Source organism: Lycorma delicatula, chromosome 12, assembly GCF_047948215.1.
Source record: "Lycorma delicatula isolate Av1 chromosome 12, ASM4794821v1, whole genome shotgun sequence".
In the NCBI taxonomy this organism is placed as follows: domain Eukaryota; kingdom Metazoa; phylum Arthropoda; class Insecta; order Hemiptera; family Fulgoridae; genus Lycorma; species Lycorma delicatula.
The window spans coordinates 26,678,468-26,822,646 of record NC_134466.1 but is presented as its reverse complement, the minus strand read 5'-3'; the positions used below and the strand labels follow the sequence as shown (position 1 = coordinate 26,822,646).

At 32.0% G+C, this 144,179-nt stretch overlaps 2 protein-coding genes across 26 annotated transcripts in view; both read right to left on the bottom strand.

The window, feature by feature from the left end:
• LOC142332969 (uncharacterized) overlaps positions 1–46,177 on the bottom strand; it is an 83,361-nt gene extending 37,184 nt beyond the window's left edge. For 2 of the 23 annotated variants that reach the window (XM_075379692.1, XM_075379694.1), the window contains exons 1-19: positions 45,946–46,175; positions 40,868–40,924; positions 35,532–35,567; positions 28,404–28,451; positions 26,090–26,128; positions 20,512–20,532; positions 16,766–16,864; positions 14,251–14,274; positions 9,108–9,149; positions 5,032–5,067; positions 4,668–4,703; positions 4,243–4,278; positions 3,782–3,817; positions 3,529–3,564; positions 3,091–3,126; positions 2,736–2,771; positions 2,296–2,331; positions 1,850–1,885; positions 1,423–1,458 (exon numbers count right to left, since the gene is read on the bottom strand). In XM_075379692.1, the coding sequence (XP_075235807.1) occupies positions 1,423–1,458; positions 1,850–1,885; positions 2,296–2,331; positions 2,736–2,771; positions 3,091–3,126; positions 3,529–3,564; positions 3,782–3,817; positions 4,243–4,278; positions 4,668–4,703; positions 5,032–5,067; positions 9,108–9,149; positions 14,251–14,274; positions 16,766–16,864; positions 20,512–20,532; positions 26,090–26,128; positions 28,404–28,451; positions 35,532–35,567; positions 40,868–40,924; positions 45,946–46,013 (794 nt within the window). In that variant the 5' untranslated portion in view covers positions 46,014–46,175. Of the gene's footprint in view, positions 1–1,422; positions 1,459–1,849; positions 1,886–2,295; positions 2,332–2,735; positions 2,772–3,090; positions 3,127–3,528; positions 3,565–3,781; positions 3,818–4,242; positions 4,279–4,667; positions 4,704–5,031; positions 5,068–9,107; positions 9,150–14,250; positions 14,275–16,765; positions 16,865–20,511; positions 20,533–26,089; positions 26,129–28,403; positions 28,452–35,531; positions 35,568–40,867; positions 40,925–45,945 lie in introns of all 23 variants that reach the window. The other 21 variants (XM_075379710.1, XM_075379712.1, XM_075379697.1 and 18 more) reach the window with 20 other exon arrangements.
• Positions 46,178–53,686: 7,509 nt separating this feature from the next.
• Positions 53,687–137,112, bottom strand: LOC142333173 (uncharacterized). 3 transcript variants are annotated; one of them, XM_075380117.1, is made up of 20 exons: positions 136,916–137,111; positions 130,145–130,201; positions 126,662–126,697; positions 120,933–120,980; positions 119,085–119,123; positions 114,200–114,220; positions 109,781–109,879; positions 106,137–106,160; positions 95,540–95,581; positions 92,017–92,052; positions 91,585–91,620; positions 91,235–91,270; positions 87,276–87,314; positions 84,410–84,451; positions 82,095–82,130; positions 77,447–77,482; positions 75,652–75,696; positions 66,886–67,045; positions 60,860–61,006; positions 53,687–53,907 (listed from the first exon to the last, which is right to left on the bottom strand). In XM_075380117.1, the coding sequence occupies exons 1-20, from the start codon at positions 136,981–136,983 to the stop codon at positions 53,863–53,865; spliced, it is 1,092 nt and encodes a 363-aa protein (XP_075236232.1). In that variant the 5' UTR covers positions 136,984–137,111; the 3' UTR covers positions 53,687–53,862. The 3 variants fall into 3 exon arrangements, with proteins under 3 accessions (XP_075236232.1, XP_075236234.1, XP_075236235.1); XM_075380119.1 differs by lacking the exon at positions 106,137–106,160 and having other exon boundaries at positions 136,916–137,112; XM_075380120.1 differs by lacking the exons at positions 126,662–126,697; positions 130,145–130,201 and having other exon boundaries at positions 136,916–137,112.
• Positions 137,113–144,179: the final 7,067 nt, after the last annotated feature.

Below are 144,179 nucleotides of genomic sequence, written 5' to 3'. Positions count from 1 at the left end.
TGAACATAGAAAATATAAGAATGACAGTGATGAAGAAAGTAAAAGGAACTATCGGCAATTAAGAAATGCTATAAACAGGAAGTGCAAACTGGTGAAAGAAGAGTGGATTAAAGAAAAGTGTTCAGGAGTGGAAAGAAAAATGAACATTGGTAAAATAGACGGAGCACACAGGAAAGTTAAGGAAATTTTTGGGGTACATAAATTAAAATCTAATAATATGTTAAACAAAGATGGTACACCAATATATAATACGAAAGGTAAAGTCAATAGCTGGGTGGAATATATTGAAGAGTTATACGGAGGAAATGAATTAGAAAATGGTGTTATAGAGGAAGAAGATGAAGTTGAGGAGGATGAAATGGGAGAAACAATACTGAGATCTGAATTTAAGAGATCATTAAAAGATTTAAATGGCAGAAAGGCTCCTGGAATAGACGGAATACGTGTAGAAATACTGCGTAGTGCAGGTGAGGAAGCGATTGATAGATTATACAAACTGGTGTGTAATATTTATGAAAAAGGGTAATTTCCGTCAGACTTCAAAAAAAGTGTCATGATACCAAAGAAAGCAGGGGCAGATTAATGTGAAGAATACAGAAAAATTAGTTTAACTAGTCATGCATCAAAAATCTTAACTAGAATTCTATACAGAAGAATTGAGAGGAGAGTGGAAGAAATGTTAGGATAAGACCAATCTGGTTTCAGGAAAAGTATAGGGACAAGGGAAGCAAGTTTAGGCCTCAGATTAATAGAAGATTAAAGAAAAACAAACCAACATACTTGGCGTTTATAGACTTAGAAAAAGCATTCGATAACGTAGACTGGAATAAAATCTTCAGCATTTAAAAAAAATTAGGGTTAAAATACAGAGATAGAAGAACAATTGCTAACATGTACAGGAACCAAACAGCAACAGTAACAATTGAAGAACATAAGAAAGAAGCCGTAATAAGAAAGGGAGTCCGACAAGGATGTTCCCTATCACCGTTACTTTTTAATATTTACATGGAACTAGCAGTTAATAATGTTAAAGAACAATTTAGATTCCGAGTAACAGTAAAAGGTGAAAAGATAAAGATGCTACGATTTGCTGATGATATAGTAATTCTAGCCGAGAGTAAAAAGGATTTAGAAGAAACAATGAACGGCATAGATGAAGTCCTACTCAAGAACTATCGCATGAAAATAAACAAGAACAAAACAAAAGTAATGAAATGTAGTAGAAATAACAAAGATAGACCACTGAATGTGAAAATAGGAGGAGAAAAGATTATGAAGGTAGAAAAATTTTGTTATTTGGGAAGTAGAATTACTAAAGATGGACGAATAGGAGCAATATAAAACACCAGCACCTGCACATACACACACACACACACTCTTATCCAATATGAGAACACTTCAATAAATTGTAATTGTACTTACGTTGCATCGTTACTATTCGTAGTATCAGTTGAAACTCTGAAATTAGAAAAGTTTTTTACCAGCATTCAATTTATTTTTATAATGCAATAAAATTTTGTGATCAGTTACTAGTAAATATATAAATAATTATTAAAACTAATGCACAAAACAATAATTTTATTATATACATTCAAAACTTTTCTGTACATAGAAAGACCTTTAAATGAAAAGAACTCTTACAATCTGATTAATCATAGCTATGTTTGACTAAAAATGCATTGTAAAATGCTTTAATTTTAGTTTCACCCCACCCACACACACACACACCCACACACACACACACACACACACACACACACACACACACACAACACACACACACACACACACACACACACACACACACACACACACACACACCCTTCAATAAATTACAACTTGTACTTACGTTGCATCATTGCTATTTGTAGTATCATATGTAACTCTGAAATTAGAAAAGTTTTTTACCAGCATCTAATTTATTTTTTTAATGCAATGAAATTTTGTGATCAGTATATTAGTAAATATATAAATAATTATTAAAACTAATGCATAAAATAATAATTCTATATACGTTCAAAACTTTTCTTCTGTACATAAGAAAATCCTTTAAATGAAAACAACTCTTACAATCTGTTTAATCATAGCAATGTTTGACTGAAAATGCAGTGTAAAATGCTTAATTTTAGTTTCTTACACACACACCCACACACACACACCCACACACACACCCACACACACACACACACACACACACACACACACACACACACACACACCAGCACCTGCACTAACACACACACACACACTCTTATCCAATATGAGAACACTTCAATAAATTGTAATTGTACTTACGTTGCATCGTTACTATTCGTAGTATCAGTTGAAACTCTGAAATTAGAAAAGTTTTTTACCAGCATCCAGTTTATTTTTATAATGCAATAAAATTTTGTGATCAGTTACTAGTAAATATATAAATAATTATTAAAACTAATGCACAAAACAATAATTTTATTATATACATTCAAAACTTTTCTGTACATAGAAAGACCTTTAAATGAAATGAACTCTTACAATCTGATTAATAATAGCTATGTTTGACTAAAAATGCAGTGTAAAATATTTTAATTTTAGTTTCCTACACACATACGCACACACATCCTTTCACACACACACACACGCGCGCACGCGCGCGCGCACACACACACACATACATACATACATACATACACACACCCACACACACACACTTATCCAATATGAAAACACTTCAATAAATTAGAAATTGTACTTACTTTGCATCGTTGCTATTCGTAGTATCATTTGAAACTCTGAAATTAGAAAAGTTTTTTACCAGCATCCAATTTATTTTTATAATGCAATGAAATTTTGTGATCAGTTTACTAGTAAATATATAAATATTTATTAAAACTAATGCACAAAACAATAATTTTATTATATACATCAAAATTTTTCTGTTAATAAGATAATCCTTTAAATGAAAACAACTCTTACAATCTGTATAATCATAGCTATATTTGACTAAAATTGCAGTGTAAAATACTTTAATTTTAGTTTCACACACACACACACACACACATACGCTTATCCAATATGAGAACAGTTCAATAAATTAGAAAATGTACTTACGTTGCATCGTTGCTATTCGTAGTATCATTTGAAACTCTGAAATTAGAAAGTTTTTTACCAGTATCCAATTTATTCATTTAATGCAATGAAAATATGTGTTCAGTTTACTAGTAAATATATAAATAATTATTAAACTTAATGCACAAAACAATAATTTTATTATATAAAATCAAAGTTTTTCTGTTAGTAAAAAAATCCTTTTAATTAAAACAACTTTTACAATATGTTTAATCATAGCTAATCCTGACTAAAAATGCAGTGTAAAATACTTCATTTTAGTTTCTTACACACACACCCACACACACACACCACACACACACACACACACACACACACACACACACACACACACACACACACACCAGCACCTGCACTAACACACACACACACACTCTTATCCAATATGAGAACACTTCAATAAATTGTAATTGTACTTACGTTGCATCGTTACTATTCGTAGTATCAGTTGAAACTCTGAAATTAGAAAAGTTTTTTACCAGCATCCAGTTTATTTTTATAATGCAATGAAAATATGTGTTCAGTTTACTAATAAATATATAAATAATTATAGAAACTGATGTGAAAACAATAATTCTATTATATAAAATCAAAATTTTTCTGTTAATAAGATAATCATTTAAATGAAAACAACTCTTACAATATGATTCAATAAATTAGAAATTGTACTTACTTTGCATCGTTGCTATTCGTAGTATAATTTGAAACTCTGAAATTAGAAAAGTTTTTTACCAGCATCCAATTTATTTATTTAATGCAATGAAAATATGTGTTCAGTTTACTAATAAATATATAAATAATTATAGAAACTGATGTGAAAACAATAATTCTATTATATAAAATCAAAATTTTTCTGTTAATAAGATAATCATTTAAATGAAAACAACTCTTACAATATGATTAATCATAGCTATGTTTGACTAAAAATGCAGTGTAAAAAACTTTAATTTTAGTTTCCTACACACATACGCACACATATCCACTCACACACACTCACAGCACAACACACACACACACACAACACAGACATACAACACACAACACTCATACACATACACATACACACACACACACACACCACACACACGCTTATACAACATGAGAACACTTCAATAAATTAGAAACTGTACTTACGTTGCGTCCTTGCTATTTGTAGTATAAGTTGAAATTCTGAAATTAGAAAAGTTTTTTACCACCATCCAATTAATGTATTTAATGCTATGCAATTTTGTGATCAGTTTACTAGTAAATATATAAATAATTATTAAAACTGATGTACAAACAAAAGTTTTATTATGTACATTCAAAATTTTTCTGTTAATAAGAAAATCCTATAAATGAAAACAATTCTTGCAATATGTTTAATCGTAGTTAAGCCTGACTAAAAATGCAGTGTAGAATACTTTAATTTTAGTTTCCTACACACTCACAGGACAACACACACACACACACACAACACAGACACATCACACTCACACACACACACACACACACACACACATACACACACACGCTTATACAATATGTGAACACTTCAATAAATTAGAAATTGTACTTACGTTGCATTGTTGCTATTCGTAGTATCATTTGAAACTCTGAAATTAGAAAAGTTTTTTACCAGCATCCAATTTATTTATTTAATTCAATGAAAATATGTGTTCAGTTTACTAGTAAATATATAAATAATTATTAAAACTAATGCACAAAACAATAATTTTATTATATACATCAAAATTTTTCTGTACATAAGAAAATCCTATAAATGAAAACTACTCTTACAATATGTTTAATCATAGCTAAGCCTGACTAAAAATGCAGTGTAAAATACTTCATTTTAGTTTCATACACAGACACAAACACACACACACACACACACACTTGTCCAATACGAGAACACTTCAATAAATTAGAAATTCTACTTACGTTCCATCGTCGCTATTCGGATCATTAGTTGAAATTCTGAAATTAGAAAATTTTTTACCATCATCCAATTTATTTATTTAATGCAATGAAATTTTGTGATTAGTTTAGTAGTTGATATATAAATAATTATTATAACTGATTTATAATCAATAATTTTATTATATACATATAATATTTATCTGTACATAATAAAATACATTAAATGAAACAACTCTTACAATCTGTTTAATCAAGGTTGGCCTGACTAAAAATGCAGTGTAAAATACTTTAATTTTAGTTTCTCTAAGTAACACACAAATAAATCAGTTTATTAAGCATTGAAGAAATTTGTGAAATAAGTTATTTTAGAAATCATTTTTATTGTTAAAACAAGGAGAAATTATTTTTTTAAATCATCTATCACCATCATATGGCAATTCAACATATAAACTATGAACTTCTGAAGAATTAACCTGAACAGATTTTTGAATTTCCAGTAACTCACTGAACATAGCCACAAGAATGACTGAGAATATTTGGAACTAAATTATAAAAAATATACTGTGGTTTGGTTGGTCGTTTCAAAAGTTGATGTTTTTATATATTCTTCATTGTCAACCCTTATGGACAATAACCTAGTAAATAGTAACTCAGAAATATCGGCAGATTCTAAAGCACGTCTGAAAAATACTAATATATCGACTCTAATGTGCCTTTTTCACATGCAATACAGTAAGCTAGAGCTTTCATATTCACTTCTTTGAAGGGTATTAAAAATCTGACTGATCAGTTACTGTAGTGTATTTTATGTTAATGTTTTCATTGAATGGTTTCAGTTCAATTACTGTCGAGGTTATGGCACTTTTTCGTATTATTTTTTTCTTTAAATATGTATGAAACATCAACAACCTATGATTAGCTATGGTAAAAAAATAAATACGTGTTCAAAATCATAAATGCTTTCTATATTTATTGTTCCGAAGGCAAGATGCAATTCCAGTGAACAGAAAATATATAAAGATTTTACCTGAGCAGACTGCTACTTTAATACCAGCATTCCAGAACACATAACAAATAAGAAAAATCCTTGTCATTGTGATCATTGTTGTTAAAATCCATAATTTTTGTATGTAAAATTCTGTCAAATCTTTCCAGTAATCAATACAGCAAGTATACAAACTAAATCCAACACCAGTAAAGTGCTGAATTAACACCTGAAATGAAAACAGCATCTACCTGATTATAATTTTTAAATTTGTACATCCTCCTAAAGTTTTTCTCACCTACTTCATTAATTTTCCGTTCAAGGGACCAAAGATCACATAACAATTAAATGTAGTGCCTCCATTATGAAAAGTCTTTATTGCTGTGAAAGCATTCCAGATTATTTCTCTCCAATACTTCATTAGGACATTATCTGATGTGTTACAAGGAGATTCCACACATTAAGGTTCTACAGCGGCAATATAGAAAATGTATTAATTACAACCAATATTTAAATACTGTAAGCACATTCAGTACGCCTCCATGGATATTTCTTATAACAAGCTAAATGCCCAATAATATCACTTATTTACGCTCTCCATTCTATTAAATTCAATAACATATCTTTGAAATAATTTCAATGCAAGAAAATGATTGTCGTGAAATCTGAAATGTGAAAAAGTCATCACATATAATCTCTTATTCTGCCATAAATCTGTATAATCTTGTCATTATTTATGTTAAACGAGATAGAATTCAATTGAATCAAAAAAAGAAGTTATAGAGGAATCAAGTTATGGGACAAATTTCTTATCTCTAATCTACTCTGATATGTTAACCAAGTCTAAATATTTTCCATTGCTACGCACGAGAAATAAATCTTCATAAACTGCTTAATTTGACCTCAGGCAAAGAGCACTATCTAGCCACCACAAATTCATAGAAGTGATAAATACTTATACAAAAAAATTTAAGTTGAAATAAATAAAAATAACATTTTTATCTAATTTTAATATAAATCGGATGGTAATTCGGCCAAAATTAAAAAAATTCTGTTATGCTTGATAAGACTCAGGGTTATTTAAATGACTTATTTAATTTTTAAATATTCTTATAAATGTTCAGTTTTTGTTGCTCCTGTTTGAATGTTGGCACTTTAATTTTTATTTATTATAGGATTTTTAATTTTAAAGATCTTCGGCTTCAGTCAGAGTTACTCGGCTCTTTACAATTCACACCACTCCTTCGGATGCACTCGGCTCCTGACGAATCGGAGGCCCCACCAACATTATATAAGCAAGCTCTTCACTGCATTAGTTCAGTCTTGTCACCACCCCGGCGCACGGGCGCTCGAAAACAACCTGCGTTATATATATATCTCTCCTGCCTGCCCTTACGGCGGGCAGACATCTAATCGTTAATAGAGGTATATCGCGCTTAGACTAGTCAATACTAACAACCGCGCCAAAACCGCTGATCCTACCGCCTGAGATAGCTCTGGGGCGCAACGTCCCAAAGCAATCCATCCAAACCCATTTCCTTTAATTCGAAACCAAATTGAATTGAATTGAATTGAATTAAATTAAATGATAAAGCGTAGGCCCAAAAACCGCCTCCGACGTCCTTTCCTTAAGAGAGGACGCCCCCTTAAAAAAAGGATTTTAGCCTACTCTAGGCTGATATGGAGCGTGTCACGGAAGATAAGCTTATTAGCACATCGTTCCGTCGGGCCCCTACCGACAAACCCTCCATTGGATCGGAACGTAATCCAATCTTCACAAAACGAATGAACGTCAGCAACTATTAATAACCGCCAGTCCATTAGAATCACCCAGCAGCAAAGGACGTGAGTCCGTATACTGCGAAAAGTAGGAGGGTATTACACCCTTCGACATCCTTGCGTTTCGTTCCGTTCCATTAGTTCAGTTCTACGCTAGTTATACGCCAGTTCAGTTCCAGTTCTCTCCCAGTCATTTTACTTAAAGAAATATTACAATTACAATGAGACAATTATAATTAATGTTATATTTCAATCATATACAAACAATTAATAATATATATATTTATATACATACAAATAATATTTGAATTACAATAAAATATTTATAACAAGAAATCAAGATATAAATTAGTAAAAGAATCAGTGCCAATTTTTCAACAACGTTAAACGATTTATTTATTTCATATGTAATTGCAAAATCAATGGTACAGTGATGTATTATGAAAATAAATGCTTTGATAAATGTAGGGTGCTGGAGTACCATTTCAGATTTCAAAATATATTTCTAATGATGGTACTGAAAATTTTATGCTTTGTTTAAATAGATTTGAAATGAATAAATTAAAAAGAATTCGTTAAACGATGAATGCCATCCTTATAAATAGTTATTGTTATATGGGAAAATATGTTTCTCAAAACTTCTGTAGTAATACGAAAAGGAAGAGACAAACTCATAGACTCCGTATAAAGCAACTATAATGAAATACCAATGTATTATTTTGCCGCAGTATCAAAACGTGAATATCCAGTGGCAACCTTCGAGCACATCTCAATCACACGAAGCAAAAACCAGATCTTTACGTGGTAAAATAATGCGAATGTACTTTGGGATTATTTTTGGCGAGGGATACTCTACCACATTTTCCTTACAGAACAAAGAACAATCATCACTAAGTATTACGCCATTGTCTTACAAGATGAAGGGAAGCCTGGAAGGTCTTGTTCCAATAGGATAATGTTCATATTACATTTCTACTTTTACTTTGAAACACTGTAAGAACTCAATTAGTATGTGCTACCCACCCAACACTCGGGGTAGAGATAGTTCCATCAATTTATCATCTTTTTGGTCGACTTAAGAAATTGTGAAAAGTGAAGAAACTCGATTCTAATAAGACGCTATCGAAATATATATGGGCAAGTCGAATTTGTCACTTCTGAGAAAAAAAAGAAAGTTTCACTTCCTGAGAATTGGAATGTATGAATCGCAGTAATGGGAGAACGCACATAAATTAGTAAGCAGGTTACTTGACTGAATTCCGTAGATGAAATTGTTCGTATTTCAACCTCTTCGTTCATCATAATGTTAAAAAATATAATAAAACATACTCACATTTCAGTAATATCGATTCCTGATATTATCGAATCTGCCTCACTGAAAGAAAGTGTAAATTTATTTAAATATAATTTCAAAGTCATTTATAAATAATTTTAGACACATAATACAAAAATCGGTAGTTATTTTATGAAATATTAAATTATATTTTCTTTAAATGATGGCGTGATACAAGTTTTGTGTCCGCTACTTTTCTGTACAACATAAAATATTGATTTTAAAATGACGAAAATTGTTATAGTAATTTTTTCTCAGGTTTTACATTCATATTGTTTTGAAGTTTCAGTTTTATGAGCAATTAAAATATGAAAAAATCTTAAATTTCCTTTATTCTTTAACCTTATATTCACAGTCACAAGTATAGCTGCATTTTTCCATTTCAAAATTAATTAATTAATGAAAGTAAAATATCAGAATTTATATATATATATATATATATATATATATATATATATATATAGTACTGTGTACTTATATTTATATGCTTATATATATATATATCGGTACCTGTAAAGCAACTTTTCCTGACAGATCAATCAACGCCAATTAAAAACTACTGAAGAAAAATTGATGAAAATTTATATACATCTTGCTCTTACGGTTTAAGTGCACACTAAATTGGATTTTATTAAATTCCGACTTAAAAAGTTCAAATTGAATAAAAATTAAATTTACTGTTTTTTTTTAATTTTCTTTGTAACAAGTGAAGATATCGACTTTCTAGATTTTTCGAAATTCGACCTTGAAAGCGGTGAGAAAATGTAAAAAATTTGAAAAATCATTGCAAATTTTTTCCATTTCCGATTACGCTAAACGGTTATTAACTACATTAGAGCTCGACTCTTCGAATAAATATCTTCTTTTTTTGCCTTGTTCTGTTTGGTCTCTGGAACCATCGTAAGTTATTACTTCGGAGTTATTACTTCATAATATGCACGAATCTAAATGAAGTGTAGTCTTGTACAGTTTCAGGTCGGCAATTCCTGAGATGTACGGTTAATTGAAACACAACCACCAACGAAAAACAGCGGTATCCACGATCTAGTACCCAAATCTGTATAAAAGTAACTGCCTTTTCAGATAAATATCTAAAAACCATTTTCGGATTTTTTTAATTTAGATTTTTTAAGTGGTGCGACGATGTACGCGCGGAGCATCAACCTAAAAAACAACATAAAAGTAATTAAAAAAAATAGAAAAGAAGTACGGTCACCTCCAAGTAATTTTTGTCTGGTAACGGTAAGACCCGAGAAAAATACACTTTTACACGTACGAATTACGGGTAACTAATTATAACTAATATTTTTTAGATGGAGGCCGAATGTTTTGAAGCACACATTCTTAGATTACTCAATGTTTCGGGTATAGAACGTTTTCTGAAAAATTTACAATACACTGAATTTTTCGATCGAAGCGAGCCATAACCGGCTAAATATCCCCTGACTGCGAGGGGAAGTGCAAGTAAATATACCGCACGGGCGAAGCCGCGATGGATACGCTAGTATATATATATATATAAAGTATAAATGAGAAAGAAGTTAAGGAAATAAAGGCTGAAATCTGAAAATTTAAAGAAAACATTTTTTAAACTTCGAAAAGCTATTGTTTATTTATTATTAAAAAAATCAACGAGTTTTCAATACTTATAGAATCTTACGAAGCTGAAGATAAAATATGTAAGGGGAAAATGAATTATTAGGGACCGCGGTTTACGAAATAGAAAAACGATTAGACGAACTACAGCAGAACAGTAGGACTGAACGATTTGAGAATTTACGAAGAGAAATCAAGACCTCCCCCATCATTGACACTTCCTATTTTGTTCATTATTGATGAAAAATGGTGAAGATATAAAATGGCGCACAGTGAAGATTCAAACAAAAACTTAAAAAAAAAAAAAAAATATTTACGAACTTCGCATATTAAAGAAAATTTACATACGGACCGGTGTACATTAATGCTTTCTGGTCTGGGTCACGTGGCGAAGTATTGCAAGGAGAAGGAGTTGTGCAATTTTTGTGGTGATTGTGGTCAGAAACAGATGGATTACCCGGTTCGGAAGGCGTCTGGCCGTCCGGTGTGTTTGAATTGTAGGCGGTTGAGGAAGCCGGCGGACCATAGCTGTCTCAGCTTGGACTGTCCGGCATACTTACGGGCGAGGGACCTGTTAATAGATCGGACAGACATTGATTAGCCTGGGTACATCCGTTGCGTAGGTAGGTGCAGGCAGCCCGGCTGGTGAGGGTTGCATGGTCCTCGGGTCATGTATCCTGGTGAGCCGGTCGGGACCCTGTGTAGGGTAGGGCGACCCGTGGCTGAAGGTCGTCGGATACTGTTTGTGAATGAAGCATGCGGGCGTTCGTGGTGTTAGGTCTGGGGTCATGTTGTAGAACGCAGGTGGCCACAGAGGATGGCGATATACGTTGAAAGAGTACGACCGGTCCGGCATTTGTGTGCCGGACTGTGGGTTCCCCCGATGAAGCCGGAGATTTCGAGGATGGCTGAGGGGAGGACATCTTTGTCCAGGCGAATGCTTTTGGCATAACAGTTCTGAGGGATTTTTGAGGACTGCAGGGGAAGGTTTTGGCCTAGGAACTGCAGGGGTGGTGGGCTACCGGAATAGTCCAAGGTGGGTACCTCGTTAACAAAAATAAAGATGTACATTAATGAGATCCTTTCGCAATACTATCGAAACTTTCACAACGAAGTCAGACTGTTTATTAAAAGGAACAGTTGTGAAGATTCCAAATTACTCCAGTTATTGGAATGTAGCGAATTAACCATTAAAATAAAATCTGATAATTCTGATTGGTTACAATCGATTGTGATTTACATATCACCTTTCGAAAGTGACGGAAACTCATTTCTCGATGGTTTAGATAATTACATCAGCGACTTAACGAGTTATACAAACTTAATACTGGTTAGCGATACTAACATTCATATTTAGTTAACGACCCTTTAATTTAAGAATATATAAAAGTTATGAGTAAAATTATGCTAAAATCATACATTATGATTATACGAATTTTAATGAAAAATTTTATACTAGTTTATAGAAAAATATTATTAAACATTTAGGAAAATAATTTAATTATGAAATATTTTTAAAACTAATTGATCGCTTTTCCAATCGATTTCCCCATAGGTTATGGCAGCAATCAAAATACACAATATAATGTTAATAACGGTAAAAAAAAAAACATTAATATAAGACTATTACAACAATTTTTGATTCAAGAAAATTGTGATAATTTGCGTAGTCGTAAAGATGAATCGGTGGATGATTTATTGGATATTTTTGTATTCTTATTATGAACTTTGGAGACGGCAGCTTTGGCTATCCCATAAAAATGACCCTTAGAATCCTGAATTGCATAAGGTTTCATTAACTAAAATATTGCCGGGACCAGAATATTTAGTAAACTAAAAAGGGACTTTTCAGTAATATTTAAAAAAAAAATGAATATAAATATTAAAAGAATATTAATTGATAAAAGAAAAGTAATTTTGAAACTAATAAATGTAGTAATAAGGACTTCATTATGCACTACATCATAATAAGAACTGCATCACAGTTGTTGCCACGGTGATCGACGAAGATCTTTACGTGACAGTGACAGAAATCGAAAATGTAACCGGAATGAAAAAAAAACTACAGTATACCGCATTTTAAAGGAACATTTGAAAAAAAGGACGCAGGGCGATGAGCTCCATACCGACTGAAGGAGCATCAAAAAGCGACAAAGTTACTTTCTCTTTATGAAAGAGAAGGCAAGCAATTCTTCAATAGAATAACGACTACTGATGACACATGGAAGTGACTTTGAACTTGAACTGAAAGTCACAACGCATTGTTTGAAAGGGTAAATATTCTTCGAGACTAAAGTCATCGCACGCAGTTAAATTTGAAGCAAATGACGATTTTTTATTACAATAAGCAGGGTATTATTGCTACCGAGAGGGTCAAATGGCATTAATATGACAGCTACTTACTACAGAAACCTTATTCAGAAGATTTTAGTACCGAAAGCTTGAAAACTGCATCCAAAAAATATCGCGTGGTGTGTCACCATTTCGTGACCATGCGTCGCCAGACTTTGCAGATTCTGCCTTTCATATTTTAGTCGATTTCGTTTGGAGAACACATCGCCATTCACCGTAAAGTCCTGATTTGCGCCCTCGAGATTTTGATCTCTTTCCTAAGCTGAAAGAACGATCCTAGATGTACGCTTTAGAGTTTGAAAATTTATCGGCTTCCGCGATCCAGGAAATTCGACAACTCAACGAAGGTTTGTCTCCTGAGAGAAACCCTAAAGATGCTAAACCGTTTACTAGCTAGCATGGATTTACACGTCGGGGGATTATATCGAAGAGCTGAAAATCTGATTTCCATTTACAATGTTCCTCAAAGTGGTCTATGTTAAAGTTGCTTTTACAATATTCTTTTATAGTAGATTTTGTAAATTTTGGAATAATATGTATCAACTTACTCAAAACATAATCTACAACAAACTGTAAAAAAAAATGTTGTTTGAAGAATATATTTTCTCTCAGACAAAAAGATTTGCACTCGTATAAACGGTTTATTTTTTTTTAATATTTACAGATTAAAATGTTTAAAGTCCTTAAAAATAAAAGTTTCTGTAATATATTAGTACAGACATACGTTGTGCTTGTTCTCTATTTATACTAATGAAATGCAGGCCACATTCAAGTAAACAATGAAAAGTAAATAACTGGCAGAGTATTCAATTGTGTTAAAGTCGATCGTATCAGGTTGTACTACAACATTTTATATTCATATAAATTTTGTTAAAATACTTGAATATTTGTAAGTTTACATTGTAAATCAAAATAATCTGATTAAAATATATATATAATATTCATTAGTGTAGTTACGTAAACAAAGGTCATATTGTTATAAAGAATTTCTGAATTTTCAGCTGGATATGTGAATCTAATTCTATTGTACGCTTGTGCTAATTTTAGGGTTAAATACTTGTATATTTGTATAGAACAAGAAAATTATATGAAAATAAGAAATTTTTAGATGAAATTTTTAAAAAAGAAGGCATTTTCCAAAGCATAATTCCCATAAATAGAATTCGTGATTAAATGTAACCTTTTGATTACTTACGTATATATTATTCCTTCTTTGATTCTGAAAAAAAAAATATTAGTTTTAATTTAGTATAGTATTATTGGAAATCTTTTTTTTTATTAATTAATATTTTCTTTCTGTTTTTGTTCAGTACATTTATGACTCGGTATTAAATATAGGTTGGCAAAAATAATACAAATGATTATTTGAAGAGAGGATTATTTCAATAAACCTCTGTCGATGACTATTCTAAGCGAAAAGAGGTTCGTGTCAGTAATGTACAAAAACATCATTGTATTGACTGCGTTATTTATTTTAAAGATTACGGAGGACTTATGATCTTTAATTACTAAATTATGACGAATGAGTTTTTCGATAGCTGCATGCTTATCGATAAAATTACGTAACTTCTTTTCATAGTATTTTTATGAGATTATAACCTGGTGGATCACATCCATATTGCATCCCTTGTATAAATTACGAGGCTCGGCTGATAAATTTTGTACACTAGCGTGCTGCACGGAGACAAAATGTACTATCGAGTAGAGTGTGGCAGCACGTGATAGCTAAAATTCCCTTCTACAAACCTGCGATAATGCGTTGAAATCCGTTTAAATGCAGTTAGAATGTCGTCGAGTACGGCCAATACATCAACACGGTTAAAACAGCGCGCAGTGACAGAATTTTTAACAGCAGAAAATGTGAATCCTACGAATATTTTTCATCGTTTAAAAGCGGTATACGTGAATGTGAAGATGTTAATGCGGCAATTGAGGACGCACCTCGCAGCGGACGACCGGTTTCTATGACTGAACGTCGAAAGGAGCTGGATCATTTGCTTCAAAGTGAGCGGCGAATCACTCAGCGAGCATATCTAAAGAACGAGTAGGCCATATTATTGAACGATTGGATTACCGTAAATTCTGTGCACGACAGGTACCGCGCAAACTCTCTTATGGCTCTCCACAAGCTGAAGTTTGAGTCTATTTCGCATCCGCTGTACTCGCCGGATTTGGCTCCGTGCGAGTTCCACTTCTTCCATCATCTCAATAGAGATTTCAAAGGTAATCATTGCATCACCGACGATGAAGTGAAGGAATCTGTGGCCACTTGGATCCTCGAAAGATCGCCAGAATTTTTCAGTGAAGGAATGCAAAAACTTGTTACGCGTTGCGAAAAGTGTATCATTGTGAACGGGGATTACATTGAAAAGGAAATACTGCATTTTGCAGCTACGGTATTGTACTTTTATTCATTTTTTATTTCATTCCAATATATCTTTTAGTTCCAATGCTAAGCATGCATGTGCAAAATTTATCAGCCGAGCCTAGTATTACTTAATTATTTTTATCAATCGTTACTTTAATATAAAATAATGCGAATTTAGTATTAAAATCTCCCGAACTAAGAATTAAATTTTACAATCTGGGGACGATAACTTCTTATTCTGTCTTCGACCTCTTATTGACTGTATCTGGTATCACAGACGAAAAAAGACAATGATGAGAGCGACATCTCATTTACGTAAAAGTAGACAGGTCTCGACACAGAAATAATGGTCTCAATTCTTTGGTTCGTTAGGTCTCGTAGATTTAAACAGTGTACTGTTTAAATCTACTGCAGTACTGCATTAAATAACATGAACAACGCGTTCATGTTATTTAATGTCTTGCAAATATTCAACCTGCGAAATTGTTAACCACATGATTTCTTCAAATGAAATTGACCGGAACCACCTCAAACAGTCGATTTTATAAAACTGGATAAAACTTTATATTAGAAAATGTATAACTCAACGGTTAAATGTTGCAACGAATTAATGAAAGCAGAATTACAACACAATGATAAAACAATATTATTAATTATCACGGAGTTCGTTAGAAATTCGTCGGTAAGAGGCGACAACGGCAACGAACTACGTTTACAGTTCTAAACATGACCTTACCTAGCAGTGAAACGAAAACGGGGAAAAAATTAGCGGGAAAACATTATATTTCAGTTCAGTTAGATTACTAATAAAAAATACTTTCAAAAAATACCTCGAATTTTGTTAAACAACGGTATTTTTCCATTTGATGAACCGCGGGACTCGAATATGTCATTTTATTCATTTTTTTTAATCTACCTTTACGAATCGCACCGTAGATAGCAGTACTTGATAGTATAAGGAAGCGTACAAAAACTTGGTAATGTACTGGAAATAATAAAATTTAAAAGAAAATATACTACATGTATTTTTTTTTTTTTAATTCTAAATTAATAACAGATATGATAATAAAATGTAGTGTCTTTTTTTATATCAGTATCGTTTTGTTAAAACAGTTTTATTTGTATTACAGAAATTTTTGTTTTTTGAGCGGAAGAAATGATATCTACGGGACTCTTACCGTAAGATTTACAATTTAATTGTATGTTTTTGGATATAAGGTATCGGTATTTGTTTTGTTTAAATATTATATATTCATTTTTTTCTTACTAGTGGTGGGGAGACTAACTTTTAGTCCCCACCCGTATATTTAGGATATTTATTGCAAAAATAATATTTTCTTACATAATTTTATCCGGAATTGCGTCAAGAAGGCGAACAAGAGTAGGTAATAATGTATTTACTTTTTCACCGCTAAACTTCTCATAAACCTTTAATTGAATTCTAAAATAAAAATGAAAACAAAGAAAATTATTAAAAAAAATAATGTTCAATTTGTTTTTCATTAGATAATAAAATTACAAAAAAGTTGTGTTATTAACATTTCTTTCTAATCGATAAAAATAATGCAATAAGCAAATTTGCTGATATTTTATAAAATTCTAGCGATATGTTTTCTTAGATTTCGTATTACAATAAATCAAAATCATAAGAAATATTTTTTTAAAAAATGTTAAGAGAAATTAAATTTTTGATTATGCATTTGTACTCTTATTATTAATAATAATTAAAATTTGATGAAAAGTTTAATTAAAATTGAATGAATAATTTTTAAGTGACGATAGAAATTTTGAGATTTTCCCAAAATTTGTATCATCACTGGTTGCAAATAGATAGTCCAATTGTAGCAGTTTTAAAAACGTTAAGCTTTGTAATACCCTTTCTATTCTAATTTTTAATTTTAAAGCACTTCCTCTTTCATTTTCTCTCCAGCAACCAAGCAGTTCAATTTTCTACTTCCAGAATTTATGGCAAAATAAGAGTTAAATATTTCTTTTAATTTCTATTTTCTATTTTTTATTTTTTTTTTTATAATATTATAAATTTATAACAAGTAATTGTGTAAACTCAAGAGAAATTAAAACGTAATTAATGAACTTATAAAAACAAAAGCAATTAACTCATTTGACTGATAATTAAAAATGAAATCAGGGTGTTCATAAAGTCTTTCCACGATTACAAAAATTTATTACAAAAAAAAACTATTTACAGCTGTGCGGTTTTTCGGAAAAAAAGAAAAAATTATCAAGGTTTTTTTATCATGTCAATAAATAACGTGAATAAATATACGCCTTTTGTCGCTCGTAGAAAGCCCAACTGATAAACAATTTCACGCTATGTCTTGGTCAACAATTCTTCGGTAACTTTAGCAACCTCTTCACTTATCCTTCTCAATGTGTCCAGATCAGGTGTACGTATTGCATAGACTCTGTCCTTCACGTAACCCCAGAGGTTTCATGTGTTGCGGCTATGCAGGAAAATGTTAGTTGTTATTGATTGCTCGATAAAAAGAAGGGACTAGTAATTATGTTTTGCATCAAACCGCACCATACATTCAATGTAAGAGAATCTCTACTTTTTTCCCTGGTATAGTGTGGACTTTCTGGACCCCGTATTCTTACATTATGTCTGCTTACTTTCCCTGAGTTATGGAAAGTAGCCTCGTCTGAAAAACATAACAGATGGCCGCCCTGTTCAAGAAGATCAACTAGACTTCCACTTTCCTTAAACTTTGCATACTACGCAACGATACTCTTACTATCAGGTGCTATTCGCCCCTATTCCCTTCTAAAATTGTGCTGCATAGTTATCGGTGATTTCGACTCGTGAGATACATTACGTTTTCTCCTGGATTGACTCCATCTTATAAAAAATTGATCACAGTACCCTCTACCCTTCCACTATCTGAAACAAACCAATAAAAAAAATAAATCGATAATTTGTGCTTTCTTTTGCCGCAACCCGCACAGCTATAACTGTAACACATTTTTGTAATCATGGAAAAACTTTAAGGACATTATATATATATATATATATATATATACACACATATGGAGTTAGATTATGACATTTACTAGATATAAGCGTTAATAATGGATTGTGTTCCTAGTAATCACCTATTAGTAATCATTTGTTTCTAAGAATTATTATTGTACTAGAACCTTGGTTTTTATGTAATATTTCTAGTTAGTATCTTTGTAGAACTCATCAAGATAACATTTACCTTTATTAAATAAGCAGTAGCAGGTTACGCGCTAAATGTTTTAAATTAAAGGAATATTAAATAGTAATTATTAATAATTATAATTAAAAGCATAATAATATAAAAAAAATAAAATCGTTATTTAAAATCGTAATTCGTTAAGAAAATCATATATATATATATATATATATATATATAAGTAATATATATATAAGCCAATCTTGATATTAGTCGTTATTTTGTACCGATATTATTTTGTTGTCGATATTTGTCGAAATTTTGTTCATGTATTAGGTTTGGCCCAGTGACTGATGGATCTTGGGTCTGTTAAGGAATTTTCCAGTCAAATAAACATATAATCTGGTTTAAACATCTAACACTGCTCTTGGGAGCAGTAATTAAGATGTCAATCTATCACCTATAATTGTGTTAGAATAGTATGATGGTGCGTATTGGTCAAATATTTCATTCGGTCTTACCAGACTATCCACCCTCCAGCATATTTTATATTTTAACATATTAGAGATTTTAGGTTTACCAAAATAAAATTAAAACTAACTAATATTATAATGAGTTAAGTCTCCAGAAACAGAATCCAGGTTGTCATTAGGGACCCAGAGAATATGTAGCGAGGGAAATGCAAGTTAACTGATAATCCATAACGACGGACTCAGGTATCTGAACATCAGTAGACAGTGAGTAGTTTTGGTGAAACTGGAGTTTTTCAGAATAATGAAATGTTAATAGGTGCACTAAATACGTATAAAACTGCTCTATATTTTGATTTGACTTGTCTTCCTTGCACATAATGTTTTGTTGTCCTGTATCACACAATGTGTGATTGATTGGCTTATGCCTGTTTCTGTATAAATTACTGAGTTTAAAGCTTTAAACCTGTTTTATTTCTTTTTTATGAAATCAATGAGATGAGTAAAAAAAAAATCTTTTCGGTACGCCGAAAAGCGGAGGTAGATTTCATCGGCGTTAAGTAAGGAATAAAAAAGATTTCCACCTTAAAGTTAAGAAAAACTTCAAAGTTACTCAATATGACAATGGTTGCATGTGAATAGGTTTCACACGTTTAGCATACGACAAAGCCCCATCTTCTTACAATTCCAGTAATATTTTGGTCATCCCTTGTCGTAAGGGTTGGTCATATCAAAACTTGTTACAGACTAAAATTTTAGGTATTGTTTAGAGGACTAATGTCCACTTTAAACCGATTCCATACTGTACCTATTAAGGGCGGTATAATTTATTTTGTCTTCGAAGCCCCAGTTTTTTTCTACCTCCTGGTCCAATGGTTGGTAATATCAAAAAATTTTACTTATGTAAGTTTTAGGCCTTTATCCAAAAAATAGGAATCCTTTTAGTAGAATAGAATCCTTAAATCCAAAGAATAGAATCCTTATAGTAGGTACTTTAAGCGAATCCATATTTTACTTAATAAGAAAGTTATGGGGATATTTTGTTTTTTTCGAAATAGCTCCCCCATTTCCATGGTCCGATCTTTCCCATTAACGAACTTAATCGAGATTTTGGTCGATATATTTTATGTATCAATTTGAAAGTGACTGGCGCAAAATTACGGCAGTTATCGGGTCCATAAAAAAGTGAAATTTATATATATAAATTTACATATAAACCTTTGAACTGACGTTGGTTTTGGGATCTGGGGGATGTGAATCGCGAAGATAAGTTGATTTTTTGGAAGTCGAATCATGGTACCCATTAAAATAGGTAGCTTTTTTATGAATCTACCTAAATACTAATCTTTTGTAAATTACAAAATAAACGAATTTAATAAATAACAAATGGTATAATATTTGTAAACCTAAGGAGTTCTTAAGGTCTATATATTAGAAAAATAAATGGTATCGGTACTTACACATCATTCTCGTAATATTTACTGCAAAACAAATAAAATATATAAAAACGAATACCTGACAAAAATAAATACATAAAATAATTTGGCACAAGCCTCAATAATAACGAATAACATAAAAAATCTTACAGATCAATAACGATGAGTATGTCTACAATTAATATTTTCTGAAAATCCTCTTGTTTAATAACACTCTTTTTTTTAATAAAAAACTGATGTACTTATGTACACACTAATACGCGAATACAATGTTTTGGAATCTTTTACATCACCACCGTCACAAAGTCATAGGAATCAAAGTGGTATCATGTAGTTATATTCTAAATGGTTCAATTGCTCAAATGAATAACTTACAATAGTCGAATTAAATTATAGAGATTTTTAAAAATATATTCTGAACTTAAAATACTCCTAATGTACAGCAAATATAAAAATATCTTCCCTTAAAGTCATCATATAATGTTCATTTTCAAATTGTTACAAATTCATCTATAAAGTTAAAATAAAATGAAAAAAATAACAAATATGTATAAAGTTGCTAAAATATTACATTAACGCATTTTCATTGGATTTATATCTACAGATGTGATTCGTAAATCTGAATTTTAAGTTACATTACCTTTAATGAATCAAATGTTATCAGTCAACCTAATGATTATTAGTTGAAAATAATTTTTATTTAATTGACTAGAAACTATTTTGTTATATTTTTAATTAAAAAAAAAAAAAAGTGATAGTGATTGATCCATCAGAAATCCAGAAAAATTTACCCTTAAATTAATGGCAGCTATTCATTAAATATTAAGTTACGGAATTTACAAGATGTCGCAAAAGTATGATACTACTCAATCTAAATTTTGTTGAAGGTGTTGAAAACGATAGGCTTCAGATTGAAGATAATTTGTGTACCTTAGAATGTAAACCAAATGCATTAATATATATATTTGTGATAACCTAAACTCAAGTCAAAATACATCTCACACTTTTAGACAATACTGTTCAGTTGCCACCAATCAAATTACCATCATTTGACAGCAATATTCTTTTGTGGTAATATTACTTTACTATGCTTAACGATTTAGTTAATTTTACAAGTGATCTCTTTTATTTTAATAGTTGGATTATTTGTATTCTTCATTAAAGGAAACACCATTTGACACGATAAAATTTTATTCATCACAAATGAGAATTATCTAGTGTCAATTAAAATATTAGAAAGTAGATTTAGTAATAACTTACTTACAGTCATTCATTATATAGAGAAACTCTAAAGATTCATTTCAAAGAGAATCTTTGTCTAGTACTTTTCTGTCTATTAATATGATCAGTTAATCCGTAAATTCACTTAAAGGCATGAATTTTCCAACTGAGGTTGAACTTATCGTAACAGATTCTAACTTCCAAGCTAGACCCTATCATACGTAAGTTGTGGAAGGAAAGATTATTTTGTTCAAAAAATTCAGAAATTAAAAAAAAATAAGACAAATATTGGAAAACGTAACTTTTAAATCGGATTTCAAAACCATGGCTTACACACATCCAGTAATTAACATATTTAACGTTACTATAAAGGATAACTAAGGAAACTTACCACAATATTTTAATAAACTCATACAAACTAGCTACTTGGTTATCATATCAAGTGAATTTTCTGTTATATGTGTAATTCAAATCATTATATTTATAAACGTAAAACAACATTTAGAAATAAATATTGGTGATTACAAGGAAATTTCAGAAAAAACAAATATTTTAATTGTAAACACCCTGACCATTTTATCAAGGAATGTGTCAGTAAACACACGTGTAAAATATTTTTGGAAAGGCATCATTTATTAATTTCATGAAACATTTGTAAAAACCTCTTCTTAGAAATCACATTTAGAAATGAATATGAATGTTTCACTGTAATATTCCGAAGTGAGCTAAAAATGAAACTAGTTGATTCGCTTAACAACGCCAAGCAAAGATTTTTAAGCTTGGAAAAAGCAAGCTTAACCCCAATCTTTCTCTCAATAACAATTATTGTGACTTAATTTGTGAAAAAATTTAGATCAAGTGTCTGAATTCACATGATTAGTTAACTTCAGATTTATACGTCTTTCAGTTACATAACCCCAAATTAAAAGCCAAATTTAACAACTAAACGAATTGTTTTTCATAGTTCAGCTAAATATTAAAGTATTTTATCACTTAAAGACAGATTACTAATTGGTCCTATTCTTCAGCAGTCTTTTCTCAGTAATTCTCAGATTTAAACTACATAATTGTTTTCACTGATGAGCCAATGAAATTGTATAGGTAAGTTTTGGTCACACCTAGACAGCAATCTACTAAGAATTTTATAGGGATGAAACTTTTATACAAACCAAATACACCACACAAAGAACACTATACAAATTACAACATATACCCATACACAGTCACACAACAGCATCCTACACTGTTTCTTCTCACACCTACACTCGGTGGTGTTGCGACACATAACGCAACGCAAACGTGACCCAAGGTGGAAACTATTGTATCGATGGGTGGATGGCTCTACGTACTGAGTTTCAAACGATCTCCTCTGGGCACTAGGTTGAACCAGACGCCCTAGCTCCAGTACGCGTGCACTCTGCAGGAGTAGTCTGTTAAATCATCGATACTTGGGAAACCGTTTGAAAAAACCAACAAAAACAAGGGTTTAAAGAGACTTCGTTGTCAGCCGAAGATTTAAGTAGTGATAAGGAAACTAAAAATGTTAGGAGACTGGTGAATTTTCTTGTATACGGTTTCTTGTTTTGAGATACGAGGAAGGTAAAATCTATTGGAAAAATTTCTTCCTTCATAAAAAATAAGAGCGTCAAACAGTTTGTGGGTCTCCTAAATCTATTAAAAAGCTCAGGAGTGGCATCCTGCTTGTTAAAGTAATTAAGGAAAACAATGCCGAAAACTGCTAATATCCCTTAAGTATACATGGACTGACCGAATAATAGTTTAGGCCCATAATACGCTAAATTTTAACTAAGTGATCTTTTGTCATGACTTCGCTGACTTTGAGTTACCAGTAATTACGAAAGAGTTGTCATAAGCAGTCAGTCACGTCTGTGCACAGAATTATAAGAGGGGAGAATTGTGTTGATGTACCATCATCATTGCTAGTTCTGACTTTTTGCAATCCGGCCGTTCTAGACCGAATAACGGTTCCCTTTCTGTTCGTGTGACACTATATGTATCAAACTCCAACGCTGCTTCCAATGTCAGGGTTTTGGTCTCACCAAAATTGGTTGCAAATTGGATCAGGTCTGTGCACGTTGCAGTTGTACGGGACATGATGATATCACATGCGCTGAAGAAGAAGGATATATAAACTGTAAAGGTCCACACTCAGCAATGTTTCAGGAATGACCCCTTTATAAGGAAAAAAGCTACATTGGGGATCAGTACTCAGCAGAAATTGTCCTTTCCTGTGACACTTCGGGAATAGTGAATCCCTCAGCAAGAGAAATTCCATACTAGTATTAGTTTCGCACAGGCTCTCTCAAACAACGTATAAAAAGAGAAAGAATGCTCATCATATAAAGAAATAACCAAATTAGTAGAAACATTGTTAGACAAGTAAAGTCTCTCACTCACTCACATCTACTATTGCTGTATTGAGTACTGGCAAGAAGGTAGATTCTGCAAGAAAGACTGGTAGGGATTTACGACAAAACAGTTCAGTAGGTGCACCACCATATAAGGTTTCTGCGGCACCGATTACGCAGCAAACTACTAAGATCCCTGTGAAGTGATTTATAAAACCATCATCGCCTTGCACAGCAGTTCTGTCCTCCCGGACTTCCAACCATCCATAGGTCGCTACAAGCATATGGTTTCAGATGAAGTGCCCAAAAAAGCATAGCACTTTCCTAAAGGCTTTAAAATAAAAAAATCCTATTGTATTTGATAAGTAATCTCCAAACAGAAGTTATAACAAGAAAAATTATTTTTTTATGTGTACAAGTATTAACCAACGGATATTTCTGGTCTCCATACTCGGCGTGAGGATATAGAAATTCTTCTAAAGGAAGAACATCCTTTAATTCTGTGTATGCAGCAACTAGTTTCCATCCCCGGGATGAAGTGTCTTTTCGCTGATACGACTTTGAGAAATGTGATCATCCAGATAAAGGTGAGCACGAGGTGTGGCTGTTCATGAAGTAGTATTGGCCACGCGGATTCCGTTGGATACAAAAATCCCTGTAGTTACAGTAAAAATATTGGTGAAATTTAAAATAAATATTTGCAAGTTGTGTCTTCCCCAAATTACGATGTCAGTGAGGATGATCTGACCGATCTGTTTTCACAGATTCATTTGCCTTGCCTAAAAATGGGTGATTTCAACGCCCATCACTATTCTTCCTGAGGCACTATTCTTGATCGACTGAGGTAGAACTTAGATCTCTGCTTATTGAACGGTGGGTCGTACACGTTGTCATCTTCATCAGGTACATTTTCGTTCATCGATCTAGTGTTTAGCATCCCTGCTTTCACGACTTACCTGTCGCGATCACAGACTGATTGATATCTCGGTACGTAATAGTAATTTTCCTCAGTCACCCACGCAGATAGGAGTTTGGACAAGCAGACGGGATCGAGTACAATGATAAGTTTTTAGCCAATACGATAAGAGTGGTAGCGCGATCTATCAACTTACCAAGTTCACACACCTGACACTTGATAGTGCAAGTGAATATATTCACCTAACATCTGGCAAGCTACATGCACATTTCGTTCAAGTCATGTGGTAACTCTACTAGTGAACAACGATTAGCCATATCTTTGGTAAAGATGAAATCAAACGATCTGTTGCTGTTTCCCGCGTTAAAGCACAACCAAATCATATGAATTTTGGCACGGTGTTCTATAACCAACACAATTATGATATCATAATTGATATCACGAATGGCCAATATCTAGTGCCCCGCTAGGCATTAGAGCTAATCGTCTTTTCTTATCTTTAAATCTACAATTACCTCCAAAAACTATCTACAAAAACCTCATCTAAACTATAAATATATGGTTTACTTCATTATTTACCCAACCGGCAACTCTGCACAATTTATTAGGTAAGTCCTTAAAATGCACGGAAATAATTGTAGAAGTACATTCAGTATAATTATAAAATTGCGCTATAAACTTAGCAATATTATGAAGGTATTTTTTCGGTTTTCCCCTTTTTTAACTAATACAACGAAAATAAGTTGCAGTATATAACATAAAAATTCATTTATAAATGAATATATATATATATAAAAATACAACTAAAATACAAAAAAACATAAACGAATAAGCCATAATATTTGATGAAAATTATGTATTGAGTGTTCTTTGGACGTACCTGTATTAAAGTAGGAATTTTTTAAAAGGAAACATAAAAGTAATAACAGATTGAAATGGAACTCAACTGTATTTATGACATGAAAGAGAAGAGGAAGAGGAGAAATGCAAAGAACCAGTTTCCTCCTATTAAAAGATAATTCTGCTAAAGGAGAAATAAGCATCAAATTACAAACTAGCCAATTTTAAATAAAATTGTTTTATAAAGACTACTTACTGTTTTTTTAATTTATCAAGATTAGTTTCTCCAAAAATACTGCAAATTATAAACAAATTGCCATTTTAATAAGTTAATAAAATAAATTAAAAAAATAAATAAAATGCATAAATCTCATTAAAATTAAGTTAATATTTAAGCTCCGAGTTCATTGTTATTATTCTTCTTTTTTCTTCATAATAATAATAATAATTTATAAAAACTATTTTTATGAATTTTCAATTCAACATTCCTCTTTATTTTCTAAACTTTCCATCTTTTTCTGTTATCTGTTCAAGTTATTTTAATTGCATAAAAAATTTATTTTCATTAAAACTAAAATTGATCTTAGAGAACGTTGCAAAAACTATATCCCTGAATATTATAGAAATATTTATGTATCCACTAATTGTTATTTTTTTACCAGAAGACACAAATATGTACCTGCATTTAAAATTTAAGCAGTTTTTTTAATATATTTAAAACGTGTGAATCATGCGATTGCATAATATCAATAGCATTCAAAAGAAAACAAAAAAATATCAGCAATGTGTCATCCAAAAAATTTGATTGTATCTGGTAACAGCACAAAACTCATCTCAGGGCTAACATGCTCATGAGGAAAATATAGTAATTCATATCGACATTAATAATAGGGTGAGATTTGTAATTTAAACGAATAATTACATTTCTACAATTTCAGTAAGATGAGGTGAACTACTATTTTATCAGCGTTTCGTTTCATGTCGAGCCGTCCGGTGCTGCGATTTAGTGGATGCTAGCGCTAGCCGAAAAAGTTAAAGCCGTACTAGCATTCTACGTTCGGGCTCGTCCACATGATAGCGTTTGCTAACGCGCGGTTGGAAACGCGCGTTAGCAAACGCTATCATGTGGACGAGCCCTTAGAATCTCGCGCTGTGCGGTCGCATTTTTCATTTTGTTCGGATTGACAATCAGTTTTACTCATAGTTACTAGTATTCGGCGCTCGAATCAGATCTAAAGCGGTCACGTCATACTCTTAGTCCGGATGAACTCTATTCTTTGTTCGGATGATTATTAGCTTTACTGTTTCATTTAATTTTATATTTTTTATTTTTATATGTGAAGTTATACGTTATGATACAATTCATTTCATTAATTGTCAAGACGACAATTCATTAAACCATTATTCAACATGCAACAAGGCGTTTTCTTCATTCATCACCTATGAAAATCCAGTCCAACCTCGCTCTAAAATCTACCAATCAGTGCCAACTTCTGAGACTGCAATGCACATGATTCAGTACTCAGGAAGCTTATTCCAGAAGTGGAGGCCTGTTTGGTGAATGTTGACTTGCCCTCGCATAGCGTCAATGAGTTGCTTGTTCAACAGTTTAATAATTTGGCCGAAAATTATAATTATGGAATACAGGTATAGCTTCTTGACTTTTTGTACTGTTTTCATATAGTTTCAGTATGTAAAAGTAAATATTTTTGTGACAGGAAGCTAACTGTGAATTGGGAGATTCTGTTCTTGAAACATTTAGTGTATCTTTTAAAATTATGCCATACTATTGGGGAGTGACAGTTTTTAGTTCGAAAGGCAAGGTATCGTATTCATAAATTCAGAATGATTACCAGTATTTTTAAAAATGAAAATGTACCTCATCCACATCTATGATGGATGGATAAAGCTTGAATGTCACTATTGTTTTTCATTGCAAGTTATTATACAAATTTAATGACCTAACTCTGTGCTATACTGCTGCATAAATTATTCTGTTATAGTAAGAACAGTAATAGATCTCTTTTTTTATGTTGAAGCTGCAAAAACCAGAGAACTGATTTCTTTTTCTACTTTCCCATTATTTAAAATTTTCAGAAATTTCTAATAATCATTTGTTGACATTTCTGAAAAAGCTCTTCAACTTCATTCTGTTGTCACTGATGACTTGCATTGTTAATAATACTTTATGGACGGAAATACATGATTGATCATCTTCGATATGATTTTCTAGTCTTGTATAAATATCAAATGGGACTACTTTTATGCAAACTAATATATTATTCCTATTTGTACTGTTGATTCCAGTGATATAGTCATAAAAAATAATACGATAAGACATACGAGTATATATATCTTAAATTTATTTTAGTATCAGAGCATGAAAGTTCTTATTGATATTTGAATCATACTTGTTCAAAAAATGGCTCCCTTGGCCATTTATCATTTTCAGAAAAAACAATTCAATAAAATTCCTAACTAACTATTTTTAAAATTACAATTAAATAATAAAAGATAAACAATAATTACTTTAAAAGAGTGTAAATAGTAGTTTAATTATATATACTCACCTTAATATCCAATGTATATTAAAGTCATGATACAAGCCCTTTATATAACTGTAATTAATTGACAATTATTATTAATAAAATTTTAATCCAATAACGTAATTATCAATAATTTACATTTTATATAGTTTTGAATACACTTTGACATTCATTATGGAACTAATAGATCATGCAGTAGACGTCATTCAAGCATAGAGAGCTTTATTAATGTGCTCACATACCTCGCAGGGCAACTGCTGGGGAAATTTAAATTTATTAAAATATTACGCTCTAAAATTTCAGTGTTGTTAAATTTTAAACAGTAATGAAAATAAAGCCATCAATCATCAATAAAAAATTAGACTAAAGAGGTTTATTTGAAAATAACATTTTGATACCATACAAATAAACTTAAGCTACATAATAGGATTCATAACAAATACGATGCAGGAAAAGAGAGGAAAGCGAGGGTGTAACGGACAGACTCGTCGGGAGTTGCTGTTCACCGGTGCTTGCACGGGTGTGCAGTGGCTACTAGGCACGGGTACTCCAGAGCCCCCGAGCACTAAAAGACCGCAGTCCCGGTGATGACGCCCCCTCATGGGGTGTCACCTATAGAGGCGAGGGCATAAAGACTGAGTCCCGGCTTCTGGATTTAGGGAACATCCCAACCCCATAGAAGAAGACACCCGTCTTATGACGCTTCCGGTCACCCCCCCCCTCAACCGACGTAATATCATACCACCAAATATGTTGTTCGCAACAACGAAATTTATTCCTAGTTCCCTTAGTGAACTCAACTTCAGTTCATTCCCCTTGACTTTATTTCATTATGGACTCTGGTCTGGTCTACCAGGCAGAAGCGGACAGACCTCCTACTCATACTCAGCTCCAGGAGTGGGGGAACATACCAACCCCGTATGGAAAGACACACGCCTTGTGACGCTTCCGGTCACCCCCCCCCCCATCAGGTTTCATATCCTGATGGGTTTTAACTTGTGAAGAGGGGGGGATCAGGGACGATATAGCCGGGCCTAGTAGCTCCGCTTCAGAAGTTAGAGATAGAGCAAAAAAGGCAAAAGACAAGATCCTACCGGCTAGCCAACCTGTCCAGCCGGTAGACAGGGAGGCTCGTTAGAGTATGGGACACTTCCTCGGGTTATGCTATAAACTGTGGATTTGGCCGGGTGGTGATGGGAAATAAGAAAAAAGTAAACTTGCTGATTTAAAATAATTAACAAATATTTTTTTGTTTTTGGCAAGGGAACTTTTTTTCAAGAGGTTACGTCAAACTCTCTAATTTTGTAGTCTAAAAAATTTTGTTTCGTGATCTCCTTAAGAATAAGCAAAAATTTAACATTAAATGATTTGAATCAGCGTGAAATACTTGATCATTAATTCCCAAGGTAGAAAGTAATAAAGTATTTCTTTTTAGGCACCATTAAGCCTCTTGCTTATTCCTGAAAACAACTGTTTCGAAAAATAGCAGTCCTTGAACATTCCAGTATTTAAATATTTAATTTTCCTGAGGGAAATAGAGAGCACGGGGATAAGAACAACTAAAATTATTTAACATTACATTCCTAAATAAAATAAATATTTTATTCTGACAGTTTCATAATATAACGCTATTATGTACACGTATGTAGGTCAGAAACAGATTCATGTGCTACTCAATAAATACAAAAGGAACTGAATCAGCATCTGTCTGGGTCGCTCAAAGGATAACGTGATAAAATCTTGATCAGAACCGCATCATAAAATGCAAATTAATTTCAAAATAAAATTGTATGTACTCACAGTCAACATTCATTCTGTTAAATATAAACTAATGAAATAATGTTAAATTAAATAGGTGGGATACTAAATATATAAAATAATAATAAAATTACAATTAAAATTATTTGAACACATATTTATGTACATGTTATACTGAGATGAGAAAATTTAGGGAGTTTATAAAGCGTTAAATTAATCGTACTGGTTAATTAATCGAAAGAGTAATATTGTTCCTGTAAAAAAAAATCTTTTAATTATGTTTTAAAGAAATCGGTGGGAAGATATTTTAAACGGTTGGGTAATGTTTTTTACAAATTGCAATAGAAGGATTACGAGGCATTTTATCGTAATCTTATATATAGTTTTGAGTTATATGAAAACATGTTTTTTGCCCGGTTTAAAACAGGTAGTTGAATAAACGACTTATTTAAATACATGTGAACATACGAATAAGTTAACACTTTTAATATACTGTAGCTTGTTCGCCGGTGATCAGGATACTGAGAGATTGACAGTTGAAAAATTTATGATGTAATTACAATTTATTGGTTTAAAAACATAAGTAAAACAAGATAAATCAATGATAATAATAATAACAGTAAACAATAATTATAATAAATATCAATAATTAAGAAATTATAATCGTAGTTATCACCACAACAACAATAATAACAATAGTAATATATAACTAATAATAATAATTATTATATTATTATAATAATATTAATAGGCAGTGATTAAAACAGAATTTAAAGTAATCGTCAGAATTTATTTACAGTTACATAAATAATTAAAAGCAGAATTTAGTCCCATTGACAAATTAACATTAGCATGACCGCTAGTCTTAACTTTTTTAACCATAACTTTTGTATTAACAACAATAGAACAATATATAAGCAAGTATAACGTTTTTTCACTACACTAATACACTAATACACTAATACCTTTGCTGCTCATCAATAAAACTACCCTAACAATTTCTGATTGAAATTTAATACATTACCTCTTCCACTTAAAGACTTTCAGTATCTCATCGAACCATCTCTAGTTTTCGTGTACTGGAATTACTTTTGACGTAACTTCAATCGCTTCGAACTCGGATAACTGCTCTATCGTAGCACTCTCTCGCAGACTCTCCTCGCGACTCACATTTCGCTGAACTTCATGTCGCAGACTGACATCGTAGCATCTCGCTTAGACTGACTTTAACGTCTTTCCCGGAGTATTTTATACTCCTACCCTCTTCACCTACCGAACCGGACCCACATCGAAGCGTGAGAATGATCACCAGAGCCCTTTCGTTCCCATGAATTCATAACCTGGGTCCGGTAATTCTTCTAATGGAACAACATCTATTTAGGTGTTTCGATGGGCAGTATTACAAAAGACGGTTTTTAAACGGACTGCTACCTTTAGTTAAAGATTTTCTTTTACTTCTTTTTAGGATTCCTTCCATTATTATATTTTGTAATACTTTCTTCTTAATTGGTAATAATCCGTTGTTAAGTTCCGTTATACCGGTCGTTTTACAATACTAAATATCAGTCTACAACATTCACATTCATGGGCATCAAACAATGCTCTGAGAGCCCTTTCTTATATCTTTTCTTGTAAATGTCTGAAGCAAGCCGCAATGTAGTTTGAATAATAAATTTTCGGTTATTGTCATTTATGATTATCAATTTAAGAAGGGTAACTTTATTAATCTGCTTAATTTCAGTTGCAAGAGAGGCTAACTGTATGACGCTATTAGTTTTTTGACTATCGGCTTTGAAAAATTAGCTGCTATTTCAGCAACAAATCTTTAAAAACTTAATAGTTCATGCTTGTAAAAATATACATAAGAATCAGGAAAAATCATTATTGCATTGCAGTAAGTGAACAAATGTAAATAAAAATCCTAATATTGACATTAGATGACAGTAGGTAAAAGTCGTTAAAAAAAGTTGTATCTTGATTCATTACATTTCTATCCATTATATAAAATTTCGTAGAATGCTTTTATTTTAAATTGCGTTTTACTTATTGATTTAATTTATTTTATTTATTTATTTTAAATTACTTATTAAGATTGTAAATAATTTTTTCTACAAAGACAATGCATTTTAATTATTTTGCTCAATTGTTGTTTCTCATCAGCTCGTCATTCAGCTAGACCGTACATCTGTTGCGCTACATTGTCGGAAGGATTGAATTTTTTAAAGCACTTTCCACGACGTTATTTTAATCGTTTATTTTTTTATTTTTTGTCATTTTGTCATTTGACTAGTTTAATGCAGCTCTGTAAGATTACCTATCTAGTGCTAGTCGTTTCATTTCGGTACACCTCTTACATCCTACATCCCTAACCATTTGTTTTACATATTCAAAATGTTGCCTGCCTGAACAATCTTTTCCTTCTACCTGTCCTTTCAATATTAATTCGACTATTCCAGGATGGCTTAATGTGTGGCTATAAGTCTGTCTCTTTTTTTAGCTATATTTTTCCAAATGCTTCTTTCTTCATCTATTTGCCGCAACCCCTCTTCATTTGTCACTTATCTACCCATTTGATTCTTAAAATTTTCCTATAGCACCGCATTTTAAAAGCTTTTAATCTTTTCTTCTCACGTACTCCGATCATCCGAGTTTCACTTCCATATAAAGCGACACTCCAAACATATAATTTCAAAAATCTTTTCCTCACATTTAAATTAATTTTTCATGTAAATTATATTTCTGCCTGAAGGCTCATTTAGTCTGTGTCATTCGGCATTTTATATCGCTCATGCTTAGTCCATCTTCAGTAATTCTACTTCCCTAATAATAAAATTCTTCTACCTCCATAATCTTTTCTCCTCCTATTTTTACATTCAGTGGTCCATCTTCGTTATTTCTACTACATTTCATTACTTTCGTTTTGTTCACGTTTATTTACATGAGGTAGTTCTTGCGTAGGACTTCATCCATCCCATTCATTGTTTCTTCTAAATCCTTTTTAATCTCAGCTAGAATTACTATATCATCAGCAAATCGAAGCATCATTATCTTTTCACCTTGTACTGTTACTCCGAATCTAAATTGTTCTTTAACATCATTAACTGCTAGTTCTATGAAAATATTAAAAAGTAACGGGGAGAGGGAACATCCTTGTCGGACTCCCTTTCTTATTACGGCTTCTTTCTTATGTTCTTCAATTATTAGTGTTGCTGTTTGGTTCCTCTAAATGTTGGCAATTGTTCTTCTATCTCTGAATTTGAACCCTAATTTTTTTTAAATGCTGAAAATTTATTTCATTCTACGTTATCGAATGCCTTTTCTAGGTCTATAAATGCCAAATATGTCGGTTTGTTTTTGTTTAATCTTCCTTCTACTATTAATCTGAGGCCTAAAATTGCTTCCCTTCTCACTATAATTTTCCTGAAACTAAATTGGTCTTCTGCTAACATTTCTTCCACTCTCCTCTCAATTCTTCTGTACAGATTTCTAGTTAAGATTTTTGATGCATGAGTAGTTAAGCTAATTTTTTTTGTATTCTTCACATTTATCTGCTCCTGCTACCTTTGGTATCATGACTATAACACTCTTTTTGAAATTTGACAGAACTTCCCTTTTTTCGTAAATATTACACACCAGTAATAATCTACCAATCTCTTCCTCACCTGCACTGCGCAGTAATTTTACAGGTATTCTTCTATTCCAGGAGCCTTTCTGCCATTCAAATCTTTTAATGCTCTCTTAAATTCAGATCTCAGTATTCATTTATTTACTAAATAATAAAGTTTTATTTATTTAAATTATTTATGAATAGGTAAAAATAAAAATAATTCTTTTAAATAGTAAATACCGTATAAGAAATTGAATTATTATCAGGTTTTGCCGGGATAAATCAAATAAAAATACTATTTATAACCATTCGTCAAATAGATTACTTATGCCAGACGAGAAGTGTAACAAAACCGGAGTTGCAGGTGAATGTCAGAAGAAATCGAAGATGCAATATCGATAAAAGTGGTTCGTAAGTGAACGAAAGTGCACGTTTCACGTATGAGTGTTAAAAACAACAATTAATTAGCCTCTTTTTTGTATTTAAATTCGCTTTCGATTCGATAGCGCATACAAAATTACAGAAAAAATTATTTAACTTAGGCGTGAGCGTAAAATGACGAACTTTATCGTTAGTTTATATGATCAGGCCAAACTTTTTATAAAAATTGAGGGTAGTGAAACCGAAACAGTAAAAATAATCTGGGGTGATTTCAAACGAGACTGTTTAAAATCATGCTAAACCTTATATATATCAGATGTTGAGATTTTTTGGACCACCATTGATTGCGTGACTTTGAATCAATGATAGCTCAAAAACTAGTGAAAGGTAAAGAATCAACCAACTACATCCACGAGCATGAAGGTTGGTGATACAAGTTTTCTATGGAATCAATAAAAAAAAAAATTATGAAAAAAAATTGAAATAATACGAAATGAATACAAAAAAAAGATTGTTCCATAAGAACCGATCCAAACGTTTAAAAACATTTTATAATAACATGAATATATATATCGTTTTTTGCAAGAATTATCCATATCTGTGTGCACAGTTTAATATGCCAAACCGCATTATTAAAATATGTTTTACTTATAGGTAAAACAAAACCAGCAATCGGTGAAATATTGCGTGTAACGGAAAAAGATTAACGCTACTCTGGGTTTGTAGGAATTGCCTGCTTGGGGCTATTGCCATACCTACTTGTTTCTTGTCATATCTAATTGTTTCTTGTCAGGTATGGATTTTTAATTACGCAGAGCATTGGACCAACTAAAATCGATATTTTTAAACGAGGGTTATTTCTCTAAATCGAGCTATAGGTTGGAGAATCAATCAGAATTCATTAACCTATTCAGCGGTCAAGTAAATCGATTAAAGATCTTTGAGACAGCTAATAACCGTTATTTATACTCACGTTTTAAAATATTTGTCCGAATGATATTAATATTTTAATGAGAAAAATTTTCGAAGGAGAAATTTATTAAATTTACATTAAAATATTATAAATGATGAGGACAAATTTACGGCAGCTTTATCATATTTAAATTGTTTGACAATAAGCAATATTTATTTTTAGTTTGCGGAAAAGTGATGAATAAAGGAATGAGGGTTGGATATTGAAATTTAAGAACAGATGCTTTAAATCGTTCTGTCATTTATGTAATTGATTTTGTGGTGAATGTTAGTCGCGATTAAATATGACATATTTTATACGGAGATGGATTTCATGTTTTAAATGTGTATCTAACCTTTAACATTTTGTTAAGTAAATAAGAGATTTAAAAACTTATTTGTGCGTGTGTCTTTAAAAAATAAATAAAATTAACTGTCTGTGATTGAATACTTACTCTGCATATCCTTTATTCCAATGTACTGCATGACACCTGTGATAGAAAGTGAATATTTAATTAATTAATACTGATCGATAGTAATCTAAAAAAGGTGATCTTAAATATACTATATATATATATATATATATATATATATAAAAAAATATATATATATATATATATCTGTGATTGAATACTTACTCTGCATATCCTTTATTCCAATGTACTGCATATATATTCCAATGTACTTATATATATATATATATATATATATATATATATATATATATATATATATATATATTAAATGATTAATTTCAAAATAAGCACAATAATAAACATATTTTTGCTATTTTTACCCATCCCGCCATCGATTTCAAAAGAAGTTAGAAATTTTATTATTAAAATAAAACCTCCACCATGTTGCTACCACTACATAATAAGTATATGTTATTAGCTTATTCCGTAATATATTGAGATCCTTTGTACTTTAAAATTGAAATCAGATTACTAAAATAAAAAAGTGATAAAAACATAACATCAAATAATGCGCACGCTAATCTAAAATTATATTACCATAAACAAAATTCATACTCTATTCTGCCGAAAGATGCACTTTCAGTGAGCTCGAGGTCAGAGTTTGTTAATCAAGTAGAACATTTGTTTATAACAATTTAACTGAAGAAATTTATAGGTTTCTCTATAAGGGGACCTCAAAAGAGTCAATCATTGGAAAGCATTACAAGTACTACTGGAAATGTACAACTGGCAACACAAATATTTTAACAACACTGTCTGCAATTTGGCTATCTCTAGATCATCCCGGGGCAGAATAATACAATTTGTTTTACATCTATTCCCGCTGAGATCATAGATTTTCTGTCAAAAGGAAATCAAATCTATCTACGCTGTAATGTGGTGTTACTTTTGTGATGTAATACTTGTACACTGATAACAATAAATTCATTGAAATCTGCATTATTTGTAGTTTACAATTTGGTTTTATTTTCTTTATTCAAAAGCTATAGAACTTCTTAATTGCATTACAATAACTTTTTTATCATTATATTATAAGATTTTACTAAATTTTCCTCTATTGTTGAAAATATAATCGGTATTTTCATATTTTCATAATTTTTCAAAATAATATACAGAATGAGCAACTTAAACCGAACCCATCAGAAACCGCTACTCAGCACTATTTATGAAAGACTCTCACACAACTACCGCGGCTAGTGGATGTATATGTTACTACTGATTGTTGCTGCCGTTTGTCAGATCGTTAAGTGTCTGTACAGTATAGGTTTTGTTGCAGTGCGGTATTGTGAGTGCATTTTCTGTTTGTGTCTAAAGTCAGTTATTTTTACACGGATTTGATTACTAGATCGTGGATACCGGTGTTCTTTGATGGTAGGATTTCGATTAACCGCACATCTCAGGAATGGTCGAACTGAGACTGTACAAGACTAAACTTCATTTACATTGAAACATATCACCCTCATTCATCTTCTGAAGTATTATATGATAGGTACTTACCGGAGGCTGAACAGGAAAAAGAAGTACAAGTTGTGTTTCTGTAAAATGTCTTAGTCAATCCAGGAGAGGATAGCTATAGTTGAGGCCAATAATCATTCTGGATCGTTTGAAGAATCACAAGCGCTCGTAGAAAAATTTCCCAATTCCAGCGAAGAGTAACAGACACGATTTAATTAAAAAATGGCGTACAACAGGTTCAGTTTCAAATGAAAAACGAAATAGGCAACCTGCCTTTAGGACTCCACAGGCCATTACCGATGCTGAAAGGAGAATTACTGCCAGTCCAAAAAATCGCTACGCAAGTTATCCCAACAATCTGGTGTTAAATACACATTTTGTCGAAAAATTCTTTACGAATTACAATTGAAACAGTACCGCTTTACAACAGTGCAACAACCGAAGGAGACAGACAAACCGAAAACAGGTTTCTCGAAAACATTGTTGGTGGACAGAGTTCTCTACTTGCGATTTCTTACCTTCGGGCTACTTAAAGGAGAGAGTTTATTCATATAATTCCCACAATATTAATGAAGTGAAGGTGAACATTCAACGAGAAATCAACGCAACTGACAACATTTGCGTCAGACGACTCTCGATATGATCAGTCGAGCACAAAAGTGCATCGATGCCCTGGGTGGTCATTTTGAACATTTTTTGTAACAATAAGGTAAATAAATGGAACATTTAAATTACATTTTTCGTATTTAATTTTTCCGTATCATTCATAAAATTTCATTCCAACATAACCTACCGATTCTGCAGCGGTTACGTTATAGGTTCGGTTTTATGTTGCTCACTCAGTATCTTAATATAATTAAAATGAAATACTTACAAATTTATGATATGATGTGTACACTAATCATAAAACAACACAAACACACTGATACCGGAGGGAATAGGAATCAAAGCTAAATATATTTAGTTCAGTTTGTACACTTGACTGGATCTGTGGAAACTGATAATTTACACAAAGAATATATGTCGTTTAAAAGATTTGTAATTTTTATTTAATAAATGTAAAAACGGATAATCAAATATTATTTGGGAATATAGAAATTCTCACAGATAAAATCGTTAACAGAAATAATTTATAAATGTTTACTAAATTATTACCGAATATATCTTCCGTAAACTGGAAGCAAATCGAATAAAGAGTGAACAAATTTGTTATATAATCTGACAGGTCATATGCATTTATGGATGTTTTATATTTCAGTAGTTTTAATGTTGAAGATAACAATTTTTCATAATTTCCTTAATAACTACAGTTTTATCTGATGTTACCTTGGTTTTAAGGAGCTAGATGAGATGAAAGATTAGAAATGTTTAAATGTAAAGATAGAGAATGTGGGAAATTTATTAATGGGTACTTAAAGAAAACGATTTATATTAACCAGAGCTAGATAAATTGATTAGTGAGGAAACGGTGGCCGGTCAAACCTTGAAGTAACTCTTTTTACCATCATTTTACAATAAGTAAAATATGAAAACTTGTAAGTTACTGACAAACTACTTGACGTTTCAGGTTTCTTTGTAATGGTTTGAAATCAAGTGATACTAAAAGAATTATTTAAAAAAGACAAAGAAAGCTGATAATTAGCTAATCCTGACATTAAATATACATAATTTTTTTTTAATATAATTTATCTATTATTTTTTTAATAATGTTGTAAAAAAATGATATTTTTTTCTTTATTTTCGTCATTTTAATTTTCTACTAATGAAATTTTACATAATAATCATGCACTACCCGAAACATAGTATGATGTACTCTAAGTATACAAGGTTAAGTATGGCTATGCTTATATATATTAGTATGATATAATGATATACAGATATGTAAACTAATAAAGGAAAGCAAAGAAACGCTGTAAAGAGACCTTTATTGCAAAGGTGATCCTGATTCCTTTACCAAGAGCTAATCATCTCTGAATTCAAGAATTTGTTTCAGTTTAATTCTTAAGTTTCCTTAATACCTTAATTTTTCTTGAATTTTCATTTAAAAAAAATGCTGTTTTATGAAGATACGTAATATTTAGTTTTGCTTTTCTTGCAAAAACTTTCTTTCAAACAAGTTTTGCAAGCAACATTTTGAGTCATGAAAGCGTGTTAACTAATGTAATTCCTCAACTTCATTTTTCTGTCAATTATCCACTTTTAAAAAAATTGAAAGTTCTTTAAAACACCAAAACATATATTAAACTTTTACGTACGTATTTTATATTATTGTAATATTTTAATTATACGAGAGGTTATCTCTAACGTAAAGACCGTTTCATTGTAAAAAAAATTATTCTGAAAACTTTATAAATTTTTTATTTATTTTAAACTACATACGTTATACTAATTCTCTATATAATTGTCATATGAATTAAGACATTTATAGTAGCGATACGCTAGTTTCAATATACCCTTGTCGTATTCTTCTGGTGCCAGTCTATTTAGCCACTGATTAACAGGTTCTTAAGTTAATCGTCACCCGCGAATCGCTTAACACTCAAAAATTCTTTCAATTTTCCAAACAAATGGTCAACAGAAGGAGCTAAGTCCGGACCTATATGGTGGGTGATCGTAAATTTCCCATCCAAATATTCTAGATGTGGACATGTGGACGTGCATTATCGTGCAGGAAGATGATGCCGTCGGTCAGCCGCCCACGTCGCCGATTTTGAATGGCGCGCAGTAACTTAGGTAGGGTTTCGAAGTAAGCTTCTGCAATTATAATCGTTCCACGCGGCATGAAATCGATCAGCAGTATGCCAAACCGATCCCAAAAGACTGTGGCAAAGAGTTTGTGTCCAAACGGCTGTAGCTTTACCTTTTTTGGTCTGGTTGGTGATTGAGGATGACGCCATTCACTTGATTGCCGTTTTCTCTCTAGCGTGTAATAAGAAGTCCACATTTTATCGCCGGTAACAATTGAATTATGGAACTCATAACATTTTTCTATATAGCGCATCAAAAATTCCAAAACAGATCCTATTCGGATTTTTTTGTGAAGTTCCGTTAAGACGTGCGGCAACCGACGTGCAAAAATCTTTCTGAAGCCTAAACTATCGTGAACAATGCGACCGGTAACAGCTCTTGAAACATTAGGAAAAAGAAGGGCCAGGTCGGAAATCGTTGAGCGGCGATGTTTTTTCATTTCATCATTGACTAATTTCAAAAGTGCTCTGTGATTATCGAGACCTCTCTCAATTTTCTTCATCGTGCGCATTAATTCTGTTATTTCTAAACCACTTCGGACATTTCTTTCATTCATTACATTATTATCGTACACAGCAATCAACTGCCAATGAATTTCAGCCGGCTTAACCTTTTGTTGGTTTAAAAAACCTATGACCACGTATTTCACAGTCGGCGGCAACATCGATTTTACTATTCATTTTATAACGTAATAACTCGCACGTATTCAAAGATGCTACAACGCGACAACTTAAAACGCAGCGAAACGACAGCAGCCATGAACGATACACGTTCACCAACCTTAAGGAGATAAATTTCCCTGTGGTCTTTACTTTAGAGATATCCCTTGAATAATTCGTTTATACTATGTAATTCAAAATCGAAATTAAATTAAGCAGACTGGAAATAAACACATGTACTAATCCTAAAATTTGTTTAATGTAATACTGTTTTCTGAATATACTGTGAACATTTTTTTACATTTAAATCGCAACGGGCCTACCTTGAAATTAAAAAAGTACTATTCGATTACATGGCCTACTACCGATGTTATAATTTAAACAATAATTTATAAAAATATAGATAACAATGAACAGATGGATTTATATATATTACATATATATTATAAATACCTCGCTTGAAGTTTTGGGTATTTTTCATGATGAACATACGTTTCAGGCGTAAATATCCTGAAATTTAAACAAGTAAATGTATTATTTTTTAAATCTGTATTTACTACATATTATTTATTAACTTAAATTAACGCTGTCAAGATAAACAATATATCGGAAACTATCCCATAACCATGGAAAATATTTTCCATGATTTAATTGTAATTGTTTTCATGTTATGAGATTTACCAGTATTAAGAGAATTGTAGAACTTCTACTTTAGCTTTTGTAACAATATTAATGTTAATTTTTTTTATTTGCATTAAATTTTTTTTCGTTATTGCTGCGTATGTTAAATAATAATAATTAGCTAACAAAGAAAACCAACAAATCTTTCTAAAGCTGTACAAATTTTTATGATATGTTAATGTTTATATTTAAAAAAACGTATAAGATGGAGTTTTTTGATTTTTGTCAATCAACCCATGGAAGTAACTGAACATATGAAAAGAACGAACACTGTCAAAGGATGAAAGAAGTGTGGGAATAACGAAAATTCAAGAAAAGGAAATATAGCCATAGCTGATCTATTTACCCTCTCAAAATTATTCATCGGAGAATAGGGTTAGACATTTAATAGATGTAAGGCCTTCAGAATCAGAGATCTAAAACAAACTCTCCAACATTTTTTGATTTGGTGATAAACAATATTTGTCTAATTACAATAATTAAAATAATACAAAATATGTTATCATTAATACGTGCTTATTATTTACTCATTAATACTTATTCATGCCGCTCCACTGCAAAGTTTCCTTAACAATTAAGCTAATATATCTTTTCTGAGATAAGCAATAGTGAATCGCTATTTAAAATATTAGAAGATGGAATAGGTAGTAAACTACCAAAGATAATTAAGGATACTCTAACAAAAACTGTTCCAAAAGGTAAATATTCGGAGAATTTGTCCCGAGAAATACAGCGAAGAAAGGATTCAAGTACAGTACTTGGGAAAATGTGCCTTGCTAAGTAACAAAACTAAAGGGTCACTGCAGAATAAGAAATAAGGAAGAGGACTGGCATATAACAGAAAACAAAAAATAAATTTTGAACAAGAAAAAAAGTAATTATTGCACAAGAGTGAGACAAGAAGTACTGCGTGCAATTGAATTCCATTCTCTGAACGGTATTGGACATATGAAATGGATTAAGATTGTGGGGAAGAGAATATTGAGACGAGTTCTTGAACCCAAAGTGAAGGAATGTACAAAATGGAAGATGGAATGAGAAAAAATAAGGTAGAACTACTTCTTACACTTATACAGATTGGATGGAGGAAAGCTAACTAAAAGTAGTATATTCAACTACTTCTATATATATATATAAAAAAAAAAACATAAAAATCACTGGATTGAAAAAACGATAAAGAATATTGTAGAGGTGACTATTAAAGAACAAACAATTTTTGGCAGTAGAAATTCAGAGAAAAAGATAAAAGTTTGAAGGTTTTCTGGATCGTAAGAGAAGAGAAGGAGCGGGCCACTTAGAGAAAAGCAGCGATAGTTTTAATGAAGTATTACGGAGAATCTAAGACTGTGAAGAAGAATGAGAACAGTAAAACCTATAAAAGGATTGTTATATGTAATTCGTAGATGGCCAGACAGAAATAAGGATAATTTTTGTTTATTTTATTATTAATTAAATAAATTGTAAACAAAAAAGAGTGTAATTAAAACATTTTTTAAAAGTTAAATCTTTAAAAAAAAATTGTTTTCCTTTCACGTTTACAATGTTCGATAACGTAATTTTGTAACTACATTATATATTGTACAAAAATTGTAATATTTTCCCCCGAAAAATACCGGCTGAATAGTCGATATACCTGTTAGCATCTTGGCTTCAGAATATATTAACTGGTTAATATTTTAAAAATTAATTAAGGTAGAGGAATTCCAAAGTGTGCTTGTAAGGTGCAAACGAGGTAAGGCCCTACATACAAAACAAATATCCTGTGAAATTTATAATATTATGCCGGTAAATTGGGAACAATATTTCCTAAATTTGTTTAATACTGTAATCGGCTGCGTGTTTTTACTTCCTTGAGCGAAGTAAAGGTAGTATTTTGATCACGAAAAATTTCGGTTTTCAGATTTCAACGGAAATTTCCATTTTGACCATTCCGGAATCGATTTTGACTAGTTTCGGCGTGACGCAGGAATAAAGGGACTTTTACTCTATTCCAATATTTCATAATAATAATATATTGTGAACATAATAATTATATACTGAATATCAGTTTTATATATTGGAATATCTTTTCAATTCTTTTGTTGCGAGACCTTGTATCGTAAACATCAAATAAATTTTTTTGTTATGTTAAGATAAGTAATGAAAATCCGTTCATTATTTAAATATGAAGCATTAATTAATAGTAGGAAGCAGAGATTTTACAATAATTCGGAAGTACATCAGGAGAGATAGTACGAGTAGGTCCGTGGAATTCCGTAGAACAGGTTTTTTTTACATTATTCCATGGTGATTCAGAACCCAGTACAGGGGAGTCAAAAGATAAACTTAAAAGTTAACGTCAGAACCTAAACCTAACGTTTACCTGAGCTTATGATCGGAGAGTGGAAATAATTATTCAACGCAGTAAATTTTTTTAGTTTAAACTGCTCCAATCTTTTTAAAAAAAATGTTTCATCTTGTACGGATTTATCCGTGAAATTTGGCTCTACAGAAGATGGCTTACATACAAAAAATGTTGTTATAAAAATTAACATAATAAAAATGTTGTCTGTACGACAGAAATTCTCGTTTAAATTTCATTTTCTGTTTCCCTGTAACCGAACATATATTTTTGTTCAAAAATATATATTTTAACATGTAATACTTAAACTGAATACTGATTCATCATATATAAATCGTGAATGAACGATTTTTTTTTTGAAAGATTGTCAACAAATTTTACAATTCCTTATACTGAACATATATCCAACGACTATTTTTTCTATCCTAATAATGCTTTCTAAAATTTTTAATGTAAATAAATAACCTTCAAATTGAAAAATCCCATAAATTATCAAACTTCGGGTATTTGAATTGGAAAAATTTGATTAAAGAAAAGATCAAAATGTATTTTTTTTATTTTTTGTCTTTATTCATTTGACTGGATTAATGCATCTGTCCAAGGTTCCCTATCTACAACCAGTCGTTTTATTTCGGTATTCTCCCTACATCCTACATCCCTACTAATCTGTCTTACATATTCCAAACGTTGCCTGCCTGCACAATTTTTCCCTTCTACTTGTCCTGCAATATCATAGCGACTATTCCAGGATGCGTTAATAAGTAGCCTACAAGTCTGTCTCTTCTTTTAACTATAATTTTTCAAATGCTTATTTTTTTATCAATTCATCGCAACACCTCTTCATTTTTCATTTTATTCACCTGTTTATAATTTAAAAATGCAGGTGAAATAAGATTCACTCGTTTAAGTATACACTAATGTTTTAATAGAACGTTTACAGAAATATGTTTTAGATTAATATAGTACACAGTACTAACATACAAATTAGGTTAGTTTATACGTTTACAGTCCACGACAGCCAGTCCGCTACTGGCTCACTCGCCCTTAGTCCCCACCACACTACCACTACTCCAACACCACCCATCTGGTTTTTAACAATCTTTCTATAGCAATCAAAATGGTGGTACACATCTATATGTTACAACAATCCTAAAATCCAAAATGTCAACATCCTACTGCTAATCGTCTTCGAGTTATGCAAGATATATACATACGTACAGACGTCACGCTGAAACTAGTCAAAATGGATATTTCCGTTGAAATCTGAAAACGGAAATTAATCGCGATCACAATACTTCTTTTACTTCGTACAAGGAAGCAAAAATCAAAGTTTATTAAAGATAATTAAAAGAAGAATTTAATTGATAAAATGGAATAAGGAAGGTTATAAAATTTTGTAAACTGCAATTTTACGAGTAATTTTCAACCCTTTTACAAGGTTTGAAAATTCATTGTACACCGAGAACCCTCACCCAAGTAAAAGAGAAGAAATGTTAACAAAAACCTTATTTTTTAAGGAAAAATAATGGTTTATATGGAACAATTCAGAATTCATAAAACAAATTCAGTTGTTTTATTTTCTATCTGCATTTCCGACGACATTTTTTTTTATTCGTCTAAAAAAAATCTGAAATAAAATCCAGCTGAAGCAAGGCATTTTTCCCACGCCGATTTAAATTCTCTTAATACAGCATCATAGTTACAGATTATGATAATATAATTATCGTACGTTAAACTGTACATGAAACATTAATTGAAATAGCGCCAACCCACAAATATAAATGCTCATAAATTTTTGTAACCATCATTCCAAAAATTTTGAATTCGCATAGAAGTAAAAAAAGAAGCGAATAGTAAAAAAAAATTAATTTTAAACAAAAAATTATTTTCCCTCTGTTATTCACAACAGCCGGAAATGTAAAAATGATTTCTTATCAGATTCATGCGAAGGACTTTTATTAAAATTTTACAGACCTACTCGAATTTTAAGTAAAAAGTAAGTTAAATATGTAACTAGAATAAGATCTTTAAATTAAATTAGACAGGTTTCAAATAAGTAATTATTAAAAGAAGTATTTTTTTGCAAATGTCTTTTTTTATTAAAAATACTTTTTTAATTCTTCTTTAAATTTTGTTTTTTGTTTTTTTTTTTCTTTAAAGAGTACGCTGAATAAATAACAACTACCAAAAAATTAATTATTGGTGAAAACTTAAATAATAGTCAAAATTTAAAATAGAATTGAAAAAGTATTTTTTTTTTTTTTTTTTTTTTTTAAGTTAACTACATTCAGACCAAAATAATCTTTTGATAAATCTTGAGTATTCTGTTTTCCCTTTCTGATTAACCAAAATACACAGGCCAGGAATTTAGAATTAAATTTTTTTAAGGTAATTTTTAAATACTAAGAAGTATTTAAATATATAAGAATATTTAAGTATATAAGAATATTATAAGAATATTTTCAGTTCAATAATTCTAAACGCACACACAAATCTTTAAAGTACTTACTCTTTTTCATCATTAGCTTCCTCCGCACTGATGATAAAAAAGCTCATAACGTAGATTATGATTCGCATGTTCAAAACTCTTAACTTTTTCGTAGAATATGAATAATTGTATAAATTTGATAACCTTATTTAGAATATGAGATAGATCGATACTGCTAACTCCAATACTCAATATATACGCTGTTAATGCTCTTATAAATATATATATATATATTCTTATACTTTGACGTCATTCGATTGAATATGAAGCTTACGAATAGAAGAGATACACTTGGCACAGCATACCCCCACCCTACTTCATGCAACGTATATTAATTTTATTTTTCAATACGTGTTTTAAATAAATTAAAAATTAAAAAAAATGTAAGGTGGAGGCAAATATATTCTTTACTCTCCAATTTTTCTATCTGCTTCGTCCCCGATCTTTAAATTAAAAAAATAAATAAACATTTTTCAAAACTAGATAGGTTTCTACAAATCCACCGGGTTGGTCTAGTGGTGAAGGCGTCTTCGCAAATCAGTTGATTTCGAAGTCGAGAGTTCTAACGTTCAAATCCTATTAAAGGCAGTTATTTTTATACGGATTTGAATACTAGATCGTAAATACCGGTGTTCTTTAGTGGTCGGGTTTCAATTAACTACACATTTCCGAAATGGTCAACCTGAGACCGTACAAGACTACACTTTATTTACACTCATACATATCATCCTCATTCAACTTCTGAAGTAATACCTGACCGTGATTCTCGAAGTGTAAACAGAAAGACAAAAAAAAGAGACAGGCTTCTACAAAAAAAACGCATTTAAATAAATTTAAAGAAATCACAAAAAAATAAATAAAACATTTGTTTAAGAATAATATAAATTAGAATATGTAAATAAGAATAAATACATGTTTTTTTTTCTTTATTTGAAATATTTTATAAATGTTTTTATTTCTTCTTAAAAGGGTTTTTTTATTTTTATGAATAGAGCTAAATTTACGCGGAAAAACTAATAACATCAAAGTAAATACGATACATTTGTATCTCGATGTACATAAGAAAACGAACATAGAAAAATAGTTTGAGTAAAGATTCTTTGAAATATTCATAATATTTTACCTTAAGTTTACTTCAAATTTCTTTAGTTTTCGAAAATACTATTCAAATACCCAAACGAGAACAAGGTATATATTATAACATTACACTATACTGACAAGTACTTCAGATTACAGTCGTCGACGGTGACGAAAATTGAAAAGAAAATTTCATATTGTCGTGAAACACAATTTTTAAAAAAAATTAATCGCATAACGGGACCACCAGAAAAACTAATCCTATATAAAAATAGAAAATATTATCTTATATTTACAAATTTATAAGCAAATTTTCTTTTTCAATTTTTTAGTTGTAATTATAAAATCTAATATACAATTAGAAATATTGATATATTATAAATATATATAGATTTTTTTTTTTCAGATAAGCTTAATATAATCTTTATTTATGCTGAGTTTCATGGCCTTCAAATAGCTATTCCAACCGTTGTAGTTATTAAATAGAAGCAAGACAAGTTATAACAAATTTTTTAAGTGTCAAAATTCTCAAAACGTTTAAACAAGTTCTCTATTTAAAAAGTAAAGTTATAACTCAACAGAAAAAATACCACGAATTTAAAAAAAATTATTTCGTTTTATAAAAGCATTACTACGGAATATATATAAATTCACAGAAATTATCTCATAAATATGAAATAAAAATTTATATTGGTAATTCTTTTTCTGAGGGAGGTGGTGTTTTATGAACATGGATTTTTATCTTATTTTTACATATGATTTATTTATTAAATTATAACTAAAAGCGCCCTTAATGGTTTTGTAAACTCTCTAACTCTAAAAAGATATGTAATAATTTATTGCGTAAATCCGAACAATTTTTTTTTGCTGGATTATCAACAATTATTTTTAGAAAGGCTTAACAAATCGGTTTAGTAATCGATAACCGAATAATTGAAATTTCTCCCCGCCTACCACCCTCCGTGTCACTTTACAGCTCTAACCCGGAGTCTGTTAGGAACTCTTACAAAATGAAAATTAATTATTTCTTATTTAATTTAAATTTAACTGAGATTAGAAAATAAAATAAGTTTAAAAGACTGTATATGTAAAAGACTGTATACTGTAATGTATAAGACTGTATATATCTTTCTCAATTCTAATCTAGAGTGCATCCCCTGCACTCATTCTTACATCAACTAATAAATTAAGCGTATAGTAACAAAAGTAAAAAGTTATAAAATTAAAATTGTACGAGAACGAACGCCCTTCGTTAGATGGCTCGGTCGATCTGCAATTACCGATCCATCTTTCAAATGCACGAACGTTTACAGAATTAATACCGTTAGAAGTAATTTGAATAAAAAATTTACTAACGGATCTGCAAGAGCCGACCTTTTTTCAACATTATTATATTTGAACAAGGCGACTTCATCGAGGAATTTCTATATCGACCACCGAAACGGCTCTAGCCGCCAAGCTTTGCAGGCAGAAAGGCCAGTGATCCCACCGGTCGTGAACTCCCAGGATGAGTTTCCACAAAGGATATTTAAATTGATAACATAATCGTTAAACTTTAACAGAGTACAGGCTTCTTAAAAATTTTATATCAGCTCTTTCAATGCCTAGGAAAAATTACTTGGCTTCAATAAACCAGAAAATAATTAGCGTATATCAGAATAAATTATCTGTTCTTACAGAGATTTTGATATAATATATCCTCTTAGAAATTCATTTCCAGTGATCTCGTTGAGTTTTCACTCAGAATTCTGAGTATTGCAAATATTTAATTTTATATATTAAAATTTAATGTTATAGATTTAAAATTTCTCATTTCTTTCTGGTAATAGAAGAATTACGTTTTAGGGCTTGTAATTTACGCTGTAAATTTAATTGCCGAAAACTGCATTACGGAAAGAAAAGCGTTGAAAAATTTTGGTCACTATAGATAACAAAATATTATATTTAATATCACATAGTAAAAGAAGAATTCAGAATAAATATTCAACTAATTTACAAAAAAAAAGAAAAGAAAACAGTAATGAACAAGTAATATTAATAATGAAGAGATTTAAATTCTATGCGAGTAACATTATTATATCCCATGCAGCATCTTATTTATCACGAACAGCACGAAAGTAAATTACCAATTTCTGTATCTTTCGAAACATGTTTTAGAATAAAAACCGCAGATTTTAATTAATTATGAAATCTTTTAAAGACAACATATGCTGAATATTTTTAAATATAATAAAATACTTTACGAAATTGACAAAGACATTTGATTAATCTAATCTGCCAATTTATATAACTTTTAACTAGATTCTGAACAATTTGAGGATGTAACACATAAAAAAATTTCATCGATCGGAACTCCAAAAATGATTCGTTCTTCATTATATATAGAGAAATTACGTCTTCTCTCTACTTAGACCGTAGTAATTGAATCTCCTGTATTTTGAACCGACGTGCAAAACAAGTTAGATACCTGACATCAAATAAAAATCATTTCTAAAAACGTCCTATGAAAAGTGACAAGAAAAAAGGTTTTCCCGTCGTCTTCATCATTCAGCCAAACTTAATGCTGTCCTTCGGTGTGCCATGCTTAGCCTACCAAAATGCAGAAAATATGCAGTTTTATAATCGTCAACTGCATTCTTTTCTCCAAAGAGGCTGGCTGCGTGTGAACATCAGTATTCTTAAATGAATAACTCTACTGCTGTTTCTAAGAACTCAGACAGTTTACATGGGTCATAACAATAAGAAAGACTGCGATCGTAGTGAAAAACAGCAAATAAACGAACTCCTACCAAGATATAGTGTATTTTATACTTTGCGTCTACTCGGTAAAGAAAACAGCAAAAAAAAAAAATGTCTACAGAGTGTTTCTAAAAGGGTGGGCTGACTATACTTTTCGGATTGTACTTGTAAAACTAAACAAAAAACATCCTTACGTAAAATGACAATTTCTCCTTCGTTCTCCCACTGTCCGCCATTTTGTTATTTTTGTATAAAAATTTATATTTGTAGTTCGGATGAACGAATCACATTAGTATTTGGTAAGCGTGTTGGTAATAAAGTTTTAAAATTAGCAAAAAATCAAGACATAAATACCTTCGAAAATTACAAAATGGCGGCCATTTTTAATTTTCAATCCATTATATCTCCATAAATATTAGTTTTATCAAAATGTATATTATTACTAAAACATAAAGCCTTTTATTTTTTAAAAACGGTTAATAAATAGCCGAGTTGTAATTGTTTCAAAGGTTTGAATACATGTGTGGTTTCATGAATCAACACGTGTGCCGAGCCATTTTCTTTACCGATTCCGACTAGGGTGAACTGAAATGCAGTTTATGATTTTTTATTTTACTATATTGTTTTCTTATTCAGTCTTCACTTACAATCCGGGCAATCTGTTAAAAAACAAATTGTGAATTTTAATCTAATTCAGCTGCTGGCGGGCCATGGAGGATTAAGTCCGTATCTCTATAGGTTTGGGTTGGACAACTCAAATAGCTGTCCTTCTTGGGAGGTTGAAGAGACGACTTTTCATGTATTTTTTCGATCATCTAGATTTGTGGTAGAGTGTGAGGAGATCGTAGCTGCTATTGGCAGAGTGGAAATGTTTGAACCTTAGGACCTTCAAGAAATTATACTGAAAGACTGATGAATGGGTGGGCGCCTGTTCATGTCATATACTAAGAAATAAGACTTCTATGAAACATTTTTGTTAATGTGTATATGGTTTAAATGGTATGCAAGTGGCAGCTCCATCTTGTTGCAATCATAGTCCATGACTTTCGCAAAACAAAATTTAATCATGAAACTGGTTCAATAAAATTATACAGTAGCATTCAAAGGTATAGGTACACATTCGTCTGTTTAAAAAAGAAAGGTCCCATAATCCAATACATAGACACAGCTGCCACTGTTGCTGTATAGGGGCTTTTGGTGTAACTCCAGAGGGGATTTTTCTGCACGATAGCGGCAGTTCGGCTGTTTTCAAACTGTTCAAATGAAAATGAGCTTCATCAGACATTATAATGAAATTAAGCATGTTGGGATATTTATTCATTTATTCCAAAATTTCTTCGTAATATATAACTTTTTTTTTATCTCTCTACCTATCTTAATCCATGAACAACCTGAATTTTATATGAATGAAAATTTAACTTAACTTGCAGAATATGCAAAACCATTGAAAAGGTGATGCTAAGGCATTGAAATTTTATTCTAAGTTTATTTAGTCAAGAAATTAAATATAAAATATTCGCTAATTTTTAATTAATTAACTATGCTGTTACAAAGTGAAAATAATTTTTGATACAAATGAACAATCCAAACAGAGGATGCATTCTCATTCTCCCAGTAAACCAAAGAAGTTCAAGCGAACCTTCTCCAATAGAAAGTGTAAGGTTACTGTGTTCTGGGACCGGAATGGAGTTCTCTTGGTGGAATTCATGGAACGTGGCACGACCATCACTGCAGCCTCATACTGTATCACTCATCAACGTCTACGAATGGCAATTTAAAATAAGCGGAGAGGAATGTTGTCATCAGGCATTGTCATTCTCCATGATACGGTGAAACTTCAATGAGTGACAGCAAAGTGCGACGATGGTGCAGGAACTTTAAAGCAGGACGTGCTGATGTTCATGATGCAGGCGGTCAGGGAAGGAAGCGAGTGTCAACCGATGATCTCGTTGAGCGAATGGATGAGGAAATTCGAGAAAATCGTAGGATCACAATTTCTGTATTGAGTGATTCGTTTCCTGAAATTTCAAGGTCATCTCTCTACACCATTGTGAGTAAGGACTTCAGTACCTCAAACTGTGTGCGAGATGGGTTCCCAAGATGCTGTCCAACCATCACAAAACAATGAGAATGGACACCTCCCTAATGTTTCTCCAGCGCTACCACAATAAAGGAGAAGATTTTTTGAACAAAATTGTCACAGAGGACGAGACAGTGGTCCATTTCGAAACTGAAGAAACAAAAGAATAATTCAAACAGTGGATGCATTCTCATTTTCCCAGAAAATCAAAGAAGTTCAAGCGCACCTTCTCCAACAGAAAGTGTATGGCTACTGTGTTTGGGACCGGAATGGAGTTCTCTTGGTGGAATTCATGGAACGTGGCACGACCGTGATGGTCGTGCAGCCTCATACTGCGTGACTCTTCAACGTCTACAAAAGGCAATTCAGAATAAGCGGAGAGGAATGTTGTCATCAGACATTGTCTTTCTCCATGACAATGCTCGGCCGCACACTGCAGCTGAACAAAGAAGCTCCTGCAGCGTTTTCGTTCGGAAATGTTTGATCACCCACCATACTGCCCGTACTTGGCTCCATCCGATTTTCACCTCTTTGCTCACATGAAACGCTGGCTAGGAGAACAACATTTTGGCACAGACATCGAGCTGCCGACCAGCGTAGAAACATGGCTGAAAACACAGGCGGCTCCATTCTATGATGAGGGTATTGGAAACTTGGTACCACGCTACGTCAAATGTCTAAATCGGAGTGGCAACTATGTAGAGAAATAGCGTAACTAAAGTACTTGTTACAAATAAAAAATTTTTTATTTTCACTGTGGTTTTAATTTGGTGACCGATCGGACCTTGAGAAAAAACCCTTGTATGAAATGAAAATTTGCGATTGTGTACGAATCTTTTGAACCATTACTCCACAGATCATTCATATTATTTCAAAAAGTGTGGAAATGCATACTTATTTGCGTTCAGCAAGATGGTGTACACACTAATCCAATGGATAAATAATTCTTACGTAGAAATGTATAAAATTATTTCATCGTACGTCCTCAATGTATATTTGTTCAGGGATATGGGGGCCTTCCTGACAAAAAAAAGTAGATCAAAAGATTTTTAATGAGTGAAATTAGATTTGATGAAGAAAGTGAGAGCCAACTTAATCAGCATGATGAAATGTGATTAAACTAAAAAAAAGTATTATTCTCTGATGATCGAGCTGCATTATATCTTTGTAAAGCTAAGTTACAGCATTATTTTTTATCAACACATGTAAATGAAAAAAAAAAAAACATTGGGCTGAACGCTAGACAAATTTATTATGTACAGATAGGAATAAAAGATCTAATTTCTCTACCCTTTGCATAGTTTCCTTCTGTTGATAATCTTTTATTTGTGGTTGCTGAGCGCAGGATTAGTTTAATTAAAATTTTAGTAGGAGTAGAATGGTGCAAATATAATAAGATTTTGTGTATAAATTAAGTAATGTTGTCTGTATTTATAACTAAAAGCTTCCAGGGAAGAGGATGCATAAGAAAATGATTCCTTTCAGAGACATTTTGTGTATGAATGTTTGCATCACACAGAATGAATTGAATTGTAGAGGACTATGCTTGTAATATCTCTCTTGACACTTTGCTTTTGAGTATGAACTATACATGCATCATTAAGTAATCAAAGTTCAAGGAATTCATTGTGATGGTAATATGTTTTATTTATATATATATATTTTTTATAAACTATCCTCAGCTCGTAAAGTTATGTTTACACTATTTTGGGATTGCTGCTAGCCAATCAGCAGAAGTATGTTGATGCTGTGAATGCACTACATTGTAAAATTCTCTAGATGCTTTGCTGTTTTGCTTCAGAATTAAAATAAAACGAAAAAAAAAAGAAAGAAATAGTTAAAGGATACTTAATAAAGCACTCTCTGTTACTTTTTTTAATTTATTGTAACAATAAAATTTTTATTTGCTAAATAATTACATTTTTGATTAATTTTTTAAAAAATTTTTTATAGGATGCTGGATTTAATTTTATAACAGCTTCTACTAATAAACAGAATTAATCATCAACAGTGTTTTCAATGCTTCCCTTTGTAAGTAATTTCTATAATTTTAAGTTGTAAAAAAAGTCATCTTCTAAATCATAATCCTAAAACACATTTAAAAGGAAATAATGTACAATTTGATGTATTATATTGTTCATAATTAAGAGACATATTTCTGGGAGGTTTTTATGGAAAAATAGGCAATAATCAGTCATTTGTGAAGGAATAATTCAGTACATTAACCTCTTTGATACTGATAGAACCAATACTTATAAGAAATTTAAGTGATAGAAGCATCAAATACAAGTGGCAGATAATTGAGTATTTTGCAAATTTTTCATAATTGATAATGGTGAGGTAAGAATTAGTGCACCTTCTTATGTGAAGTAGGATCATTTATAAGCTATTTGCATTGCCTTTAATGTTATAGGTTTTTAAGAATTTTCAACGGGGTAGGTTTTTTTCTGATTGCTTGGAGTTGGAAGTTTCCTTGCAGAATATTTATTTCTGTTTAGCCTCTGAAACCACGATAAAGTATTATTTCAGAGAATGGATGAGGATGATATGAGTGAATGTAAATGAAGTGTAATCTTGTATAGTCTCAGGTCGACCAGTAATAATGGAATAATAATAATAATGTAATTAATAATGCTTTGCACTTTTAAACTGATCACTCCTTGAGGAGTTAAATGTAATCACATGCAATTTTTGATTATTGCTGCCACTGTATCCAAATATACGCATTCCTTTTACATTGCTCCAATATGTCTACGCTACTACCTTGCATATCTTTGTACTAATTTCTTTATTCCAGATGTCCAATACCTCTTGAATTTCCTCTTGATTTTCACAGTGACTATATTATGATCCAATAGCAAGTAATGTTCATGGTATTTCTTCCTTATCGTTTTGCTACAATCTTTTTATTATATCATCCACAGCTGTTAAAATAGAAACAAAGTTTACTATTTATAAGCAGTGGAATATTACTCTCCTGGACTAAAATTTGTTAAATTCAAAATTATTCAGTTTGAAATAAATATTTTTCTGTCTTTATTTTTATATACATATAATTATAATTTTTTTCCTAATTTTCGTTTTTTGTCTTTTAAGAATAACATTTACTTGGGCTACAAGTATAAACAGTCCCATCAAAAAAGTTAAATTATATTTTACAAAAAACTACAGTTGAAATAAAAATATTTAAATGTCGTAAATTTTGAAAATTTCATCATTTAAATTATTGCAAATTTTGTCTGATATAACTTATTAGAAGTCGGAAATTTAAATCTGGTAAGTACAATGACAGTATACAAAATGAAGGAGGTTAGCTAAAGCACTGTTACACAGGTGTTAGTTACTTAAAGGGGCTACTACAGGACAAATTCCTTGCCCAAAGTGGATGTTATAGGAACTTATTTACTTTCATTCACTTTAATTTAGCATTTTAAAACCGTTATTGTAATATATCTAAAGATACTTTGTGCGAATAAAAGCATTAAATTCTTTGTCTGTTGTTACAACTGCTGCTTAATCTAAAAGTGCCCAATTGTTTGCTTTTTAATAAATTCTGTTAGAAATACAATTTATTTGTACTGATTCATCTTTGTAAACACAACTGTTATATTTACATTTGTATGCATAGATGTACACAGTGTATTTGATAATTGTTGCATTGGCACTATTTCTTTTTCAGCTTTTCAAATGAAAGGAACATTACAACGTAGAAGAGCAACATACAACATATACAACTTATAGCGTTCATGGTTCTTTATACTATTGCTGAATGATTATATGTAAAGTTATATTATAATAATAAAAGACATATATTATTTTCTTTTATTTTAATAAATTCAATGAATCAATGAAGAAAGTATTGTAATGTCCGTTAGACAGTGTCAGATGTACATGTGAGTTAATATGATGAAGAGTAGTTAATTAAATGTAGCCCACCGGGCTGGTCTAGTGGTTAACTTGTCGCAAATCAGCTGATTTCAAAGTTGAGAGTTCTAATATTTAAATCCTAGTAAACCCAGTTACTTTTATATGAATTTGAATACTAGATCATGGATACCAGGTGTTCTTTGGTGGTTGGGTTTTAATTAACCAAATCTCAGGAATGGTCAACCTGAGACTGTGCAAACTACACTTCATTTACATTCTCATCCTCTGAAGTAATACCTTACAGTGGTTCCAGAGGCTAAATAGAAGAAGAGAAAGAGAGAGTTAATTGAATCCGTGATATAAGTTGAAATCATCTACCTGTAAGGTATGAATCTAGTATGAAAAAATCAAACGATTCTTTGATTTGAAAAATGACTTGAACTTTTCACCAAGTTAAATAATTATGTCAAGGACGTTGGAAGTTTGTCAAATATCAGAAATAAACAAAATATAGCAGAATAAAGGGAATTCTTAAAAATAAAAGGGATTAAATTAATGGTTGTTTTAACCTGTCCTTCAACAGGATACTAAGTTTGAAAGTTAAACAGATGTATTATTTTTCATTAGGCTTGTTTTCACAACTCATCATCATTTTCATACCTGTCTGATATACGGCCTTTACACCATGTATGATTTATTGCTTTAAATTTTCAACTAAAAATTTTAGTCTTTGTAGATCCAATCTCTTTTAATTTTTATCATTTTTGATCTTCTAGGCTTCTCTTCTTTGCACCTTCTGCTGATCCTTCTAGCACTGTTTTAGTCAATTTTTCTCCTCATGATATCTTTTGGCCGATTAGCTTTCCTATTCTGAATTAAGCTTGTCTATGTTCTAATTAAGATTCTAAATTTGTTCGCTCTCCTCATGATTTTTTCATTTTCTGATTACTTCATTCTGTTATATTTGTACTTGATCTTTTTCAGGCAAATTATGTGGTTTTCTATTAGATCAGTACACTTCTACTGTATATTTCTTTCACCTTTTAAGTATATCTGTTTTACTTTTTCCTTTTTTTTTACACATAGTTCATATTATCCATTTCTTTCTAAATGTTCTGTATGTGATAATTCATCTGCAAGACATTCTCATTTGCTTTTTGAATCTTATTGATTCATTATTCAACTTCCTGTAGAGCATCTCAACTTCTTCAACCTTCCTGTTTTTTTGTTTTTTTTTTATAATTGCCTGTTTTCTTCCATTTTTTCAATCATCTATCTGGTAACCCATGGCTACCTTATTCTGCTTCCCTTAATAAAGTTAATTGTTTTATTCCATTGCTATATTTATGGCATCTTTAATATTCAGAAAAAATTCATTTGAGCAATTGTATTCTGCATTTCTTCTTTCTAATTCTTATAATAATTTCTCTCTTATCCAAACCATATTAATTTGAACTAATATCTATTTTGGTCAGCCTGGCAGCTGATGAGCTGTTCGTCTGCGGGGAAGTTCAATTAAAACATTACCTGATGTTTGGCTGCCCTACTCTTGGGGAGGCCAGAGACTGGGCCGCCCTAGAACTTAGAGGTCAAGGGGAAAATTGGATACTCACTAGCAGCGAGTCAATGTGGCAATAGATGCATTGTCGGACCGTGTGGAAGTTCCTTAATGCAGTTGCTTTGTTCATCCAACATCAGTAGTTTACTTAAGGGAAAGACTCCTACTGCACTGTTGTGGGAAGCTAACCTAGAGATATATGGCTAACCACCAGCCAATTAAGGCTTCAAGAAATTTAATATGGTTGACAGTACTTGCTGGCATTCAGCGACCTAGGTGTGGGCAGTGAATTGCTGTCTAGACAAAGTAAATTTTAATTTATGAATACCAGATACATTTTTAGTAGTTGACGGGTTGTGCCTACCCATTTTAGTAAATATATGACAAGTGAGCGGTTGGGACACATAAGCTGGTGGTGTATGGCACCGCACTTAGTCCGCTCACACAGTTAGGTAAGCTCTAGAAGTTAGTTAGGACATTGGTTGCTAAACTGTTTTGAGGCTCAATGGCCATTTGTGGCACAGACTTTCAGTCTTAAGCTTTAGGGTGACCGAAGGGGGTAGTGGCAGGAGAAATGCCAATCAAGCCAAATTCTATCTTATCCAATTGATGCAATTTATTCCACCCTCCATTTAGTTAATTTCTCAGCTCTTTTAACTCCCTTCAATATTACTTTTACTTCTACTACCAGAAGTACAGTGCATTTTGAAAGTTGCTGTGCTCTGGAATTATGGGATTGTAATGACAAAACTTTCTTAATTATTACTTTGCATTTTTATTTCACTATTTTATAGAAATGGATATTACAATAACTGGAATAGTTTATAAAAAGTGTTGAAAATTATCTCTTCAAACATCAATACAACATTGCATATATTTCAGTTTGTTTTCATACACTTTAATAACTGATGTACTGGAATGTCTTGTATGAATGCCGTTATTGCTGTTTTTCGTTGGTCAGTTGTGTGTGGTCTGTTGCGATACACTGCTCTTTTTGCTCCTCCCATGGAAAGTAATATGGGGGAGTCAGACTGGGCAATTGTGCAGGCCAAAAACCTCTCAAAATGATTTGTTTACCAAAGATATTTTATAAAAAATCATTGACCTGATAGCTGTGGCACCAACTTGTTGGGATATAACCGTGATTAATTTTCACCTCGTTTAACTAAGTAATGAGGGTTGTTAAAACAGAACAATAATAATAACTATCAACTGTATTTTCAAAAACGACTGGACTCACAATGCGCATTCTGTTCAAATCACACCAATCTTCAATTTTCGCATCATGTAAAGATTGTTCATGCAGTTAATAAGAGGTCAACCACAGTCAATAGTCAACCACAGTTGTTTATTTTGTAATTTAATATATCCTCCCATTTGAAATCACTCTTTCTGTAAAAACGTAACCTTCAGTATATCTATGCAACTTCGGTCAATAAAACGTTAAACCATTTAAAATAATTTAGTTTTTTTGGCATGATCTGTTGGTTTCAGTTCTTGAACACATTACTATGTTGGAGAAGAGATTCAGTTCTTTTCTTACACCTTTATGTGTGGTAGCAAGTCTAATATATTGCTGCTGTGCAAACTTACGCATTAGCTTTGATGAACTTTCAGCCATAGCATCTGAAATATCTATTTGTTAAATTTAGGTTGTCTTCCACTTTGATCAGCGTCTTCAACAGAGCCTGCTGCCTGAAATTTTTCGATAAGAGTTTGAAATGCATTGCAGTGAGGACTTTTCACCTCTATCAAAAGAATCATTACTTTTCTCACAACTATTGATTGTAGTAAACGAAACAACACAAAATGAAAAAAAGAATGTTCAATAAGTTAACATCTAATGTCTTGGTTTATCACTGAGCAATACCCAGTGAACCATGGGTAACCAACCTAATTCGAAAAAACCAGAATGCACCACATGATTCCAAAGTATGATGTATAGTGACTTTCTGAATGAAAAAAGTACTTGGCAATCTACATATATTGTTCATTGTATTTCTCAATTTCTCTTCTGCAAATATATAGTCAGTTTTTTATGTTTTCATCTCCTGATAATTTTCAAAACCTCCTGAAGGAGTTGGAGTTGGACATTTCAAAATCTCCAGCCTTCTTTTGTAGTTTTTTTTTACTATCCTATATTATTAGCATTATGTTAGTATTTTTTGTAGTATTTATTATCCTTCTTTCATTTCGTGTTCTAACTCGTTTCCTTTCACTTGTTCATCCCTCTATTGTATATTTATAGTTATTAAATTCAATTCATTAAAATTCGCTATCGCGTTCAAGAGTAAGACCAAAAAAAAAAATCAGGAAAAACATATACCTATTCAAAATTTGTTACAAGTTCCTCTTTGCGCGCTATTGTACATGTGGTTTCTAATTTGCCGGCTCTCACAAAGTTTATATTCTTGAAAACACTGCATAAACCACTCTACATTATTCTGTTCCATATGTATCAGTGAGTATAAAATCTTCAACAATTTAAAAACTGAGTATAATCTTTACATTTCAGGCAAGTAATACAAAGAGTACAATGTAATATTAAATCCTAACATTGAATATTTATACTTCCTTCATCTTCTTCCACCAATTGACCTTCATTAAATAGTTAATTTCTTTTTCCACCACCACTTTCAATTCTCTTCAGTATCCTCTTTAAAACCTCCCTTACATTATACCTAGCATTCGTTATGATTTTTCAGCACCGTCCTAGGCAGTTAACTGCAGTTTTAATTTACTGATCGCGCAGTCACTGTTCTATTCACTGCTAAACGATCACTGACAAAAATATACTAAACGATTCGTTATCAATACTTTCTTTTAGAGTTATAATTTGGTAATCTCTTCCTGCATGCTTAACAAGAAAGACATGCTTGCCATGTATCTGGATAAAAGTCATTATGGGTTACTTAATTATTATTTGAATAATTCAAATCATCGTCTGAATTGCGTATGTGAGGTATACTAAGTTTGTTACTTTTGCAGCTCCTATACCATGCACATGATTATCAAGAGCCTCTTAAAATTTTTGACAGGAATTGTGCACAATAGATGCACGTGAATGTATCCTGTCCCAGCATGTTGACTAATACAACTGGTTTTGTTATTTTTTGTTTCCCATAACAGTTTTGAAGAACTGTTGTCTCTTTTCCTAGCATTTATTAATAATTCATACTGCATAGATAAATTGGTACCAATATTGTGAGCAAATTGCATACATTTTATTACAATACTGAATAATCACAAATAAATTAATAATTTTAATGTAATACCACATAAATGGAGGAATGAAAAAGTACTAAACTGTACCAACCTGAATTCTAATGAATATGCTACTAAATCTTCATCAATGTCTATTGCGCGACAATGGATAAAAGAAAATTTGAAAATGTATTGATTGGTTTTTTAAAAGAATAGGACACTGTTATTCTTTAACAGCAGTGACCATTTTCATATATAGTTCGTTCTATCTAAATACAATAGTTTACTAAATGGGAAGTATTTTTAAATTTTTTTTACACAAAATATACAATATAACTCATTACAGGTAAAAATTTTGTTATGATGCTATTAACCATGAAGAGAAGGCTAATTAGATATTCAAAACTTACATAATTGTCAATATTTTGATGTTGCAAACAGTATGTAAGACCAAAAAATTCAGATTTTGAAACTTTGTTTTTTTTAAAATGATAGCCACTGACTGTGAAGTTTAATATTTTGTATTGTAAAATATTGTCGTCTGAAAAGACCTGCAACTGAATAGTTTTATATATTAGAAATAAATAATGAAAGGATATTTACATAAATGAAAATTAAGGATATTTACATAAATTATTAAATAAGGCACCTAAAAAAAAATGTATGGTCATGGGAATTAATAAAATAAATAAATACATTCTTTAAACAATAGCTGCATTTGATGTAATAATTTATGACTGCATATAACAAAGTTGTGTTTATAAAATACACACAATGTAATGTGTGTTTAAGTATGGAACCTACAGTCCTAGTTTGAGATAGTACAGCAACAACGTATGCATCTGGCTGCACACTGCATTGAGAAATGATCACAGATAAGGTTACAGTGGGTAGTAGATAAGGCACTGAATCCTCATGTTGAACACAAAACAAGTTCATCCAAAGATCTTCATGCAGTATCTATCTATTTAATCAATAATTTCTTCAGGAAATTGAGGTATGTTTATCAGGATAGAAACAGCCCATTAGCGATAAATGTTTTTGTATTTATTAAATTAATTATGCATTATTTATTTAAAGTTTTGAACACCTCAAATACATGCTTTTCTTCTAAATATTAAGGAATCAGCTGAGGACTGGTTTGGGCTTCATGAAGAATTTTAGAAAATTCACATGAATTTAAAAATATTTAGAACTACATAAACTGAATATAAACTTTTTAGCCAAACCGTTAAAGTAGCAGTATGTTTATTACATACAATTACGAGATAAAGTTATCAAAGAAAATACATAGAGAAGATATAATCAAACCTGAATTAGTACTATTAAAGAGTAGTCAGTACTTTGATATTTGAGAGGTTAAAAGAGAATAAATTTTTTCTCAATAAATAAGGGTTTATAATTTTACTATAACACTACCATGAAATTAGATTTATGTAGTTACTTGTTAAATTGCTATCTATCTCATTTAATACACGAATCTTTTCAAGGCATCCTCATTCTTAATTATTTATATGTAAAATGCACAAAAATGTTCATTACTGTTTTCAAAACATGTAATATTATTACTTTATTTATAAAAAAATAAACCTCTGGGAACAAGATGGCAAATGCAGTTGCATAATAACATAGGCAGTAGCCGGGATTTTCTACAGGGGGGAAAATATGATAATTTTTTTTGTAAAATATTGGTTTTATTTGAACATTTAAAAATGCCAAAAGTAATAATTGCAATGCTAGTCGAATCTATCAACATAATAATTCAGCACTAGCCTATGAGATTTCTGTATTAATCCTGACAAAATTTCTTTCTTACATTTATTTAGCTTCCAGAACCCTCTTTTTATGGACACTCTTCATGCAAAGACTGAAAGCCGATTTTCTGTCATTGTTGACTGTAACCAAGTTCCTGTCCTGCACAAGGTGCTGAAGGATCTTTCGATAGTAAATGTTGGTTGTGCAAGTGAGATAAGTAGCATCCATTTTATGGATAGGTAGAACAATAAGGTTTCTTTAATTACTGCTGCTAGTACTACATCATTCAGTTTGGCATTTGGCACATTTTTTCCTTTCCATTGGTTGTACTACAGCTTCACCAAGGAAATCATTAAAATTGTAGTAACTAAAAAACTTGTAGCTTTTTAACAAATACTTATATGTCATATCAAACATTACGTGAGAGTGTACTGTAAGCAATGAGAATGCGGGCAAGTTCTCCTTAGAAAAACGCTCTTCCAGAGACATTATTAATGAATCAATGTATGGAATAATTAGTGATATTCTCCAAAACCTGCCAGGAGTCTATGCAGGTGGATTTGAACGATGTTTCTGCTGATTTATAACTCGTGGCATATTGGAATCTGTTGCAAGATGCTCAACGATTGTTTCTGCCCCTGCTATCACACTTTCACTTTCAACAACCGCATTTCCGCGATGATGTCAGTGATTTTTTTTTGTTGTGATTTCCACACTAAAGTAACTCCATACTTCACTGAAGAGCATCTACCACCGGTTGCAGTAATTCCGAATATTTTGCTATGAGACAAACACTAACAATGAATTTCTGATTTTGTAGCAGCATAATGCATTTGAAAACCACTTTTTTCGTTGCATTGTTAACATCTGCTGACAGTTTTTCAAGCGCCATAACAATTTGCACATAATGTTTCTTGAATGTGGCGGATTTCACAGAGCATTGGTATAGTTGGTAGGCATTTTCAATGAAGGGCTGATTCTACACTGAATCTTATTATTTCTTTTAATGTGGAGGCTGTTGTATTACTTTTATTTCATTTGAGCTGTTTACAACTAAGTTCAGTTTGTGACTAGCACAGAAATGTATAATGCTCTCGTATTCTTTTCTTGAATAATTTTCTGGCGGACACCACCATCCTTCCCTGCCATACTGGAACACCCATCGTATCCTTGTCCAATGCACTTTTCTGGATCAAGGCCTACCCTTTCTACAAAGATGTTAATTGCAGATAATACAGATTTTGCATCGTGTCAGTCAACTCTACAAAAACTAGATATTCCTCACGAATCATCATTTAATTGTCAAAAATCTAACCTCAATGGAATGTTGCTCAGGTGCTCTGAGTCCTAATACGCCATTGCTCTTGTCTGCCAGGATACTGTAACCACATGCTTTATTTATGTCAGTAGTGATGTCATCTCCAATGACATCGCCACATAAGCTGATTATTTCACTTTGAATCCATCGTGGCAAGTGGGAATTTTTGTGCTCTTTTAAAATGTGGTTGCCAGCGTCAAGTTTGAGTTTCATCAAGTCTTCAATAACACTTTAAAAAACACCAAAATTAGGTCATATGCACCACCAAACGTTTTTATTTTTTTTTTTTAAGATAAACCACGCTTTATAACTGCTCTCAAAGTTGTTTTTGTAAACTAATCAACAATGTATCAGCAACCAATACATTGTTACACCTTTTTATTGTTATTCATAATTTCTTGATTCTCAGTGAGTATATTTTGTGTAATTTTTTCTACTAAAAGGCACAATAACAACAAGAGAAATATACAATTCACTGATATTATATACTTTTCTTGCTTATATCCTCTTTTATCACTAATTAACATCTTATGTTTAACTAGAACATGGGGGTTACATTTAATAGAACATTGGGGTTCTATTAAAGTCAATTTTCTGATATTATTAATAAGTTATATTTATTATGCACATCATGATACTATACACTATAACTCCACTATGGACTAAAATAAAGATATACATATTGTTTGAATCATGGAACGTACATGTAGTTTTCCACAACTGTTAATGTCTTACTGCTCTCTCTCTCTCTTTTTCCTGTTTAGCCTCCGGTAACTACCGTTTTTGATAATTCTTCAGAGGATGAATGAGGATGATATGTATGAGTGTAAATGAAGTGTAGTCTCGTATATTCTCAGTTTGACCATTCCTGAGATGTGTGGTTAATTGAAACCCAACCACCAAAGAACACCGGTATCTACGATCTAGTATTCAGATCCGTGTAAAAATAACTGGCTTTACTAGGACTTGAACGCTGTAACTCTCGACTTCCAAATCAGCTGATTTGGGAAGACCCGTTAACCACTAGACCAACCCGATGGGTTAATGTCTTACTGCTAGTTTTGGAAATGTCCACCAGTTTCCTGAAGGCCGGTCCAAACCCTTCCCACCATATGTTTTGACATCAGGAATAATGGAATTTATCTCAAAAACTGTTGTGTGAAGGGTTTCCCTTCAAGAAAAATGTGGATATTTCCAACACTTGCTGTAACACATTACTAGTTGTGCATAACTACCATGACTCAAATGAAATGTGAGTGTCTCTGTATTATAGTAAAACGTGGAGTTATAGTGTGTAGTATCATGATGTACACGATAAAATGATCTCACTCTATTAAAGAAATCTGTTCATTAACTACATCTAAAACTTAAACTTGGTTTCTGTTTACAGAAATGACAGAAATTAATCTCTTGAGTTCAGACTGAAAACAATTTTGTTCTGTTGAGAAAAGAATTATAAAATTTTACTGGAATCAGTTTATTGTTGTTATATTTATAAACAAATGTAATATAACACACGTACTTACTCCCTTGTGACGATTTCTATCGCCACACCACCTCCTCAATTATTAGTGGCCTTTACCAAAGTTCGTCTTATTGATCCTCTGACTGATATTACAATTATCAGTTTGACATACGTCAGGATGCCACCGAAGCAAATGCCTCGGTAGACATTTCCGTCACCGTTTTAACTCAATTAAAGGTACCACGTAGTCGCATATATTTTATAAAGTAATTAATCGAACAGTGAAATATTTATTTTAAAAGTAATTCATCAAAGCAAATCACTGCAACGAATCGAGTACAAAAGATATTTTGTATTTACTGATTTATATAAAACAAAAGAATTCTATCGTTGACAAAATTTGATTTCATAATAATATTTTTACGATATAGTACCGGACAATACTACATTCTACACCGTATTATTGAAATAAGATAAAGTATTAAACCATAGTACAAACTTTACTAAAACCCGGCTTTTATCAACAGTCTAATATAAAATCGGTGGATATAGTCGAGGCACAGGTTGCACTGATACTAATCTATGTTTACAAAATAACATTTATATAATTTTGATTTAACTTAAGAAACGTATTGTTTGTAGTTTTTTTCACAGTAAATATACTTCGAGTTTTTGCTTTAAAATTATTTACGTAGTTTAGTCTAACAAAATAAGATTGATCAGAATACTGACATTTCCGTGTCAAGTCAAGTAAATTAACGAATTTCATTCCAAAACTCTCTTCCTTACTAAACAACCTATCATAGTTTAAAAAATATATTTCATATGTTATTCTAGAGTGAACCACTCTCATAATAAAATCATGGTAAACCAATTGAGTAATCACCGAGCATTACTGATACATTCAGCAAATTGTTATTTTCTATTCAAACAGTAATTTAACTAACATCACATTAATATAGTTATATAAAATGCTTCATTATACTGAAATGGTGTGGAGTTTGTTTTTAATAAAATGATATCACTGTCAGAAACGGTTTTAACCGGTTTGATTTCTGAAATAGCGATATATCGATGATAACAATTATTAAAATGATGGAGTATTCTACTCGCCCCAGTTAAGTGCAGGCTTGACTTTGACGGATAGTATATCTACTTTTTTTAATATTTTTCATTTCCTGGCTGTATGCTTGAACTGTTTAGCTATAATAGCATACGAATCATAACATTAATATAACAGCATTTGGTGTTACATTATACTATGCAAGTGAACGTTTGATTATCGGGTTAAATGTTTCACCTTGGAGTTTTGGCAGATCATGACATTTCAAAAACAAAAAAAGTATCTATAATTTTAGTATTAAAAATTCTCAGAATGATTTACGTACACATGTATATATGTATTTTTATTAACTTTTTTTTTACTTTTGTTTTTATTGATATCTTTAAACCGGAGGGAAATATTTGAATGAAATTTGTGAAAATGGTTTTTGAATATGGAGCATTGATGCCAATTCATTTTGGCACAGTACCTTATCGTGGCGAGACACGATCACCTTAAGTTCCGTTTCTATAAATTTTACTCAAAGAGTAGAATAATTTTTATATATAAATCTTCTTTACGTGCATCCTCACATATTTCAATATTTTACTTCATTTTCCTCCTACGTAGCAGTTTGTCGAGGGCCAAGATCTCGGTAGTCACAAAGTTATGTAACTTTTTCCCGTCTAATGTATCTATATATATATATTTATATTTATATACATATTCGTGTGTGCGAGTGCGCGATTGAAACAAATAGTTCATATTTTATATTATTATTTTCCTTAATACTTGAATTTATAGCTTTTTCGTTTTTAATTGCTACATATGTACATTTGAATAACTGTATACTTACAGGGCTAACAAATTTACATATATATGAAAATTGTAATTCAAACTGTACATAGGTATCTGAACCGTATTTTAACAAATTTTCTTCATTTATATTTAAAACTGGAGTTAGTTGTTCAAAAAAATTGTTCGTTATACTTCTGGTATTTAAACGTAAAGTACATCTGAAAACAAACGTGAGAATAAACAAAACTTAGGATGTTATGCAATTTTTATTTACTATTAAAACACAAGTTTAGGCTCATGATGTATTATGCACAAAAATGATAATTATATTTTTGTATGTTTTCTAAATTATTAAAAAAGTGAAAATCCACCTTACCAGCAAATTAAATGTGTCTCTCTAGATCTTTCAGTACTTAGAGCATCGTCAGAACAATAAAATAAAGTCAAAAAATTTAAATGATTAAGCAGTCATGAGTGTTTGCTAATATAGTAGTTGAACTAGCAAACGGTCATGACTGCTTAATCATTTAAAATTTTTTTACTTTATTTTATTCTCCTGACGATGGTCTATGGACTGGAAAATCTACAGACACATATTTAATTTGTTGGTAAGTTGGATTTTTACTTTTTTAATAACTTATTAATTATATCAACGGTAACCATGTTTGAGAAATTGTGTTTTTTTTTAAATATTTAACGTTCTAAGAATTTTATTCAAGCAAAAATGTAAATAACATATACAGTTAAATTAAATGACTAAAATTAAAAAAAAAATAAATTAAAAGAGTACCCAGGAAAAGTAATATATTGTTACTTTCAATTAAGAAAAGGATGCTGAGTCCAAAATAGCTAAAAACTTGTAATTAATGGTATAATTAGTAGTAATAATATGTTCAGGTTCAATCTTCATGTTGATCTTTGACCCCCTTGAGTTCAAGTTGAGGCAGAACCTCAACGTATTTTTTCCAAGGTTATCCCCTGTTTGCAGTTAAATTTACACGCTGAAAGAGTGGATTTACTGCAAAATATATAGCAAAACACGGGTTTGAGATGTGTCCAAAATTACAACAAAGAACCAAATATGAAATTGCGCGGGCCCAGGAGGTGCCTTTAGGGTGCAGGGGTCTAGATTCCCCGTGCTTCATCACCGTCGCCCATCCGCAAAAGTGCAGGCGCACCGGGGCCGTCGTGCGTGTATAGAAACCTACCTCACCCAGTCCTCTCTGCACCCATACATCTATTCTCGGAATTAATTAACGCGTCCATACACCAGTAGGTGAGGTGTTCCAGGCCTCCTACCACTCGGCCAGAACTAAGTCCTTAGCCTCGGTCTTAGTCATACCAAGATAAACCCGCCGGAGCATCAATGCACGCAGCCGTACCGGGGGAATTCTGAAGATGACCTCAATAGCGTTTCGCGAAACCGTGCGGTATGCGGCCGCAATGTTCAACGCAGCATGTCTTTGAAGTGTCGATATTTTATATACATTCCTTTTCTTTTCAAGGGCCTCTACCTACGCAGCGACGGCAAACAATTTGATAGAAGAAGCCACCGTCAGTATTATACGTCGTATAGATGCACGAGGACCTCTGTGGTTACGCATAAGCTTACTGAAATTGTCAACAACTGTCTCAGCACGTGCCAAGGTCTGCTGAAGGTGGACGTTGTAGTTTAGGCTCCTTCCCAACCACACGCCGAGGTACTTAACGCACCCCGACGTGGGAATACTGGTCCCAGCAACATTAATCTACATTTCTCGCAATCTTCTTCTCCCGACGCTACTACGGAGGTTTTATTAGGTGCTAACTGTAATCCTCTCACCTCAAGCCAGCAACTTATTCGCCGGCGGATTGCATTATTGGCTACCTCCTCTACTTCTGCTTCAGTGTGTCCGGCCACGAGGAGGACCAAATCATCTGCATATGCAACAAGTTCAACGTCCCCTTCAAACTCAACTGTCAAAAGCCCATCAAAAGCGAGGTCCCAAAGGAGTGGGCCGAGAACCGACCCCTGCGGAACCCAAACTTGTTCATGACAGTTTTATACGCACCCCCCCCCACACAGATTAACGTCCAGATCTGCTACCAGCTCCGCCCAGGCTTTCGCCTTGGCCTCCTTAATGGCCGCAAAAGGGATTTTCTTGCTTGTCGGTATGCAACAGGTAACTCGTCTACATCATTAGAAGTTCTCCTCGTTGTTCTCTGAAGTTTCCTTCTAGCAGCAATCGTAGCTGCTCTCCTGGTAGCAATCTCATCAGTCCACCAGTAGAATCTTCTCTTTGCCGGCCCCTCAGGTCGTCCACCTCGACTGTACTCATCACATAGTACCTCCATAAGCCCTTCAGGTGTGATCGTCCGAGCAGGATCCAACTGGTCAGCCACCCTGTCCACAATACGTTTGGCCTGAAGTTCTGAGGGCCACCACCTTTGACTACGGCAGGGGTTTCCGACCGTCCATATGCAGTCGGATATGGATCACGTAGATCCAAGGGGAATTTGGGATTGGAGGTACGGACATGGAGTTATAAGGAAGAGAAGTTCCCTGGCCAAATCAGTAACGCTGTGGGACTTAGAAAAAATTCTGTACTCACCAGCTCAGGAAAATTTCAAAGTTCTTATTTACCATAAAGATGATGACTTATTCTTTCTGCAGCGACTTGTCGATCGACTTGGAATAGTATTCACCAAGTAATAGGTTATGTAGAACCAACTTCAATGTATTTCTTATGGCAAATACAAACCCGAAGAAAAAATCAAAAGCGGTATTAATTTATATCCAAAATTCACGAAAATTCACAGGCACGTTCACAATTCACTAACCAACAATGTAAAACCAACAAACTAAACAAAAAACACCAAAAACAGAACTAAATAGCAAATATCGCAGAGCGGAAAAACAATAGTTCTACACCCTATGAGTACTCCAACTCGACTTGAAAGATTATGTTGAGAAAACCTTTCATGCGTGGGGTATTACTAAATAAAAAGTTTAAAAGCTATTAAAAAGAAAAGAAGAAATATTAAATGTTAAATATTAAATTTACTCGATTGAACAATGTAAAAAAGCTCTCTCTCCATACAATGATAAAAGATTCATATTATAAAACGTTATAAATACACTTCCATACGTTCATAAAGATATCGATGAATACATGGTGAAAAGAAAAGAAAAATTAGTCTACATCTATTCTATTAGCTTAGTTTAGTTTGACGGTGAAAATAAGCAATCAAAAGAGTTAATTGAATTTTATAAAAAAAGCCAATGCCGGAATCCGGACTGCGGCTTTTGACTGGAAGAAAGCCAATACAGACTGTGGAAACATTCGGCAGTCGGAATTTCGACCACCAAAACATTTTATACAAACTAGATTCAAATGGTGCAAACCCCAAACACTACAATTAGATCGTTTTTTTTTTTTCAACTACGACACAATTACGCGATGTCGTAAAAATCTACATTTATTTTAAAATGACAAATACATTACATATCTGAAATTGTATACGACTTAATTTGTAACATCAATACCGCGTTTAAACTCTAATCATGATAATTATGTCCATAAGACATTTTTTCAAACACTTATTAATTATATGTAGATCTGTTGATTGATTGATTTCATTCAAATCTGATTCAGTAAAATCATTAAATCTTTGCGGTAAAAATATTTTTCCGAAACTTTCAATTGATGCAATAATTGAATCACCATTTTTTTTGTCTTTGTAAAATCCACTTTTTAATTCTATATCGCCTGTTGTAGACCATTTCACTAATATTATTTGTATAATTTACACTAATCAATTTATGGATGATATTAGACATTTTTATGATTCTATATATAAAAGTACCAATATTTAAAATCAACATTTTATTTTTAATAAAATAACATAAAACATTCGAATGGATAAAACATTTTATTTTATTGTTTTATTATAGACTTATAAATGAGTTTAATAAATGTGTGTTATGAACAGATTTAACTATTCGTACGGTATCTTTGCTGATTTTAAATTATAATTGATAGAGATACGGGTTTTTTCAATGCAACAAAATTATGTCATGATGGTGAGAAACAATTTAAACATTGTAATGAAACAATCTAAACTGTTATTACAATATATCTCATCGGCCGGAATTCCGGCCGATGAGATAATGTCGTAAGTTACGGGTGGTAATTGCCAAATTATAACAGGAACGTATGTTTGTGACGATTCAATACTAGCAATAGCATCTTGGATATCCCTAAGTTTTTATGTTCGATGTAATGAAATTATAAAAGATTTTTACATCAAAGATTTTAAGTCGTGTCAAAACGATAATATTCAGCTGTATTCGAAGTTGCGTTATATAGAAAATAAGCAAGAAGAATTGCTAATCGAAATAACAGAATTGTAGATGAACATTTAAAGCGTAAGTTGCAAATTAAAGAAATAAATGGTAATGTAAAAATAATTAAAACCATGGCCACACCATAGTTATCCACACTTTATCCACTCGATGAAAGTGATAACTGCGTTAAAATTTGGAATAAAATTAAAAATAATGAAGAGTATAAATATTATGCTATTCGCGTTCAATATACAACATTTAATGATGCATTGAGTAAACTAAAAAAAATATGTCCCAATTTTATAATTGTTTATAAAAAAATAAGGAATTTTATAATCCACAAGTAAAAGGTCTATTGAAACAATTCAACATAAATCATTACTCCATATATTCAGATAAAGAAGCTGTCACAACTGAACGCTTCAATAGAACCCTAAAAACGAAAATGTGAACTAAATTTACAGAACAGGGAAGCTACAAGTGGACTGATATGCTCCAAGCCCTACTTGAGTATAACAATACTGTGCATTCATCTACAAAATTTAAAACAAAAGATGTAAATAAGACGAACGAATCGCAAGTGCTTGCAAATCTAAACAAAAAATACGATAGAAAAAAGAGTGTTTAAAAATTAAATTTAATGGTGGCTATGGCGTTCGCATAAGCAAACATAAAAACGTATTCGAAAAAGTTTATTTACCGAATTGGACGAATGTAATATTTAAAATGCGTACGGTGCAAGCTGAATCTCGACCGGTTACATATGAATTAATTGATAGTAGAAATGAACTCATAAAAGGACTTTTTATCAACACGAATTACAAAACACTAAACACAAAGATGTATATAAAAATTTAGAAAATACTCTAACGAAAAGGCAACAAGGCGTATGTAAAATGGCTAGGATTCAATAAAAGTTGCAATTCATGGATAGATTTGAGTGATGTTATTTAACACCAATTTTTTATTGCTAAAATCATCGTGAAAATAAATTAAAACAAATACATTATTGATAATACATCTTTTCTGTATATCTAGATGATAATAATATGGCGATTTTTGATAGCAGTATAGAATCTGAATTTAAGCCTCAAAAAATATGAATATTAAATACTCATTTTACTCATCTAACAAACCAATAAAAAAACGGGAAATTAAATATTGTTTTGATAACTTTGCGAATTATATTGAAAAATATTTTCTCTGGGATACATTGCATTTTAAAATAATTATTCATGGTGATGATTTTTGCCAGTTTGTTATAATAGATGAATTTTTTATTGAACGTAATAAGCTTTATGCTGATTTTCCAAAACATCCTTATCATTTACTTCCAATTATAAAGCTGATGTAATCATATCAACGTCGGGAATAGGTCAGTAGTTTACTGATTTACATTTTTAATCATTTATAAAATTGATAACAATATGTCCACAAGCACTCATAAATTTTATATTACTTATTCGTTTAATGTAAGGAATAAACGTATAAAAATCTCAAATTATTCAATTTATTGATGATTTTAATGAGGTTTATGCTCATTATTGATGCGATGAATTACGCAAAAAAATAACTCTTAATAGTGATAGTACTTTTCATTGCACAGCATTAGATGAATATTATGATAATAAAAATGATTTTGAAGAGGAATTTGAAAATGATTTGGCAAAATTTCCTTATTATTTACTTTCAATTAGTTCAATTACAATAAACATATTTACAACATTAGATTAATAGTTTATTGATAATATCTTTATTTATTTCTATATAGATTCACAAGTAATATTTCAGTTGATTGTTTTATTTTATTGATTGCTGGCGACAAAATGAATCCGTAAAGATGGGTGTAATTGATTTAAAAATTACAGTTGAAACGGAAGAGAATTTTAAGCCTAATGCAGTCGCGTATTGTTTATTAATTTGCGAAAATATAATTACATATTCTCTATTGACAGACACTATGATAAAGCAACAGTAATAGGTTAAAAGTTGCAGATTATTTAATCTAATAACACTAAATATTAATTTTTTTGTTTTTTAATTTTTAATGATACAAACCTAATGATTGACATTAAATGGAGATCAAATATCAATGCCGTTTTAATATCTATCTAAACCAATATATAAAAAATAATTATTATTTCATTTAAAGAATGATTGACAGCTGATATCATGTTATAAGAGTCGGGTTTCCCCAGGGATTCCCCATGCGTCAGCAGCAGTCTATAATAAATGTTCATGAAATAACAAACTAAAACGAATAAGGTAGGACCTCTTGGTGTGTCACAAGCATATGTTTTACTATGAATTTTTCACTAAATCAACTGTTTCAACATAGAAATTTAACGTGAATACACATTCATCATTGAAAACAGCCGTTCTTTCATGTATTCGAATAAACCCGTGAAAAAAGACGTCCAGGTTCAATCGTCAATTTCTTAGATGGTTCTTTGTGGTTAGACGCATCTCAAACCCGTGTTTTGCTATATATTTTGCAGTAAATCCACTCTCTCAGCGTGTAAATTTAACTAAAAACAGGAGATAATCTTGTAAAACATACGTTGAGGTTCTACCTCAACTTGTACTCCAGGGGTCAAAGGTCAGCATGACGATTGAACTTGGACATATTATACTACTATAATTCTATTACATAATAAGCTACTGTTAAGAGATATTTTTACCTTTCTTATATTAACTCGCTCTTGGACTATGTATGTGAGATTCATGGTACGGAACCATTCAGTCGAATTTTGGAGCACTTCCGCTTATCCATTCGCTCTGAAATTTTGCAAACAGGTTTGCTCCTGATGACAACACATTTTACCAATATTTTCAAGAAGCTGCTAAGATGCTTCTAAATTGCTAAGCGAAAAAATTCTTCTTGAACTTATAACCTCGTTTATATGCATATTTTCAAAGTGAATGTATTATACATGTTTGTGATAAATTTTGCGTTGCATTTCGGAAACGGTTTGACCAGTGCCGAATCTGTTTGGTATTCTCCGTTTTGGGCCCCTTCCAACCTGGACCCAATCGCAAACCCCTCCTCCTAAAATCCAACCTCCAATATTTTGCAATTTTTCTAAAAATTTAAGTTTTGACTCTCATCTGACCCACTCCAAAAAAAACATCCTACAGCTCCCAAACCCAGTTTTTTTGTTTTTAATCGAAAAATAAATTTCGACCCCCACTCTTCCAAATTCGACCCCTACACCGTTTTTCGAGTGAAGGCTCAAAGAAGCGTTTTTTGACATAGAAGACACTGCTGACGCCCTTTTATTATGTAGGAAAAGAGAGACCCGACATTAGCGAGAAAGCAGGTTGAGTCTACTGAGGGAGAGAAACACATGGAACGTCAGTTCCCTCAAGCTACGTTAAGGCCGTAGACAAACCTCAGAGAAGATGGAGTGAGTGCAACTGACAGAACAACCTGTGGAGGTGCAGGGGTCTAGCCTCAAGAATTATCGAAGTTTGTGATACTGTCGTTTCAATTGATTAAATTGAACGAAAGTATTTTATTCTACGGCTGAGGCAAAAATTCAAATTTCATATAACAGTTACATTCAATATTTATATTTGATGATTCATCTAACATAGCCCGTGTACGAGCAGGATGTGCTGTATCCAAAAACAAATTACTGCGTACACATCTATATTATGGCAAGAATCAAATGCAAATAACACCAATTCATCTTGCTCCAGTCAAGTGTATATGAGATTATTCAGTAATATTTTAAGATATAAAAACTTTTAAAGCTGTCTGTGGTATTGGAAACTGGAGGTATTAAAACTTCGAAAGATTGCTCAAACCTGAACGCTAGCAAAGCTGTAAAGTGTAATCTTATGAAGACTAAAAAGTAGAAAATAAAAAATATTAAAACAATTTTTTATAACACTACTCTTAAACTAAAAATTGGCAAAAACAAGACATTTTTAATTTGAAGCTATGACTTTCACGTAGTTTTACATACCATCAAAGCTTGTTGTCAAATCCATACTCTGATACGGTCCTAAAATTATTTTTTAGTTTTTAGTGTTTAATTTAGTAGTGGTGTTTTAAAAACGTTTTTAAATATTTTTTATTTTCTACTTTTTAGTTCATTTAGTACAAGAGTGTTTTTTAAAATTTTTTTTACATAATTTTTATTGTCACATATACTCAAAGTGATGGGTACCGATCGATGGGAAATATTGAATCGTAAAATATTCAATTTCGGCGCATGATACCATCAAAATTCTATGACCACCGTTTTCGAAATTATTCTTTAAATTATTCCTATATTAGTTTTAGTATAGTGTTCGTTATACCATCACAAGACTGTAACTTCTCTTATCAAAGCAGTAGAAAAAAACCGCTACCTACGTTGTTTAATCAAATTAGAAATAAACTTTATTTTACGTTGAACTTAAATAATGAAAGTAATATGTGACAGTATATACAACTTCACAGAAATTTCTATTTTTATACTATTTTACTGAAAAAAAAAAAACACTTACGGGATTTCAATTTTCTTATATATTTCTTTTTCTGTTTCTGAATTTCTGAAACATAAATAAAAATTAATGAGTTAGAATTCTGAACAATACAATGAACTATTATCGGTGCTCTAGTCGCACTACAACTTTGCTGATGAGTTTGAAGCTTAATGACTTGCTTCATACGTACATTTAAAAACTTTTATTTATGATACTCCTATTATATTTGTTGTAATCTGGCCAACTAGTGAACAATAAGCGGTGGGATATAGTAAGTAATCTGGGGGATTCAAATTGGGCGAACGTGCAGGTCACAAATCCATCGAAATTATTCGTTACAATAAAAAAGTCATTTAAATATAAGCTGTACGCATTTGGTGCCGTCTTGTCGGAAATAACCGTGATTGATTTCCACTTCTGATAACTGAATAATGGAGTTAAAACAGCACAATAATGGTCACACTATTAATTGCATTTTCAAAAAAGACTGGACCCACAATGCACATTCCATTCACACCGACCAGACTCCAATTTTCCATTCGGGTTAAGATTGTTCACGTAATTTATGGGGGTTAGTTTTCGATCACAGTCCTGCTTTTTGTAAATTGATATAGCCTCCCTTATGAAACCATTCTTCATCTGTTAAAAACGTAACGTCGAAGACACCTACGGAGTTTTGGTCAATAAATCGTTTAAACCATTGAAAATAATTAGTCTTTGGCATGATCTGTAGTTTTCAGTTATACACATTATTTTGTTGGGGAAATGTTTTAGTTGTTTTCTTACTGCTTTATGGTAGCCAATCTGATATGTCGCTGCTGTGATAACTTGTCGCATTGGCTTTCAAGGACTTTTAGTGATATCATCCGAAATATCAAGCAGCTTCTGTTCGTTTAGTTTAAGTGGTCTTCCAATTCGATCAGCTTCTTCAACAGAGACTATTCCCGGAATTTTTTCGAGAAGATTGGAAACCAGATTGGAAACTTTTTTGAAAACTTTTCTAAATCAGTATCTGGAAACCAGATACTGTTAGATCAGTTTTGATAATACTGAAATATAGTCTAATCTTTTACAGGTGATAAAATAAACTTTGTGTAATTCAGGTTCTCGAGGTGCTGCCACAAAAAGAATCAATCCTTTAACCACTTTTAAATTATTTTATACACCTAAGTGTAACCCCTTTTTTCCGACGCAGTATGGTCCTTAATTTTTATCGATAAAAGGCGTTCCACAATATTTTATTTCTGCAGTCGTTAGTAATAAGATAAAACTTTACAATTTGACGTTAAATTTGACTGAATAATTTAAAAAAAGGGAGGTCTACAGTGCCATTTCTCAATTATCACTTAACAGATTTATTTTTTAATGGGCCATTTGACTGTTTGGAAATGGATGCATCAACTGACAGTCACGGTTACATGTATTTATTTTTTTAAATTATTTATTATATTTATTTCTTATTATCATCGAGATAAATTTACAAAAAAAAAAGAAAAACAGCAATAATTAATATCGTGGAATATGTTTTAATCGCTATTATTTAATTTTTTGCTTTTATTAATAAAGTTTGTATTCAACAGATCGTAAATGGGTTTTTACTATTATTTACAGTCAATGAAAAGAATTGTTCAATATTAATTGCAATGCAACTGTGGGATCACTTTTTTAAATTTGTTCAGTCAAATTAAATTTACCAGCGTCATACGTTGATTAATTATTAATGTTCCCAGAATATGCATTTTCCAAAAATACATTTTTTATAATATAGAAAAGAAATATTATTATGCACTTATCATTTTGTTAAAATAATGCTTACCTTAACTTATCTTTCTTATCCTGCAGCGAAGATTTACTGAAAAATTATAAAATGGTAACCGGTTATGGAGCCGAAATACTTATTGCATCACTAACATATGACTTACTTACTAATTAAAAATAAATGTCTTTGCTCTAATTAATAGAATGTGGTTCAAACTTAAAAAAAAATGATGTGGACACCGCATGGCTTCGTTGTACACCTATTACATTACATATACACATTTTTTTTATAATGAAAAGTACATAAAATTTTATTTCATTAATAACTTCTGATATTTTTTCATATTTTTTTTATTGTCATTATTGAATAAGTATTTATTGTAATTTTTTTTATAATCACCGGTTAATAATTAAATTAAGTTAATTATAAGTTAATAAACTTATATATTTAAATTAAAAAAAAAAAAATTAAAAAACGAAGTGAAGTAGAATTCAAACCGATGAACCTTCCCCTTGTAAGATCATAATATTTCATTAGTTAAAATTTTATTTGGCTATAACTCTGGAGCCAACAAATATATCGTTTAAAACCTCTCAATGAAGGCGCTTATTACTTGCAGTTCAGGAAAAGTCTAAAATCCAACTTTTTTTTGGATTTGGTCTTTTTTGGACACTTTTAGTTCAGTTGTTTGCAATCAAAAGGGGAGGTGCACAACTGCATGTTACAACAATTCTAAATCCAAAATTTCAACATCCTAAGGTTATTCTTTTTTGAGTTATGCGAGATATATACGCACATACATACGTACATGTGTACTTACAGACGTCATGCTGAAACTAGTCAAAATGGAATCAGCGATGGTCAAAATGGATATTTCCGTAGAAATCTGAATACCGAAATTTTTAGCGATTACAATACTTCCTTCACTTCGTAAGAGGAGGTAAAACAATATCACTAATTCTTATGGATAGTCATAAAAAATTTTACATTAAATTAAATTTGGTTTTTTTTTCATAATAAGTACGTTGCAATCTGTTCAACAAGTGAAGTGGAAGGAAACGTTCGCCCAATGACTGCCCAAACGGTATGAGGATATTGCATATAAATTGGGTGTAGTCTTCTACAGAGTCAGACAGACCGCCTGAGACCTCTGGTTAATTAATCCCTATTGCCAAAGAAACCGGTATTCACTTTCTAGTATTCATATCCGTATAAAAGTAATTAAAGTTTACTAGGATTTGAACCTCAGATCTTGACTTTGAAAATTGGCTATAAAAGAACTGATTTGCGACGAAAAGTTAACCAACAAAAATGTTCTTTTTTAAATTTATCGTCTTCAACTCATTATAAACTTAATTTTTTTTTCATATATATATATATATATATATATATATACTTTTTTGTTTCAATTGTACCTAATTTATGCTAATAAAATCTTTATAAAAATGTCATAAGAAAGGCTTGCATCGTTGGTTTATTAATATAATACTTTGGAAGGAGACATAAAGGTAGACCAAAATTATGATGGCTGTCAGAGCAGGAATATTGATAATACTAAAATATAAACTAATATTTTACAGATGATAAAATAAACTTTGTTTAATTCAGTTTCACGAGTTGCTGACACAAATTAAAAGAATCAATTCTTTAAATTATTTTATACACTTAATTAAGTGAAAACTCTTTTACCCGATGCAGTATGGTCCTTAAGCTTCATCTTTAAAAGGCGTTCCACAATATTTTACATCTGTGGTCGATTCTGTTAATCAAGAGCAGGCAAAAGAAAATATTAATCTAACGACGATTTTATTTAAGCGCATTACACAAGCCACCCGTCTTTTTTATTTCATTGTTATGTTGTGTTATCAATTCCGTAGGTTATAAATAAATTAAATTTACTTATTTCCGGTCGATTTACGGCAAACAAAAATGTTGTCAATATCATGAGAGGCTTCGTAGTATTTTAAAGAGTTATCCATGATATGATTCTGCCATTGGAACTCACTAAATTATGAAAAATATAAATCCAGACAATAATTTCCACATGTTTCTTTGGTCGTTTCATTACCTATGACTTTCGTTTTTTATTTGTATGACTCCTGTTTGTAAGATAATACGAACGGAACAGTTAACTTTGAATTGTTGGAAACCCACCCGTTTCGGATGTGGTAATATAGTTCACTAATCATAAACAGGAACGTATGTTTTTTTTTCTATTATGAACTAAAAGAACAATTCTGCCACTCTAAGGACAGTAAATCCAAAATCATTAAATAAAACATCACATGAAAATACCCAGTAGGCCCGATTAAACCCCCGTAAGAGTTATCATATTACCGACTGCGTTGAATCGATTGTAAGAAATCCCTAAATTAAAAGTCCTCTTAATTAGTTTATAGTAACAATAAATAACCATTAAAACTTAAGATGATGCACAGTTTTACTACATTACAATATCTGTCCTTCTAATTCACCAGTTAGCAAATGCATTAAGTCAATACGGAGCATGTGTTGATAACGTATTACATAATCATAAAGCTCGGCAGACAAGGAATTTGGGAGCAGATGTAGAGGGTGGTGAGACTAAAATTTGTAAGATAACTGTGAACCAATCTGTAAACAGTACCGAAAGTACTTATTTTTACAATATTAACTATGCTTTATGTAAAACAAATAGGCGAGTGGATTATCGCTTACTTGCATACAAATCACTTTAAGTTAGTCTGTTTAAGTTTGTCTGAATCCTATTTTTTATTATTTTACGAGATCATTCTCGTGTTTAATTAAATAAAATGTTAAGGCAGAATTTAGGCATATGTTAACTGAGATGGCAATAAAAACAATTAAGACAGATTTAAACTTAAAAAAATTATCCCTTTCGGCACGTCGGAAGGCGGAGATAGATTTCACCGGTGCTAAGTAACGGATAAAAAATATTTCCACCTTAAAGTTAAAAAAAACTTCAAATTTACTCAATACGACAATGATCGCATGTGAAAAAAGTTTCACGTGTTTAGCATTCGACAAGCCCCATCTTACAATTCCAGCAAAATTTTGGTCATCCCTTGCCGTAAGGGTTGGTCATATCAAAAATTGTTTCAGACGAAAGTTTTAGGTAATGTTTAGTGGTGAACGCGTCTTTCTCAAATCAGCTGATTTGGAAGTCGAGAGTTCCAGCGTTCAAGTCCTAGTAAAGCCAGCTATTTTTACACGGATTTGAATACTAGATTGTGGATACCGGTGTTCTTTGGTGGTTGGGTTTCAATTAACCACATACCTGAGGAATGGTCGAACTGAGACTCTACAAGACTACACTTCATTTACACTCATATATATCATCCTCATTCATCCTTTGAAGTATTATCTAAACGGTAGTTACCGGAGGCTAAACACGAAAAAGACAGGTAATGTTTAGTGGATTAACGACCACTTTAAACCGACTCGTTACTGTGCGTATTAAGGGAGGTTTTGTCTTCAAACCCCCATTTTTTCCATCGCGTGGGCTAATGGTTGGTGATATCAAAAAACTTTACTTAAATAAGTTTTAGGCTCTTATCCAAAAAATTTTTAACGAATTCGATATCTTACTTAATGAGAAAGTTATAGCGATATTTTTATTTTCAAAAAACCCCCCAATTTCCACCCCCATTGTCCGATTTTGCCCATTAACGAACTTGACCGTCATTTTGGGCGTTATATTTTATGTATCAATTTCAAAGTGATTGGCTCAAAATTACGGCAATTATTTATCTTGTCCACAAGAAAGTGATATACGAGTATGTATATATAAACTTTTGAATTGACGGTGATTCTGGTGTTTGGTGGATGCGAAACGCGAAGATATGTCGAAATTTTCCGGAAGTCGAATCATCCTACTTATTACTATAAGTAGCCTTCTTATTAAATCTACCTAATATCAAGAAAAACATAATAAGTTTATGAAATATGAATAACAAATTTCAGTTCCCAGACTTTTATTATGTCTAAGTGACATGATGAAATAATTATTCAATAATACATTTTTTTTATTATCTGGAAAGTTACTCATGACTCATTAAAGTATTTTAATGAACAAAATATTATGTCAGTTTTAAAATTTTTCAACGATACTCTACGTGATTTTACAGTAAAGTTGGATCGAGTAAAGAATCATTATTTACTGGATTAATATTACTGGGCCTAAAGAGGTACTAAAAAACAATTGTAGAGACACAAAAGAATTACACTGAAATAGATTAAAATCACATATTATTTATTAAATTATTTCATAGCTGTTGTCATTTTAATCGGAAGATGAAGTTTTGATGATATGTAATATATCATTACAATATATCATTACCGGAAGTCATGCCGGTTCATAAACTAACATTTGCGCATTATTGGCGATAAAAAAACATACCCACTGGCTATTTATTTTACATAATAATTTCATTCTTTATGAGTAGTATTTTGTTTCAATTTGTTCTGTTCATGATTAACTATGTATTACGACCATAAAAAGTGTAAAATTATTTTTTACAATATTTATTTTATTTTTTTTTATAACTGACGTTCAAGTGCGGATGGGAATGTTAAATTTTACTAATAGGATTTGCCTAATTCTTTGACAAAAGACAATTGATAATAATGTTGTCATAAAATATCACTTTTTTCAGAAAATTTATTGTATTTCATTACGATAAAATAAGCTTATTTATCAACTTACCAATTAATATATGCATAAATATTCATACGGTCCATTCTGGAACAAAGAATAATTAAATATTATATAATTTCATTTATATTATATCTTGTTAATTTATTGGAGAAATTTAATATTAGAGAAAGGAAAAAAAACACGTCTGTCAAATCACATAATGAAACTGCTTAAGTAATATTTCGCCTTACAAACAAACAGATTATTGTACTTCTATTGTTATTTAACAAAAACTTATCAACCCGTACTAAATTTCTTTTGACTAATTTATTAACAAAAAAGAACTCTACTAATTAATTATACTAAAAAAAAAAATCCTGTTACACTGACAATATTACTTTGATATGTATTTAGATAACAAACGTTAAAAACCATATAAATTTTCTGCAACGTTGTTTAATAGTTACGTATAATATTAAAAGAAAAATAAACTTTAATTTACTTTCCAAATTAATATTTTGTGCAATGATTTTATTTATTTATTAACTTCACAAGTTACTTCGTTTATTTGTTATTTCTGTTAGTCTTCTTCTTTATCATCACCGCTCCTCGGATCCAAATCCGCAACTAAGCATAAACTTAGATCCTAGGGGTGCCAGCGCCTCAAACCACCTCGGAAGGGCACAAGATCCCGCCTACGTAACCCGGTCTTTTCTTGCTTGACATACCTCTAATGGGTAGCTCCCAAAATGTATTCTAAGCTCCTAAAATGATGTACGATGTTCCTGCTTACAATCTTTACGTGTATGGCCGGCCTTATCATATGTGAAACAATGGGCACTCCTATCGGTACCATTACACAACTGCGACCTATGGCCTGTACTCAACACCTAAAGCAGAGGTCGTCGGAATACGCCGCATAATCCGAAAGGCCACCCACCCGATGTGAACACGCCCATCAGATAGCACTTTTTCCGCAAGGATGGGCGGAAATGTTAATGTAACTATCTGCGTTGAGCGATAAGCCGGCCACATTGATAAAACATTTATAGTGACCGACTTACCCGTTATTTTGCGAAGTTCCCCAAAAAACTCATTCTGCGTGGTAAGAGAATCCACGTCCTTAACTAAGACGTGGACCCTTCTTCCACCCCTTCCAGTCAAGTCCATGGTAACACCCTCCACTTTGCCGGCGATGTCTCTGGTCGTCTGTTCGGTCTCACCACTATCGGCCCGCACCCGGAGGTATACGTCCTCTCCCTGTCCCTTCCGTTGGGAGAGACCTCCTCCGTCGAGTACAAGTATCTCCAACCAGCTTTGTGCTTCTTCGTCCCCTCAGAGGCTGGAGGAGAATCACCTAGCCGATGTTTCCCGGAATGTTTAGTCGCATTCTGCCCATCGCACTGTTCGTCTGCTAACTCGACCGGGAAAGATGGAAAATCATCGCCTTAATTAATCCTTACTAGATTGACCAAACGAATCAACAACCCTCCGCTGCCGTCGAACCGAAGTTTTCCCCTTTGTCTTCTTTTACTCTTGGAAATCAGGCGATCAGCGCGCTGAATTTCCTCTATGATCATTTCTTCAATGCTGTCGCCACTGCTGCTATCAGACATGACTTCTTGCACCGTGACACTTGACTCTCCTCTTCTGCTGGATCTCCGACCCGCAACCGGAGAGAATCCCTCTTCATCACTAGGGACCTTGCCCTCAGGTCGACCTGGGTCAACCATATATTATCCCCAAAATTATAAAAGTACAACAAAAACAAAAATTAGCGTATAGTATAACAAAAACAAAAAAAATCTATAAATAGGTAATTAATCGCAAAATAGAATCAATTAATACTGCTCTCGAAAAATCCACAGACGAAAATTTCTCTGTCTAGTTGTAAACAAACAAGCCTAAGGAAGGGTAAATTTTCTTAAAAATTTCCATACTCTAAACAGTTGTTATAAATACAATTTTAAATTAAATTATTTTTATAAAAAAGAAATCGACTTACTAAATCGACTCTGAAAATCGATTGAGATAATAAAATAACAACAGCTGTTCTATTCTAAAGCTATTCCATTCTCTATCTCTTAACTAAGGTAAATAAGTCCTAGTAACCGCAGGCTAGTCTATTTTAACAGTTTTTTGAACATTGAAATGTTATAAAATAACACAACAAAAACTTTTAGGAAAACAACCAGTAAGAAATCAAAAAAGATCTCAGAATTAGAGATATTCTTAAAAATAAATTTGTGGATTGTAGTAAAACACGAATATCGGGTAAAAATGAAAACAAGAAAAGAAGTTTTTGAAATGTCATGTTAAATGAAAATGATGACAATTAGGATACGTATTTGATGATAACATGGTTATAGAATATAAATACTTACATTACGTATTCAAGAGAACCATATTTACTTGTCTTTGGAGACCTAAAACAGAAATATTCCAAGATAAATATGATAATAATATTCATTTGTATCTCTTTATTTCCTGATGGTTCCGCAGCACCTGAAATATCTTCTTGAATCTTTGAAAATAAGGCTATAAAATAAAGTGAATAAATAATAGCAATCAACACGAACAATACAATTAACTTTCACAATTGATGCTGTCTTCTGTTTAAAAAAAAAAACCAACAATGAATTGCATAAATTTCTCGGCTAAGCTGGTCAAGTTACTCAATTCATTTCTGAATTATAGCAGTTGTAAAGCGATAACCAAAATTTTTAATATTAGTATATTAGCATCAAAATTTTAAAAAATGATTCTGACCTTTTAAAATTTGAGGCTCATGCATAAGGAGGCCTTTTTGATTAAAATTTTCCCTAAAACTGATTTAAAATAAATTATTAAAAATTAGGGAGTTCCCCATCAGAGGATAGGCATTGTGACTATTATTTAACAAAATACGTTTTGAGCATTAAAAATTTTACATTATGTAATAATGTTTTTTGTATTTCGGGGATTCCCATTCTCAAGGTTAAGTGTTCGGATAAAATGAATTTTTAAGAAAATAATTCGTAAGTGGTGATAATAAAGCGGGGAAAAAATTAATTGTTTAAAAAGTACAAAGATACTGCCATAATTCTGAATAAACAAAGTTTTAATTTTCTAGAAAGAGGGTTAAAATTTTGACTGAACTTTTGTTTTTTTTTTTTAAGAAAAACTAGAGTAAGGTGTATAACAAAATTAAGATTTTTACACTTTAAATGCAATGGGTAACTTCCGAGATGGATTTTAGTTTAAAATAAATTTAAAAATGTTATATTTCATTAAAAACACGATCTCCAATCCCGAGAGTGCAACGAAATTACAAAAAATATTTACAATAAAAAATACCTTTCCTTCAATAAAAAAATTTAAATATCAGGCACTGCAATATTTTTATAAATCTATCATGTCTTTATGCCTACGAATGCTTAAATTTAAATTTAAAAATGGAAGACTTAAAAATTCGAAAGAAGAATAATTCAGAAAATTCTAGACCCGGTTTATGAAAACGGAAATTATAGACTGAGACGTAACTAAGAAATTTACAGAAAATTTAATAACAATGAAAAAACAAAGTTTATTTTTCTTTGCAGATTTTTTTAGAAAGACCTACAGTCGTCTTACAAACAAATATTTAATTATTTTTATAAAAGAAAAACCGAAATTATTTGGGTGAAACCGCCTAAAATCGATATAAAAAAACCAAAACATCTCAGAAAATTAAATATCAGACAGAAAAGTTTATAGAGAGAAAATTTAATCAATACTGGGCTTTCATGAAAAAAAGTAAAAAAATAACGATGCTCAAGAAAGTGCGAAAAAAGAAGAGAACGGCAGGAACGAAAGAAATATTGCGTAAAGAGAAAACTGCGAAGAAGGTGAAGAAAAGAATGTTATCTTTCGAAGGCCAAATTCGAAAAGAAAAACAATTTCTCATCAGTACATAAATAAAAAAAAACAATTTTTTCGATTTTTTTTTTTTTTTTTTTTTTTTTTGTAACTGATCTATATACTTTCATCTATATACAGTAGAAGCTGCTATATAGCAGCGTTCATCGCTCTAGATGAGAAAGTAAAAGATATTGAAACACAATATTTTGGTGAATTACTCAACAGCAACATAGAAGAAACAAAACACTTCACACTGAAGCACGCTTAAAAAACCACAATCAAACTCAAATTAACACAAATAACAAATTTTAAATACAAAAACTGGTCATATACTAACAATTTAAATATCAAATTCAATAGGAAATATTTTTGTGAACACATAAGATTAACATCATATAACCAAAACCATGAATTGGGAAGCGGTATTAAATATACAGAGTTAATGATTGACTGCAATGTTTGGATAAAGCTGATTGCAATATTTAAATACTGAAATATGCAGTATAAAAATTAACTAAAATTGACTGAATGAACTGAGATCATTTTTTATCATGACTTTTTGAGTTTGTGATGAAGCTACAGCCAAACGGATTTTTCAATTTTAATAAAATTTTTCAATAAGCCTGTGCTATTAGGTGAAAGATGTTCGTTATAACTTTTCACAGAATTTTCTATTTCAAAATGGTAACTGGGGGTTTTCTCAGATAGCGTGTGATGTAGTGATTTAATCGAGATGAAATATTTTTCACCAAAAGAAAATGGAAAATATTAGTCGAGTTGCAGCCATAAGTTTATATATATCTATAAAATAAATATTTTTATGCTAATCATAAAACTAATCATAATTTTAGGGTCATGTTGAAAAAATAATTCAAATATGTAATATTTCTAATTTGATCGAGAAGGCTTGGGAGCTAGACGCCCTTCAACTGAAAGAGAGCTTGAAACTCCCAGATAATAATTTTACATTTCTTTTGTGGTAGATTGTAATTTGAGAAAGATCAATATTCCATATTTTTGTAATTGGTGGGACAGCCAGTAAAAGAGGCCTTTAGAGATTAAAAAAAAAACTAAAACCTTTGTTCACCATCTTGTTTTTTAATTCTTTTGAAGTTGAGTACACTCTAAAGTAGAATAATCCAAGAATCAGCATTCCGTACACTATAGTTATAATTTTCCCCATCTGCTAAAATATTCAGCAGATAGTTTTAGAAATTAAATTGAATAATATTTCTATTGATTATTGTTAAGTCAAGCAGTTTTTACAGAAAAGTAAACTTAATTTATAAAAATTAACACCATAGGGATTGGAAATAAAGATTACTTAAAACTACTAATTATTAAAGCTATTATTAACTTAAGGTAGGTTACCTGACATTATACAGTACTCTAGAAGAAATATCTACAGAGCTGAAAAATAAGAAAAATAAATATTAAAATGAATCATAATAAATAAAATGTGATTTTTTTTTTAAATTTTTTATTGACAAAATTAATTTATAACTGTATAAGAATTTGAAGTTGGAGAATGTGAAGCACAATGTAGTTGTGAAAGAAATATATTGATAATCAACAATCCAGTCACTTAACTGTGACCGTAATGAAAAAATATTTGAAGTGCTTAAATAAAGTAATTATGCAAATTATTTATTTATTTTCTGTTCACTGGGACTACAAGATGCAATCCCAGGAACAATAACATATTCTGCTAGAAATTGAATTTGACAGTTATTGAACATCAATCTGCAATAACTTTTTTCGTCTTTTATGACCGCATGCCATCACTTTAGTCAATCCATTATCCAAGTTTCTTTGAAGGACTGTTCAGGCCTTCGGTCCTCCCAGATCCTTTTCTGTGAATATCTTTCTTGAGAGTGTGATGCGATTGTTTTTGGGCTTGATTTTTTTGTTTAATGTTTTCTTGTCTATGGTGTCTTCTGGTGTAAGGTTAATTTCCCTTAGATCCTCTCTTATTTGTCTGATCCATCTGCATCCTGTCTTAGTGTTTTTCGAATCGAGATTTTTTTTTTGGCTATTTTTATTTTTAGAGAGCATTTTTTGAGCCAGTGTCTCATTAAAATTTCCAGAGTGCAGTTAATTAGTAGCGGTGAGAGTCCGTTCCTTGGCACCGGCACATATTGGTCTCAAATGGTTCCGAGAGTTCGCCTTTGAATTTCAGTTTTGACTTGGGGTTTGTGTGGGTGGGTTTTATCATGTTTATTAATTTGAGATGTAGTTCGAGATCAATACTGAGATCTGAATTTAAGAGAGCATTAAAAGATTTAAATGGCAGAAAGGCTCCTCGAATAGACGGAATACCTGTAGAATTACTGCGCAGTGCAGGTGAGGAAGCGATTGATAGATTATACAAACTGGTGTGTAATATTTATGATAATGGGGAATTTCCATCATACTTCAAAAAAAGTGTTATAGTTATGATACCAAAGAAAGCAGGGGCAGATAAATGTGAAGAATACAGAAAAATTAGTTTAACTAGTCATGCATCAAAAATCTTAACTAGAATTTTATACAGAAGAATTGAGAGGAGAGTGGAAGAAGTGTTAGGAGAAGACCAATTTGGTTTCAGGAAAAGTATAGGGACAAGAGAAGCAATTTTAGGCCTCAGATTAATAGTAGAAGGAAGATTAAACAAAAACAAACCGACATATTTGGCATTTATAGACCTAGAAAAGGCATTCGATAACGTAGAATGAAATAAATTTTCAGCATTTAAAAAAAATTAGGGTTCAAATTCAGAGATAGAAGTACAATTGCTAACATGTACAGGAACCAAACAGCAACAATAACAATTGAAGAACATAAGAAAGAAGCCCTAATAAGAAAGGGAGTCCGACAAGGATGTTCCCTATCTCCGTTACTTTTTAATCTTTACATGGAACTAGCAGTTAATGATGTTAAAGAACAATTTAGATTCGGAGTAACAGTACAAGGTGAAAAGATAAAGATGGTACGATTTGCTGATGATATAGTAATTCTAGCCGAGAGTAAAAAGGATTTAGAAGAAACAATGAACGGCATAGATGAAGTCCTACGCAAGAACTATCGCGTGAAAATAAACAAGAACAAAACAAAAGTAATGAAATTTAGTAGAAATAACAAAGATGGACCGCTGAATGTGAAAATAGGAGGAGAAAAGATTATGGAGGTAGAAGAATTTTGTTATTTGGGAAGTAAAATTACTAAAGATGGACGAAGCAGGAGCGATATAAAATGCCGAATGGCACAAGCTAAACGAGCCTTCAGTATGAAATATAATTTGTTTACATCAAAAATTAATTTAAATGTCAGGAAAAGATTTTTGAAAGTGTATGTTTGGAGTGTCGCTTTATATGGAAGTGAAACTTGGACGATCGGAGTATATGAGAAGAAAAGATTAGTAGCTTTTGAAATGCGGTGCTATAGGAGAATGTTAAAAATCAGATGGGTGGATAAAGTGACAAATGAGGAGGTATTGCGGCAAATAGATGAAGAAAGAAGCATTTGGAAAAATATAGTTAAAAGAAGAGGCAGACTTATAGGCCACATACTAAGGTATCCTGGAATAGTCGCTTTAATATTGGAAGGACAGGTAGAAGGGAAAAATTGTGTAGGCAGGCCACGTTTGGAGTATGTAAAACAAATTGTTGGGGATGTAGGATGTAGAAGGTATACTGAAATGAAACGACTATCACTAGATAGGGAATCTTGGAGAGCTGCATCAAACGAGTCAAATGACTGAAGACAAAAAAAAAAGAAAAAAAAGTAGTTCGAGATATCTCACAATTTTTAATGCGGATTCTATGAGACTTTCTTGAAGTCGATAATTGTCTTCACCATGTCTCTACTTCTTTTACTGTTGTAATCTATTATTAACTTGATAGTCATGATCTGGTCTGGGTAGCTCCTCGCAGGTCTGAAACCTCTCAGGTATTCTCCTGGTTCTTTCTGGAGTTGTAAACCGATCCTATTAAGGATGATTCTTGAAAGAATTTTGTGTGTTGTGTCTAGGAGTGAAATTCACCTGTAGTTGTTACGGTGTGTTTTGGCCATTTTTTTTTTTTTGTTTAGCGGTTGGAAGAGGGCTGTCATCCACTGTTCTTTTAATTGTTTTTTGATCCAGATATTGACAAGCTGTTGATGAAGGGCGATTTTTTCTTTTCTTCCTGCATGTCTCAAGATCTTTACAAGGGTCTGATCTTCTCCCGCCTCTTTGTCTTCATCTTACATCGTGCTTGGTAGACTTCTTTTATTGCGTGAGGGTTATTTTTTAGTGGTAGTGTTGTTATTGGGGGGCTGGCTTTTCTTATTGAGCGGTCAGTTCTTCACAATTTAGGAGTTTGTTGAAATATTTTGCTAGGATTTCCGCGTTGTTTTTATTGTTACGGGACAGATTATGGTATTCATTCTTCATTAGAAGGGTTGGGGGTTCGTATTTTTAGAGTTTTTTTTGAAGATGTTGTGGTAGTCCCTTGACTGCGTTTTGCCGAATTTTTCTTTCACTGATTTAAGTATGCCTTTATGGTGTTGTCTTCTTATTCTCCTTAGGGTTGGTGTGGTTACTGTTCTTTGTTTGCTAGGTTTTGGAAAGATGTTTCTATTGTTGGGATTGATATAACAGTCTTGCATGATATCTCTTTTCCACTGTTTCGTAGCATTCGCTGTTCAACCACTGATACTTTTTATGGGTTTTTAATAGGGCCCATTCTTTTGCGATTTGTTTAAATTTGTTACCTTCTTAATATTTAAAATTAAATACTTTAAATTCCTCTGTCAGTAAACTTTTAAGTAACGGTTTAAAAATTAAAAACGCCTGCATTTGATGCATCTTTGTTTACCTTGTAAAAATAATATGTTTTCGAATTATTTTCATAAATCTGTTCCATAAAGTTTATTTTTTATTTAGAAGGTTCACATATTTAATTTACAGTTTATTATTTCTAAGTACTCATATGTACTTTAATGAACAACACTAATCTTTTTTTTTGTGACGTCATAAAAAATACATATCAATATAGTAGAGTCACTTACTACTGATTTATAAAAGTATTCAACTTACAGTCTACTATGTATGAATCTGGATTACATCGAACATTACATCGAACATATCATAGATCTATAGAAGTGTGCGCGTGTGTGCTGATGATAAACACACACACTCAGACATATATAATGTAGTTGTTCAGTATGAATTTCATCATTATTGTTGTTATACTATTATCCTACTTAATAGGATTATATGTACATAGCATAAATACACGTACACGCACACACACACGAGCGCGCGCTTGTCCAATATGAGAACACTTCAATAAATTAGAAATTGTACTTACGTTTTCTTGTTCCTATTCTTAGCATCAGTTGAAATTCTGAAATTAGAAAAGGTTTTTATCAGCATCCAATTGATTTATTTAATACAATGAACTTTTGTGATCAGTTTATTAGAAAATATATAAATAATTATTGAAACTGTGGTGTAAACAATAATTTTATTATATAAAATCAAAATTTATCTGTACATAAAATAATCCTTTAAATGAAAACATCTCTTACAATCTAACCTGACTAAAAATGCAGTGTAAAATACTTTAATTGTAGTTTCACACACACACACACACACACACACACACACACACGCTTATGCAATATGAGAACAGTTTAATAAATTAGAAATTGTACTTACGTTTTCTTGTTGCTATTCTTAGCATCAGTTGGAATTCTGAAATTAGAAAAGGTTTTTATCAGCATCCAATTGATTTATTTAATACAATGAATTTTGTAATCAGTTTATTAGTAAATATTAAAATAATTATTAAAACTGTGGTGTAAATAATAATTTTATTATATAAAATCAAAATTTATCTGTACATAAAATAATCCTTTAAATGCAAACAACTCTTACAATCTAACCTGACTAAAAATGCAGTGTAAAATACTTTAATTTTAGTTTCACACACACACACCACACACACACACACACACACACACACACACACACACACACACACACACACACACACACACACACACAGACACACACACACACACACACACACAGAGAGACACACGCTTATGCAACATGAGAACACTTCAATAAATAAGTAATTGCACTTACATTTCTTGGTTGCTATTCGTAGCATCAGTTGAAATTCTGAAATTAGAAAAGGTTTTTATCAGCATCAAATTGATTTATTTAATATAATGAAAATTTGTGAACAGTTTAATAGTAAATATATAAATAATTATTAAAACTGATGTATAAAGAATAATTTTATTACATACATTCAAAATTTATCTGTACATAAGAAAATCCATTAAATGAAACAACTCTTACAATCTGTTTAATCATAGTTAGGCCTGTCTAAAAATGCTGTATAAATTATTTTTATTTTAATTTCCTTATGTAATACAGAAGCCAATCGGTTTATTCATTGGAGAAATTAGTGAAATAGGATAAACAAGAAATCATTTTTATTTTTAAAAAAAAGGATAAATTTTTTTTTAAATGCGTAATGATTATCATTATAAGAAATCGATTATCATATATCATCATCATATGGCAATTCAACACTTAAACTATGAACTACTAAAGCATTAACCAGAACCTATTTTTGCATTTCCAGTAACTCAGTGAACATAGCCACAAGGATGACAGAATATTTGGAAAAAAATTATAAAAAATTATTCTGGATCGGTTTATCATTTCAAAAGTTTATGTTTTTAAATAATCTTCATTGTCAACCCTTATGGACAATATCATAGTAAATAGTAACACAGATATATCTGCAGATTAAAAAGCACGTCTGAAAATATCGATTTTAATATGCCTTTTTCACATGCAATACTGTAAACTAGAGCTCCAATATTCACTTTTTTGAAGGATATTAAAAATCTGACTGATCAGTTACTGTAGTGTATTTTATGTTAACGTTTACAGTGAATGGTCTCAGTGCAATTACTGGCGAGGTTATGGCACATTTTCGTGTTATATTTTTCTTTAAATATATATGAAACATCAACAACCTATGATTAGCTATGATAATAAAATAATTACGTGTTCAAAATCATAAATGCTTTCTATATTTATTGTTTAGAAGGCAAGATGTAATCCCAGTGAACAGAAAATGTATAAGAATTTTACCTGTCCAGACTGCTATTTAATACCAACATTCCAGAAGAAATAACAAATAAATCAAATCGTGATCATCGTTATCATTGTTAAAATTCCATCATTTTTGTATGTAAAATCCTGTCAAATGTCTTCCAGTAATCAATAGAGCAAGTATACAAACCAAATCCAACACCAGTAAAGTGCTGAATTAACACCTGAATGAAAACAGCATCTACCTCATTATAATTTTTAAATTTGTCCATCCTCCTCCTTTTTCTTACCTACTTCTTTAGTTTTCCATTCAAGAGACCAAAGAACACATAACAATTAAATGTAGTGCCTCCATTATGAAAAGTCTTTATTTCTGAGAAAGCATTCCAGAATATTTCTCTCCAGGACTTCATCAGGACATTATCTGATGTGTTACAAGGAGATTCCAGGCATTAAGCATTTACGGCGACAATATAGAAAATGTATTAATTACAACCAATAATACAGTAAGCTCATTCAGTACGCCTCCATGCATATTTCTTATACCGAGCTCAATGCCCAATAATATCACCACATTTACCCCCTCCATTCTATTAAATTAACCTATATATCCTTCAAATAATCTCAGTGCAAGAAAATGATTGTCGTAAAATCTGTCCAATAAGTCATCACATATAATCTCATATTCTGTCATTAATCTGTATACTGTTGTCATTATTTATGTTAAACGAAATGGAATTCAATTGAATCAAAAAAAAAAAAAAAATGATGCAATGAGGAATCAAGTTATGGGACAAATTTCTTATCTCAAAGCTACTCTGATATGTTAGCCAAATCTAAATATTTACTATTGATACGCATGAGAAATATATCTTCCTAAACTACTTGGTTTGACCTCAGGCAGAGAGCACTATCTAGCCACCACAAATTCATAGAAGCAATAAATATTTATTCAAAAAAATTTAAGTTTAAATAAATAAAAATAACATTTTTATCTAATTTTAATATAAAAAGGATAGTAATTCGGCCAAAATTAAAAAAAATTCTATTACGTTTGTTAAGACTCAGGGTTATTTAAATGACTTATTTAATTTTTAAATATTCTTATAAATGTTCACTTTTTGTTGCTCTTGTTTAAATGTTGGAACTTTAATTTTTATTTATTATAGGACTTTTAAATTTAAAGATCTTAGGATTCAGTCGGATTTACTTCGCTCTTTACGCTTCACACGACTCCTTCGCATGCACTTGGCTCCTGACGAATCAGCGGCCCCTTCAACATTATACTTGCAGTTTAAGCAAGTTCTTCACTGCATTAGTTCAGTCTTACGCTTGTTATACGCCAGTTCAGTTCCAGTTCTCTTCCACTCCTTTTAATTGCAGAAATATTACAATTACAATGAAACAATTGGAATTAAGGTTATATTTCAATCACATACAAACAATTAATAATAATAATATATATATATATATATATATATATATATATATATATATGTACATACAAACAATATTTCAATCACAATAAAATATTTATAATAACAAGAAATCATGATTTAAATTATTAAAAGAATCAGCGCCAATTTTTCAACAACGTTAAATGATTTGTTTATTTCACGTTTAATTTTGCAAAAAAATGGTACAGTGATGTATTATGAAAATAAATGCATTGATAAATGTAAGGTCCTAGAGTACCATTTCAGATTTCAAACGATATTTCTAATGATGGAATTGAAAATTTTATGCTTTGTTTAAATAAATCTCAAATGAATAAATTAAATAGAATTCGTTAAATGATGAAAGCCATTTTTATAAATATTTTTATTTTTATATGGGAAAATATGTTTCTCACAACTTCTGTAGTAACATGAAAATACCAAATTCATAGACTCATAGACAAATTGATTCATAGACAAATTTTGCCGCAGTATCAAAACATGATTATCCAGTGGCAACCTCCAAGCACATCTCAATCACACGAAGCAAAAACCAGATCTTTACCTGGTAAAATAATGTGAATGTACTTTGGGATTATTTTTGGCGAGGGATACTCTACCACATTTTCCTTACAGAACAAACAAGAATCATCACTAAGTATTACGCTATTGACTTACAAGATGAACGGAAGCCTGGAAGGTCTTGTTCCAAGAGGATAATGTTAATATTACAGCTCAGCTTTAACTTGGAAGTTCTGTAAGAGGTCAATTAGTATGTGCTACCCACCCAACACTCGGGGTAGAGATAGTTCCATCAATTTATCATCTTTTTGGACGACTTAAGAAATTGTGAAAAGTGAAGAAACTCGATTCTAATAAGACGCTATCGAAATATATATGGGCAATTCGAATTTGTCACTTCTGAGAAAATAAAGAAAGTTTCACTTCCTTAGAATTGGAATGTATGAATCGCAGTAGTGGGAGATCGCACAGAAATTAGTAAGCAAATTACTTAAGTGAATTCCATAAATGAAATTCTTGTTCATATTTCAACCTCTGCGTTCATCATGATGTTAAAAAATATAATAAAATTTACTCACGTTTCAGTAATATCGATTCCTGATACAATCGAATCTTTTTTACTGAAAAAAAGTGTAAATTTATTACATATAATTTCAAAGTCATTTATAAATAATTTTAAATACATAATACAAAAATCGGTAGTTATTTTATGAAATATTAAATTATATTTTCTTTAAATGATGGCGTGATACAAGTTTTGTATCCGCTGCTTTTCTGTACAACGTAAAATATAGATTTTAAAATAGAGAAAATTGTTATAGTAATTTTTTCTCATGTTTTACATTCATATTTTTTTGAAGTTTCAGTTTTATAAGCAACTAAAATATGAAAAATTCTTACATTTCGTTTATTTTTTAACCTTATATTCACAGTAACAAGTATAGGTGCATTTTTTCCATTTCAAAATTAATTAATCAATGAAAGTAAAATATCAAAAAGGAAAACCATTTGGTATTGTCAATATATATATATATATATATGTACCTGTAAAGCAACTTGTCCTGACTGACTGATCCATCAACGCCAACCAAAAACTACTGAAGATAAATTGATGAAATTTTGCGTGCATCTTCCTGTTACGGTGTAAGTGCACACTAAAAGGGATTTTATGAAATTCCGAGTTAAAGGGTTAAAATGGAATAAAAATTAAATTTACTGTTTTTTTTTTTTGTTTTTTTTATAATTTTTTGGTTACAAGTGAGGATATCAACTTAGTTTCCAGTGTGTGTAATTTTCTTGTAAATAACTAAAAACTAATTTCTAGGTTTTTCGAAATTCGACTATGCAAGCGGTGACAAAATGTAAAAAAATTTGAACAATCATTTCAAATATTGTCTATTTTGGATTACGATATACGGATATTAACTACATTGGGGCTGGAATCTACGAATAAATATCTCCTGTTTAAGAAAAAAAGAAAATATCTTTTCTGTTTAGCCTCTGGCATTACCTTTAGGTATTACTTTAGAAGATGATATGTATGAATGTAAATGAAGTGTAGGATTATACAGTTTCAGGTCGACAGTTCCGGAAATGTATGGTTAATTGAAACCCAACCACCAACGAAAAACACCGGTATCCACGATCTTGTACTCAAATCTGTATAAAAGTAACTGCCTTTTCAGATAAATATATAAAAACCATTTTCGGTTGTTTTTGAATATCGATTTTTAAAGTGGTGCGACGATATACGCGCAGGGTCTCAAGATTACTGTATGTGTGACGCGACTGGCTACACCTGCATCCTGTTACTTGACTAAAAACAAAATTAAAGTAATTAAAAAAAAGAGAAACGAAGTACGGTCACCTCCAAGTAGTTTTTGTTTGGTAACGTTAAGACCCGAGAAAAATACACTTTTACACGTACGAACTACGGGTAACTAATTATAACTAATATTTTTTAGATGGAGGCCGAATGTTTTGAAGCACACATTCTTAAGATTACTCAATGTTTCGGGTATAGAACATTTGCTGAAAAATTTACAATATACTGAAATTTTTCGAGCGAAGCGAACCATAACCGGCAAAATATCCCCTGACTGCGAGGGGAAGTGCAAATAAATATACCGCACGGGCGAAGCTGCGATGGAAACGCTAGTATATATATATATCATTCATATATATATATATATATATATATATATATATATATATATATATATATATATATATATAAGTATAAATGAGAAAGAAGTTAAGCAAATTTAAAGAAAACATTTTTTAAACTTCTAAAAGCTATTGTTTATATATTAGAAAAAAAATTAAAGAGTTTTCAATACTTATAGAATCTTACGAAGCTGAAGATAAAATATTTAAGCGGAAAGTTAATTATTAGGGACCGACGTTTACGAAGTAGAAAAACGATTAATCGAACTACAGCAGAACAGTAGGACTGAACGATTTGAGAATTTACGAAGAGAAATCAAGACCTCCCCCATCATTGACACTTCCTATTTTGTTCATTATTGATGAAAAATGGTGAAGATATAAAATAGCGGATAGTGAAGATTCAGACAAAAACTTAAAAAAAAAAAAATATTTACGAACTTCGCATATTAAACGAAATTTACCTGACGGACCGGTGTACATTAATGCAATCCTCTCGCAGTACTTCCGAAACTTTCTCAACGAAGTCAGACTGTTTGTTAAAAGGAACAGTTGTGAAAATTCCAAATTGGAAAAAGTTTTCAATAGGAAGGAGAACGGTCCATGAAGTTGGTGGATATCAAAGTAAGGGATTTGGAATCACTCGGAAATGTACCGACAAATCTGGCTACAAGATGTTTGTCTGCTGTCAGTTAATGTGATTTTGAACTTTAATGATGTTTAGTGTGTTATTCTATAAAATTTTATGATGTCTGGATTTAATTATCTGGGTAATACAGTGGATGATTACGTTCGCATAACAGACAGTTATTTTGATTAATAGTTGATAATTTACACATAAATATTCTTACCAATAATAAGAACTTAAATAAATTTATTTAACAATTATATAATTATAAACATATTTTAAAAATATATTTTTAACAGTAACTAACGTAACTCTTGATATGCATTTTTATTTTAGTTTAGACGGCTTACAAAGTCATAAACAAATACTACAAAATTAATAAATATATAGGGTAGTGTATCTTTGTCAAAAATAATCTAAATTTTATATCGTTTCATGTGAATTGTTATTGGAATGTAACGAATTAAGCATAATAATAAAATCTGATAATTGTGATTGGTTACAACCGATTATGAATTACATATCACCTTTCGAAAGTGACGGAAACTCATTTCTCAATGGTTTAAATAATTACATCAGCGACTTAACGAGTTATACGAGCTTAATACTGGTTGGCGATATTAAGTCATTAAGTTAATGACCCTTTAATTTATGAATATATAAAAGTTATTAGCAAAATTGTGCAATCATACATTAGAATTATACGAATCTTAATGAAAAATGTTATACTAGTTTATAGAAAAATATTAGTAAACATTTAGGAAAATAATTTAATTCGAAAATTTTTAAAACTGCTATAACCGATCGCTTTTCTAATCAATTTCCCCATGGTTTATGGCAGCAGTCAAAATACAGAATATAATGTTAAAAGACTTAACGGTAAAAAAAAAATAAATAATAATATAAGACTATTACAACAATTTTTGATTCAAGAAAATTGTGAAAATTTGCGTAGTCGTAAAGATGAATCGGTGGATGATTTATTGGATATTTTTGTATTCTTATTATCAAATTACATTCAACTTTGGAGACGGCCGTTTAGGCTATCCAACAAAAACGACTGTTAGAATCTTGAATTACATAAGGTTTCATAAACTAAAATATGGTCAGGAACAGAATATTTAGTAAAATAAAAAGGGACATTTCAGTAATATTTTTAAAAACGAATATAAACATTAAAAGAATATTAATCTATAAAAGAAAAGGAAATTTGAAACTAATAAATGTGGTAATAAGGACTTCACTACGTACTACATCATAACATAAACTTTTTTTTTTTTTTTTCTCTCAGCTCCCCTGGGCCGGACCGACTTGTTGGTATTACGCCGCCCAGGGGAGTGTCTTTAAACTCAAATAGGCCTCCCCACCTACCGGCTATATACCGGCATGGCAGGTCGGCCTACCGATTAGCTCTTTTTGAGAGTTCTTTATTAATATTGCCCTTTTGGACACCACGCCAGACCCAGTTCGCCGCGACGTGGCGCCGGGTCCCTTCAGTATTCAGTGTGCTGTTGCGTGACTGTTACCCGTGGAGTCCTTGGTGGCTCATCTGTGCCAACACACCGCAGCATGCTGAACCTCACCAGCAAGGCTGCCCACCCAGTCCTATTCTAGCCAACACCTTGTCTTCTCTCATCGGAGTATTTCTGTAGAACAACTTGTCTAACAAAACTAGCAAAATTATTCCAGTTTGACTCGCTTCTTAGCATGTAGTCTATTGTTGTCTCTGGAGTTATACCTGTGAGTGCTTTACTATGTCTAAGTGTGTCCCACCTATTGCACTCAAAAAAGGTGTGCTCAGCATCATCTATCTCGTTGCAGTAGTTGCAAATTGGCTCTTCTCTCTCGCCTATTTTGTGCAGGTAGTTATTGAAGGAACCATGTCCTGTAAAAAACTGCGATAGGTGATGATCAACCTCACCAAATCTTCTCGACAACCATGGCTTGATGTTGGGGATGAGGGTTCTCGTCCATCGACCCACAGCTTCCTGCGACCATCTTTCTTGCCAGATATTATAAACGGCATCCCTGACCTCTTGTTCTGGCTTGCCTTGTGCCCTCTCCACCCTCTTTTTTGCGATTAAGTCAATAGGAGGTGTACCCGATAACACGCACAGGGCGGCATAGGACACTGTCCTGTATGCGGACACAACACCTAGGAGCACACACCTGTGCGTCCTCGCCAGTCTCTCTTTGTTGCGCCTGATGGCGATAGAGCGCCACCAGGCCGGAACGGCATACATAAGCGAAGACACGACGGTGGTCGCCAGTAAACGGCGCTTTGAGGCCCGAGGGGCATTCTGCGATGACATAATGATGTTTAGATCCTTTCTGCCTTGTTGCATACATTGACTATGTGCTCGGTGTATCTACCGTTTTTCTGGAGGATAACTCCTAAGTACTTGATGTTATTCGCTTCTTCTATAGCATGACCGTTGATGGAAATATTGAACGGTTCTAGCACTCTTCTACCCGTAAAGGCAATACACCGGTATTTTTCCGTAGACAGTTGCAGACCCCTGGACCTCAACCACTCCTGTATTGTATCGATGGCCACATACACCCTCTCAAGCACCTCCAAGACCGTCCTTCCCTCTTCGAGGACTGCAAGGTCATCTGCATAAGCCAGGACCTGGACGCCGACAGGAAACTCCTTCTGAAGGAGTTCATCTATAATCACCAGCCACAACAACGGCCCCAGAACAGAGCCCTGCGGAACTCCACCGTGCATTTGAAAATGTACTATTTCTTCCTGTGCTTCTACCAGACATCCTCTGTTGGACAAGTAACATTCAATTTGCCTACGCAGGTACGGGCTGAGGCCCCTAGCCGCAATTGCGTCATTAATGTGACCCAACCAATAGCCCCGAACGCGTTTTTTATGTCTAGTGACAGCATCAGTGGAATTCTCCTGGTTCGCTAAGTGCCTCTCTTCACCTCGTCGGCCCATCCCGAAATTCGGCAGATAGCCTGCACGGTGGATCGCCCCCGCATAAACCCGTACTGGTTAGGACTGATTCCGGCTCCCTCTTCTAGTTCTTTGATGATGCGGCAAGCCAGCATCTTTTCTACTAGCTTCCCCATCATGTTAAGGAGGCTCAGGGGTCTATAGGTTATATCTTCCTCCGAAGAGGTGCCTTTAGGTAGGAATACCACTCTGGCCTCTTTCCAGCAGTCGGGGAAGTCTCCGTTCTCCATGCCGTGGCTGGCAATCTCGAGCATCTCCCAGGGAGCCTTCTGAACCATCCCTTTGATCACTGCCGCGGGAATCTTGTCCGGGCCAGGGCTCTTTTTAGTTGCCAAACTCCTCGCCGCAAGTTGTAGCTCTTCCATGGTGAATCTTCTATTGTCGCAAGGTGTGGATCTCACGATATCAGGCACTGTATGCGGGAACAACCTGGCTACCTCCCTTGCAACACTGGTCTTATTGAGGATAGGCATACGTCTCCCGAACTTTTTGGTCACAAAACGATATGCCTGGCTCCAGGGATTGCTGTCAAGCTCTTCGCAGAGCCTGATCCAGCAATCCTTTTTACGTCTCTTAATAGCCTTATTGAGCGTTCTTCTTGCCTCGAGGTGTGTATTGGCTATTTCCTGGTACCCTTCTCTGTTATTTCTAAGAATACGTTGTTTCCTTCTCCTAAGGGACTGGAGCTCTTGTCTCATTGCTTCAATTTCAGCAGTCCACCAATATACGGAGCGCCTCCTTGTATTGTTAGCTGCCATTCTGTCCATTTCCTGCTTTATTATATTAGATAAAGCCTCAGGTGATTGTTGATGTCTATCAGACGGTCTACTTGCAGTCCTGTTGACGACTTGCTCTATTTGTACTGATGAGAATCTCGGTGGGGGGAAGTGCACATCACGCCTGAAATCTACGTCTTTCAGATCCAAGATAGAGGCGCGGTGATCGCTCGCTATATCTTCTGAGAGAACCATCCACTGGTACTAATTCCTCCTCCACCTACAGTCCAGGATGGTGAGGTCAAGCATCGACCGATGACCTCTCGCTACGTACGTGGGCGTATCGTCATTAATGCAGATGCAGGCGGCAGTTTCCAGGAGATCAGCAAGGATCTGTCCCCTCCTGTTGGTGTGTCGACTGCCAGCCGCTACCATTATGCTGTTAAAATCACCCAACATTACGATCCTCTTGGTTGAATTGGTAATCACACCTTGTAAAGTGTCGATGATGTTAGTAAAGTCCGCGATCGCAATGTTGGGCGAAATGTACACACCCACGAATAGAGTTGTTTCGGTCTCAACAGACACCATGTCACTACCTCTAAACTTGAAATTCCATTGTATACTATGACTTACGTCCATAATGGCAACATCTCCCGACATATCAACAGTCCATCCAAGTTTGGCAGCTTCATATTTATTGGGTTCGGTGACCACAAGGAGGTCTACGTTCTTGTCTGCAACAACACGACTAATTAAGTCGTGAGCGAGAATACTCCTATTGGCATTCGCTAACATAGTCCTAATCATGCATTTTTTTCTTACATTGCCATGCTCCAGTCCTGTGTTCACCGCTCTTACAATCGAGGCATTGCTTAGGTTCAAGACAATCCGCTATCTTGTGACCTCTGCTACCGCAGTTGAAGCACAAATCGAGCCTATCTGGGCCCTTACATTCGTGCCTTCTATGGCCCGTGCCCCAACAACGGTAGCACCTGTCTTCATCTTCCCGGATGTACGCCCGGCAACTAATCCATCCGATTCTTATTCTTTCCTCGACCAGTTTGCATGCCGCTCTGTAAGAGGTCATGACCGTAATATTTTGTGTCTCGCCAAAACCTTTCCTCATGGATGTTATCTTGACTTCCTCGCTAGAACCCACGCGATTTATAATGGCGGCCATAACCTCTTGCTCTGTTGTGTCATGCTCGACATCTCGGATGTGCACAACAGTTCTCCTTCCAGCTCTGCTTTTTATATCAACGTGAAGGTGGCAGCCTTGTCCCTCAGGATAAATGTAAATTGTTCCGCTTTCTCTGCACCCTGTATCCTAACGTGGAGCTCCTCGTTACGGCCCTTTCGCAATGAGATGACGTTATTTGCCTCCTCGCTGGTGACAGCATCCTTCATGGACCGGAGGAGCTCCGCGTACGTTTTTCCTTCTGCCTTAACAATCACTGTTCGGCTTTGCTCCGCCGGTGAAGTAGCCTTCTTTATCGGGATTTGATTATTACCGATGTGCCTGGTCCCACCATCCCCTTGGAGAGTTAACACATATACAGGTGTTTCCCTTGCTCTGAAGATATAGGATACGATCTTCTTGGCAAAATTTCCCATACTGCCCGAAGGCAGTATGTACGCTGAATTTGGTGACTGTATAGCTATCTTTTTGAACGCCTTCAATAAACAAGAAAGGGTTTCCTTTACCGGGGCTCCCGAGTCGTAATGTATCTTAAATTTCTTCTTCTTTTCTTCAACGGTTTGGTCTCCTATTAGAGTTATTTCGTCTTTTATGATGTCACCAGCTGCGAGTTTGTTACCCATATCCTGCTCACCTACTCTCCTTAAATCTCTAAGAGTACAGTGTCTTTGACTTCAGGTGGAAGGTCAGTAACCAACTTTAACTTGCCCCTAAGTGAGTTAGGCCACCTTTTAGGGAGGAGCTCAATGAGTTCTTCATCACTCAAATCGCCGGTCAAAATATACTCCATGTAATCGTCACCCGCAATAGGGTCCGTTTGGGTAGCTTGGGAAGTTTTTGTGTCTGGGGAGGACAGCTCGGAAAGCGCATTCAGTCCCTCGTATACTCGCCTTAGATCCTGTTCATGGGTCGCAATGTACTTATTCAAACCTGGGCCTAAATGCTGTTTCAACGATATCAGTATCAGACCCAATTGGTATGCTAGACTGCTCACTGTATCGGGTGCCTCTTCTTCCTCCTCGGAAGATCCTTGACGGAGCCTCTTCTTCCCTTTTAGATCGGTTTTCTTGACCGTCGCCGATTTTGTCATGCTGCTGCTACTTTGGGCAGATGTCCCATCCATAGGTAGTGCCACGTCTTCGCATGATATAGTACTGTACTCAGGGGGCTGTCCCAAGTTCTACGAATACCCACTCGGGGGAGGGGCCCCAAAAAAAAATTGTGGGTGTTTGGGGGGGTTGAGGGGGTAAGAAAAATGTATGTGACCGAAAACGGGGTCAAAAAATTTGGGGTGAGGTCGTGGGGGTAGGGGGTTAGGGAAGGTTTTGGGACGAATTTATGTCCAGGTAGGAAGGAAATCGAGTGGGTAGTTCTCGAGATATTAGTAGAAATGTAATTCCCTATTAAAACAGCTCTGAGGACTTAGAAAAAATCTCTACTAGTACGACGGTAATACGAGAGAATAAATACAAGTCCTTGTTTACTACAATAAACACGCCTGTATGAGCCTGTGTATTAACTTAGAAAAATTTCGCTAAGAAATATTATAATATTATACTATTATAACCACAATAGTATATAATGAAACACTCTAAAAAAGTATCTTCTACTCACTCTTCTGAATTGTATGTAAACTCAGTTTATACTTCTTCACTATTGATAACTTAAATCACTTCAACACCTTATAAAAAGTAAATTATAGCTATTTTAATTCACTAAAAATTCACTGAATAGTTTGAAAACTAAAAAACACTAATAAAAAAGTAATTCCGTGTCCAAAACTCTTGAAATTTTCAGATCTAGTCCATTAACCATAACACTTTAACATCCAATTAATAAATCAATGAAAATACCGAAAAAACCTATCAAAAAAGCGACAAAAAGCGGAGCAATAATAAGACGTCCTCACAGTATGAGTATCCAAACTCGACTCATCATAACATAAACTGCATCAAGTTATTGCCACGGTGATCGACGAGATCGATTCGTGACAGTGAGAGAAATCGAAAATGTAACCGGAATGAAAAAATAAACTACATTTAACATCATTTTAAAGGAACATTTGAAAAAAAGGACGCAGGGCAATGAGTTCCATACCAACTGAAGAAGCATCAAAAAGCGACGAAATTATTTTCTCTTTATGAAAGAGAAGACGAGCAATTTTTGAATCGAATAACGACTACTGAAGAAACATGGAAGTGATTTTGAACTTGAACTGAAGTCACAAAGCAGTGTTTGTAAGAGTCAATATTCTTCGAAACTAAAGCCATCGCATCCAGTCAAATTTGAAGCAAATGACGATTTTTTTCTTACAATAAGCAGGGTATTATTGGAACAGAGAGAGTCAAATGGTATTAATATGACAGCTACTTACTACAGAAACCTTATTCAGAAGATTTTACTACCGAAAGTTTGAAAACTACGTTCAAAATATATCGAGTGGTGTGTCACCATTGCATGAACATGCGTTGCCACACATGGCGGGTTATGTCGTTCATATTTTCGTTGACTTGGTTTGAGAACCCTTCGCCATTCACCATAAAGTAATTATTTACGCCCTCCGGATTTCGATCTCTTTCGTAAGGTGAAAGAACGCTCCTGGGGAACGTTTTAGAGTTTGAAAAGTTATCGGCTTCCGCGATCCAGGAAATTCGACACTTCAACTAACCTCAGCTCCTGAGAGAAACACAAATGATGTTAAACCGTTGGCTAGCATGCATTTACACCTGAAAGGATTATATCGAAGAGCTGAAAATTTGATTTTCATTTAAAATGCTCCTAAGGTCTATGTTAGGTTGTTTTTACAATCTTCTTTTATACTCAAATATTTTGTAAAGTTTGGAGTAATATATATCAACTTGCTCAAAAAATAATCTACAACAAACTATAAGAAAACAAATGTTGTTTGAAGAATATATTTTCTCTCAGACAAAATGATTTGAACTCGTATAAACCGTTTAAATTTTACGGATTAAAATTTGTAAAGTCCTTAACAAATATCTGTTTCTGTAATATATTAGTACAGAAATACGTAGTACTTTTTCTCTATTTACTCTACTGAAATGCAGGACACATTCAAGTAAACAATGAGAAGTAAATAAATGGCAGAATATTCAATTGTATTAAATTCGATCGTATCAGATTGTACTACAACATTTTATATTCAAAATAAATTTAGTTAAAATACTTGAATATTTGTAAGTTTTTATTCTAAACCAAAATTTTCTGATTAAAATGTAAATATAATATTCATCAGAGTTATTACGTTAAACAAAGGCCCTATTTTGATAAAGACTTTCTGAAGTGGCAGCTGGAGATGTGAACATAAGTCTATTGTACGCTTGTGCTAATTTTAGGGTTAAGTACTCGAATAAAAAGAAAAAATATATGAAAATAAAGAAATTTTTAGATGAACTATGTAGATAAAAATACATTTTGCAATCCATAATTCCAGTAAATAGAATCTATTATTAAATGGTACTTTTTGATTACTTACGTATATATTATTCCTTTTTTGATTCTGAAAAAATATATTAGCTTTAATGTAGTATATTATTATTGGAATTCACAATCTTATTTTTTTATTAACTAATATTTTCTTTCTGTTTTTGTTCGGTACACTGATGACTCGGTATTAAATATAGGTTGGAAAAAATAACACAAATGATTATTTTAAGAGAGGTATAAGAATCCTCTGTCGGTGACTATTCTAAGCGAAAAGAGGTTCGTGTCAGTAATGTGACAAAAACATTATTTTATTGATTGCCTTATTTATTTTAAAGATTACGAAGGACTTATGAGTTTTAATTACTAAATTATGACGAATGAGTTTTTTGATAGCTGCATGCGTATCTATAAAATTACGTAACTTGTGTTTTCGTATTTTTATGATATTATAACCTGGTGGATCACGTAGGTGTTGCAACATTTATATAAATTATGAGGCTCGGCTAAAAGATTTTCCACACTAGTTAGTGTGCAAAGTTGATAGCTAAAATCCTCCTATTCAAACCTGCGATAATGCGTTGAAATCCGTTTTACCAGTTTGCTTTCAGTAGCAGTTAAATTGGAGTCGAGTGCGGCCAATTACTCAACACGGTTAAAACAGCGCGCAGTGATCGAATTTTTAACAGCAGAAAATGTGATTCCTACGAATATTCTACATCGTTTAAAAACGGTTTACGGTAGTAAAACTGTTGTCTGGAGTAATGTTCATAGGTGGGCGTTGACATTTAGTGTATATGAAATTGGTAAAGTGACAATTGAGGACGCACCACGCAGCGGACGACCGGTTTCTACGACTGACGAGAAACATCGAAGGGAGGACGACGATTTGCTTCAAGATGACCGGCGAATCTTCCATTAAACATATCTAAAGAACGAGTAGGCCATATTATTGAACAATTGGTTTACCGTAAAATCTGTGCACCATGGGTACCCCAGACTCTCTGATGGCTCTCCACATGGTGAAGTTCGTATCCGCTATACTCGCGGGATTTGGCTCCGTGCGACTTCCACCTCTTCCATCATCTAAAGAGGGATCTGAAAGGTAATCATTACTCACCGACGATGAGGTAAAGGAAGCTGTGGCCACTTGGATCCTAGAAAGGCCGCCAGAATTTTTCAGTGAAGGAATGGATAAACTTGTCACGCGTTGGGAGAAGTGTATCATTGTAAACGGGGATTACATTGAAAAATAAATACAGCATTTTCTAACTACGGTATCGTAATTTTATTCATTTTTTATTTCATTCCATGCTACGCTTGTGTGCAAAATTTATCAGCCGAGCCTCGTATTATGTAATTATTTTTATCATTTGTTAATTTAATACAAAATAATGTGAATTTAGTATTGAATTTCCAAGTACTAAGACTAACATTTTACAATCTTCTTATTCTGTCTTCGACCTCTTATTTACTATATGAGGTATCACAGACAAAAAAAAGACAATTATGAGTGGGACGCTGTCTTAATTCTGTGGTTCGTTATGTCTCGTAGATTTAAATAGTGTACTTTATACAATTGAATGAAACATCCATATAGTATGCCAAAGACAAGATACGGGCGTTAAGAAACACTTTGTCATGTTATTTAATGCCTTGCAAATATTCAACCTGCGAAATTGTTAACCACATGGTTTCTTCAAATGAAATTGTCCGGAACCACCTCTAATAGTCGATTTTAGAAAACTGGACAACACTCTTTATTAGAAAATTTACAAACTCGGCGGTTAAATTTTGCCACGAATTAATAAAAGCAGAATTACAACACAATGAATAAAACAATAATATTAATCATCACAGAGTTCGTAAGAACTTCGTCGGTAAGAGGCAACGAAGTCAAAGAACTACGTTTAGAGTTCTAAACATGTCATAACCTAACAATAAAATGAAAATTGGAAAAAAATAAACATGAAAACATTATATTTCAGTTCAATTAGATTAGAAACAAAGAATAATTTCAAAACATACCTCGAATTTTGTTAGACAACGTTTTTTTTCCATTTGATGACTGCGGGACTTGAATATGTCATTTTATTAACTTTTTTAATCTACCTTTACGAATCGCACCGTATATAGCAGTACTTGATAGTACAAGGAAGGATAAAAAAACTTGATAATTTACTGGAAATAATCAAATTTAAAAGAAAATATACTACAGTTTGATTTAATAGTAAATGTTGTTATGTAAAAGATAGTACTGAACATGAAACAATTATTTTAATTCTTACAACTTCTTTAAAAAAAAAAATAAAAGTATTAGTTTACTAGAGATTATGCTAATTTTATTAAAAAAAGGAATAAATAAAACAGAAATAAATTCGACTGGTAAAATCGAATTTAATGATAAAAATCGACGGTACACTTACAACGTAATAAGTGTAATCTTACATTACGGATTTTCGATTCGTAAGGGTCATTCATTATAGTATTTTTATTAAAAAAGAAATAATGTGGTACGAAGTGAATGGTATGGCTATCAACAAAAAAAATTGGCCGTGAAATTCAATTTGTTTGCTGTTAGGCAATAAATTTTAATAATAAATCCATAAGATAACAATCAGTAATTCATAAAAAAATAAAAGAATAATCTAACAAAAAGCAGTGATATAAAAAAATACAAATAATGAAATTGTAAAACGTACGGTTAAAGTCTCGGAGCTATCATTTCTTCCGCTCAAAAAACAAAAATTTCTGTATTATAAATAAAACTTACTAACAAAACGATACTGGTATCAGAAAATGTAAGATACTAAATTTTATTATCTGTTATTAACTAAGACTTTAAAAAAAACATGTTAAATATATGTAATATATAATAATAGATAATAAACAATGTTTAAGCGTTCCACATAATAAGCAAAGAAAATAAAAATTTGTTACCAAACTCTTACCGGCCCGATTTCATTTATTAAACAATGAATAATCATAAGAATTGTATTATTTTTGTAAACGTGATATGTATTACATGTAAATGAAGCCTTTACCTGAGTGAGCTTCTTTAGAATATACAAATTAATTTTCATCTCGGCTGCATATTTAAGAACATAAATCCAAATTATACCAGCGGAAGCTAGAATATTCTTGAAGTGATTAAACTTTGTGTATTATTTAAACAAAAAATTATTGTTTATTGGTCCGATTTCATTTATTAAACAACGAATAACATAAGAATTGTATTATTTCTGTAAATGTGATATGTATTAGATGTAAATTAAATCGGGCCGGTAAGAGTTTTGTAACAAATTTTTATTTTTTTTACTTATTATGTGGAACGCTTAAACATTGTTTATTATCTATTATTATATATTACATATATTTAACATATATTTTTTTTTAAAGTCTAAATTAATAACAGATAATAAAATGTAGTGTTACATTTTCTGATACCAGTATCGTTTTGTTAGAAAGTTTTATTTATAATACAGAAATTTTTGTTTTTTGAGCGGAAGAAATGATATCTGCGGGACTCTTACCGTAAGGTTTACAATTTCATTGTAATTTTTTTGCATATAAGGTATCGGTATTTGCTTTGTTTAAATTTTATATATTAATTTTTTTCTTTCTAGTGATGGGGAGACTCACTTTTAGCCCACCCGTATATTTATGATATTTATTGAAAAAATAGTATTTTCTTACATAATTGTATCCGGGATTACGTTAAGAAGTTTAAGAAGAGTCGGTAATAATTTTACTTCGTTTTCACCGAGATGCTTCTCAAAAATCGTTAATTTAATTCTAAAATAAAAATGAACACAAAGGAAATTATTAAAAACAAATTATTATGTTCAATTTGTTTCATTAGATAGTAAAATTATAAAAAAAGTTGTGTTATTAACATTTCTTTCTAATCGATAAAAATAATGCAATAAGCAAATTTGCTGATATTTTATAAAATTTTAGCGATATGTTTTCTTAGATTTCGTAATATAATAAATCAAAATCATAAGAAATATTTTTTTAAAAAATGTTATTAAGACAAATTAAATTTTTGATTATGCATTTGTACTCTTATTATTATTAATAATAATTAAAATTTGATGAAAAGTTTAATTAAAATTGAAAGAATGATTTTTAACTGAAGATAGAAATTTTGAGATTAATCCCAAAATTTGTGCCATCACTGGTTGCAAATAGATCGTCCAATTGTAGCAGTTTTAGGAAAGTTAAGTTTTATAATATTCTTTCTATTCTATATTTTAATTTAATATGCACTTCCTCTTTAATTTTCTTCCCAGCAACCAAGCAGTTTAATTCTCTACTTCGAGAATTTAAGGCAAAATAAGAGTTAAATATTTTTTTTTTAATTTCTGTTTTCTGTTATTTTTTTTAATATTATAAATTTAAAACAAGTAATTGTGTAAACTCAATGGAAATTTAAATGTAATTAATAGAATTATAAAAAAAAACAATAAACTAATTTGACTGATTATTAAAAATTAAAGCCGGGTGTTCATAAAGTCTTTCCATGATAACAATAATTACAAAAAAAAACAAAAAACTAATAGAGTTACAGCTGTGTGGTTTGCGGAAAAAAGAAAAAAATTTCAAGGTTTTTTACAATGTCAATAAAATACATATGCGCCTTTTGTCGCTCGTAGAATGCCCAACCGATAATCAATTTCACGTGTGTACGGTGAAACTTCAATGAGTGACAGCAAAGTGCGACGATGGTGCAGGAACTTTAAAGCAGGACGTGCTGATGTTCATGATGCAGGCGGTCAGGGAAGGAAGCGAGTGTCAACCGATGATCTCGTTGAGCGAATGGATGAGGAAATTCGAGAAAATCGTAGGATCACAATTTCTGTATTGAGTGATTCGTTTCCTGAAATTTCAAGGTCATCTCTACACCATTGTGAGTAAGGACTTCAGTACCGCAAACTGTGTGCGAGATGGGTTCCCAAGATGCTGTCCAACCATCACAAAACAATGAGAATGGACACCTCCCTGATCTTTCTCCAGCGCTACCACAATGAAGGAGAAGATTTTTTGAACAAAATTGTCACAGGGGACGAGACAGTGGTCCATTTCGAAACTGAAGAAACAAAAGAATAATTCAAACAGTGGATGCATTCTCATTTTCCCAGTAAATCAAAGAAGTTCAAGCGCACCTTCTCCAACAGAAAGTGTATGGCTACTGTTGCCATACACCGGAATGGAGTGCTCTGGGACCGGAATGGAGTTCTCTTTTTGGAATTCATGGAACGTGGCACGACCATCACTGCAGCCTCATACTGCGTGACTCTTCAACGTCTACGAAGGGCAATTCAGAATAAGCGGAGAGGAATGTTGTCATTAGACATTGTCTTTCTCCATGACAATGCTCGGCCGCACACTGCAGCTGTAACAAAGAAGCTCCTGCATCGTTATCGATGGGAAGTGTTTGATCACCCACCATACAACCCGGACTTGGCTCCATTCGATTTTCACCTCTTTGCTCACATGAAACGCTGGCTAGGAGGACATTTTGGCACAAACATCAAGCTGCAGACCAGCGTAGAAACATGACTGAAAACACAGGCGGCTTCTTTTTATGACGAGGGTATTGGAAAGTTGGTACCACGCTACGACAAATGTCTAAATCGGAGTGGCGACTATGTAGAGAAATAACTATTTAAGTACTTGCTACATATAAAAAAAATTTATTTTCAGGGTGGTTTTAATTTCGTGACCGATGGGACCTTGAAAAAAATAACCCTCGTATAAAAAAAAATCTATAATTTTTTATTTCTTTTGCCACAATCCGCACAGCTATAACTAACACATTTTTGTAATATGGAAAGACTTTAAGGACATTATATATATATACATACATACATATATATAAATTAACGAGTATGATATTTACTAGATATAAGCGTTAATAATAGAATGTGTTCCTAGTAATCACTAATTAGTAATCGTTTGTTTCTAAGAATTATTATTGTATTCTTTGTAGAACTCACCAAGATAACATTTACGTTTATTAAATAAGAAGTAGCAGGTTACGCTAAATGTTTTAAACTAAAGGAATATTACATAGTAATAATTAATAATTATAATTATATAAATATAAAACTGTAAATAAATTAAAATCGTTTTTAAAAACGAAGTTCGTTAAGAAAGAAACTTGTCTATAACTAATTTTTTTTTTAATAGTTTCACCTTCATGTTAGAAGGGCTTTTTACATCAAATTTTGTGTTTTACTGTCTTATTGAGCTTGTTTTTAGCTGTACTTTTAAAGGGGTAACAAGTCCTAACCACCAGATAATTTTTTATGGAGATATAAATCAGGATATGCCCATTCTTAAATTATGCATGTTGTTTTATTTTTGTGAAAAAATAGGCCAATCTTTTTTACAAAGCTGTACAATAGGCTGTTATTTTGTACAATAATAACTTTTTGAAAAAGAAGACATTTCAGAGATAGGCCGTTATAAACATCTTTTTAAAGACCAAATTGTAGTTTAATCTTAGATATTAAATTTTATTCCTTATATATTTAATTTGTAAAAGGATAACACGCTTTAGTATGAGAATTTTTGTGAATTATTTCACACGTCTGGGAAGGATTGTATGAAACAAGTCTATACAACAGTACGATCAAACGTGTAAATTTTGCTCATTTATTAGTTTTGGCCCAGCGACTGAAGGATCTTGGGCCTGTCAAGAAATTTTCCAGCCAAATATATAACTAATGTAACTGCACTGATCTTTGGAGCAGTAATTATGATGTCAATCTTAATTACTGCTCTAATGAACCTATAATTGTAGATGTTACAAAAGCATGATGGTGCGTATTGGTCAAATATTTCATGCGGTCTTACCAGAGTATCCACACTCCACCATAATTTATATTTTAACATAGCAAAGATATTAAGCTTGCCAAAATAAAATAATCACTAACTAATATTATAATGAGTTAAGTCCGCAGAAACAGAATCCAGGTTGTCATTAGGGACCCAGAGAATATGTAGCGAGAGAAATGCAAGTTAATTGATAATCCATAACCACGGGCTCAGCTATCTAAACTTCAGTGGACAGTAAGTAGTTTTGGTGAAACTGGAGTAAAATGAGAACTTTAGTCTCATTACATAATACCGACAGCTTTTCAGAACAATGAAATGTTAATGTGAGCTGTTCCACATGCTCATCCATATACACTAAAAATGTATAAAATTGCTCTATATTTTGATGTGACTTGTATTCCTTGGACATAATGTGTTTTTTTTCCTGCAGCACACAATGTCTGATTGACTTATGCCTGTTTCCGTATAAATTACTGAGTTTACTTACAACTTTAAACCTGTTTTTTTTTTCTTTTTTATGAAATCAAAGAGATGAGTAAAAAAAAATCTCATTCGGCACACCGGAAGACGGAGGTATATTTCACCGGCGCTAAGTAAGTGATAAAAAATATTTCCACTTTAAAGTTAAGAAAAACTTAAAATTTACTCAAGACGATAATGATTGCAAGTGAAAAAGTTTCATATGTTTAGAATACAAGCCCCGTCTTCTTATGAATCTTTTTTGTCTTCGAAACCCCATTCTTTCTACCTCCTGGTCCAATGGTTGGTGATATCAAAAAATTACATAAGTTTTAGGCCATTATACAAAGAATAGAATCCTTATAGTAGGTACTTTAAACGAATCCATATTTTACTTAATAAGTAAGTTATAGCGATATTTTGTTTTTTTCGAAAAAGCTCCCCCATTTCCATGGTCCGATCTTGCCCATTAACGAACTTGATAGAGATTTTGGTCATTATATTTTATGTATCAATTTGAAAGTGATTGGCGCAAATTTATGGCAGTTGTCGTGGCCATATATATATTTTTGAACTGGCGGTGGTTTTGAGTCTGGGGGATGTGAATCGGGAGATAAGTTGAAAATTTTTTGGAAGTCGAATCATGGTACCCATTATAATAGGTAGCTTTTTTATGAATCTACCTAAATACTAATCTTTTGTAAATTACAAAATGGACAAATTTAATAAATAACAAATGGTATAATATTTGTAAACCTAAGGAGTTCTTAAGGTCTATATATTAGAAAAATAAATGGTATCGGTACTTACACATCATGGTCGTAATATTTACTGCAAAACAAGTAAAATATATAAAAACGAATACCTGACAAAAATAAATACATAAAATAATTTGATCTAAGCCGCAATAATAATGAATAACATAAAAAAATCTTACAGATCAATAACTATGAGTATGTCTACAATCAATATTTTCTGAAAATCCTCTTGTTTAATTCCACTCTTTTTTTTAATAAAAAACTGTTCAAGTCAAGAGTCATGAAAGTGGTATCATGTAGTTGTAATCTACATACTTAATTGCTCATACTTACAATAATTGTATTAAATTATGGAGATTTAAAAAAAATATATTCTGAACTTAAAATACTCCTAATGTATAGCAAATATAAAAATAGCTTCCCTTAAATTCATCATATAATAATACGTTTACAAAAAAATTTTCAACAAATTCATCTCTAAAGTTAAAATAATGAAAAAAATTAACAATTTTATATAAAGTTGCTAAAATATTACGTTAACGCATTTTCATTGGATTTATATCAACAGATGCGATTCACAAATCAGAATTTTAAGTTAAATTATATTTATGAATCAAATGTTATCAAACAAACTAATGAGTGTTAGTTGAAAATAATTTTAATTTAATTGACTAGAAACTATTTTGTTATGTTTTTAAATAAAAAAACATACATCTGATTGTGATTGATCCATTATCAATCCAGAACAATTTACTCTTAAATTAATGGCAGCTACTCATTAAATATTAAGTTACGGAATTTACAGGATGTCGCAAAAGTATGATACTACTCAATTTAAATTGAAGAACTAAATTTTGTTGAAGGTGTTGAAAACGATAGGCTTCAGATTGAAGATGATTTGTCCCTTAGAATGTAAACTGAATGCATTAATAAATTGTTATATTTGCGATAACTTAAACTCAAGTCAAAATACACCTCACACTTTTAGCCAATACTATTCAGTTGCCACCAATCAAATTACTATCATTTGACAGTAATATTCTTTTGTGATAATATTACTTTGCTATGCTTAACGACTTAGTTCATTCTATAAGTGATCTCTCTCATTTTAATAGTTACATTATCTTTATTCTTCATTAAAGGATACAGCATTTGACACGATAAAATTTTATTCAACACAAATGAGAATCATATAGTGACAATTAAAATATTAGAAAGTAGATTTAGTAATAACTTACAGTCATTCATTATGTAGAGATACTCTAGAGATTCATTTTAAAGTGAGTCTTTGTGTAGTATTTTTGTGTTTACTAATATGATCAGTTAATCCGTAAATTCAATTAAAGCCATGAATTTTCCAACTGATGTTGAACTTATCCTAACAGATTCTAACTTTCAAGCTAGACCCTATCATAGGTAAGTTGTGGAAGGAAAGATTAGTTTCTTCAAAAAATTCAGAAATTAAAAAAAATAGGACAAGGATTGGAAAACTTAACTTTTAAATCGGATTTCAAAACCATGCCTACCTCACATCCAGTAGTTAACATATTTAACGTTACTATAAAGGATAAGCAAGAACTTACCACAATATTCTAATGAACTCAGAAAAACTGGCTACTTAGTTATTTATCATAACAAGTCAATTTTCTGTCATATGTGTAATTCAAATCATTATATTTATAAACGTAAAACAACATTTAGGAATAAATATTGATGATTGCAAGGAAATTTCAGAAAAACCAAATATTTTACTTGTTAATACCCTGACCATTTTAACAAGGAATGTGGCAGTAAACATACGTGCAAAATGTTTTTGGAAAGACATCATTTATTAATTCATGAAACATTTGCAAACCCCTTCTCAGAAATCGCATTTAGAAATGAGTATGGATGTTTCACTGTAATATTCCGAAGTAAGCTAAAAATGAAACTAGTTGATTCGCTTAACAACACCAAGCAAAGATTTTTAAGCTTGGGAAAAGCAAGCTTAACGCAATCTTTCTCTCAATAACAATTATTGTGACCTAATTTGTGAAAAAATTTAGATTAAGTGTCTGAATTCACATGATTAGTTAACTTCAGATTTATACGTCTTTCACTTGCATCATTCCATACTAAAAGCCAAATTTAACAACTAAACGAATTGTTTTTCATGGTTCAGTTAAATATTAAAGTATTTTATCACTTAAAGACAGATTACTAATTGGTCCTATTGTTCAGCAGTCTTTTCTATTTTGATGATGTGAAATCAAGTATAATCAAAAGATTATAAAATCAGTATTTTATATTTTGATTATTTAGATTAATTCATATTTGTGTACGATTATCGCAGTTAAAATATTATACTTCAGAATTCAATGACATTCAATGTGGAGACAGATTTCAAAACAAAGTAGATTATTCTCTTTCGATCCATTCGTAGTTTTATCAGGCACGCTTCGTGTAGGGGGTCACCTTCAAAATTCAAGCGATCTTCAAATAATGAACATAAATTTATCTTGCATCCTAATGCACGCTTAACAAAATTTGCTGTCCAATGTGGATATTTTTAATTTTTTCATTCCGACATTCAATTACTACAAAATTCTTAAGGTTAAAAATTCTGAATTGTCAATGGTAAGATCGTTATACGACCTATTATTCAAAAATGTATAAAATGCTTTTGCTGCATTGCTAAAAGATTAGATCAGCAACTTGATCAATTACCTAATTACTCCATCTAAACCGTTCTCTTTTTGCGCTGTCGATTATAGGGGTGAATCAATGATTCGGTGGACAGTGATCAAAAGCCATACCAAAAACTTATTCATGGCTGTTCATATGTCTTTCAACTAAGGCTGTACATTTATAATTAAAATCAAATTAAATATCGGAAGCATTCATTGCCGAATTAAAGCGCTTTATTTCTCGTAGAGTATACCAAATCAAATATTTTCCGATAACGAACAAACTTTCAAGGCGGCAAACAATATTTTCCATGGATATTATTTACAATATTTAAATGAAAAGACTTCCAATCAAACCAGTACAATATTCATTCCTTTCCCTTATCACAAGGTATAAATTGAGCGTTCATCCCTTCTTCATCTCCGCATTTTTATGTGTATGAGAATGCGGCATAAAACGGTTTAACTTTCAATTAACACTCACATTGTCATAGACATCCTATTATTAATTTTCAAAAGTTATACACCGTAATTTACCAAATTTAAAATTATTTAAATTCACCCCCGTTATATGCCGTATCCTCAGATTTGAGTAATCCACAACCATTACTACTTGGACACGTTCTTACTGAATCACCTCTCACCTTGATTCCTATCCCCGATTTCATTGAGATTTCTTTTTTGTTTAGACCGTTGGCAAGCAAAAATTTACGCAGTCCATTGGGAATTAATGGTCGAAAGATTATTTAAATCAATTGCAACAACGTAAGAAATTGAAAACTCCTAAGAAGAACATCTGTAATGGAGACTTAGTATTAATATCAAATGAAAATACTTCTCTTTACAGTGGAAACATGGCTTAATAGCAGAAATATTTACAGGATCAGACAATTTAGTACGTGTTCCGATCGTCATAAATTCTTTTGGAATACATCGTAGACCAATACACAAACTATATTTGTTACCAGTCTTAAAGAATTGAACAAGTGCTTATATCCAAGGTGTATTTTCAAACACAGAAATTATTTATTTAATCACTTATTCGATGAATCTACTGGTTCAAGTGATTTTCATCTTCAAGGTATTAGCTTATTCTACGCACTTAATTAATTCAAATTTATTTATTCAAAGAACTTACTCAACACAAGTTTCTATTTGTTTAATAATTTAGGTGTTTAAAGTGCTTATTATATTCAAGATTATCTATATGAGAGTTATTATTTCTTATTTCATTATACAAGTACCGATGAACATTCATAAAAATAGTCCGATTTTTAGGCGGGCACTACTTTCAGATATGAAGTCAAGTAATGATTTCTTTTTTATCTTGTAAAGCGTCCTGTGTTCATATAATTTCTTATTATTCTTTATCGTGTTGTTCTTTGTTTCTTCAGTCTAGAACGGTTTATCAAACGAGTCACATGTGTCGTCTTTTTAGGATTTTTAAAAAGTTAACCTATCAAATATTTACTAGTATGAATTTATATGGTGCACAGACTCTAAAATATTAAAATTTTAAAAAATTATAAAACATTAGGAACTAATTTAAATAAATTAGTCTAAACTATAAATATTTTGTTCACTACATTATTTACCCAACCGGCAAATCTGCACGATTCATTGACTAAGCACTTTAAAATATACGGCAATAATTGTACAAGTACATTCAGTTGACTTATCTCTTCTCTTATAATATAATATTATGGAGGTATTTTTTTCGGTATTCCTATTTTTTAACTAATACAACGAAAATAAGTAGCAGTATATATCATAAAAAATCATTTATAAATGAATATATATAAAAATCCACTAAAATACAAAAAACATAAACGAATAATCCACAAAACTTTTAACAAACCTTCCCAGAAAAGAAAAGAATGTAAAACGAGACAAGTTGTTTAAATTAGGTAACAAAGAATTAAGGTGGGAATAGGAAAGTGTTAAAATATACTATGATAAGTCTTGGAAGAAAAGGAAAGGAAATCTTTGTTTAATAATACAATTACAACATGAAAATTATGTATTGAGTGTTTTTTGGATGTATCTGTATTCAAGTAGGAATTTTTAAAAGAAAAATATAAAAGGAAACAGAAAGGTAATAACAGATTGAAATGGAACTCAACTGTATTTATGAGATGAAAGAGAAGGGGAGAGGAGAAATGCAAAGAACCAGTTTCTTCCTATTAAAATATAATTCTGCTAAAAGAGAAATAAGCATCATATTATAAACTAGCCAATTTTAAATAAAATTATTTTATAAAAACTACTTACTGTTTCTTCAGTGATTCAAGGTTAATTCTTTTACATAATCTGTAGATTAGAAAGAAGTGGCTATTTTAATAAGTTAATAAAAGAAATTTAAAAATAAAAACAACAATAAAATGCAGAAATTTCATTAAAATTAAATTAATATTTAGGCTCTGTGTTCATTGTTATTATTCTTTTTCTTTTCTCATAACAATAATTTATAAAAATTAGTTTTAAGAATTTTTAATTCAATGTTCCTTATTTATTTTTTAAAGTTTCCATGATTTTTCCTGTTACCTGTTAAAATTACTTTATCTATTTAAAAAATTTTAACCGTTTTCATTAAAACTAAGATTGATTTTAGAGAACGTTGTAAAAACTATATCCCTGAATACTATAAAAATATTTTTGTATCCTCTCACTTACCAGAAGATAAAATGAACATGCATTTAAACTTTAAGCGGTTTTGTTTAATATATTTAAGCCGTGTAAGTCATGCGATTGTATAATAATGATAGCATTCATAGTATAAAATTGTAAGCAGTATGTCACCCAAAAACCATTATTGTATCTGGTAGCAGTACAAAACCTGACTCAGGACTGACATGGTTATGATGAAAATATAGTAGTTCATATCGACATTAATAATAGGGTGAGATTTGTAATTTAAACGTGGAATTACATGGCTGCAGTTTGAGTAAAATGAACTCCTAAGTCTGTCATGCACTTGATTCAGTACTTAGGAAGCTTATTGATTCCAGAAGAGGAGATCTTTCTGGTGAATGTTGACTTGCCCTCACATAGCATCAATGAGTTGCTTGTTCAACAATTTCTTAATTTGGCCAAAGAGATTATAATTATATGGTATAAATCTGGATAATATGAAGTAGAGGTAGCATACCTTCTCGAGCTTTTGTAGTGTTTTTATATAGTTTCAGCACGTAAATGCAAATATTGTCGTGAAAGGAACCAAACTATGAATGGGGTGAATCTGTTCTTGAAAACATTTAGTGTATCTTTTAAAATCATGGCATACTAATGAGGAGTAACAGTTTTTAGTTCAAAAGGCAAAGTATCATATTCTCCATACATTCCAAATGATTACAATTATTTTTTAGAATTAAAATGTGATTCATCCACATCTATGATGGATGGAAATGTCACTATTATTTTTCAATGCAAGTTATCGTACAAGTATCAATGAACATGTCAATAGAGGTCATCCATAGATGACCTCTATGCTTTTCTGCTGCAGAAATTATTCTGTTATAGTAAGAACAGTAATAGATATTTTTTTTTTATGTTGAGCCTGCAAAAGCCAGTGAACTTATTTATTTTTTCTACTCTCCCATTACTTAATAGTATTCAGAAATTTCTATAATAAAAGATTTGTTGATATTTCTGAATAAGCACTTCAACTTCATTCTGTTGTCATTGAATGACTTGCATTATTAATAATGTCTTATGGACGGAAAGACATGATTGATCATCTTCGATTTGATTTTCTAGTCTTGTACAAATATCAAATGGTACTACTTTTATGCAACTAATATATTATTCCTATTTGTACTGTTGATGGAAGTGATTTAGTCATATATATTAATATTATAAGAAATATGTATGTTAATATATACATATATATATAAAATAACTTTAAGATATTTAAGTTATTTTAGTATCAGAGCATGAAAGTTTTTATTGATATTTGAATCTTACTTATCAAAAAATGACCTTGGCCATTTAACATTTTAAGAAAAGACAAACCAATCAAATTCCTATTTAACTATTTTTTAGAGTAACAATTAAATATTAAAAGATAAACAATAATTACTTTAAAACACTGTAAATAATAGTTTATGTATATATACTCACTTTGTTATAAAACATATGTGAATTTCTTTATACATCCCCTTTATGTAACTGTAATTAATTGATAATCATTATTAATACAATTTTAATCCAATAACCTAATTATCAATAATTTACATTTCATATAGTTTTAAGTGCACTTTGACGTTCACTAAGAAAGTAATAGAGCATGAAGTAGACATCATTCAAGGATAAGGAGCTTAATTAATGTGCTCGCATACCTTGCAGGGCAACTGCTGAGTTGATTCAAATTTATTAAAATATTACGCTCTAAAACTTAAATTGAGATAAATTTTAAACAGTAATGAAAATAAAGCCATCAATCACCAATAAAAAATTAGACTAAAAAGGTTTATTTGAAAACAACATTTTGATATCATATAAATAAACTTAAGCTACACAACAGGTTCATAACAAATATGATAAGTAAAAACAAGAAGAAAGCGAGGGGGGACGGAGAGTCTTCTGTGGGGCTGCAGTTCGTCGGTGGGCGTAGCTATAGGCGCGGGTACTCCAGAGCCCCCGAGCACTAAAAGACCGCAGTCCCGGTGGAGACGCCCCCTCCTGGGGTGTCTCTCCTTTAGAGGCGAAGGCATAAAGACTGAGTCTCGGCTTCTGGAGCGGAGGGAACATCCCAACGCTATAGGGGAAGACACCCGCCTTGTGACGCTTCCGTCGCCACACCTCCCTCGATAATTCTCTTGATGGGCTTTAACGGGAGTCGTCTTTTGCCCTCTAACCTTTTACACCTCATAGTAATAAGCCAGGCCTTATTGGGATGCCACCGATTTAAATGCCTCGGTAAAACTTTACATCAGCGTTTTATAAACTCCGGTTTTTAGCGTTCGCTGCAGGCCTCATCCAGACATCTTGATTGTCCTACATCGTTGCCCTCTGAACTAGCTGAGTTGGCGGAAGCACGAACCTTGCGCCTAGTTCTACATTTTATAGAGCCAATTTGTGAGTAAAAGTCTCATAAATTTCGAGGAAAATGAATAATAACATACCACCAAAAATGTTGTTACCAACAACAATATTTATTCCTAGTTCCCTTTGTGAACTCAACTTCAGTTCATACCCCTTGACTTTGTTTCTGTATGGACTCTGGTCTGGTCTACCAGGGAGGCAGACAGACCTCGTACTCACAGTCTGCTCTGTGAGTGAGGGAACAGGGACGACATAGTCGGGCCTGGTAACTCCGATCCAGAAGTTAGAGGTAGAGCAAAAAAGAAAAATACAAGATCCTACCGGCGTGCCGACCTGTCCAGCCGGACGTAAAGTCAGTAAACGAGAAGGCTCGTTAGACTTTTGGACACTTCCCCGGGATGTTTTATACTTAACTGTGGATCCAGCCTGGGGCTGAAAGGAAATTAAAAAAAAGTAAACTTGCTGATTAAAATAATCAACAAATGTCTTTTGCTTTCGGCAAAGGAATTTTTTTTCAAGAGGTTACGTCAAGCTCTCTAATTTTGTAACCTAATAAATTTTGTTTCGTGATCTCCTTAGTAATTAGCAAAAATTACACATTAAATGATTTAAATCTGTATGAAACACTTAATCATCAATCTCCAAGGTAGAAAGTAATGAAGTATTACTTTTTAGGCACCTTTAAGTTTTTTGCTTACGCCTGAAAACAGCTGTGCTTCTACAAATAACAATCTTTGAACATTCCAGTATTTAAATATTTAATTTTTTGAGGGAAATAGAGAGTACGGGTATAAGAAGAACTAAAATTATATAACATTACATTCCTAAATAAAATAATTAAATCTTTTATTCTGACAGTTCCATAATACAAGAGGTTTCATGTGTTATTCCATAAATACAAAAGGAACTGAATCAGCATCTGTCTGGGTCGCTCAATGAAAAACGTGATAAAATCATGATCAGAACCGAGTCATAAAATGCAAATTAATTTCAAAATAAAAATATATGTACTTACAGTCAACATTAAGTCTGTTAAATATAAACTAATGAAATAATGTTAAATTAAATAGGTGGGATACTAAATATATTAAATAATAATAAAATTACAATTAAAATTATTTGAACACATATATATGAACATGTACTGAGATGAGAAAATTGACGGTCTTTTTAAAAAAGTTTAATTAACCGTACTTAGAAATTAATCGAGAGAGTAATACTGTTCCTGTAAAAGAAAATCTTTTAATTATGTTTTAAATAAATCGGTGGGAAGATGTTTTAAATGGTTAGGTCAATTTTTTTTACACATTGCAATAGAAGGATAACAAAGCATTTTATCGTAATCTTATACATATAGTGTTGAGTTATATGAAAACATGTTTGTTTCCCGGTTTAACAGAGGTGGCTAAATAAAAGACTTATAAATGTATATGTAAACACATGAATAAATAAGTTAACACTTTTAATATACTCTTGCATATTCGCGGCTCGATCAGGATACTGAGAGATTGACAACTGAAAATGTTTATATAATTACAATTTACTGGTTTCAAAACATAAGTAAAACAAGACAAATCGGTAATAATAATAATAATAATAATAATGACAATAGTAGTAATAAGTGACAATAATAAACAACACACAATAATAATAATAATAATAACAATAATAAACAAATGATAATCGTAGTAATATCACAACCACAACAACAATAACAATAGTAATAATAATAAGCAGTGATTACATACAAAACAGAATTTAAAGTAACAGTCAGGATTTATTTACAAGTACATAAATAATGAAAAGCAGAATTCAGTGCCATTAACAAAAGACACTAGCATGACCGCTAGTCTTAACACTTTTACCCATTAGTGTTGTATTAACAACAATAAAACAATAGATAAGACAAGTATAAAGTTTTTTTTACTGCAAATACCTTTGCTGCTCACCAATAAAATTTCTGAATGAAATTTAATATCTTACCTCTTTCACTTATAGTCTTACAGTATCTCATCCAACCATTTGTAGCTTTCGTGTACTGGAATTACTTGTGACGTCACCTTAATCGCGTTGAACCCAGATAATAACTCCTCTATCGTAGCACTCTTTCGCAGATTCTCCTCGCAGAACTCACATCCCGCAGACTGACATAATAACCTCTCGCTTAGACTGATTTCGTAGAAATTTTTCTTGCAGACCCACATCGTAACATCTCGCTTGGACCGACTTCAACTGATCATCCCCAAAGTCCTATTCTATTCCTATCCTCTTTACCTGCTGGATCGGACCCACCTCGAAGCGTGAGAATGATCGCCCGAGCCCTTCCGTTCCCATGCATTCCTAACCTGGGTGCAGTAACGCTTCACTCGGAACAACATCTGTTTCGGTGTATTGATGGGCAGTATTACAAAAGACGACTGTTAAACGTACTTGTTACTTTAGGTAACAGGTCCGTAAATGGGTTTCTTTTATTTCCTTTCAGGATTCCTCCCATAATTATATTTTCTACTACTTCTTAATTGGTAGGAATCCATTGTTCAGGTCCGTTATACCGGTCTTGTTACAATACTAAATATCAGTCTACAACATTCACATTCATGGGCACCAAACAATGCTCTGAGAGCCTTGGAAATGTCTGAAGGAAGCCGCGATGTATTTTGAAAAATATATTTTCGGATATTGTAATTTATGATTAACAATTTAAGAAGGGTAACTTTATTAATCTGCTTAATTTCAGGTGCAAGAGAAGCTAACTGTGTGACACTATTAGTTTTTAACTATCGGCTTTGAAAAATAGCAGCTATTTCAGTAAAATCATTAAAAACTTAGTAGTGTATGCTTGTAAAAATATATATAACAATCAGGAAAAATCATTATTACATTGCAGTAAGGGAACAAATGTAAATAAAAATCCTAATATTGAGATATAGATGGCAGTTTGTAAAAGTTGTAATGCTTTTTATAGCGTGACTCATTACATTTCTATATTTTATATAAAGTTTCGTAAGAATGCTCTTACTTTAAATTAAGTTTTACTTAATAAGATATTAATAATTTTTTTTTATAAAGAAAACGCAGTTTAATTATTTTGCCAATTGTGGTTTCTCATCAGCTCGTCATTCAGATAGAACGTACATCTGTTGTGCTACATTGTCGGAAGAATTGAATTTTTTAAGGCACTTTTCACGACGTTATTTTATTCATTTATTTACTAAATAATTTTTTTTAATGAAAAATACCTATTAATGGGTAAAAATAAAAATTATTCTTTTAAATAATAAATACCGTAAAATAAATCTGAATAATTGTCAGGTTTGTCTTCGATAAATGATATAAAAAAAAATTTACAACTATTTGTCTAATAAACAATTAATGCCAGACGTGCAATGTAACATAATACCGAAGTTGCAGGCGGATTTCAGAAGAAATCGAAGATGCAATGCCGATAGAAGTGTGCGTATGAAAGGATTAAGAAAACAATTATTGGCCTCTTTGTTGTTTTTAAACTCGCTTTGGATTCGTTAGCGCATAAAAAATTACAGGTGTAATTATTCAACTTAGGCGTAGCGTAAAATGACAAACTTCATCGCTAGTTTATACGATCAGGCCAAACTTTTCATAAAAATTGAGGGTAGTGAATCCAAAACAGTAAAAATAATCTGGGGTGATTTCCAACGAGACTGTTTAAAATCATGCTAAAACTTATATATATATATATTTATATATATATATATATATATATATATATATATATATATATATACACAAGTCAATAAAAAAGCTTAAATCAATGATAGCTCAAAATCTAGTGAAAGGAAACAATCAAACAACTACATCCACGAGCATAAAGGTTGGTGATAAAGTTTTCTGTGGAATCAATAAAAAAAAAAATTATGAAAAAATACGAAATGAATATTAAAAAAGATTGTTCAATAAGAACTGCTCTAAACGTTTAAAAAAATTTTATAACAACATAAAAAGATTGTTTTTGCAAGAATTATCCATATCTGCGAGTACAGTTTAATATGCCAACCCGCTTTAGTAAAATATGTTTTATTTATCAGTAAAACAAAACCAGTAATCTGTGAAATATTAAGTGGAATGGGATAAGGTTTACTCTAATCTGGGTTTGTAAAATCGCCTGCTTGAGGCTACTGTCATACCTACTATAATTTATTCTTGTCAGATATGGATTTTTAATTACGCAGAGCACTGGACCAATTCAAATCAATATTTTTAAACGAGGGGTATATCTCTAAATCGAGCTATATGTTGCAGAATCACTCAGAATATATTAACCTGTTCAGCGGTAAGGTAAATCGATTAAAGATCCTTGAAACAGCTAATAACTACCATCTATATTCACGTTATCAAATTTTAGTTCAGAATAGATTAATATTTTAATGAGAAAAATTTTCGAAGGAGAAATTTATTAGATTTACTTGAAAACATTAAAAATGATGATCACTAATTTATGGCAGCTTTATCATATTTAAATAGTTTGAAAATAAACAATTTTTATTTTTAATTTGGAGAAAATTGATGAATAAATAATAGAGAGTTGGTGATTGAGATTAAGGAACAGGTGCTGTACATCATTTTCTCATTTATGTAATTGATTTTGAGCTGAATGTTAGTCGCGATAAAATATGACATCACCATTTCTATACAGCGATGAATTTCATGTTTTAAATCTATACGGTTAAAATATTGTTAAGTAAATAATAGATTTAAAAAAAAACTTATTTGTGCATAGGTGTTTAAAAAATAAATAAAATGAACTAACTCTCTGAGTGAATACTTACTCTACAAATCCATCTTTGTTTTGCATTGATATACAGCTGTGATAGAAAATTAATATTTAATTAATTAATACTGATCGACATTAATGTAACAAAGAGTGATCTAAAATATATAAATTGTAAATTAAATGATTATTACAAAATAATCACTAAATTAAACATATTTGTGGTATTTTTACCCTTGAAAATGAATTTTATTTCATGTAATTGTACAAATGTTGCCATTTTAGGATACATACATTTTAGTTTATTTTTTAAAGATGACATCTTCCAGGTGACCTCCTCTTCTACGTAAACACTCACGAAGTCTCTTCGTTAAATTGTTCACGGTTTGACGTAACATCTCGACTGGAATTTCCGCAATTGCTTCTCGGATTTTTGCCTTCAGTTCTTCCGTTGTAGCAGGTCTACTGTGGAACACTTTGCTTTTAAGGTGACCCCACAAAAAGTAATCGCAAGCTGAGAGATCAGGCGATCTGGGAGGCCATATAATGTCACCATTTCGTGAAATGACACGTTGTCCAAACAATCGGCGTACAGCTGCCATCGATATTCGTGCAGTATGTGACGTTGCTCCGTTTGTTGAAACCAGGCTGTGTTAAGAATCTGTGGAAATCTCTTTTGTTGTTCCACAACAAAGGTTTCAAGCACGGCTACGCAACGAGCCGACATCGCTGTAATCGCAAGACCGTTGTCATCCTCAAAAAAAATAAGGGCCTATAACACCGTAAGATGTCATAGCACACCACACGGTCACTTTCTGGCTGTGCAACGGACGCTGGTGTAGCTGCGTAGGATTTTCTTGTGTCCAGTATCTGTTTTGCTTGTTAACAAATCCACTGAGGTAGAAATGCGCTTCGTCTGACATCCACAGTTCGTGAACCAATTCTTCGTTATCATTTATCTTCTGAAACATTACATTACAGAATTGTGCTCGCACAACTGCATCGTTCGGTTTCAGTTCCTGGACGATCTGCAACTTGTATGGATGGAATTGCAAGTCCTTCACTAACATTCTTCGAACACTTGAACTATGCGATTGTAAAGATGCTGAGAGACGACGGATTGACCCATGTGGACTTCGTGTGACAGCATCTTGTAAAGCTTGAACATTCTGTGGTGTACGGACGGTTCGCTCACGGCCTGGAGGTTTCTTTTTCATTGCCGAACAGGTTTCCTCAAAATTAGATATCCATGTTTTAATTGCATGTGCTGATGGAACACAGTCGTGCCGTCCCAGATTAAAATGACGGCGAAATTCTCTACGCGCTCCCTCCAAACTGTCATTGTTTTTGTAAAACGCTTTGATAATAAATGCACGTTGCGCACCACTCCAAGGATCCATGACAACTAAATGGCAGGTTGGGTTAGAAAGGCTGGCGCCACTTATCAAGTGGTACCAATCGCCCAAGGCTACTAACACAACTTTCAAATTTCCCGTTTCTTTGAATCACTCTGTATATTAGTATGATATAATGATATACAGATATTATAAAAATTTGTTTAATGAAAATTCAAGAAAAATAGTAATTAAGAAAACTTTAGAATTAAACTGAAACAAATTCTTGAATTCAGAGATGATTAGCTCTTGGTAAAGGTATCAAGATCACCTGTGCAGTAAAGATCTCTTTACAGCGTTTATTTGGTTTTGTTTATTATTTTAATGAAGATACGTAATTTTCACTTTTGCTTTTCTTGCAAAAACTTTCTTTCATACAAGTTTTGCAAGCAACATTTTGGATAATGAAGGCTTAACTAATTTAATACCTCAACTTAATTTTTCTGTCAATTATGCGTTTTTAAAAAATTGAAAGTTCTTTAAAACAGAAAAACTTACATTAAAAATTTTATGTACGTATTTTATATTATTGTAATATTTTAATTATACGAGAGGTTATCTCTAAAGTAAAGACCGTTTCATTGTAAAAAAAATTATTCTGAAAACTTTATAAATTTTTTTATTTATTTTAAACTACATACCTTATACTAATTCTCTATATAATCGTCACATTAATTAAGACATTCATCGTAGCGGTAAACCAGCTTCAATATACCCGCATCGTATTCTTCTGGTGCCAGTCTATTTAGCCACTGATTAACAGGTTCTTAAGTTAATCGTCAACCGCGAATCGCTTAACACTCAAAAATTCTTTCAATTTTCCAAACAAATGGTAATCAAAAGGAGCTAAGTCCAGACCTATATGGTGGGCAATCGGAAATTTCCCATCCAAATATTCTGAATGTGGACATGTGCAACAAGTGGACGTGCATTATCGTGTAGCAGGATGACACCGTCGATCAGCCGTCCACGTTGCCGATTTTGAATGGCGCGCAGTAACTTACGTAGAGTTTCGCAGTAGGATTCTGCGTTCATAGTCGTTCCACGCGGCACGAAATCGATCAGAAGTACGCCAAACCGATCCCAAAAGACTGTGGCCATCAGTTTGCGTCCAAACGGCTCTGGCTTTACCTTTGTCGGTCTGGTTGGTGATTGAGCATGCCGCCATTCACTTGGTTGCCGTTTTCTCTCTAGCGTGTAATACGAAATCCACGTTTCATCGCCGGTAACGATGGAATTATGGAACTCATCACCTTTTTCTATATAGCGCATCAAAAATTCCTAAGCAGATCCCATTCGGATTTTTTTTGTGACGTTCGGTTAAGACGTGCGGCACCCGACTTGCACAAATATTTCTGAAGCCTAAACTATCGTGAACAGTGCAATCGGTAATAGCTCTTGAAACATTAGGAAAAAGAAGGGCCAGGTCGGATATCGTTGAGCGACGATGTTTTGTAATTTTGTCATCGACCCATTTCAAAAATCCTTGGTGATTATCGGGGACCTCCCTGAATGTTCTTCATCGTGAACATAATTCTGTCATTTCTAAACTATCTTTGGACATTTCTTTCATTCATTACATTATCAACGTACACAGCAACTAACTGCCTATGAATTTCAACCGGCATAACGTTTTTATGGTTTAAAATACGTATGACCACGTATTTCACAGTCAGCGGCAACATGGATTTTCCTATTCATTTTATAACGTAATTAATCACACGTAATCAAAGATACTACAACGCGACAACTTGCAAATAACAATGCAGTGTGCACATTATTAGCGTAGCTATGAACGACACACGTTCACCAACCTTAAGGAGATAAATTTCCCTGCGATCTTTACTTTAGAGATATCCCTCGTATAATTCATTTGTACTATGTAATTCAAAATCGTAATTAAAATAAGCAGACTGGAAGTAAACACACGTACTAATCCTAAAATCTGTTTAATGTAAAGCTGTTTTATAAACACACTGTGAACATTTTTTTACATTTGAATCGCAGCGGGCATACCTTGAAATTAAAAAAGTACTATTCGATTACAAGGTCTAATGCCGATGCCATAATTTAAACAATAATTTATTAAAAAAAAAGATATCAATGAACAGATGGATTTATATATATCACATATATATTATAAATACCTGTTTTGAAGATTTGGATATTTTTCATGTTGATTAAATTTAGTAGATATAAATGGCCTGAAATTTAAATAATATATTTTTTTAAATCGATATTTACTACATATTATTTATTAACTTAAATTAACGCTGTCGAGATAAACAATATATCAGAAACTATCCTATGATCGTGAGAAATATTTTCCACGGTTTAATTGTAACTTTTTTCATGTTATGAGATTTATCAGTATTATTAAGTCGTAGAAATTCTACTTTTGTAGCAATATTAATGTTACTAATTTTTTTATTTGCATTAACAATTTTTTCCTTTATTTGCCCCGTATATTAAATAATAATAAATAGCTAACAAAAATAAAATAAAAACCGAATAAATTTTTATAAAGCTGTACAAATTTTTATTATATTTTAACTTATACTAATGTTATTTTAAATTTAAAAAAGGTATAATGATGAAGTTTTTTGATTTTTGTAAGTCAACCAATGGAAGTAAATGGACATATTAAGAGAAGGAACAACACTCTCAAAGGATGAAAAAGTATGGGAATAACGAAAATTGAAGAAATGGAAATAATAGCCAAAACTGATCTATCTTACCCTCTGAAAGGGGTTATTTGAAAAAAAGGGAGTTCGGAAGAAAATCCTTTTATTGGACCGAATAAAAATTTGATAGAATAGTAGGATAAATTATCTTTGATTTCATTTAAATATTTTTAATCGAACTGTTAGTTTAATTATCAAAAATACTACAACTTGTAATTATTGTTATATATTAAAAAAACGAAAGTAAAAAGTTGCAGAATTATATTTTTTTACGTAAATATACAATAAATATGGTTTCGTTTCTTTCATGACTGAAATAGAAAGTAACTATGGTTTTATGTCATCCATCGTAGAATAGGTTTAAACATTTAATCGATGTAAGGCCTTCAGAATCAGAGCGCTAAAACAAATTCTCCAAAAGTTTTTGATTTGGTGATAAACAATGTTTGTATAAATTACAATAATTAAAATAAACGTGTTATCATAAATACGTACTTATTATTTACTCATTAATACTTATTCACGCCGCTCCACTACAAAGTTTCCTTACCAATTAAGCCAATAAATTTATTCTGAGATAAGCAATCGTGAATCGCTATTTAAAATATTAGAAGTTGGAATAGATAGTAAATCACTAAAGATAATTAAGGATACTCTAACAAAAATTGTTCCAAAAGTTAAATTTTCGTGAAATTGTCCCCGAGAAATACAGCGAAGAAAAGATTCAAGTATTTGGGAAAACGCGACTTGCTACGTAACTAAAATAAAGAGTCACTGCAGAATAAGAAATAAGGAAGTGGACTAGCATATAATTATAACTATAAGTAGCATATAACAGACGACAAAAAATCAATTTCGAATAAGAAAAAAATAAGTAATTATTGCGCAGGAATGAGACCAGAAATACTGCGTGCAATTGAATTTCATTCTCTCAACGGTATTGGACATATGAAATGGATTAAGAAAGTGGGGAAGAGAATATTGAGAAGAGTTCTTTGACCCAACTGAAGGAATGTACAAAATGAAAGATGGAATGAGAAAAAGAAGGCACAACTACTTCTTACGCTTATACAAAATGGATGGAGGAAATCTAAGACGACCGACTATTATGAACGTTACAATTTTAATTTAAATACAATTATACACTTGAATTTGAATTAACATCTTTTGGGAAATCCCTGATGATGGAGTAACGGCTCCACAGTACTCTGATGTATACTTTTAAAATTGTTGGTAAGTGGAACTATAAGTTATACAATTATAGGTTATGTTTACAGCTAAATCACAATCCTGGTTAAAGAAAGATACGATTTTTAATTCGATGATAGAGTCAGTTTTTTATACGCATCCGAAATCAGCGCACAATTATGTTTCGAATAATTATATAAAGCAAAAAAAAAAAACAGATTTTTGAACGCTCTATTTCAGTGGGAGAAATCTACCCTTAACCGTTATATTGGAACGGAATTGGAAGTACAGCATTTAAGAAATGCCAAATGCAAAAGATTGTTATCACGGTTAATTAAAATATCAATTGGTATACTGTCTATGTTGCGGCAGATGATACAAGAAAATCGGCGTGACAGTGTCCTCCGTTACAATGAACTCAGAAAATATTAAATGCAAGCAGATTGGAACGGAGAACAAATATTTTTTTTGCTTTACGTCGGAAGTCGAAAAGCTTGCCTCAACCCAACGCCCACTAGCCCGGACATACTGGGTGTGTGGGGTTCACGGCTGCTGCATTGGTAACCAATAAGAATCACTCCCTCACGCAACGTGATGCTGGAATTGCCGCCGATGGCACAACCTCAGCAGCACGCGCGTCACGAACACACCTCACATTCATACAAATATTTACACCTCTCATTCACACTCTATTTACAAATATATATATATATATACATAACACATTCAGATCCCATTTACAATCAATATTGTATACAGCTTAGAATATATACACCACAGCTATTCCAGCCTCAGACAACAGGAACGCGTCCCGCGGGAACCGTTGTTGACGACAATGCCGAGGCACCCCCGCCACCGCCCATGAAACCTGGCGCCCATCGCTGCCCTCAATCGACATCTCCGTTGTTCGCCTCGCGGTCCTCCTCTATCAATTTCTGTTGTATCACCCTTTTAAACCACCGGGCACACGCAGTCCATCCCTAACCGGAAGACGCATCAACCGCATGACTTCCCCCGGCGAGTTCAAATCGTCACGTGGTATCTCCTGTCTCCATCTGGGGCACACAAAGAAGGTATGCTCCACCGTATCCACTTCATTACAATACTGGCACAATTCTGTGCGCCTCTTTCCAATCCTGCAGAGGTAGACCCCGAACGACCAATGACCCGTCCAGAAGTCCACTCCTCCAAGCAGTCTATTGACGCAGGCAGCCATCTCTGGGATCAAGATGTAGGTCTAGTGCCCCTCCTTCGCACTCCGCCACCTCTCCTGCCAGTCAGCCAGCAAACGGCCCCACGCCTCCTCTATACCATCTGTGGCTCTATCTCTTCTTTCTTTGGCCAGAAGGTCCAACAGCGACATACCGGCCGCCATCAGAGACATCCAATGATACCGTCCAACTCTTATCGCTAGCCTCCTATATATGCATTCAACTTCCGGGCATTTCTCATCGCTCCAAAGGCCTCCCACCATACCGGTACAGCATACAAAATCGTCGATACCACGGTAAACGCAAGCATTCCCAACCGCATATTTTATCCCACCCCAAAAAAAATTTTTTACTCCCTCCAAATCCGACTTCGGATTTGGAGAAATGCATTTTACCTTCTCCCAAAAACACCCTCGACCCCCCCCCCCAAGACCAACCCAAAAAAATATCGAGTGGAAGCTCAAATTCTCAGGAATTTTACCCTCTTTCATTATCTAGTGAACTCTCCTTCCTAGGATTGCTGAGCCTCCTGAGGAAATAGAATTTGTGGCTTCCTTTTGAAGATCTAAGAAAACAAATAGTTCACTCGTCATTACGCCGTCAACTAGTACCGCTGATCTGTCTAAGACTGCTGTACCTGATAAGGGGCCATGCGAGTAGAAGCCTACAAAACGAAGAATTCGTTCGAATTGCCTAGTAGTGATTCGAGCGATGAGACTGCGTAATTTGTACGCATAAAAAATTAGTTTAAACGGCAAGAAAACATTTTCTTCATATGGAAGTGAAACTTGGACGATCGGAGTACCTGAAAAGAAAAAAATTAGAAGCTTTTGAAATGCGGTGCTATAGGAAAATGTTAAAAATCAGACGGGTGGATAATGTGACAATGGAAGAGGTGTTGCGGCGAATTGGTAAAGAAAGAAGCGTTTGAAAAAAATATAGTTAAAAGAAGAGGTAGACATATAGGCCACATATTAAGGCATCCTGAAATAGTCGCTTTAATATTGGAGGGACAGGTAGAAGAAAAAATTGTGGACGTTTGTAATATGTAAAATAAATTATTAGGGATGTAGGATGTGGCGGTATACCAAAATGAAACGACTGGCACTGGATAGGGAATCTTGGAGAGCTGCATGATACCAGTCAAATGGCTGAAGATAAAAAATACAAAGAGAATGAATACAAAAGAGATTTTGTTCGTTGAAAAAAGTTACTGACAATTTTTCAAAAAAGGAATTGCAAGTGCTTAGAAGAAATTATGACACCGAGCAACGCCGGCTATATAAGCTAATTGATGATAAATTTAGCGGTAATGACTTCATATTTTGATTACTGAATAAGTAAGTTATTGTTTGTGATTAATATGATCCATGTGCTGTTCGTAAATTGCAACATAATACTATATTCTTAACATAATAATTATATACTGAATATTAGTTTTATATTTCGGAATATCTCTTCAATTCATTTGCTACGAGACCTTGTATCCTAAACATCAAATAAATTATACGTTATGTTAAGATCAGTAATGAAAATCCCTTCATTATTTAAATATGAAGCATTAATTAATAGTAGGCAGCAGAGATTTCACAATAATTCGGACGTATATCAGGACGGATAATACGAGTTGGTCCGTGGAATTCCGTAGATCAGGTTTTTTTTAATTTTTCCTTGGTGATTCAGAACCGAGTACAGGCGAGTCAGAAGATAATTTTAAAAGTTAACGTTTGAACCTAAATCTAACGTTTACCTAAAGCTTATGATATTTTTGTTCAAAAATATATATTTTAACATAAAATACTTAAACTGAATACTGATTCATCATATATAAATCGTGGATGAACGACTCTTCTTTGAAAGACTGTCAACATATTTTACAATTCCTTATACAGACCATAATTCAAACAACTATATTTTTTATACTAATAATCTTTTCTAAATTTTTTAATGTAAATAAATAACCTTCAAATTGAAAAATCTCATAACTGATCAAATTTCGGGTATTTGAATTGGAAAAATTTGTTTAAAGAAAAGATCAAAATTTATTTTTTATTTTTGCCTTCAGTCATTTGACTGGTTTGATGCATCTCTCTAAGATTCGCTATCTATTACCACTCGTTTCATTTCGGTATTCTCCCTCCATCCTACATCCCTATTAATCTGTTTTACATATTCCAAGCGTTGCCTGCCTGCAAAATATTTCCCTTCTACTAGTCCCTACAATGTCAAAGCGATTATTCCAGGATCCGTTAATAAGCGACCTACAAGTCTGTCTCTTCTTTTAACTATATTTTTTTCGAACGCTTCTTTCTTTACTAATTCGCCGCAACACCTCTTCATTTGTCACTTTATCCACCAATCTGATTTTTAACATTCTTCCTATAGCAATCAAAAGGGGGGAGGGGGGTACAAAACTAGATGGTAAAACAGTCCTAAATCCAAAATATCAACATCCTAATACTAATTGCGTTTTCAAATTATTTGAGATACATACGTACGTACAGACCTCACGCCGAAACTAGTCAAAATGGATATTTCCGTTGAAAACTGAAATTAATCGCGATCACAATACTTCTTTTACTTCGTACAAGGAAGCAAAAATCAAAGTTTATTAATGATAGTTAAAAGAAGAATTAAACTGATAAAATGGAATAAGGAAGGTTATAAAATATTGTAAACTGCAATTTTACGAGTAATCTTCAACCCTTTTACAAGGTTTGAAAGTTCTTTGTACACTGATAACCCTCACCCAAGTAAAAACGAACAAATGTTAACAAAAACCCTATTTTTTAAGCGGAAAATAATAATTTATATGGAACAATTTTATTTATATTATTTTCTATATTCATTTTCGATGACTTTTTTTTATTTGTCTAAAATAACAAAGCTAAAATAAATTCTAGCTCAAGCATGGCATTTTTCATACGGCGATTTAAATTCTCCTAATATAGCATTATAATTACAGATTATGATAATATAATTATCGTACATTAAACTGTACACGAAACATTAATTGAAACAGCGCCCACCCTCAAATACTTCACGTAAATATTTGTAACCATCATTCCAGAAATTTTGGGTTTGCATAGAGGTAAAACAAGAAGCGAATATGTTTTTTACAGAAAAAATTATTTTCCATCTGTTATTCAAACAGCCGGAAAGGTAAAAATTATTTTTTATCAGATTAATGCGAAGGTCTTTTGTTAAACTTTTGCAGGCCTACCCGAATTTTAAATAAAAAGTAAATAAAAGATGTAAATAGAATAACATCTTTAAATTAAATTAGACTGGTTTCAAATACGCAATTCTTAAAAAAAGTATTTTTTGCAAGTCTTTTATTAAAAATACTTTTTTAATTCTTATTTAAATTTTGTTTTTTTTTTTTTGTTTAAAGAGTTCGCCGAATAAACAGCAACTATCAAAAAATTAAATACTGGTGCAAACTTAAATAATAGTCAAAATTTAAATTAGAATTCAAAAAGTATTTATTTTTATTTTTTTAATAAGTTTGTATTACTATTTTAATTATTATTATTATTTTTAAATTTATTACTTTTAATCTATTTCTACATGCGATTTTAAACCGCTGTAGTATTAAATCTATTAAGACTATCCTATTTCAAACTACATTAAGACCAAAATAATATTTTTGATAAATCTTGAGTATTCTGTTTTAGGGAAGTATCCCTTTCTGATTAATCAAAACACACAGGGTACAAATTTAGAAATAAATTTTTTTTAACGTAATTTTAAAATACTTCTTATTTTATAAGAATATTCTCAGTTCAATAATTCTAAACGCACACACAAACACACATATCTATAGAGTACTTACCATTTATTAAGAGGAACACTTTCCGCACTGAAGATAAAAAAGCTCATAACGTAGAGTAAGATTCGCATGTTTAAAACTTTTTAAAAGCTTTTCGTAGAATACGAATAATTATTTAAATTTTATAACCTGACCTATTCAGAATAGAATATAGGTAGCAACTGCTAAATCCTATATTATATGTTTAGTATATATACAGCGTTAATGCTTATATATATTCTCATATTTTGACGTCATGGGATTGAATATGACGCTAATGAACCGTACAGATACACTCGGCAAGTATACAAAACAGGGTACCCCCCACGCTACTTCATGCATATTAATTTTATTTTTCAATACGTATTTTAAATAAATGGAAAAGTAAAAACTGTATGGTGGTGACAAATACATTATTTACTCTCCAATTTTTCTATCTGCCTCGTTCCAGATCTTTAAATTAAAAAAATTAATAAACATTTATCAAAACTACATAGACTGCTAAAAATCCACCGGGTTGGTCTAGTGGTGAATGCGTCTTTGCAAATCAGCTGATTTCGAAGTCGAGATTTCCAATGTTCAAATCCTAGTAAAGGCAGTTAGTTACTTTTATACGAATTTGAATATTAAATCGTGGATACAGATGTTCTTTGTTGGTTGTTTTTCAGTTAACCACACTTCTCAGAAATGGTCGACCTTAGATAATACAACACTACACTTCACTTATAATCATATATATCACCCTCATGTATCTTCTGAAGTATACCTGATGGTGATTCATGAATTATTTTTTTTTTGCAATTTTTTAGTTATAATTATAAAATCTAATATACAACTAGAATATTGATATATATTATATATATATATATATTTAAATAAGCATGAAATATTGTTTATTTATATTATGTTTTATAACTTTCAAATAGACATTTAAACCGTTGTATTTATTAAAAAGAAACAAGTGAAAACATATAAAAAACTTTTTAGGCGTCAAAATTCTCAAAACGTTTAAACAATTTCTCTATTTAAAAAGTAAAGTTATAACTCAACACACAAAATATCAGGAATTTAAAAAAAAATTATTTCGTTATATAAAAGCATTACTATGGAATACATATAAATTCACAGAAATTATCTCGTAAATATATCATAAAAATTTATATTGGTAATTCTTTTTCTGGGGGAGGTGGTGTTTTATGAACTTGGATTTTTAACTTATTTTTACATATGATTTATTTATTAAATTATAACAAAAAGCGCCCTTAATGTTTTTGTGACTTTCTAACTCTAAAGAGATATGTAATAATTTATTGCGTAAATCGGAACAATTTTTTTTTGCTAGATTATCAACAATTATTTTTAGAAAGGCTTAACTAATCGGTTTAGTAAGTGATAACCGAATAATTGAAATTTCTCCCCGCCAACCACCCTCCGTGTCATTTTACAGCTCTAACCCGGAGTCTGTTAGGAACTCTTACAAAATGAAAATTAATTATTGCTTATTTAATTTAATTTAACTGAGATTAGAAAATAAAATAAGTTAGAGACTGTATATGTCTTTCTCAATTCTAATCTAGAGTGCATCCCCTGCACTCATTCTTACATCAACTAATAAATTAAGCGTATAGTAACAAAAGTAAAAAGTTACAAAATTAAAATTGTACGGGAACGATCGCCCTTCGTTAGATGGCTCGGCCGATTTGCAATTACCGATCCATCTTTCAAATGCACGAACGTTTACAGAATTAATACCGTTAGAAGTAATTTGAATAAAAATTTACTAACGGATCTGCATGAGCCGACCATTTTTCAACTTTATTGTATTTGAACAAGGCGACTTCACCCAGGAATTTCTATATCGACCACCGAAACGGCTCTAGCCGCCAAGCTTTGCAGGCAGAAAAGCCAGTGTTCCCACTCGACGTGAACTTCCAGGATGATATTTCCACAAAGAATATTTAGTCGGAACACATAACGTAATCGTTAAACGTTAACAGAGTACAGGCTTCTTTAAATATTATATCAGCTCTTTCAATGTCTAGGAAAAATTACTTGGCTTCAATAAACCAGAAAATAATTAGTGTATATCAGAAAAAAATTATAAGTCCTTACAGGGATTTTGATGTCATATATCCTGCTTAAAAATACATTTCCTGTGATCTCGATAAGTTTTCTCTCACAATTTTGCGTATTGCAAGTATTTAATTGTCACAAATTTCAGCAATGTAAAACTTGTAATACTGTTAATTAGATCTTAATGTATTATCAGTTTAGCTGAACATCAATATATCCTAAAAAAAGGAACTAAAAAAAGAAATCAGTTGTAATATTAAATTCACACGTACAATAAATATAACGTTATATTTTACCTCCTATACTTTTTCGGATTCTCCTTGCAAAACTAAACTAAATATCCTTTGGAAAAATAGCGATTTCTCCTTTGTTCTCCCACTGTCCTCCATTTTATTTTTATGTTAAAATTTATATCTCAAGTCGAATGGTGTTTAAAACTATCATAATCAGCATATCTGAAGCGATGAGAATCCTCGTGGTACCTTTCAAAGTACCCATCAGCAAAGGTTATCCCTGAACATACGGGCAGGGATTTTTAATGACTATCTTTTGGATCCTGTCATTCTACCAAATCATTTAAATGGAGAAAAGTATCTTGCTCATTTGACCGAAAATCTTCCACATTTGTAGGAAGACCTTCATCTACAATTAAGAGAAAATATGTGGTTCTACCACGATGAAGCTCCAGCACGTTTCAGTCAGTTGGTATTAGATTTCCTTCGAGAAACTTTCCATGAAAAATAGATAGGCCACGAAGGGGGTATGTTTAATATTTGGTATGTTTTATTTTAGCAAATAACATAAATTTTATAAATAAAAGTAATATTTATGGAGATACAACGGATTGAAAAATAAACATGGCCGCCATTTTGTAATCGGTGAAGGTATTTAAGTCCTGATTTTTTGTAAATTTTAAAAATTTATTACAGAGACCATACCAAATATTAATCTCATTCTTCTATCCGAACTACAAATATAAATTTTTAAATAAAATAACAAAATGGTGGACAGGGGAGAACGAAGGAGAAATTGCCATTTTTCCTAAGGATATTTTTTGTTTCGTTTTACAAGTAGAATCCGAAAAGTATAGCCAGCCCACTATATTAAAACACTTTGTATATTATATATATATATATATATATATATATATATATATATATATATATTAAAAGTTTATTTTATAGATTTGAAATTTCTTATTTCTTTCTGGTAATAAAGAATTATATTTTAGCCCTGTAATTTACACGCCAATTTAAATTGCTGGAAACTCTATAACTTGAAGAAAAACATTGAAAAATCTTAGTAACGTAAGATGACTAAATATTAAATTTAAAAAAAAGAAAAGAAAATAATAGTGAATAAGTAATAGTAATGAGAACATTTGAATTCTACGCGACTCTTTAATATTATTATATTCACTGCAGCATCACAAACAACTCAAAAGAAAAATACGATTTCTTTTTCTATATCTTTCCGAACATGTATCAGAATAAAAACAGGTTTTAATAACTATGAAAAATTTTAAAGACAACATATGCTGAATCTTTTAACGTTCAAAACATTTTTTTTAAAATATAATACAATACTTTACGAAATTGACAAAGACATTTGATTAATCTAATCTGCCAATCTATATAACTTTCATCTAGATTATGAACAATTTGAGGATGTAACATATACAACAAATTTCATCGATCGGAACCCCAAACAAGATTCGTTCTTCATTATATACAGAGAAATTACGTCTTCTCTGTATTTAGACCGTGCTAATTGAATCTCGTGTATTTTGAATCGACGTTCAAAACATTTTAGATACCTGACATCAGATAAAAATCAATTCTAAAAAACGTCCTATAACACTATGAAAGGTGAGAAGAAAAAGGATTTCCCGTTGTCTTCTTCAATCGGCCGAACTTAATCCTGTACTTCGGTATGTCATGCTTAGCGTGCCAAAATGCAGAAAATATGCAGTTTTAAAATCGTCAACTGCGTTCTTTTCTCCACAGAGGCTGGCCTGGTGTAAACATCAGTATTCTTCAATGAATAACTCTAATAATGTTTCTAATAACTCCGACTCTTTACACGCGTCACAGCTATAAGAAAGACTGCGATCGGTAGTGAAAAGCAGCAAATAAAAGTACTCCTTCTATCAAGAAATAGTATACTGTATACTTCACGTCTACCGCTGTAAAGAAACAGCAAAAAAAAAAATATCTACAGAGTTTTATTAAAAGGGTGGGCTGGCTATACTTTTCGGATTCTACTTGTAAAATTAAACAAAAAACATCCTTACGTAAAATGACAATTTCTCCTTCATTCTCCCCCTGTCCGCCATTTTGTTATTTTTATATAAAAATTTTTATTTGTAGTTCGGATGGATGAATCACATTAATATTTCGTAAGCGTGTTGGTAATAAATTTTTAAAATTAGTAAAAAATTAAGATTTAAATACCTTTGAAAATTACAAAACGGTTTTAATTTTCAACCCATTACATCTCCATAAATATTAGTTTTATAAAATTGTATGTTATTACTAAAATATTAAGCCTTCTATTTTGAATAAAATGACATTTTTTTTTTAAAATCGGTTGACAAATAGCCGAGTTATGGCAGAAAATTGATGTAATTTTGTGTCTGTTTTCATGTCCACCACTTTACATTCAACTCGATTAAATATTAATTGTTTTTATTTGTTGTTAATTGTATTATTGTTTTTTCTTTGTGGGTGAAAAACGCCTGGGCGTTATCATCGCCCGGAATTTTATTAATAAAAGGGTAAAGTAACTCCAAAATAATAAAACTTATTAGGTGTAAAATTAATATTAATCATATAATAAAAATGTATTAAAACAAAAGTCAAGAAAGTAAAATAAACCTCAAAATTAATATCGCAGACGAAGTCTTTAAAATATAAAAGTTAAAATAAAAGAATAAAGAAACTATATAAAACTTACCTAATTCCGATGGGTTCTGCAAAAGGCTCCCTTCTCGGATAATAAAATTAAAAACATAGAACCAAAAAAGTCAAAATTGAAAGTAAAGATTAAAAATTATCAAAAACTCTTCCAGCGTTAAAATATATATGACAATATTAAATTTTTTGCAGTATCCTGGGTACTGTGCAAATACAGAAACATCCGGTCAAAAATTTCGTTATTATTGTACCAGATATCACGGATGTTTCTAGGTAGATTAAACTTACGACGCAACGCCACATAACATATGCAGTCCACGAGAATGTGTTACACAGTCACGCGGTAGTCGCATCGTGTGCATAGGGGTGGGACTCCTGACATTAGGTATTCGTGTGTGATCATCTTATGTCCTATCCGTAACCGGCAGAGGACCATTTCCTCACGACGAGTTTTTCTGCAAGATGAGCCCCATGACAAGACTGAATCTTTAATCTGTCGGGAAGTTTATTATCGACGGTAGTCACCCAGTCACTTTGCCATCTTGCTCGCAGTGATTGTTTTACACGATTAATAAAATCAAAGGTAGTAACTCGGCTGGTGAAAGGAGGTTGAATACACGCTTCTTTGGCAGCGTAATTCTGCTTTTTCGTTACATGGAATCCCTACGTGGCTTGGGACCCAGCAAAAACTTACTTCTAGTATTGTAAATTAGTATCAAATTAATAATAATTTTCTCACAATAATAAACCTAACAATTATGACACAAAATTACATCATTTTCTGCCATAACTCGACTATTTGTTAACCGATTTAAAAAAATAAATGTCATTTTGTTCAAAATAAAAGTCTTAATAATTTAGCAAATAACATACATTTTGATAAAATTTTATTAATGGAGATAAAATTTTCCGGATTGAGAAATAATAATGGCCGCAATTTTGTATGTATACTTCGTATGTATATTTATAAAAATATATGTAGTAGATGAGATTTGCCGGTTGAAGCACAAACTACAATGAACTATGTTAACTGGGTTTGATCTGAATGATTCAAATCAATCGAAGGATTAAAATTACAAAAATTTTCGAAATAAATTTACGTTAAATAAAATAGAATAGTATAAAATAAAATAAAAAAATCTCTGTTTCATAATAATGATGAGCTTCCCATGGCGACTGCGTGTGAAGCTAGAGTGCGAGGTAGTGCGATTACCTCATGCGAGGCTAGATTAATCATCATCAGTAACTGGTAACAAACGGGTACCCCTAGAGTTCTGTTTTGGGAGGTTCAGTGGAGTGCTCTTATAATATCTCTACAAGACAATCATCCGATTTTCAAAATTCCAACGAGGTATTTACAAGTTAATACAAAATCACGGTGTAATCAAACCGTGACAAAGAGCAATGTTTGTCAGCAATATTTTTTTCGCCAGTCAAGTTTTTTCATTTTTAATATTTATCTCTTGTTTATACTCTCTTTATGCCTATTAAAAAATATTTTGTGATCGGATGCGATATAGTGTCCGTACCGTTCCATATTTCAATCAATCAAAATAATTACATGTTATTTCCATTAATCTCTACAATTTTTGGGTTTTGATTATGTGATCTATACACTTAAGTGCGGTTATTTTATAAACTATCTAGTTATCTATTGTGTATTCCGATTTTTAAGACGGAACAAGTGCTGTTATTTGTCTCCAAGTATGTTTTTTTTTCTAGTATACCAATGCATTTATATTTATTGTTATTTAATAATAATCACATATAGATATCGAAATTACGTATTTAGATCGGATAGAAATTTCTGCATTTTAGACTATATGAACACACCATTGCTATTTATTGGATCGGTTAACAGTTACGAGTTTATGCTAAGTAGGGTTACCGTTGCTTACAATAGCTGCGTACTCTTTCTTTCTTTTAACGTTGACTAATATCTTGTTGATAAAAACGAAGAGTATTTTTAAAAAAAATAATTACTGTAGTTGTGAATACCACTGCCAACACATATTTTAATAAAATGTGATGTATTACGGAACGTATAATTCTTACTTAGAATTTTATTTATTGATATTACATATTTCTTTAATTTTACCAGTAAGAGCAATTATGACCCACAAAATATTTTTGAACATTTTATTGTATATTTTTTTACGTCTCATAAATAGTTACATAACGGAACTTTAAACAAAGCAGCGATTCTGGGCAATGTAACATCAAGTAGTTATTTGTTTTTAAAATAATTACTAGAAAAAGCAGGAAACTGGAACTGGTAAACATATCCTTTAACTAAAAAA

What these genes read in the sequence shown, in the direction of transcription:
- LOC142333173 (XM_075380117.1), bottom strand. Translation starts at nt 136,983, where the DNA reads ATGCGAATCTTACTCTACGTTATGAGCTTTTTTATCTTCAGTGCGGAA. An exon ending in GGAATCGATATTACTGAAAC is followed by an intron (nt 92,053 to 95,539) that starts GTGAGTAAATTT and finishes TTCTAATTTCAG; the next exon opens with AATTTCAACTGATGCTACGA. An exon ending in GGTTCTCTTGAATACGTAAT is followed by an intron (nt 82,131 to 84,409) that starts GTAAGTATTTAT and finishes TCTTTGTTCCAG; the next exon opens with AATGGACCGTATGAATATTT.